The sequence below is a fragment of the Homalodisca vitripennis genome, chromosome 3 (assembly GCF_021130785.1).
Source record: "Homalodisca vitripennis isolate AUS2020 chromosome 3, UT_GWSS_2.1, whole genome shotgun sequence".
Classification (NCBI taxonomy): domain Eukaryota; kingdom Metazoa; phylum Arthropoda; class Insecta; order Hemiptera; family Cicadellidae; genus Homalodisca; species Homalodisca vitripennis.
Window position 1 is genome coordinate 107775335 of NC_060209.1, and position 144179 is coordinate 107919513.

Consider the following 144179-nt stretch of genomic DNA (forward strand, 5'->3'; position numbering starts at 1 on the left):
GATACCGATACTCATTCCTCATTAACTGAAAATTTACATAAATAAAAACATTTTTAGTTGTTTCTTTTGTCCAAGATAAATTTCTAGTTCAGATCGCTCTTCGAAGCACTATCACAGAAAATTTATATGTTTTACTCATATACGAAATATTAATAAACGATAAAAGATAGTTTTAATGAAAATCTTTATTACGCTTAGTGTGTTAACAAATCAAATGTATGACTAAAATTAAAAGTATACTACGTCTGACTTGAAAACTTTCTTTAGTGTCATAATAAATTATCACAATTTACAAAAGAAAATATAACACTTCTTAGAGTACAGCTGTAACTTAGTCTGAGCACCAAAACCCTGGTATGACCAAAACCATAAATAAGAAAATTTAAAGCTGACTATCACGTAGTCTTATCACTATACCGTATAAACAAGAGACACCAGGTAACGAAGGTAAATTGTCGACTGATAGTTTCTCTCTTGTACATGAAGTGACATAATTAGGGCTTTTGATAAATCATCTTTTAAATAAATTAAAATTATATTTTTCACGAATAGCAAAATTAAGATGTGTTGACTTCATGTATGATTTTCACTTAGAAACTGTATGAACGATATACATAAAACCAATTTCTGTTACTATTTGCAACTATTGTAATTGACGCTAAAAAAATAACGTATCATGTTGTAAGTGATATTTTGGTATAGCTCTAAAACTTCACTATTATGTATTACATTTTGAGTATTACCCTGATTTTAAGAATTTAATATAAACCTTACGTAGCATATGAAGCATGAATTTTGCTTTACGGTTAATTGCATATTGCATATGTACCATACGGTAGAGTATAAAAAATTTGACTTTACGACTTTACTAAAGATTTTAACTTTATAAAAGTTGTTTGCATTTTGTTTACTTAGCACAGGTAAGCTTAATCATAGTTAAAACATTCTGATAAGCGATGCATCATCAATTAAGACGTCTGACAATCTTAAATTGCAAATTTTTACCCATAGCTCTACTACAGTTAAGATTTTACACAGGAGCACTCCATAACAACAGTAATCGCTGCGTCGAAACCTGTGGAACAAAGAAACTTAGGAGTCACCATCTTCAAAAGAACTTTAGTACAACAACATGTCTACTAACACAAGTGGTCATCGAATAATTATTAAACCATTCAATATATAGTGACGAATGCGATCTACTTTCTTTGAACAAAGTATAAATGGAGGAGTTCACTATCGTGAAGTATGTGAAGGAAACAGGAATTTCCGGACATTTGCCATCGTTCAGTGAAACAAGAAATCAGTAACAGTTGTTTCACTGAAAGATGGCCAATGTCCGGAAAAATCCTGTTTCCTTCACAATCCTTCCATCGTCAAAAATAACCTTTAAACAAAGAACTGAAGTATGTATTAAAGAAACATTTATAGTGCAGGTTATTGACTTTAAAATACCAACAAAACCATATCGATTAGGAATTTAAATTTAACAAGTAATACTAACACTTAAAATGTACTACTAAAACACAAACAATGACTAACGGCATGAATAAGACACAATTTTACTTCATACTAAAACAAAAATGTTAAATATTACAAACTAAAAAAATATATTTAGAAATATTAGGAAGGATGCAATGATATAGAAAACACAGTCTTGCACATTGTTTTTTCATTGCGACGATACGATCACATTACTCCTGTATTGATGCTGTCAAAATTTTCCCAGTTGATACTATTTGCAGGGTTCAGACTAGTTGCATGATTTATAAATTACTGATTTACTGGGAACCTTAGTACACGTGAAAATCTGTAAAGGTTCGGGATGAGACTTAACAGTTAGCACCCGTAATAACCGTTATCTCCATTTTTCGCATGTAATATTTCTAGCTGGCTAGAATACGCTTCTCGTACTTTGAATGCCTGTAAATGTTCCAAGAATATGTGGATAAATGAGCTTGTTCTATGATCATAATTTTATACTTTTATACTAAGTAATGATACCATTTAAATAATAATGATACAATTGCACAACACCACAATTGCAAAAGCTACAACACCAGATGTAGCTGAAACAAGCTTAAAATATTTTATTTCCTTAATTTATAATAAGAATTTAATGTTAAATGTCTTGTAAGTTGTAATAGGTAGATAAAAGACAAAGTTGTTGAAGAAGGTTTGGACTTTATTAAACACGAAAGAAACAAACTTTGCAGCGTTCAGTAAAGTTTTTTTAATAGTTAGTGTGATGTTCTTTTACCAACAGATATTAGTTATTTCCTACAGCTTTTAACGCTGTTTACGTTTCTGCACTTACAGTCTTGTGTGACTCAGATTTTATCAATTTATTTCTAGAACAAGGTATAAAGAAAAGTATTTAACGTTCAAAAGAACGGGTTAAAGGTTATAAAGAACCGGATACATTGTTCAACACGTGTTATTACATTGTTTTTTTATACATTGTTATTGAGACGTTTTACGCTAAACGTTTTTATGACAGATATATATATATATACATATATATATATATATATATATACATACTTTTAAGAAATATTTCTAAAAAAAACGTATTCGCACTGCTGAGAATCAAAAGCCAATCTCATTTTAGATTTTTAAATTTTTTTATAAATTATGAAACATCTATAAAAACCCTGAATGTTTACATAGTAAACCCTAATACAAAACACTGAGAGTAAATATAATACGATAGTATGATTTCAATATTGATACTTGGATGTTAGATTTGCATTAACATTTTAAACTGAGTTTACCTATTTAAGTATTATAATACAGATGTCGGTTCGGGAGTAAATTGCCTTTCTACCTATGGAGACTAAGATCACGTTTATTTTTCAAGGACTAACATATAATTTTTAAAGCACTGCAACATAACTGATACATTTATTTTATTTTTATTTTATTTTATTTTATTTCCTTTCAATGGTCAAAGACCTTTATAACAATAAACATAGTGCAAGGTAGCTAATTACCATTACAGTGCCCAGACATGACAGGGACAAGCCAAACATGCGATTGGACTCTATACTCCTAGACATGATTGATAGTGTACATAATAAGTATAAATTATAATAAATAATAAATGATAATAAATGTTGAGCAGATAAGCAACCTAGAAATAAATAACAGTGCAAAAACAAACTATCCATAAATAAGTAACAATGCAGAAACTATAAATGGATAACAAGAACAAAAAAAGAAATATATAAATGAACAAAAATGTTAATAAAATATTTTTAAATAAGTGACAATGCAAAAAAAAACTAAGAATGAATAACAAGTGACAAAGATCTATAAACACCAACAAAGTAAAAAAAAAAAAAATAAATAAATAAAACATTTCACAATACAAACTACCATCCTCAACAATAACGAGTGAAAAACACACACACACATACAAAACAAATGCCAAATATAATAATAAATAAATAAAGAACAACTGCAAAAATCATATAAATAAAGAAATACGAAGAGCTACAATTATGGCAAAAGTGAAACTACATAGCGCTATGAATAAATTAATTTCTTCATACAAAGAAAGAAAAAACGTATTTATGCCATGCCCATATCACTCACTGTTCATAACTTAATGTGATGTAAATTGTTGGAGGATGTCTAAATCTATAGGGATAAAAATGGAGTGATAGGATAAATGAAGGGCTCAAAGGATAATATAAAACTTGATAATTTTAGTACTCTGACCACGGAGTAATGCTATCTGAACAAGTAGCAACACCTTTCTTGAACCGGTAAAATGAAGAGGATTAGATATTTTGAGAAAGTTCAGTGTAAAATGCTAATTTTTGGAAGGATGTACACAAGGTAGATTCTTATAATCAGATCAAAAGAAATAATAAGAAAACGATAAGTCCAAACCTTGATATCCAAAGTTTAAGGTAATAAGATGATAAAAGAGGGTAAAATAACTAGACATGGTTTTTACAATCCGTAATTGAAAATAGAGCATTTGTCACAGAGAAGTGGTACAAATTTAGCATTAATAAAAATAAGCGAGTATAGAAGGACGTTAAACAAGGAAGTGAGAAGCGTTTGGGGTAAAGAATTGGGAAACAAGGATATTTTCTTTTAAGAAAAAGTGGAATGTATACAGGACTTTTTGGACAGGATTGGGAATAAAACAGAATATCAATTTTATTAAATTTTAAGCTTAGTAAAATAACCATATGGAGTTTATTTTTATCGAGAACATTTAGGAAGTAGGAATTTTTATAAGATAGATAATCCAAATTCCTTATATTTCTATAAAAATACTTAACCTTATAAAACAAGGTATGAGTACGTCTCACTACGTATGGCTGAGGTTACAAGCACAATTTCAAGTCTAAAGCTAATTTATTCTTGAGATATCCTGCTGCTGAGACAGGCAGACATAGTTAATAAAAAAAATAAGAAACTTTTTCATCTTGTGAAACAAAATATAAATTTTTGAAGGCTACTAAGTGATCGAACGAGGCACATCCAAATCCTACACGTAGGCATGCATCATCATAGAACTCATTCTTGTCTATGTAGAAATTAATTATTAAGTTTTATACATACGTTCAGTCTATATATTATGTATTTCTCAAGATATATTAAGAATTATAATTAGCCTAAATTTGTTTTAGTGCTATATTATAGTACTCAGTTTGCTTAAATATATATTTCTTCAGAGATTTCCTCGTTGCTATCATGGCTAACCGTGAACTTTAAATATCCATTATTTGTTTAGGTAACGTCCAGGCTGGTAAATTAATACACATATAGTATAACATCCACTATTAGGTCGTGTCTTTTAGTCAGTTATAGTTTGTTTGCGTGAAAACATTCCTTTGTGTAGAAATTTCTGGAGACATTTTGTGAAAATTACTAAAAAAGTTTTAAATTGTGCATTAGGCTTCATTTATATATGAGATATACTGAGTTCGATTATGGTGCATGTCACAGTATGAGTGTTAATAAATATTTTTTATTTTTTTTCCTGTAATTAATCTTGTAGGCAACGAGAAAATAATAGGATTAATAAATTTATAAACAAACTATAAGTATACTCATAAGAGATATTAACACGTCAAATATTAACACATATAGCCTAATTATCCACATACATGAAACAAGTTTATTGTTTGTAGGTTATTTTTATTTTAACAATGGTATGAAATCCAATTTAATGGAAAAATAACGTATTATATCACAAGATATATCAAGAAGAATTTTATCTTTTGAATTAAAATGTTGCATTAATTTTCATTTGTAAGAGTACATAGACAAGATAGAGTTCTTTGTTGTTCTATATGGTACCATGACATTTGAAGCCTATTACTTGTTAGGCTGACACCATTTCTCTTTTGTTCGCTGTATGATGTAAACTTTTATTTGCTGTATGAGTGTTTATCTTTATATCTGTCAATAACGAAATGATATTTAGACTTGAAATGTTACATTAAACCTTACCGAAGCCTGTTACAAGGCATGTGGTGAAGCGTACTAACTTGTACTATGTAAAATTGTTTCTAAAGTTGTGCAGTTGGTTTGGTGGCAATTAGAGAGACACTAAATATGTAAGCCTATTTATTTGTATAATGTTATCGTGGTTTTCTAAACCATTTTATAAACGTATCTATACCTATCTTACAAACGTACAAGATATCATAAAACACGTTTGAACAAGATTACCATATATATCTGAAATAATTTTACTTTTCCTATATGATTCGTAATGAATGGGACCATACCATTTCATTTTACAAACTCTGGGCCACTCCTAGACTGAAACCATATGGAATATCGAGAAATGTATAAAAATAAAAGGTAATTGAAATATTTTCAGTTATCTAAAAGATTACACGATTACAGAGTACCAATAAAGACAAAGGCAACGGCCATTATATTAAAAACATTTATTACTTGTAACTGTTTAACGATCATCTTCTACCTGTGAGTAGATACAAGCTCTCTACAAAAGTTTATTTTTAATCAGTTAGGTAATATGGCAATCATCTTTATTTTGCCCTCTGCCCTAACGATAGTCTTCAGGACCACAGCTAATTTGAGTTCCTGTTAATTATTTATAATTTATGTTTCGGTAAATATGCATGTCAAGTTATGACGATTAAAAAAAAATATTCATGTGTGCTGCCATGTATGCACGTCCTTGACTAATTGCTATTTGCCGGACATCTTAGGTCGTGATTTACTGGAAAATTTAATTATTAATGAGTGTTTACTCAGTATCACTACCACACACAATGGAAATTACAGATAAGTATTCATATATGTCATTGGTAAAAATATTTCTACTTATATCAGCCCAGTGGATCTTCCATTACAAGGAAGGGGGAGGCTAGTTTTGCTTTCCCGGCACGTTTACCAAGGGTGTACTGCAGTGTATAAATTGTATCAAGATCTGCTCTGCTCTCTTTCTGCAACACTGATTGTATCAATGATTTTGTGAGTTAAGACGTTCAGTGTAATAGTTAACGTAGTATGGAAACGAACACTTCACCATTTTCTTAGATTTAAATCAACCTTTTGCGTATATGGAGATTATTTTCCTTTAGCGAATTGATTTAAATAATCAACGTAAAATAAAATATATGGAACCAATCAAGAAAACCAGCCTAGGTTTTAATTTCTGTGGTAGAGTTATTTCTTAACTTTGACTAATCTTTTTGTGTTCATTCTTGTCCAAAATTTAATTTAAATATAAAAAAATCTATTTTTCTCTATAAAAATAAACTTTGTACACTCATTAAATCATATACAAAAAATTCCATTTATTTAATTTTAATTTCTATATGTGGAAATCCTAGGTCTATTTGAAAATTGTATATAGTTAGATATGTAACATTATTTTTGCAATATTACGTGTTTATGTTATACCTCTGGATATAATTCCCCAAACCTCATTTTACAGCAACAGTGTCCTAATAATAATGTCACGCCATTCCTCCATAGAGCCTGGCTGACACGTGACCATTAATGTGAACTGCTGATTGCTGATCGCTGAGAATTATGGGTAATTTACTTATTTTAGGGTTATAACTATATAGGAGATTATATCTGACACGATTTGCTGTGCATTGAAGATACCTTCACTCCTCACACTTTCCTGGGACATGTTACACACACACACACACACACACACACACACACACACACACACACAGAGAGAGAGAGAGAGAGAGAGAGAGAGAGAGAGAGAGAGAGGAGAGAGAGAGAGAGAGAGAGAGAGAGAGTAATTTTAACACGTTAGTTGTACCATTTACAATAGATCAGGTAAATCCTTTCCAAACCATGTTTATCTATCAAAACACGTAAAGAAATAATATTGACAGCCTTGTAATATGAGTAAAGAGTGAGATTTGTTATGCTATTTTTATAACTCCTTAGTAGATCTCTACTAAACATAATAAACGATGTTTAAAAAAATCTGAAGAAATAGTGTTATCATAGGGTTTACCTTCTTTAACAGTTCTTATAAAGATAGAAATTCTCTAATTTTTACTTTTTATTAAAAAATATAATATATCCAAAACACTTTGGGAACAAATGTTTCATTCCTTTGTAACATATCGAAGTAATGTTAAGTTATAACTTTCAATGTATCATACATACGCTGTCTCATGACTAAGCAGGTTTTAAATGTGGCCCATCTCAAATGCCTAATACTGAAGGTCCCTCTTCAATCCTTTTAGTAATAATAACATACAATTTATTTTTAAATATGTATATTTTAATGGTAATTGGTTTTTTACTAAAGAATTAAATTAAACTTTTATAAAAATTTTTATAATACAACAAACTAAATCTACACAATTCTGAGAGTTGTGGAATATAATTTATGTACATAATGCCTGTTATACATTAATTGTATATTACTCAATATTTGTAGTAACACGCATATGTTGAGAAACAGCGCATTCTTAAGTGACCTACACTCATATAGCTCGATTCAGTTGTCGTGACAAGATAAAACTGTCTGTGGGAATGAATCTGCTATCAACTCAACTGCGTTTCTCTCCATTGTGACATACGGACACTGTTAGAATACCCAAACATATCTGAAAAAAGTAATATTACGCCACTTTAAATGTTGAAAAAAAAATTAGAAAAACCAACAGCAACTATATATTTCTATCTTATTTTTATTTGAATATAATTTGTACTTTCATTTTATTCAAAGATTGATAAAAAATTTCAATTTACAAAATAAAGTTTCAAATATTAGTCACAGATGATGAGGGGAAATTACCCTACATGTTTTAAAATGACACAAGTTAAAATTTAGTAGTAGTACACCGAGTTTTGTTTATACAATATATTAGTCTGCTGTTTTCTCGATTCCATCAAAGTTAGTTACCCAAATAAAAGTCCATTGAAATCATATGCGCTAATATTCAGCAAAAGTCACTCACACGGAGTGATATGCACAGTAATTGAACTTAGAGTTTATCATATATAAATTAAGCATTTTTATGAATAATTTCAATTATATATGTTAGTTCATTTTCGATACAACCTGTTACCAGAAGTACAGACAGGCGGAATAAAATTAAATTTTTCAAGCATTAGAAGTTATTCAATAAATTATGAATATATTAAAAGCAACTAGCAGAAATATACTACTACATTTTTACAAAGAGAATCTCCAGGAATAATATGTACATTACATCATTATTATGTATTTTTTTCTGTATATTGCTTTATACAAGAAAACTTAAAACATAACTCCTATGATTGATCGTCATCTTAGATCTCAACAATATTAGAGACCTAAATATTTACATGTCAAATCGGATGTCTTTATTTTAAAATATAGCTGATTACTTAAAACTAATATATGTCATTATTTAGTAAATTAAGATGTTTGAATAAAGATATCGCCTTACACACAGACTGTTAATAGTTATATAAATTTTATTGGGCACTAGTATAAAATATTTTGTTTAAAATTATAAAATAAGCAACCATATAAACAAGTATTTATACTATTATATACCCAATCAGATTTTTTGAGATAATTTTATATTTAATCTTAATGTGCAACTCCTTATACAACTTCGCTAGTTTTTAAATGAATCAGAGAACTAATAATATCTCTAACGTTTATTAGCTTTTATAGGCATTCAGATAGATAAAACAAATTAATACTGCTGTTGCTTCCATATAACCAAAATTTGAATCTTGCTCGTATGATTTATCTTTACCTAGGATAAGAAGCTAAGAAACCTTTCGTATCAATCAGTTCTAAGAGGACCTCTCTTTGCCCTTATTCAGAAGTGATAAAATAATCAATATTTCAGCATATTTATCGAAATCCCTCGACGAAAAACATTGGGCACTTAATCTCAGTTATATTACTTTAGAACGACAGGGCAGCTCTGTTCCAAGCTTTCTAATGAAAGCTGGCAGGGGGACAGCGCTCCCTCAATTGCAAGCAAGGAACAACCCTAAACCCTATAAGGGAGCTCACCCACTCCAACAATCACCCTCCGCAGTATATTAGACCTATCGAGCCACCCTTCATCATATTCATATCTCGAGATTTGTTGTTAGTGGTGTCGCGCCTGAATATCCATAGGATTTTTTCTGGATCACAGTACCGAATGATACCTAAACATTTATTTTATTGGTATCTAAAATATAATCGTTGTATTAAATTCAATATATCAATATTAATATCGATAAGTTTTTGGCAGTAAATGAACCATTCAAACCCCATCAAACAATGAAGAGAATCAATCACTGATACCGTATTTACAGTACGTTACTGATTGCCTGTTATGATTAATGACAGATTTGTCGGGATCAAACTGTTTATTTTAGGCATTTTTCATTGTGTGATCTTGCTTTTCCCGAGAACTTCAAATAACGATTAGTTTTTGAATCAGAAAAAAGTATTACTTTTTTATCCACTGATTTTAAAGCACAAAACATGGTGCGCATAGAAATATATTTCACTCTTCAGGATGATGCGCAGAGTCCAGTGATTAATACCATGAAATATATACAATAAAAAAGTTATTATAAACACTCCTAATATTCTTGTACTGGATTAAGTAAAGGTAATTATCAGGCAATAATTGCTAAACGTTTTAGTCATATCCTACACTCTATGAGCTTTGTTCCTAAGTATCAATTTACTTCTAATCGAATGCGCTGTTGCCTGTATTAAAATGAAGCTTCATGCAAACTTTAAAGTGTATATGTTAGTTCAATTTTTAGATATCGTGCGGACAGACAAGCAAAGAGAAATGAAATTTTCCAGCACCTCGAGTAATATGCTTTGTTATCACCAATAATCAAAAAGAGCTGCTCATTCTACAATTCCAACTTAGGTTTTGACTAGTAGTGGGAAGTAAAAGAAATAACAAATATTGTCTATGATCTTTTTAAACGAAATAAAAAAAAATATTTATTAGGCCCTTTTAGTTAAATAAACATATTTATGGATATACAGCATTTATGGATTTTATTGTTTGATGTAATACTGTTTTGGAAACAGTTTTACGAAGCTTAAAATGTGCCTCATAATTATGTGATAATATTAGTCAGATGATAGCTGGCGTGGTACAGGAAAGGCATAACTTGTTCCTTTATGATCGAGTGCATCCTTCCACAGACGTGGTCGACTCATGGCACTCCATCTTAGCCTTACGCTTAAAGCAAATTTAGGATTTATGTCAAAGGGTAATTCACTTGACATGATATTTCCTTGGTGGGTGTCACCAGAATAAAGTTTTCTGTGTTCTGACTGAACTCGGAGTGAAACTTTATGAACTTGCTCTTCTCGAAGTGTACTTTGAGCTAATATTTTCACTAAAGCAGTGACGTAAATCTTAAGTAACTGTTTATGTTTGGAACTAAATATAGTTCTGATTTGTCAGTAATGTGCTGTCTAATATTAACTGCTAAGCACCTAGTATATAGGAAACAGATATAAAATTATATGTAAATTAAGTCATAAAGTGAAATTCATTATATATTGTATTTTAACAATAGAGCATATTTCGTTAAGCACACATAAATAATATATCCCGCACAGCATTTGCTATATTATTTCAATTATTTATGATGATAACTTGTAAAAGTAATTTTACTATAGGGCTATTATAAGCTACGAAATTTAATCAGAATATTAGATTTTACAGATACATTTCTCAAGTTCACTTTACAAATACGTAATTCTGGATACGTATATAAAGGAATGAATGTAAGATATTTAACTAAACTATTCATAACCGTTTGTTAAAAAAACTTTGGAATTTTTTAGGTTTTAAGGCAAAATATGTGTTGTCAGTGAAATCAATTCCATAATATACTTTACACTATGGAACATACTAAAATATTCTATAGTGTAGTAGTGCTTTAACATAAGGAACGCATTAGTTTCGTTTGGTTTTTAGATGCAGGGAAAAAATGAAACTGAGGTTAGAGAACAGAGCAAATATTGTACTTGGGAAATGAGTTTCAAAAAGTGTTATCCCCTCAGGTTCTGCTTACTGTTGACTGTGCTTAACGGAGAGAGTTATGTTTCTGTGTTTTTCTTAACGGAAAATATATTCTAAATATTATATTGAGTTAATATAAATATTCCATCCAAATCACTGTTATTATTACAAACGGTCTAAGTTACCAATTGGTAATATTTTATCACAAAATTAATGTTTGATAAAATTTGTTGTTGTTTGGACGGAACTCAAACGCATATAGTTGAAATAATAAATAAAATCTTTTAACATACTATTAATATGAAGCTTTTAGTTATACATGGTTTAGTAAATATATGTGTGGCGTAACTTAAAGTTTTTCTAATACAGGGAAACTGGTAGTTGCTTCTCCATTGATTTACACTTTATTACCATCAAATTGTAATATTATAAAATGTAAGACGCAAATATTATATGTGTGGATCGGATTAGATTATGTATGTTGAGAACGACTCGATACATTTAAAGAACAGCCATAATTTAAAGATTGTTTGGCAATAATACTAACTAAAAGGAAATTCCAAACAATAAAAATATAAATTGCACATTACGAAATACAATATACACTATAAACACAATTTAATGCCACTGTAAACAATATTCTAATTGACACACCTGTAAAGTCGGCCGCAGAGCGCTTAGGCCTCAAAAAATGTAATAAAAATCGCATAGGCTTACTACTAATCATGACAAACCGTGATAGAAAGAAATCAGAAACGAAAATAAGGCCAGAATAAAAGTACTAACGGATTGTACTACAAACACATGCAGTTCAATAAGATGCTGGAGGGAAAAAAGTTCAAATTTGTTTCTGAAATCATATTCATAAAGTAGAGTTGAAATTCTTTTAAAGCACACCTTAAGCCTGCAAAGATTATCGTTAGTAACGGAAACAAAACACATAAACGAGGCTTGTATTTATTTTGCTAATGTTAAAGACATGATTCTAGAATGTAGAGTATTTTATTCCTTCCCTTAATGCTTAAATAATTAATGATCATACAAACAAGTGTAATATTTAACAATTTCACAATGTAAAATAATCTATTTTAGTTAAAAATTAAAAACTTAGCAACATACCTCAACTTACTAGATACTCATAATAAAAGATGACATAAAATACGTAATAAGCACTAAAACTATATGAATATAGAAATAAATATATGAGTTAAATAAAAATCGCTATTAAAACCTTTCCCACAAAACAAAAACTGCATACGATTTATTGACCAACTATTACAAATTTCACTTCTAAGTTTTGGTATTGTCGGGGTATAGTTCTCCTCATCCGAAGAAAATTTTATTTACTTCAATAGTGACAAACAGTATACAATTCTTAAACGTTACCACGTCCGTTTGCTAAATATACGGTGCCTGCACATACAATCATTGCTGTTTCCCAGAATTAGACTCTTCCTGTTTCAAAGAATATAAGAGTTGTTGAACTACTTTTATATTATAAGTGTATTATCAGTTATTTCTTTCAGTAAAACTTTCACACTCTAATAATTGTTTTCAGTAAGTACTTTCTTTAGGTTTTGTACGGCAATTCAGTACTCTCAATTCAATATGAAGAAATAAGGAAATTAATTTGTTCATTAATTTATGTTACAACCCTATTATTATGTTCAATGTTGTAAGTCGTTTGCGTAAGGTTTGGTTCCTGTTTATACTCCTTAAGGCACCTCAGTAGCGTTATGTTCTACAAATTAAGACAAATAATTTGGTATACAACTTGACTTATGCTGTTTTTAACGTTCCTTCTCGTAGACTTTTCTACTGATATCATACAGGACTCAAACTGTTTTTACTTACAATTAGGCTTGCATATATTAGGTATATGGAGGATTTCATCATAATCATTATTGGTTAAAACTGCATTAATCTGTTATATGTTACTCAACACTGTATCACTGCAGTTTATGTATTGAGATGGCAATAGGTTCTATATTGTTCCTCAGAATCAATTTTATTTGATATATTGGTTCAAATATATAATAAATATATCCTAATGTAATCAAACTGAAAATAAATACTGTTTGTAGGCGAAATTTTCCAACTTTAATGTGCATTATCAGGCAGAGAAACGACTATTTAATTTGTTTTTACATTTACTCTCCTTATATTGTATTGTTGGAGATAAAGTCATTTTCTCCTCATTAAGGTCGTGTCACCTCAAAAGGCAAAGTTTTAACCAAACCTAATTACACAAAGAGTCGTATAACTGTTTGAAGATACCTCCAGCTAAGTTTCACCGTATTAAACTTCAGAACTTAATTGCAAATCTTATAAATGGTTCCAAACTACTCATCATTAAACCATGTAGAATGTTGTTTTTTAAGTAAAATTTTGAACGCCTAACTATAGAAGAACTAAATTTAAAAAGTTATGGACTTTTTGCAGAATAATACTTGGCTTTGATTCTTCCCCTTTTAATACCATTAAAACGATAAGTTACACAGTGGTGCTTAAGATATAAACATTTTATATCTAGTTATGCCTAGATTGTAAGTAGTTAATTCTGATAAAAAACTTTCATATTGCTGCCATTTGTACTAGGTAAATATACAGCTATCTATTTTAAGTTTTTAGATTTATTTATTAGAACTTTTAAATTAACGTTAAGTTGAAGGGGTTTATTATTATAAACTTTTTAGCTGCCTCCAAAATTCCCATTTTGGGATTGTAAACGAAGTAGTAAATTTGGACAACAAGTACTACTTAATATGATATAACAGTGTACGTAGTTTATTATTTTGTAATATAAGCAATTAGAATATTCACATTCGGTCTCTATACTTTTTACTAATTCTGTACATACATACATACATCTATATGTATAAATATATAACATAAATACACATACACACACACACACACACACACACAAGGTAGGAGTATGCCACACCGTATGTTGTAACAGACTTCGCTGACCCTGAAAATGACATCATAAAACTTGTATAAATAAAGTTTTATAAAAATTTAAAATTATGTAGGAAATTTTGCCACATGATACGTTTATATTTGTGTTCATATTATTGGCATTTATGTTAGTATTTTAGTAATGAAATTTGTGTACAAATTAAATGGGTGTACAAAATATCATGTTCCATAATCCATGAGTAATACCAGCTCTCTACAAAGTTTTAAAATACGCCAATCATCGTGTTCTTCCATATTTTCATGTTGGTATTTTATAGTTCTGTAATTTGTATACATCCCCTATCTTAAATCCTAACAAGATCTTTAAAACCATTCAATAACACACACTGTTGTGTGTTCTAAAACATCATTCAGTTTCAAATACGGCTAATAAGTTATAAACAACCTATTTTTAAACTCGTACGACCAGCATATTAAAGTACAAAATATATAAACCACATAGAGAAACTAATATTATTTAAACGTGTTATTACTTATCAAATTTAAAAATTATTTAATTTTTTCAAAACTCATCTTTTTCTTTTAATGTGTATAGTTACAAACGTGGTAGAGTAGGTAAGACTTCGCAACTTGCTGTAGTCTTCCCTTATCTATAAAGGTCGATTATTCACCATACGATATTCCCATAAACTTTAGCATCAAGGCGAATTCCATTTATAAGGTATTTAATGCTTTTTTATTTCACTGAGATTATTGCATGATGGTTTGGGAATTAGTGCTAGACTGTAGGGGTAGTGAGCTACATTGGTAAGTCAGAAATATTTGTCAGGGCATACTGTCAGTACACACTGTGTAGTGCACTAAGAGATTGTTCCGAGCTCTGAAAAGGCTTATCTTGTAGCGGCTGTGTTATTTTTTATGTATTATGTAATGGCAAAGTCACGGTTTTTACTTATAAATTGTGGAAACAAACGGTTTAGTAGTTGTAAAAAAAATATTTCGAAGTAAATCTATTATCAGAGAATAAATAAATAAATATGATAAATCTGACAATGTAATAACAAAACAATTTGTTTAATATGGTCAATTATGTTGTCGAGCCAATTGGACATACTTGCAAATTTATGTTAATTAACATAAACTACATTTCTGGATATGAATAAACTTGTAGTTTTCGCACAAATATAACCAACGGATACCTTACATGTTACAAATATTATAACTTATCCTTGAGAGAGGGATGTAGAGATTAAAACGATTATGTAAGTACCAACATTATTCATACAAATTTAATAATTTTAGTAGCACATGATTGGCATACTTAGATACAGCAGAACCTCCCTGAAATTACTTATATTTCCAAAACTCATATTTCCCTTTTAAGTTATATAGTTAAAAATACGGTAGAGTAGGTTAGACTTTAAAACCCGCCATATTGTCTACTTATCAAATAAAGGCCATACATTCAACCTACGGAAGCGTTTGAATAATTAATTTAGGTTAAGGAAAGATGTTGCAAGTTTTCCTTAACAACTTTAAAAGCTAATTTCCAAAATAATTTGATTATTGATTATTATATCGGCTGATTTCCCCTTGGTCAGATTAATTTAAACTCAAGTTCCTTGAATTTACACTGGCGATTACATAATTTAACAAGGAAAACAAGCAAGTAGAAGCGTAATAAAAACATATATTTTGCATTCCAAACATACTCACCAATTTTATTTACTATTCCAAACGTGTTTTGTAACGTAAAAGTAAATCATACTCCCAGTTATGTTTTAAGAATGTTTTATGAATATTTGAAACACAGTACAAACGAAAAGTAATCAATCGGTTTCATTAATAAGACGGGAAAGTAATGCTTGTTATCTTTACAATGTTTTTCATTAGCTACAATATACATGTAGGCGGTAGGTCGGCGATTGCTGACCTATTGTGACCTACATTTTGTAGTTCAGTTTTAATAATTAGTGTTGGTCTTGTTTTGTTTTTGTTTTTTTTTAAGTGCGTGTTTTAGAATTAGTGAAGTTAAAACATTGTGGTTGTGATCCTGACTTACGCGTGTCACAACGCCCTGGCCTGGTTTGATTTGTTTATTTAAATTTATGTTATACTTAAGTGTTAGGTTAGTTATTTACCTGAAGAGGAGATGAGATTGTAGATTTCGAAACGTAGTGTTACTGAATTTTATAATACTTTATTTAAAGTTTAATTAGTAATAAAAGTTAAATAAAGAAAATCAAAAGTTTCTTTTGCAAATTTATTCAAAACAACTATTTAAAACATACTGCATTCCAGACAGATTTTATAGTTTATAACAGCTTTTACCCTCTTGAACTAATATAGCAGTACTAATGTTATTTGTATTTTTGAAGTGAAAACTTCTTTAGGCGCGTTGAGCGTTTTTGGTAGAGGGTAAAATCCTCGGTTCGCGTCACCGACATGCTAATGATACTAACCTGCATGAAAAAGTCAGTCTCGCTGTGTTAAAACTGTCCCGGCGGAGTATGAAAACAGACTGCGAAAATCAGTGACCTTTACGGCTTCCTCTCGCGATTTAAAAGTGAAGCCAATGTCGTACAATTCTGTAAGATGCGTCAAATTAAAGCTCTTAATATTGGAAATCTATTGGTTACATTTTTAAATATTAAAAAAATTTCGAAATAATTTTGATTATTGTTTACATTTTACATAGCGTTTACAATGACAAGAAAAAAGTAGTAAGCGAGGATTTTTTTTATTTTTTGGTCAGACAAAATTTGTCAGCGAGAAAGTTGTGTGAAAATAGATGAATATTTTTTTTGTAATTTATCATTTTTTTATTGGAAGTTTAGTTTAGCCTGTAGTAGCGTATGAAGTGATGAGTGAACGTTTCTGCCGGAACTGTAGTTGGCGCATTGGCTCACTGATACCGTATTAACTCAATAAATTAGTTTATTGTGCAATACAAATACCTTTACGAAAGAACCAAGTTAATTTAACTAATTTATTAGTTTTAAAAATATTGTGGGTTTAATTGTTATTGCAATTATATACTTTATCCGTAGCAATAACTGTATTATTTACAACGGTGTTCAACTCACTGTTGTTCACTCGGTGTTTACTCACTTGTATTCTATCTAACTATTAATATTGAGCAATTACAACATATTTTTATACAGATAAATGAATAATGAAAACAACGAATATATTTTTAAACATTTTTAATATTTGTACGAATATTTGTATTTAAAATTTAGCATTATTCGTTTTAATTATGTTTTTAATATTTAACCTCTTCATCATGAAATGAGTATTATTACGGTATAAGATTTATCTTACTAGCGTGGTAAAATAGATTTCTAGTTATTTAATAATATTTTTTCGTGGATTTTAAAATTGGAAAATTAAAAACGCGTCACATTTACAATTACAGATGTACTGCTACTATAACGTATTGTTAATTACTCTCAACTTAATAGTTCCGTTTTCACTTCTATCGGCAGTCCCACGACTGCTACTGTTTTTTTTTTATTAATTTGTTTAATTTACCTATGAACAAAATATCAAATTACAATAAATCTATGGCAATGTTACTTGATTTAGGGCAGATTTAATAACAGGGTAAACTACAAAATTTGAACTAATTAACATCAAATACTTGGGCATCGACAAATGTTGTAAAGTGAGGTGCTACATACAAATAAATACTGCACTTTATCCTGAAAATATAAATTTCTAGGTCAAAAACACACACACGCTCACACACAAACACGCGCACGCGCGTTCCTACATCTTACCAACCAAAAGTGTTTATCTTTTACTGTCGAAAGTTCATGAGGTCCTGGTACTGTGGTCCTTGGGTGCTGGTCCACGAAGTCCTGACGCCCTGAAAGTGCCTACAGCAATGTCACAGGATGAGGGCCGATGGATTGCTGGTTACTCGCTTGGATTCCCATTTTATTCAGCGGCCCCAGGCAAGGTCAGTTTATCGCCCGTCACAGTTGTCCTGTTTATAACTGTTGTTGATAAGCTGATATCCTAATATGACAGTAACTAAAAAAATCTGAAATGGTTGGGTAACTGTTACAAATCATCTGTAGTTTCTTTTCTACAAAAAAGACTATAAAAGGTCAAACTATGCATGTTCTACGTTTTTATTCAAATACAATTTTTATTCTTAATCAAAGATGTGTATTATAGCAAATAAATTATGCAGTGAATGATAATAGGATTACATGTAAAAATACTGTTTCTTGAAAATGTATAAGGCATTTAATAATATGAGTATAGTGAAATTACATTCAAATTTTTCTGTTAGGAACGGAAAACCATAACTAAAAAAATCTATTCAATGCTCGTGACGAGCACCATGACTAGTACAACGCTAACTCTTTTACTCAGATTTTTAAATAATTATGTAAATACTTCCTAATGGCTAAGGTAAATTACCCAATTAATGTTTAGTGTGTTTGTAGCACCAGGATAATTAACTAACAACCAATAATTAGCTGAAGGGTAAACTTGTTTTCCTTCATTAACACATGTTATATCGTGCTCATTTTGTCGAAGCTCCCTGACATTATAATGCGCTATACACTATTGTAATTCTCATAGTGATATTTTTAATAAATCTGTCATAAAACACAGTTTTATTTATAACTCTACTAGTAGTTTACATCCAGCTGTTTTCTTTATCGAATTTAGATATAAGCGTTTTGATGAACTAAGTCGCTGTTGGAGGCAATACAAAAGTAGATCTCAGACCTAGAGACAAGCTACAGTATGTAAATAAACTTTAACGTGAATATAATTAAATTCAATGTTTTTTTTTATAATATTAATAGATTTTTATTGATATATAAATTTTAAATAATGTTTTTCTTATTTACTCCTAAATCGCTTTAAGGTAGAATATTATATATGTAAAAACGGGCATAAATATAAAAACCACATATTTTATGCTATTTGATCAAAAATCCAAGACATATTTTGCACAAGAAGGTACACTTTTCTTACAATCAAAATTTGTCTATAGGTCTATTGGTCAATATATGCAATTAGCCTAATGCTAGCATTTCAGAAGAGACTGCTCAGAAACCCAAGCTCAACGATATTCTAAAATTTGGTTGCTGCTCTACCCAAAAGTATCGTATTATAATTACCAATATATTACCTTTAAAAAACAAATAATACTAACAGTATGCCTGTGCTGAGATACATGCGCCGTTCTAGAGTAATTCTTGGTACATTTCAAATCATACCGGGAATAACTTTTTTTGTTGAAAACAATAGAATCAAGACAGTATGGAAAGTACTTCAGTTTAAACTGCAACTGCAACTCCCCATCCTCATTACAAATGCTACCAACACCATGTTTGGACTGAGATGACTTCAGATTTCAGGAGTTAAGTATGCAACGGCATCAGATTTCAGGAATCAAATAAGCAACAGCATCAGATTTTAGCTGCTGCACGTAAGAGGAAGGTGAACTGGGTCTAAACTCAACATTCGCATCAAATTAACACCTCCCACAATAGCTGCGTTATGTGTAGAAGACTTGGTTCTCTACTGTGCATTGGGATCGTCAACGTACTGCACTCAAGCAAAATTAAAATTTACAGATTAAATTTTTCTACAAATATCCTGCTACAATAATACATTTACATATTTTGTTCATTATGTAGGGTTTCATGGCAGATAATAATAAAACCTCCATACAAAGTCACCAAAGGTTTATGTTGGGGCGGTTAAGCTGCAAATGCTAATTATCACGTGATAAAGTGGTATATGATTTTTAACAGTTTATTTACAAAATTATTTATTCTGATATTTTTCCGTTATTATCATCGTTACATACGAAAGACCAACGCAAAACCTAAGTATTAAATTGATTAATAATATGTATTACTCTATTTGCGTCGTGTGCTCGGTCATAAGGCCAATTTGTTATTGATTAGTTAATACTTTTTGAATAACACTTAACGGGATTTAATATCATACAATAAATCACAGTTCGATCAAGTAACAAGTGAAAAGTGATTTAAATTAATCAATGTATTTTTGAGTCGTGAACAGGTATACACGTAGAGAATTTTCAAACTAGTAGTATGAATTTATAAATACGTATATCAATGTAGCATGTAGAAAAATTACATTTTTGGAATTAAAATTTTGCAGGAAACTTTACATCTACATAGGCAATAATGAGTTATATGATGTTACATGTCCATCCATAGAATGTGACTGAGCGTTATTGAATACTCTGTGGGATTACACATATTCTATTTTTTTTTTTTACCGAGAATTTAAGAACTGTTATGTTGTATGACTTTTCGACGATCTATTTGTTAATTAAATAATGAGATTTGCAATGAAGATCAGTGAAGCCTGTTACACGACACGTGTTGTGACGTACTCTTACAGTGTATTACTTATGAATATCTGCATTTGGATTGTGTTTGTGATAGTTATAATTAAAAACGATATGCTTTAAATAGAATTAAAGTCAGGCGCCAGATTTTCCGAATTATGCGAGATAACTAAAATGCAGGGAATAAAGAATTAGTCTTTCTGGGTAGAACAGTTTCCACATTATAACTATTGCGGTTATCCATAATGACTACTTTATAGTTAAGTAGAAGCTGTAAAATTAGATAATACTGCTTCTCAGTCGCTGTGAGGAAATTATATTCAAGTAAAATAAATTAATATTTTCAACACGTATTATATTTATATATAAATTATTTTAGATAATTTACTTTGTGCATGAACTACTACGTACAAATTGGAAATAATAACTTTTAACAGCAACTATTGTAGAATATATTCATCACCAATATTGAAAAACCCAAACTATTTCATGAGGTTTAACTGGTGTTTCAGGAAAAATTGACCTTAACACTTTTATTTTTTTATTTCTAGTCAGACATTTTATTTGTTTGGATTAAGTGCTAAAAGGATTAAATATATTATAAACTTACGACTATCCACATAGACGCGCTACCTTTAAAGATTCGTCTCGCAGATAAGCAAGACAAAATACACGAACGTTGCGATTTTTGGAAAATTATAACACATACAACTAGTTATAGTCACTGGCTGAATATCTGAGCTAAGACCATATATCCTCTAATTATTCATATCCTTTCAGTAATCGTGAGTGATTCTACTGAACATCAACAAGCTACGTGCATTTTCGTTTATCCAATATAAATAGTGTGAAATTTATCAAAATAAAACCTAGTATACAAGTGCATTGTTCAATTATTTTCACACAAAATTATTATTTCATCGTTTTAATTCAGTGTAACTACTGAAACATGTTTACTACAGGTAATGAGGTGAAATGAAGCACAAGTATTTTATTCATGTGCTGCAGGAAATTTCTAAATTTATCTTATAAAGAACTTCCAAATCTGTTAATATGTAAATGTCTGCAATAAAATAAACATAACGCACCTATGGTGGGCAGGTTTGATTCAATTTAAATGATAAATTTAGCTCCAGTTCAACTTCCTCTTACGTGCAGCATCTGAAATATGAAGTCATATAATTCCAAATATGGTGTAGGTAGCATTTTTAAACCCTGTCATGAGAATGGGGAGTTGCAGCTGCAGTTTAACCTGATGTATTTTCCATACTGTCCTCATCATATTGTTTTCAACAATTAAATTTAATCCCAATATGTTTGAAAATGTAGTAAGAATTACTCTTAAACTACGCATATTGCTCAGCTCATGCACAGTGTTGGTTGTATGTGTGTTTAAACACATTAAATGTAATGTATTCGTAATTATTATATGACGCTTTTGGGTAGAGTAGTTACCAAAATTATTGATATCGTTGAGGTGGATATAGTGCATTCCCGGAAATTCAATGATTTTGGACTACGTCTTCTGAATTGTGTGGCCATGTTTTTATCAAATATATATTTATGGAAATGAAAAGAATTTAGTTGAGGTTATAAGTTTTTTGAATTTAAATTCTAGTGGAAGCATGCTAGAAAAGATACATTTTTGGATATACACATAAATGCCGTATGATATTTTTGATACTTCAAGTTGCTACTTAATATGCCAGTAGTATACTTATTATCCAACTTTAAAAACAATTAAAGTCATTCTATTACTCTACTTACCTCCCAGAAATGTATATTAGAGGTCTGGCTGCAAAAAAGCTAAAATTATCCCAACACACACCCCTCAATATTGCTGTAGGTGTCACCTGTTTATATTGTAAGTAATTGGTTCATTGGTAACTTCACATAAACCAGTGCTATGAACGTTTGTGGAAAACAAGCTTGGAACTTATTTTTATGTTATAAAAAAATATTATTCTTCTACCTAAATGGTAATATTTTAGTAAACTAATTAATTGGTAAGCAATATTAATTACAATCATTTCCATGTGAAAAATCGTCAATGGGAATGGATTGAAAACATTGTTGTCTATAAACGCAATGTTGAATACTATGTTTAAATACTATTACATTCTTTACAAAGACAAAACAGTTATTTTCTGTCTCTATCACCCAAAATATGAGCTCTCAACTCAGAGTGTGCCACAGCGTAGATATTTACTGATCAGCACGAGCTGTGTCTTTAATAATGCAATAAAGTGACACCACTCTGTGGTTTACCTTCGCACATCCGTTCAGTTTCGTTTCCGTCTCGTGGCTTATCCATGTGTGATGTAAAATTTGGTTTTATAATTTGTACAAGTTATCGTATTTTTAATTAAAGATGACCAATATAATTTATTTCTGTAACTTTTAAGTTGTAATTTTCATGCAATTTATGAATAATCGGAAAAGTCTGAGGTTTATTTTTCTTTGGGACCGTTGTAACAACAAACTTGTATTCAATAATTTACCCGATACAATTTTAGTTTTTATTCTATTGTGCGTTTTTACTCTATTTTTAAAACAAAAATTCTGTATCTTAACTTTGGATAGTATAAAAAATAAATAGCAAATGTGATAAATTTAAAGCGAATTAAATCTTATTACCATAAAATTATTAGTATTATAATGCATTATATGTTTATAACCAATACTTATGAAATGCACAAGTAAACAATGACAAATAGTAACAGCGTTGAAATGCAGACGGATTTAAAACGTCGTCTACTTGTAAAATATAAAGACGAGTTACAGTTATCGAAAGATTTTCAGTAACATAAATGACTGTAGTCGCATCAAAGTTGACTACAATACAGTTACAAAAAACAAAGACGGATTAGCTACATCAGTAAGAACTCATTCAACAGTTATTAAATTCGTTACTACCCCAAATAGGGGAATAATTATTAAAATCTTTTAAAGGTTCTAAAAAAATCTGGTAAATATAAATAAAGGTTTGAATATAATAGTATTGATTGAGAGAGCCTGTTAAATGCAATCAACTGTTTCGAATAATAATTATTTTTTTAAGCACAACCTAATTCTTAATTAATTTAACCACTATTTTCAACTGGTATGCATTTATAACCTTGAAAGCATAGAGTAAGTTTGTTAGTAAAACCACTTGTTATTTAAATATTTAATGCAAACTTTTTGAGTACACACAAAGAACAAAAATAATTTTAGTAAAGACAGTTTTTTAACTGTACGTTTTAAGAATACAGTGCTTTATGAGTACACTAATGCAGATGCAATAGGCAAATTTACCACCTAACATTGATAATAAATATCAATACTTTTGTAAAGCCTTGTTGTTGACAGAAATAGACTTTTTACACCTGCGTATGTACACAGATTTCCGCGATTGGTAAAACAAAGAAAAATTAACTATAGCCAAAAAAGCATATGTATTTTTATGGTTGTATTTATCACCACAAAACATTCTTCTAATATTTTTTGGTCATACGAGATGGGACAGTGTAATATCAGTGTATTATGTTATTAAAACCTAACACCAAACACAGCCTGTTCATTCAACACGAATACTGTCAACAAGCAGCAATATTTTTCACAAAAGGGCTATCAGTCAGATTCTATTGACAACCACGTCCCACTAGAGACGTCACAGATTGGCCCAACAACCTACCAAATGTCAGGCTGACATAAATTTGATGGATTGTAATTGCTGTTAGTATTGCACACGCTTTCTACTCCTCTGTGTATAACTCCAGTCGTTTTAATAAATGTATTATTCGGTACGCACCAAATAAATAAATAAAATACTCGTAGTGTAATATGTGGCATTATCCTGATATTTATGTTACTTTAAACATTTAACAAAATTACAGCATGTAAACGTCATGTAAAACAACATTATAAAATATAGCTGAAATTGTTTTTCACCCTTCGTAATTAATGTTAATTACAATATTATATATTGCCATATTTTGCGGTGTATGAGCGTACGAGTAGGTAGTGCAAAAATATTTATTGAAACACCTCTTAAATATATATAAATTGTATATTACTTATACTGCTATAGATATTAACAATCTGTACAAACCTGTATTACTCATATATAATAAATATAATAGTATCACGTATGTATAATAGCTGAACGGCTATTGTACAGTAGTATAAGACCCACATCATGGAACATGTAAGAAAATGATTGATTGTTTTAAACTTCTCTAAAAAAATAGGAGTAGTACACATTTTTCATTTTTTATCGTAACATGCAAACCTTCAAATTTCCGTAGTTACAACTTTTTGTGATAAAAGCTGAACGAAATTACAAAAGAATCAAAACAAATATCTCTAACTTATATACCATCAGAATTGTTTAACCGGACCCTGGATATTTTGTAGTAAGTAACGATTTATTACATATATATGTTGCATATTCCTAAATATGTTAAGATTTATACATAGTAGTATTTAGTATATATATATACTATATACTATATATATATATATATAGCATATTAATGTTATATGAAGTAATGGTAAATGTATAATATGTCCATTGTCTATTCAGAAAGCCTAACTACATAAGGGAGTTTCTGTCCCAGAGCTGCCAAATGTACAATTACTGCTGACCGCGTACACTGTTTGTCTGCTCCCATTATGACACAATGATGCTTGTAAAAAGGATTTGCAATCTTTAACATGTTATGACCAGTTTATCTACTAAACATAAGTTAGCAATCATGTTTGGATACTGACAAATTGTTTGCTTTGTGTTCATGCACTAATTCTGTAGTAAACATATGATAGGAGTACACGATAATTCTCGTTGCATGATAGGATTCCGTTTCGGTTGCTTGCAAAATTTCAAGCCAACAGCTAATTTTCTTCCTGAAATATCCTTCGGCAGACTGGCTAAAAAACCATCTTCTCCCGAAATTTTAAACCGACCATTGCCGACAAAATTGATAGGCTTCAAACAATGTTAGCCAAATTGCATGAATTGACGTGCAACACTATAGAACTTATTCTTGTATATGTAGAAATTATCTGGTATGTAGAAGTTTTCCCAGCCAAGATTTTTTAGTCGAATCTGCCATGAGACAGAGCTACCACATCCGCAAGCTAGCACCAGTCTTAAACACTAAGGGAGCCTCAACCATCTAAAAACCATCCTCCGGAGTGCCTATCGATCAACACTTCCATCACAGTATCTCGATATTCGTGTTCAGTGATGTTACGCTGCTGGACATGTATAGGGTTGACCAGGAGTGTCATATTGATACAATGACAACTGATAAGTGATATATCAGTTTTTTGTTTTCAGATTATGTTCAACTGGAATGTATAAACCAGCTAAAAGTGAACTTTTTGTCTGAGATTCATGTCATGACATAATCGTGTCATGATTAATAAACACCAAAATTTTTTTAAAGTTAAAAATTGAGGCAGATTAAATTATACGGTGTCCAAATAAATGAATATACGCCTAGATGTCTATATGACTGTTATACAATGTAAGATTTTCTCTTTTAAAAACAGTTGTATACATTCTCAATGTATGAAGCATCATATCTTAAAAATGAAGTAGTTTATTATAATCCTTATATGTCTTACATGATCTATTTTCTCTTGCATTTACATTTTTTTAATGTCTTCTATTACACTTGTAGTCTCCTGGGGACTGTAGGCGTGATATATAGTTATTATATTCGAATAAATACGTTGATAATACGTACCTATAACACTTTCAATTTTAGTAAAAAATCATTGTCGTTTTTAAGTGTATTTCATGTACAGTTTATGAAATAAACATTCATTCATTCATTGCTAGATAAATCATGTAAAGGTCACATGTTTTTCCAAGAAGACATACTAAAATATACAAGCCCTGAGTTGAGAGAACAGTAGAGTGACAGGGTTGACTGGAACGGAGGTTGGGCTGTTATGAATGTATGTGAAGAGGATAATCCACTCCGGCAGTGGTGTCACGTTATTACATTATTGAAATCGTTTTGCGCCTTTATGCTTTCCTTTTCAGCGTGTTTTAATAATTTAATAAATATTATGACAAGTAAGAGAATTATATTATCTTGTTAAGATAATTATATTCTTTCTGAAGCAGATAGAACTGAACTGTTTGTACTTATTGTAATGTCCAACTATTCATTTAACTATTAAGATGAAGAATTTTTTACTACTACGCTTTAGGAAAAACGTTTTGAAAAAAGATAAAACAATATGAAATCTAGTCAAAAATTAAACATTGAACAATGTTTTCCGACAAAAATAACACACATAACGCAATTCAAAGTACACTGAAATTAGATTATTGTTACATGAACAATTATAAACATAAACAGGATGCCCTTTTATAATATCAAATTTAATGAGTTAAGAGCAGATTTAATTTTGAATTGAATTCGTTTATGCTAATATCCTCCAAAACTTTCATCATACTATATTCGTTATTTTTATGCTAAAACTACATACACACCAAAAAGTATAAAAGTTGGGTTATATAATGTCCTAATATAACCTGTCTTAAATAAAATAGATTGCCCAGAAAGGTAAGAAATATGTGTCTCACTGGTGATTAGGTGTGTATTGAATTAAAACGTAATAATTTTGGTGGTAAAACAATGACTGTTTAAGTTTAGTGGGGTTTTTTTTTTACCGGAATAATAATGTTCAATGAATAAGAATACTCATCCAGTAATACACTGTAAAGGGTGGGTTTACCCAATGCGTAAAGAAGTATCTGGACGTCTGGTACAACACATATTTATTTTATTTTATTATTACAAAGTAATACATATTTTCAGTATATACATGTCTATTTATCCAAAAGTATTGTTTAAATTCTTCAGCCTGTAACTTTTACAATGACAATTAAATAATCCTTGTAATATTTACACGGTTGACTCTCAAGCTTAAGCTCACCTTGGTGTTATTTTTAGAATTCATACAACAGTTTTGAGAATAGCTTCAGGTTACGAGAAATGTTTTAACAATTAATTGTAAATAGGTCAGAAATCTAAATATTTATTTAATTTATATGTAATATTAAATCTTAATAATAATATCAATATCTCCATATTAATATTATTTGACTACATTTATAGTAAATAATACATTCAAACCCCATCAGACTATGAAGACAATCAATCACTGATACCGATATTTTTGGTACGTTACTGATTGACTTCAATGATTAATGACCGATATATCGTGATCAAACTGTTTCTCATCAGCCTTTATATTTATTGTCTAATGTTGATTTATCAAAAAATTTCAACTAACGATTAAAGTTTTTGAACCTGAAAAAGGTATTGAATTTTTTTCTACTGATTCGGACACGCAGAGTATTGTGTGTATAAAAGTATATTTTAATCGTAAGGATAATTCAACCAATTGAACTGAGTGTATTATTGTAAAATAATCTTTCCCCTAAATGAATGTGATAGGTAACACTCCAAATATTATTTAACCGGAGTAAGTAATTCATTAGACACTAACTCAAATCCTGGAGCTAAGCATTTAAGAATTAATTTACGTAAGAATAATAACTGCTAAGCTACAAGTATATAGTAAAAACAGTTTAGAATTTATATCCAAATTAAGTTATAAAGTCAATATAATTTATCTTTTATTTTTAAAATGAAGGTAATGTAGTTTAATGTAGTGTAGTGAATACTATTTCTGGCGAAACCGTTTTTCTATGGTTTCAATAATTTGTTATAATAAATAACTTGGCTAACTCATTGGATGTTAGTAAGCGATGTTGTAATTTCCTTTAATTATTAAAAAAAGAAGCTGATAAATTTGTAAATAGACCTAAAATAACCTTTGCGCTGCATTTTGAAGTGACAAACCATTCAGGAAGGGTATTGTTGGGGGTAGGAGTCACCTTTGGTCGAGATGCATGAGGAACAATGTTTTAGGCATTCACCTCATTCATGACTCTTTGGAAAAAGGGGAGGCCACCTCTGTATCAGCCCCTCCAACCAAAGTGGGCAATGGTAGCTAGTCCTTACATCTAGGCTATCAACTGCTTTTAACAATTAGAGAGCCCCATCAACTTCAACAGCCATCCCCCGCTGGACTAGACCTACAGATCGACACTTGCTCGCCAATATCTCAAAATTTACGGTTATTTATATGCCGCTCCTAATCATTTATAGGATTGTCTTGATTTAAGTGCCATATTACGGTTTATGCTGTATCCAGAGTAAATTCATGTGAGTGGTATAATCCAGCTAGATGTGGACTCTCTGCTATTGAGTTGGTACCTTAGTATGATTTCTTTTCTTATCCTTCTTATAGTTCAGAGGGCTGAAATATTTTGCTGTCGAAAAATGTTTTGTGTTCAACAGTTTTTTTATGAAAAACGAGTTTATAGTACAATCGCCATCAAGATAAGCCAGTACCTTTTCCATTAAGACTAATGTCAGTAATAACATAATAAATAAACTTTTTTATTCGATTATCAACATAGCAAGATGTTTGGAAAGTAGTCTTAGACTGTAGGAATAGTAAGTTAATAGGTATAAAAAAATATTTTTTCAGGGCATACTGTCAGTATGCAATGTGAGTGTGGTGCGCTAAATGATTGTTTCGAGCCCTGGAAAGGCTTAACGTGTAACGCCATCTCTACAGCTACTGGAACACATGTTAAGCTCAGTTAAGCGCATGTTCGAAGTGCGTGCAAAATACTCTAACAATCGGTTGAAGTTTATATCTTTTACACAATGGTAAACATTTATTAAACCTTTTACTTTAATTTATGTGAAGAAAATGGAGTATTAGTTATTTTATCAAAACGGCTTATTGTGTAAATTAAATTCAATTTAAAGGTAAACCTATATCGGATTATAATTTAAGTAAATGTTAAAACTACCTATTTAGCAACGTAACACATACTGTTAATAAATGGACCCTCAATTTTATTTTCAAACCAAATTAACAAACATGTATATTTTTTATATGATTAAAATAAATTAGATTCCAGTTCATTCACATAAGTAAAATTTTATTGAATACGAAAATGTTTTTATCATACCACTGTAACAACTTTTTCTTTAGAGAGGAATGTATACATTTGAATGAATATTAAGGTACGTTGACACGAATGGTGTAATTTTATGTACACCTGGTGACTATACTTAGATATAGTAGTTAATTGTATTATCCTATTGGCAATAAGTAATCCGTTTTGTACGTGTATTTTAATAAATGTATTTACATTTAAAAGAGGATAAAGCCCTGGTGGATTCAGCAAATGGTTTAAAAACTATGTGGACTTTATCCAGCATACACAACTTTAAATTTGTTACTTCTTCAAGATCACTTATAGAAAAAGCTTTCACACAAAGTATTTTAAAAATGCAGTTTTGTGGAAGTAAAGTTGACAAATTGAAAAATTAAATTTTTTAATGATTATAAAACAGCTAATAAAATACATGCATTATATAAATAAAAATACTGCTTGTAATTTTCTATTACTTTTTAAATTTCTATGTGCTAGTTTATCTTCTACAGTACTTTGATTAAACCGAATATGATATTTTATACGAGAATATTTCAAGATTGATTTACAAGTGTGCCTGTTGGATATTTACATAAAAGCATAACCAAGAGATATTTTATAAAAATTATTTACAGCCAACCGTTTAAATAAAATGACGGTTAGTTAGTTAGTTAGCCACATAGACAAAATTTAGAAAAACTACTAAAGGTTACAAATAATTCCTCAAAATCTTAGTATGGAATAATTGTTTTAAAAATGAATTTTGTATGTATTTACTCTATAATTTTTGGTAAATTAAGGGTTTTTTTTAACCTATATTGTAGGTGAAATAAAGGATGTATGTTTCACTGTACCTGTTACATTTTAGAATATTCAGTTTAGTATTACATGGAAGTCGAGTAGTTCTTAAATTAATTGTGTGTTTCCAAATAAAACCATTTCATATGGAACGCATTACTTTTGTATCCTTTTTATATGCCGAGAAAAATAAACTGGGGTTAGAGAACAGAACAAATATGGTGCTTGGGAAATGAGTTTCAAAAACTTTTATCCCCTCAGGTTCTGCTTACTGTTGACAGTGCTTAATTGAGAGAGTTCTGTTTCTATGTGTTTTACGCTTAATGGGAAAACGTTCTGAATATTGTATTCAGTCAGTATAAGTCTTCGTTAGAATAAAATATACGAATGATCTGTGTGATTATTCACTTAATGTCTTGATAACTGAGCTTAAAATTGTAAAAACCCTATAGTATACAAATATTATACAACATTTCTTTAGAATGATTATTTTAGTTAAAATAGATATCTTAATACAAAAATTGTCCATAAATTAATCAATAAGCTATTTTAACTGCTGTACAATGATAGCAAAATATATTTCCGTTAGAAATAGATGATTATCAAATTTTCTGCTGATATACATATTGATATTTTTTAATTATTTACATATTATATACAATCCATAAATATGTGCTTTTATGTCTTATATTCCACCTCCTACAAGCTATGAACACGATCATTACTACAAGGGATTTTGAGTTACCAATTGGTAGACACTTTATTAATTCATTAATTTGTCAAAAGAATTCTTGTGATATAGGTGGAAGCCAAATACACATAGTTGAGAGAAAACTAATAACTTTTAACTATACTATCCATATTATATTTTTTATATTATATTTATATTTATAAATTATTTTTATACAAGGATTAAAAATGATTTTGGAGTAAATTAGGATTTGATAGTACTAAAGAAAAAGGTCCTGTATCTCATAAACATATGCTCTAAAACAAACTTGATCCTCTACTCCGTGAGTTAAGTGGCCTCCAGTCCAAGCGCAAAGTGGTTTAGTGAGTGGAGAATTTGGACAAAGAAGTATAACATTGTCTCTTCCGAACTTTTTCTCTGTAAGAGAAAAAAAATAATCAACGTCCCAAAAATTAAATCTTTCTATGTTTTCTAGTTATTTTCAAATGAATAACTTTCCTTACTTGGAAAGTGTTAAAAATTTAGTTTCACTCGAAATAAGGTTTCCAGTTATTCCAAACAATAAATACTGAACTAAATAATATAACCAATTAGAAAAATATAAACAATATATTATTTAAGTATTAATTTTGCGTATATCGTTCTCCAACGAATTAACCTTTTACAATGTATAACTTTCTTCTAAATACAATAAAGATTTATATTTATGGTAATCAGGAACATAAGGTATCCTTGATAGAAATCTCTATAAAATATAAAACACATCTTACATTTAGCACTGCTATAATACTTATATGTGAATGAAATCTATAAATTACCAAAATAAAAACTTTTGTATTTTAGATAACAATTTTTATAATTAGAAACCTTAGGAACAAAAAATACCCAGAAAATTAAATTATTTAATTTATTCAAAGAGTTAAGAAGTCTATGGTAGTTGTATTTTGAACCCTAGAGACTAAAATGCTAAGAAATTTATAGTTCTATTTAAAAAACAAGTAAATACTCATCAGAAAGGCTATTGAACACTATTATTAATACTCACGTGAATAGTTAAACTGAAATTTCATCTTTTCATTATTTATCTTAACAATGAGACCAAACAATCTTATTCTGCCCATCAAATACATACTTAAATTTGTTGTTTTGCTTGAAATACCCTTTAAAATGGATATTGAAAATCTTATATGTATACTCATAAGTTCTTGAATTTATAGCGGATAACAATGACAAAAGGATTATTCGACTTTTACTATAATACAAAACATGAAGAATGTTAACTGTCTAAACATTTCCAAAACACAATGTAACGGTTCCTGTAAATGTTATTAGTATTGTCTCACCTGTTATTACATCACGACAAACCATTGCAGAATAAAAACAAAAAAAAGTTTGAGTCAGGTTCTATAAATAACAGATTGTACAAGTAAGAGCAGTTCAATAAGATGCCTTGGAATATTAAAGAGGGGAAATACTTTATTACTCCGATTTTACGTAAGGATCCCAGACTTTGGAGTATTTAATTCCCTCATTTTCTGAATAATTAATGGAAATAAAATCACGTGTATTATGTAACATTTGCATCATAAAAAGTACCTTCAGATGTCTAATATATTATTTGTTTGTTTAAACCTACTTCCCTATACATTCTTTATAAATACAAAGAGTTAATGTAATAGTTTTGTAAAGTTTAAATGGTATACCCATAATAAACGATTGTTATTATTTATTTAATAACATTTAATTAAGCAGGAAGTGCCATGCATCAGGAGACATTTAATGTTATCAAGAGTAAAGTTATTGATAATGAATAGGTTTTTACAATATGGAAGTCTCTCCAGTTGTCTCGTCTAATATAGAATATGAAATGTATCATGCAAACAATACAGGTTGACAAATGCAAAACGTTTCATTTTAATAATGGAAAAACCATTTGGATTATAACTGAATTCTTAGTACTTTTGATAAAAAGTACAGGTTTATACAGTTACCATAACCTACTTGTATTTATACTATACTTATAATTTCTATTACCTCCATCCAGTTATATCTAATGGTATTTAAAATTTTAAATCTTTTTTAGATATTTTAGAACTTAGTTTAAAGTAGATTACAAAATTTTTATTTGACATATAAATTGTTGCAAAGGACTAATATTAACATTTACTGAACATACAATTTTATCCTTCATACTAACAGTTGTGTGTTGTATTAGTAAGTCCAATATCGAAAGCCACATTTTTACTAAAGATGTGGGCTGAATAAGGTCTTGAAGATTTGCCAAGAATGTTCAGAAAGTAATAAACGTCACATACATTGCCGGGGTCCTGGCAAGAGGGAGTGACAATGTTAGTTGAGGGGTATATTGGAAGTGGGGGGGGTGTTGGGGATGACAATCTCCTCTGGTCGATTAGTTCAGTTAGTGTGTGGTAACATCAGTTCTGTTATGGGTTTATCTTTAATATAAAATCCAACTTCAATTACATTATATGAGACTAATAAATAACAGAACAAATCTTTGTAATGTATAAATATTCACAGGTTATTTTACCTATGTTATTACATAAGAAATATAGTAATTACATAAGTAAAATACTATTATCAAGATCTTATAAATTCCATGGTGTAATGTATGTAATATGTTAATATATTAAGATAATTATGAACTAAAGCGTGCTAAAGTTCTTTAGTAGTAATGCTAGTTATAAACCTGCATTATAAACTTGTACTTTTTAAGAATTGAGGTTAAAGTTTAAGTAAAAGTATGATAAATATCTATGTACTTGAAAAAAATAATAATTACTCTGTAAAAAACATATACGCTTTGCAAACTAATTGTATTATAATCAGATTTTCGTTACTACATTTGAAACAGTAGTTGCATTGTTCATCGTTTGCAAAGGTTACAATTTAACGGTTCACTCAATAACAGTGGTTTGTATATGTTTTGGCAAATAAACCATTTCTTTCATGTAAACCAATTTTACCTTTAAAGATAAGTCATTTGTTTTTAAGTACTTAGGTTGCAGTAAATAATTTTCAAATAACATTGGCAAGTATTTGAGTCAATTTTAAATTGTGACGAACTGTTTAGGAAACCATTACAGTCAATGCTACAGTGAAAAGCCTCTTTCAGTAGGTGCTCTTTTCAGATGTCAAAGGTCCAATTTAATCAACCGTATTGAGTAACTCCGGTTAGTGAAATACCGATGACTGGTAAGTACAATTGAATGCTTTCAATATTCTCTGCTTGATTACTCTGAAACAAAACCTTAAGTAAAAGGAAATCTATCCCATAGCAAATTTATGATAACACATTTGAAAAATATCATTGTTGGATAGTATTTGATGGCGTTAGTAAAATATTTTCATTTGAAGTTCCATATTGACAACAAATGATATACAACACTATGTGGTAGTTTAAGCTAATTTAAAGTAGTTTTAGAATAATATATTGACATTTCTGGTATCCATTATTCAGCTATATTATGCCTGGAATATAAAATACACTGACAACTCTATATTACCAGTCGGATTATATAGTTGCTGTATGAATACACGGATATATCTGTTAATACTAATTCACCAGCAATGCTTGTGTCAGGATTACAAACCTTTTCAATGAAAACCCTATGTTGTCAACCTAAATCTATAACTTTAAATGTATTAATAATATACCTCGCGAATACACCGATCTATTTGGTAACACTGATTCAGTGATAGTATGTGAGGAGTTCATATTATATTGGCTTCGATTACCCCTAACTCACCAGTCTCACCTGATCCTTAGTGACAGAGAAATATTTGGTATAAAATATACTTCCATCTACCACTTGGAGCCCTATATCGGGTTCCATATATAGGGCCACTTGGAAAATTAGCATTTAACTTACACAGCACTAACCGTTCCCACGATTTAGCATGCAAAGTCTAAAAATTAAACATTACTTTAAATATATTTTCGGACTGTAGTCTAGGAAGAATACCTTGTTGAGTCATGTTAGTGTTCATTCCACTGTTTTCATTTAAGTTTGGTTATTAAAGAGTTATTATAAATGTTTTAAATATTTTAAATATTTTTTCCAATAAAAATCTTTATATAACATGGGAATATAACAAATGCTTATAAAGCATTAGATGTTTTAAATTCGTCATTGTGCAATCAGGATAAAAGGTTATAAAATAACTTTAACTTTGCTATCTGCAGTATATTACTGATCAAGACCTTGTTAAGGCATGTTAGTGTTCATTCCACTGTTTTCCTTCAAGCCAATGTAAAGATTCTGTATTAAATTAACAAGAAATCCAACCAGTTTCAAGTACCTTATGTGACATAATTCACAAGTTTGGTTATTAAAGTGTTATTATAAATATTTTTCCAATAAAAATCTTTAAATATCGGGGGAATATAACAAATGCATTAGATGTTTTTAATTCGTCATTGTGCAATCAGGATAATAGGTTATAGAGTATCTTTGACTTTGTTATCTGCAGTATACTACTGATATCCTCAGGGGTAGTCGGCTTTCGACTACACGGGAGGCCTCCCCTTTCTTCTGGGAGGCTGGCAACCCCGGGGTTACCTGAGCCTAGCTGTGAGACTCTCCTCACAGTCCTTCTAGAGCTAAGGTCTTTATTCTCTCTTTCGGATCTTAGCTCGACATCTTTTATCTTTTCTGGGCAAATCTCACCCACCTCTTCTTTTCTTCGACCCCACGTGGGTGTCATTTCCTCCTTCTTTTCGACCGGCGCATACCGGAGAACCCGGGGAGTGTATCTGAATTGTCGCAGGGACTGATGTGTGCTTTGCACTGCCGATGGTGTTTTCTCTGGTATGACGCCAGGAGCCAGCCCCTTCGGGCCCTAGTCAGGAAGTGAGCCATGGATGCAGAGGTCGGACTCTGCATTGCTACGGTCGGCCCCCGGCACGTCTGGTTTCCGGTGCTGGGAGTACGGAGGTCGGGCCCCAGGGAACTGGGGTAGAGGCTCAGTCCTCGAGGGTACACCCGTTCCCGATTTTTCCGGGCCGCCCTTGTCACACGATGCGCTGGTAAACTTAAAGTATGGAATCGCAAAAACCCATCAACAACGATACAGAGAAGTTGAGGAAGGAATTCCCCCCTCTCCCTACTGCAGACCCGTTTGCTAAGAGTAGTCGTTTATTGAGGTCCCCTCCTTCGCGACCTCATAGCGAGACTCCGCCTTCGGCATCTCTGCAGGCCATGGCTTCCTGTGCCTCACAAGAGACGGGTACATCGGTTGTCTGTGATGAGTTTTAGTCTGAGGAGACACCAGTCAGAAGTCAGGAAATATCTTTTCCCCTGGTTTCCCCCGATGGGAAGAACATGTATGCGGCGGACACCATCTTCACAGAGGTAAAGAGGATGAAAGACGTTCTTCTCGACATGCGAGCAGCTACTTCAAGGCAGAAGAGCCTAAGCACGGCAGTCAGGAACGGCATGATCTCTCTGGAGTCGTCTCTAGATCTGATCGATACATTTTGGCAGGTCTGGAAGATATCGATGGAGAGACTGCAGAGAGAAAGCCGCGAAAAATAGACTCAGGCCCCATCACCATCTATGGTGGCAGCAGCCTCTACCACGGCTGGGAAACGAACGGCTGGAAGTCCTTCTGAACATCCAAGGGAGGAAAAGCGGCAGAGAGACGCCGGAGAGCCTGCTTCTGTCGACGCGACAGAAGAGAGCGAGTTTCGCCCGGTAGTCTCAAAAAAGAAAAAAAAAGAAAAGCGAAGGCCGTAGGTAAGAGCGGGAAGAGGCAAGACCTACCTCCACCTTCTCCCCCACAAGTAAAGAATCCGGAGAAACAGGCCTGGGAGGCAGGTGGTGATTGTCAAGCCTGAAGCTGGCAAGTCATATGCCGAGATTCTTGGTGCAATGAGGGCTGGAGTTACTCCCGAAGAGCCGGGCACTGTGGTACGACACATAAGGAAGACTGTCACTGGAAGAGTATTACTGGAAATCGCAAAATGCGACGACAGAAGGAAACTCCAGGAGGCGATACAGAAGGCGGTGGGCGACAGGGGCGATGTTCGCTCCATTGTTCCTAAGGCAAGGCTAGAGATCCTAGATCTGGACGCCTTGACCACCGAAACCGACATCTCGGACGCCCTAAGCAGGGAATTTCCTGTCCTTGGTGGCGAAATTAGGGTTACCCTCTTCAAGCCTAACCGGCAAGAACAGAGGAAGGCCGTGGTTGAGTTTCTCGAGAGTGACTCCTTGACAGTACTCCGAAAGGGGAAGATCAAGGTTAGGTGGGTTGTCTGCCAGATTCGGGGTCGTGTGGAGGTGGACAGATGCTTCCGCTGTCTCGGCTACGGTCACACCAAGAGGAACTGTTCCGGACCGGATAGGAGCAGTAACTGCTGGAAATGCGGCAGCGCCGAACACAAGGCGGCTGTTTGCATGCAGGCTCCTTCTTGCGTCTTATGTACCGGAAACCCTGGAGCAAAGACGGATCATGTTGCAGGATCAGGTACCTGCGGGGTTTTCAAGAAAGCCCTGGACGACAGGAAGGCCCGTGCTAGGCCACGAAAATGATCCGGTTTATCCAGGCCAATCTGCAGAGATGTCACGCTGCGGACGCAATCCTTGAACAGCTGGCCTGTGAGACCAAAGCCCAGATAGTGATCGTCAGTGAACCCGTCCGAACCAAACCCAGCTCATCTTGGTTTTACGATGGACTCGGCACTGCAGCTGTTTGGATCGCAGACAGTCGTGGGGTCCGTGTACTGAGTCATGGTTCCGATGACGGTTATGCCTGGGTTAAGTTGAACAGCGTCACCATTTACAGTGTGTACCTCTCCCCCAATTACTCCGCGCGAGAGTACCTGGAAATGTTGGAAGCGCTGGAAGACAGTCTCCGAAACGTCCCTGGGCGTGTTATAGTGGCGGGTGACTTCAACGCCCGTGCGGTCGAATGGGGTATGCCCGTTACTAACGTGAGGGGAAGACATATTTTGGAGATGGTCTCGAGACTCGATTTGGAAGTCGTGAATAGAGGGACAAGGCCGACCTTCCGAAGCACTCTCGGTGAGTCAATACCAGATATTACGATGGTATCGGCCGATTTGTTTCCTTTAGTAGCGGAATGGCGAGTGATGGACGTCTACACTGCTAGTGACCACGAGTTCATCGATTTCCATCTTATCGATAATCGGCTGCCGCGGCGAGCGAATACCCGAAACACTCTTGGCTGGAATCTGGCTAAGCTGGACAGGGGAAAACTCGTCGAGCAGCTAGATCGTAGTATCGAGGCTGGTGTTCCGGGGTTTCCCGAGTCCACTGAAACAGCTGAGGTTGAGGCTTATATCGACTCTTCCATGAAACTGATAGAACACGCTTGCAATTCGTCAATGCCTCGGAAACGACCTTACCGGGGCCGTCGCCAAGCCTTCTGGTGGACGGACGAAATCGGCGAGCTCAGAAGAACTGCACTAATGTGCAGACGTAGAGCGCAGCGAGCTCGAAACCGGCCTGAAGCTATAATTAGGTCGGCAGAGCACAAGGCTGCTAAGAAAGCTCTGAGTGCAGCAATTCGTTTGAGCAAGGCACGATGCTGGCGTGAGCTCTGCCAGGAGGTGGACTCGGACCCTTGGGGAAGAGGATACAAACTTGTAAGAAAAAAGCTCGGAGGAATAGGGAACAGCACGGAAATGCCTGCTGGAATGATTTCGGCGATCGTGGAAGCTCTCTTTCCAAGTCACCCTGTAAGGCGGGAGTAGCGAGACAAGTTCAAGACGTTCCCATTTTTACGGAGCAGGAGCTTGTAGCGGCGGTGTCTACCATGCGCAACAAGAAGGCTCCAGGACCTGATGGCATTCCAGCTGAGGTTTTAAAGATTGTGGCGGCGAGTTATCCACTCTTGTTGCTGAATATGTATAATGCATGTTTGGTAGCGGGTGTGTTCCCGTCGCGCTGGAAGGTTGCTAGGTTGGCGCTGATCAGCAAAAGGCAAAGGTGATCCGAACTCCCCGTCGGCATACAGGCCACTTTGTATGCTTGACACCGCGGGGAAGCTCTGTGAAAGGTTGCTGAAACCCAGGTTGCAGTCGTCTATCGAAGCCGCCGGAGATCTCTCTCCCCGGCAGCACGGCTTTCGAAAGCGACACTCAACTCTGAACGCCATTACAGAGGTGATCATTGCCGTCCAGCAAGCCGAAACAGCTTGTCAACAGGCTCGGCCGATTGTGCTGTTGGTTACCCTTGACGTAAAGAACGCGTTTAACTCTGCTCGGTGGGAGGACATGCTAGAGGCGTTGCAGCGGGACTTCAGCGTGCCCGACTATCTCCTGGTCATTGTGCAGGACTACCTAAAGAACCGTCGGCTGTTGTATGAAACCAAAGACGGAAGGAGAACAAAAGAGGTCACTGCCGGTGCGGCTCAAGGGTCTATTCTCGGCCCAGACGTATGGCCGGAATGTTTCATACGATGGTTTGCTTCGCCTTGAGATGCCCCACGACGTCTACCTCGTGGGTTATGCTGATGACGTGGCTGCAGTCATCACGGCGAGGACTCCGCACTTGGCACAGTTACGCCTTAATCAGGTAATGGTTCGGGTCAATGCCTGGATGACGAGCTATGGACTTGAGCTGGCGGTCGCCAAGACCGAAATCGTTATGCTCACTCGACGGAGAATCCCCACTCTGATCTCTATGAAAGTGGGGGGTGTCGAGGTTCGGACAAGGACTGCGGCGAAGTATCTGGGTGTGTTACTCGACTGCCGTCTTCGGTATTGGGAGCACATTCAGGCGGTATGTGATAAAGCCTCTAGGGTGGTATGTCTCTCGGCAGGCTGATGGCTAACGTAGGAAGCCCTAGGTCAAGTAAGAGACGCCTCCTCATGTCTACTGTAAACTCAACCCTTCTGTATGGCGCAGAGGTTTGGGCGGATGTCATGAGGATAAGGCGATACAGTCAAAAGCTGTTATCGGTACAGAGAAGAGCGGCACTTAGGGTCGCCTGCGCCTATCGCACCGTTTCCGGTTCGGCCGTGACGGTCGTGGCTGGGGTGATTCCTATTGACCTGCTGGCCATCGAGAGACAGACCGTCTTCCGGGAGGCTGCCGAGCGTGGTAGAGAGGATGCCTTGGCTGCTGCCAGGGTGGAGACTCTGCAGGTTTGGCAGCGGAGGTGGACGGAAGGATCGGACGGTCGCTGGACCTTCCGTCTCATTCGAGAGCTTCAATCCTGGATAGATCGTGGCCACGGGGAGATAGATTTCTACCTGTGTCAGTTCCTGACGGGGCACGGTTACTTTAGGAAGTACCTCTACAGGATGGGAAAAGTCAGGTCGCCTCGGTGTGCTTACTGCCCGGAGGAAGATGATGATGTTCATCACACCTTCTTCGCTTGCGGGCGCTTCAACGAGGCCAGGCGAACGCTCGCCACCAAAGTTGGCGATGTTACGGCAGAGACCATTGTGGAGATGATGCTGCAGAGTGTGGACGCCTGGAATGCAGTCACTACTCATGTACATGCGATCCTTCATCAGAAGTGTGAAGACGGATGCCTGGCTGACCCCTAGCTTCCGAAACAAGTAGTTTTGTCCTGGTTGGATCATAAGACACACGGACCAGGCAAGATGTCATCCGAAAGGGTTCCGGCCTGGGCCCTCCGTGGCCCGTAGGGGGTTTAGTGGGTAAGTCCCACACTCCGTGCGCAAATGCATTCCCCCTACGTAAAAAAAAGTATACTACTGATAAAAACCTGTGTACTCAATATTTAATGAAATAAAGTTTTAAAAATGATTCAGATTTAGCTGAGTCATAAAAGAAAACTTTTGACAGCAAAAAGTATCAATAGTTTTTTAGTACCAGTTAAATATGTATTAAGGTACTTAAATATTATAATTATTTTTCCAAATCATAACTTCTTCCGGTAAACTTTGCTATTCTTCCACATCATACACCCTATCGTCGGATCTCACTGAGTATTAAAACAAATAATAAGCCAAATCGGTCCAGCCGTTCTTGAAATTGACGTTTAGTGAGACTTATACTTATTTATTTATATTTTTAAGTTATGAAATAATTGTATTCGGTAAATGAAACATATCTTTTGAATATTTTCGTTGAAAATTTTGAGCTTTGTAGCCAAGGTAATTTAATTCAATTAAAGCCGCACAGTTGGAAAAAATTTGTTTGTATTTAGGCTTAGAAAAATTATTGTTATTTCGTCAAGGTAATCTCCATGATTTTTCATAGTTAATTTCCTGCTTTAAAATGCTGTTATTATTCATGTGCAAGTTTAGAATTAACAAAATAGTAGAAAGAACAATAATTCTGCTTACATTTCCCCTTAGTTATTATCGAAGTCAGCAATAAATTTAAATTATTAACTTGATTTTCCAACACAAATACATTTTTATTTTCACACCTAATTTAAAATTCCTAAATTCTGCTTAGGTCTTAGTTTAAAATGTAATAATGAAAATTATAGTCTATCAATTTGTGCAATGTTTAATAGTGTCATAGATCTGATTACAATCGTAATATCAGTCAGTAATACATGTCTTGGATTACTAAATATTTGATTCGTCAATGCCATCTTGTTTTGTTCATCAAGAAATGATTCATTGCTGTAAATGTTTTTTTTAATTGTTTATTTTTTTAAATGTTATTTATATTGACATTAAATGATTTAAGTCTCAACCTCATGTGGTGCCGTTAGTAAGGGCTTTACCTTCTTATAAATGTAGATTATATATTGCTATACGTTATGATGGATGTTGCATGTAATCAGTCTTAAAAATACACTGTTTGTAAAGAATATTTATATTTCAAATAAGCTAGAATAATTAATCGGATAATTTTGTTCCCATTTTCGAAATAAGAGACATACAATTTATTTTTAAAACGAAAATACGACACGTTTTTAAATAAAGCTTCGTATTTGTTCGACAAACAAAGCATTGCGATTGACACTGAACACATTTCAAAGCTGATCAAACAAAATCCCTTTCCTATTTGGTATTTGATTAGTGATCAGCTCTTTTGTTTCAATTTAAACTTCAGGCAACTCTTTTAAATGAGCAATGTTAATCATTATGCTTTATTTGTACTGTATCCATTTTTATTAGCTTACTAATAAGTACACTTTTGCAAGTTCTTACTTTTATATAAAAACATATTGCAGTATCTATCAATGTTTTGCCGTGTTATTGTAATATGTTCTTTTAATCATTACGTATAATTGAATAGTAGTATTGTTTGACATAAAAATACTAATGCGATTATCAGCCCTCTTCAATTACAAAATAATATACGTATTATATAAAAAATAATCTTGTTGTTCCCGAAATGTCTTACTAACGTTTAATGCGTGATTAGATTTAATTTCTGTTAATAACTTTTGTTCAAACATTAATACATTTTTTACTAAAAATCTTAAATTTTAGCATTTTAATACATTTACCTTATTTTCTGATTAGTTGTCTATGAAGTACTAATAAATTGTTTTATTTTTAAACCAATACAATAATATTAATAAAAAGTTTGCAAACTGAGAATCCCGTTGGATAATATTAAGTGATCAATGAAGGGGTAAGAAACTTGACAAAACTTGGGCCAGCTGATGAAGAGACGCGTCACTCAAGTGAACGGGGTGTGACGCTACAGGGTGGTGGTTGGGGGGCCGCAGGAGAGGGGCCCCTCTCCCCCTTTACAGATGTCAGCTGCACGCCCCTGCCCTTGCTCTGCTCTGCTGTGCTGTCATCAGTTCAGTTCGGTCTCTCGCCACAAGTGCATTGAGGCAGACCTTCCATGCCGGTGAAGAGAATTTTAGTTACCGGTAATGTAATCGATAAGTTACTATCACTGACTGTTACACGGTATTCTTCTGTGTCATTCATCTATCTGGAATAAATTCGGTATGTGGTATGTATTATAACATATTTTAAAACAAGTGTTAGTATAAGTGTGCTGCCACTTGATATAATTGCAAAGTTTAACAATATAACTATTTATATGTTTGTGAACTGTACTCTTCTTACTATAACTAGTCTTTATTAGGTGTCCATGTATACGGTTGAATGTTATCGATTATAATCATTGCCCATCTTACCAAATACCCCAAATATGTTAAAACAAATTCAATATGTAAAAAAATATGTTTTTCTGATTCTATTATTCTTTACGTATAAGTGTAGCTGTCACAAGCTGTCAAATTGATTTCTTGTGTATGATAAAGTCAACCTTAAATCGATAGTTTTCTAATAGCCATATAATAGTTTAAAGCAATTATATGGCTTTTTTTGTCACAGAGAAGGAACTGCAGGGTACAGCTAATGATGTAAATAGCGACTTATTCTTAAAAAACCTTCAGCTAGGATCCTCGTAAAAATTATTATATAAAACTAGTAAAAAGTTGTTTCAGGCTAAACAATTTTTAAATTCAGAGTACTTAAAATGTTATGGAACACAAAATAGCACTTTAACGCCTTATTATTACTTCATAATTCGTTGTAGCAACAATAATAAAAACCGTACATTTCACATATATTTTGAAAAAAGTATATTATACATATCTAAATTCACTTCAGTTCAGGGTTTAGTAATTAATTCTGTATATGAGTGATGGGAATTGGATATGAGAAAATGTAAGACAAAACATAGAGAAATAGAAACTTCACTGTAAAAGTGAACCATACACTCTTTAGATTCATTACTGCAAATGTGTAAATACTCAAATTATTAATGATACACATCTTTTGTATATTTTGTATTTTCACTTTTTTATAAACGGGAATATAGTTGCTTCTTAGCGATTTTACCACAAATCATAAATATTTATGTTCAAAGGTAATTCCAACTCCAAAAAATGATGAAGTTATGTGCTTGTTTTAAATCATAAAAAACAAGTATTAATTTACTAGTTGGACCAGCGACTTTAAAGGCTTAACGTTGGTTCAATATAACTGATATTGCACAAATAATTATCATTTAAATGCCTTATTAAACGAGCTTGAAATTACGTTATGTTTTGTAAAACACATCCTTATCACTAGAAATATTTGTGAGTTATTGTAATGTTGTGATTGAGCCTAAGTGAGTAAGAACACTGAATTTAAAGAGAAAAGTCGCTTTGTAATATAGCATAACGTGTGTTTTGACATTTGCCATATATAAATGTTACATAAATAGAGCTCTACGTTCCTAGGATAGGATTCTTTCCTCTTTCTTAATGTTAAAAATCTTAGGATATAAGGTTACGCAGAAATAAAACAAAACTATTCGTGTGAAATAAAGAACTGGCCTAAGTCAAAATATAATTTTTCAAATATTCAGATAGAAACGCACATTTTGTTGTAAATCACGTATAACCTTGAGGAAGCAATCAAACTATTGTCGTACTGTATACGTAGAAGCGTAAGTGTTGACCGGGCTTAAAGCTTACTAAATATTTCATGACTGCGATGCTGAGCGATGTTTAAGTGTTTTTTATGTAGTAGGAAGGAAAAATAACAGTAGACACGATTAGAAAAGGCGACTTTAGCGGAAAGGGAGAAAGAGGTAGAGACGACTTCACGTTTCCAATTTCCGGCTATATTATCCTTCAACCTCGTTATTTCCCATCTTTTCGTCATGAACCACTGTTAGAGAGTAAACTGTCAATGTTTTCGTATAGAATCTACGAAACGGATTATTTATAAGGATCTTCATATATGGGACCATTATTATCCCTCTCTCGCCCGTTCCAATACTTAAAGGCACATTGGGATTCTGGTTAGTGGATTACATTAGTGTCACTACCACTTTATTTCTTTTTAATTTGCATTCGTTGTATCACAACAAATAACGTTTGTCTCTTGGGATTTCCATGAATTGAAATACAACATACAATGAACTGAAATACAATGAATTGAAACATTGAAATATTGATGCACACATCTCTGTTTTTTCCGTATTTAACGCAGAGTTATCTAAACCTGCTACTGTCTGTAATAAAGTTTGTGTCTCGATATGCCCTTTTCTGCTAAACATTAGGAGGAGAATAAAAAGTGCTTTATTTCAACGATTACAATAAAGTAACATGCTATTCATCTGGTAATATTTGCACAACAAACGATGGTATTAAACCGTCTGTTTGGTGGTTTCTACATTTAAAGATATATATTTTCTATACTTATTGGGCTTATAGAACAAACATATCTAACACAAGCAAAATATAAAAAAACAGCTTTACACATATGTCTTATTTAACTTTAAAAAGAAATAAAAATAAGTGCAATAGAATAATGTAATACTATAATTTATTACATTGTTATCTTTGTAAATATTTGTATTTCGTGTTGCGTATAGAATTTATTAACTAAACATTCACACTAATAAAATCAGAATACATAAAAATAAAAGACATCGAATAAACTGTGTGTAAAACTAACATTCGATTCTGGATACTTACTTGCCTACATGGAAACTTATGTATATCAAATATGGTAATAAAAATATAGTAATTAACAAAAAATAATTGGAATATTTGAAAATTTAGAGACTTTATTTCTGTAGACACATATGTCTTACACGTAGTAATATAATGTTACATAAAAAATAGCTAAATAAAAATATATAAACAAAATAGAAATAAATTGTAAAGAAACTAAAAATTAAATTAAATAATGAGCCCCCGCCTATACTTTCAAGCAAATTCCATGTATTTCCCTAAACTTTTCCAATTCATTCCGTTTAAATAGCTTTTATACTAATTTTTTGATAAGGTTCATTTTCCGATACAATATTTAGTAATACTCGTATGCGATAAAATCGGGCAGACCACAACGTAGTGAAACACGTTCTCATTTCCGTGCAAGTTACACAATAAACAGGCTATATTTCCAGCCCGCAACCATGGTCCAGGATACATCCTGGAATGATGATGTCTGTGTTATCATATGAGGGTAAAAGATCTGTTGCCAAGGTTGTTGAGGGATCGCTTACAGATTGATACAGAGAGGTGTCATGCTAACATTATGCTAACAATTACCCGTACTGTACAAAACATCAGGTTTCCCTACAAGTGATAACGTTTTGTTTTATTCACGGTATTTTCTTGCCGTTTTATCCTTTATAATCTTCTTAAATGTTCTTTTTAGATTTCTATCCTATCTTGGTATGCTTACTGGATTGCGGAGAACACTTATTATTCTACATTCGATTTGGAATCCTCGTAATCTGCCACATGTTTATACTGTTTTGGAAAGATAAAAAATGATTATACACGGTACTATACCTTTGAAATATATATTAACTACTATATCTACAGACACTTACAACTGGTTTATTCGATTGCTTGTAAATGGTTTACAGTACAAAATCTTTCAGAGTGAGTTGAGATGCGACCCTTTTAGTCATACTATGCCCTTCCTTAAATACAACGAAATACAAAAAAATACGATGCATTAAACCATTATCAAGAATTTGTATTATAATTTTGCACAAGGAGTTACGTTCTAGAAGTTATGCTAAGTTGATCAACTATGAAAAGTCATAAAGATAATTGACCAATTCTTTCGCAGAAATGAGATCACGAAGTTATGAATGTAAACTAGTCGTACTAGTGGTTAAACTATTTATTCCGAAGCAGATGATTCCTATTTTAAAGTACATCATTAATCAGGAAAACTATATTTTTGCCTTACATTCTTAATACATACAATTTCTAAAGAAAAGTAAACTATTTATCAATGAATCGCAAAATTTTAATTACTTTTCTGTATGTAACAAAGTACTTTATTTTGTTATTGACCATTACCTTATTTAGATTAACTCCAGTGTTGGTTTTAAACTTATTTCTAATACAAATTAACTATTTACGTTTAAATATCTACCTACACATCGAAATGTCTTTAAACCGCTTATACGTCAAATTACTTGACAAACAGTTATGGCACCTGATCATTACGATAGGCTATGTTACTATCTTATATATAATACTTCACGCTTGGCCATAACAGGTATCTATATTTGAATTCTAAAGCTATCCCTAAATAAGTGTAAGATTTCTGTTTGGTTTATTTATGCCATTTAGAACCTATAAAATAAGTAATATACTACAACAAAAATTGTGTATGTTTCTAAATCTGTGCAAGCAAAGGAGTGGCCCATCTCTAACCACAAATGTCAAGATATGTAGATAGAACGAGTTGTTTGATATGATTAGTTACTTTGGAGGATGATTATTCGAGTGGGTCGGACTTCCTTATTGCTAAAGTCTTTTAAAGCAGAGTAGTACAATATGACTCCTTCTACCCCTACTAGAAGAAGGAACAGAGCTAAGCTAGCTAACAAAGCTACATTTTCCTTTTTCTAACATGCCTATAACTCTCATCATCATCTCATGGGATCTCGACCAGATATTATATCTACATAGGGTCCCCTTACCCATCCTGAATTTCCTGCTCCGCTGGAAGCAGTGCACATATTCTTTTAGCATTAATTTTATTGACGGGTTTCTTTATTTTCTTCTCTTAATTGAACATAACAACAAACCAAAGTGTAAGTGACAGAAGTTGTAGAAAATCTGCTTTTATTAACTTAAGTATGTAACAGTAATTATCCTGTTAAATGTGATTGGTGAACATAATAACCTCTAACTCTGATATTTCAGTGAAATTATTACAAGTATATTTCTACTAAGTGTTCTTTCTACTATTGTTATAATGTATAAAAACAGCATACTAATAAGCATAACCATTTATTTTATAACAATTGTTTTCATTAAAAACAATGTTCAATAAGATTTTCTAATTAAAAGAAAGTATTTCTACTTACAGTATATATAAAAGGAAGTAATACAGTTATCTATATTGTATTTCAAAGAAAAACAGAACGAAACTTTTATTTAATTTTAAAATAAAGTTTTTAGCTGGATTTGACAGTCTTTAGAAATAAACAAACACATGCCAAAAGTGGGCTTTTCCAGTAGAAACATGTCACAGGTTATTTGATGGACTTGTCAGTGATACAAGGATAACTGGGTTCTCTCTTATCAACAAGTAGAAGTGGCTCAGTTGATAAAGGCACCAACTGTCATCTAATGCAATTGATTGGTGGACCACTGTTGAATTTTCACCAAAAGTTTAAATCTTTTCGCTACACAAAAAATTATTTTTATTACGAATAACAACTGTAAAAAAGATAGTTTACTTAAAAATGAGTTTTTCTTACTTTTAAGGGAATGAAAATAATTATCTAATATTTTTTAAAGAAAGAGATAGTCCCTTTCATATCAAAAAATGAATTTGTTGTGTTTTTCACCCGTGAAAATTTTTAATTTATACAATTAATTACTGGACCCTATCTTTGACTAATAATTAATGTCACTATAAGAATAATTATAATAATTAAGTCACCAATAAGCACATTGCAATAACCATCGTCATGCAACATTGGCTGTCTGTCGTCTGTCACTAACATCGTTTACAGCCAGCTGCTGACCTTACTCAGTGACGCACAACAGAGTAGCAAACACTCCAAGCCAACTTTCCCTTTAACCACAGCTTTTTAGATTTTGACATCTCACTAACTTGACATACCGTATTTAATTCCTAACAATGGAGACTAGACTCAAAGCACACAAGCGGCTGTTAGCACAAACAGAGCAAGATATACCCCTATTAAAGCTGTACCAGCTGAGGTACTAAGTGGAATAGGTAAACTTCTGTTAAATCTGCCAAAACCTATGGCATAGCATGTGTATTTGAGTTGTACATTTTCCTCAATGTTTCAATACATTTCGGTGGATTTCCTGTTAATAGCTTTCTCGTACTTGATAAACAGTGTTCTTTTTTAATTTTTATAATTTTTAGTTATAAGTTCTTATAAAAATTAAAATCAATCTACCTAATACATTTTATTATTAAGAGCATGATTTTCCATCTATTGTTAACCTTACTGAGAATTCAGTAAAGAGTAGTTTTCTGTTTAAACGTGTGTGAAGATTTAAATTATGTTATCGAAAACATTAAAGAGTTGCAAAGTATAAAATTGTCTCCAAGGCTACTTGAGCCAACATATTCGTACGTGCATGAGTCAAGAGTGAGGTGTGATGCCAGGTGGTGTAAGGAAGTGGGTGGGTGGGGGCACCCCTCAAACCCTCCTGTCCGCTGCAGTTCGCAGTTCAGTTTGTGACTCAGTCCAGTGATGGTTCTCGGAGCGTGAGCACAGCGATCACTCTAGGTGGTGACTCCGGCGAACATATTGTACACTGCTATTGTTATCGGGCGTAAATGAAGGACAGTTCTCTATGCGAAGTTCATCACAACTCCTGACTGACTTGGAATACCCAATGAGTTTATGGTTAGTAAGTAATGTTTAAAAAGTTAAAGTATTTTTGATATGGCACGTTTATAGTATGTTCTTAAAAATTTCATAATAACAATATTTATCAGAGTAATATTATGGACGAATATTAACTAAACGTACGGATGTTATAATACTACTAAACATGCCGAAGTAAAAATGTCAAGTAAATAAGTCCTGAATTGGAAATAGTTCAGTCCGTACATTCAATTCTGTCCAGAATCTTTGCCATAAAAATAGTAAAATGTTATCTAAACTGTACAATATAAGTAATAAAGTTAAAGTGTATCTTATAGACACTACTTAACAACATATGACTTCATCCCGTTTGTCTAATCAATATATTAAATGACTGTAAGTATCTAAAAACATTCAAAGAGAATTAAGTTCTATAATGTATCTACTGTAGGTGGACCACCTCAGAGCTAAACTGCTTGGAAGATTAATCTTAATTCATCTTGAACTACTGGTTTATTTTTTATATGAAACTGTTTTTAGAATTCTTTACCTAACTCTAAAAAATGTCACTGTAAATTCTTCCTTCTTGGTTTGTATTTTTTATTATAACTATTTCTAAACAACGTATTAAAAACATAACGAAGATTCTCTGCGTTACTGTAAAAACATAGTTCAGTGTATGCTATGACCGTTACTTATGACCTAATAAATAATGTTCACAGGTTAATAATAAATATCATTGAGTATAAGTTTTAATACTATATGGATAGTACGTAAAGTGTATTGTATCTTTAAAAACGCTGTTTGCCATTTTAAACTTTATATGTTACATCAAATACTGTTGTAATAAGGCAGGTTATGTATTGGTACTATACAAAGGACAAAATGCGTGTATGTTATAAAATAAATACAATTCAACAGTATGAAGTAAACTTTGTAGTAGTCTACGAATTACATTGTGGTAGTAAATTCAGACCAAAATTATTATAATTAATTAATGACAAACAATTGATAATTCTTGAATTTGGCCATGAAAAACTCATTTATAAAAAGTTTGGAATAGAGATGTTGCCAAATAAATAAAAAAAACCTGTTAAAAAATACTTCTTGCAGGGTGAGCGCACGCCCTCACAAACATCCACAAACACATACACAAATGTTTGCTGATAGATAGTTACCTTCATAACTATAAGGGAAGATTTAATTGTAATTTTATTTTTATGTTAAGTAGTATTGTTACCAAAAACACCGAGAAGAGAACTTCACAAGCATAATGAATATATTTAAATCTGAAAAGAATAACTTAAAAAATTTTATAATCGTACAGTTAAAAGCATGGATGATAGCCCAATTCAGCGTATTCAATTATAATTGAATATGAAAAAGAACGCTACACACTCATAATACAGCTAAGAGTTTGTTTGAAACTCTCTATTTTTATTTTTCATGGAGTATTTCAAACAGTAAATTTTTTTATCACTTGATTAAATATTAAAATTCCACTGGATTCAAAGCACTTAACTACCCATACTTTGTTATTTTACACATTTTTCATTAACTTTCCACTTTAATTTATTTTCAATTAATTCTTTACGGCCCCAGTGGGACGAAGTTTTTATTGACAACTTATTGGATTTTCAGAAATACTTTAGGTACTAGAAAAGCCTGTTTCTAATTCTCCCAACATTTATAGAGTTAAATGTTTTATATTCTTACAAATAAAATTTAATATATTTTTATCAAATCTTTAAAATATATAGTATAAAGTTTTAGAAATGTGTAAGGAAACGTTCTCAGAAGTCTAAAATATTGCACAGTATTAAATAACTATTATTTGTTATACTTATAAAGTCTTAATTAATAAGTATGTAATTAGAGTCAGTATACGTGTTGTTTAATAGATCTTTTTTATGATGTGGATCTTACAATATAGGCTAGAACTACTCACCGAAGGAAATCCACTTGAAAATCTGCAAGTTCTGGTCTATGACTCGAAGAATGTTCGTTTAAAATTAAGAATTCAATTAAAAATAATACTAAAGTCTTGAATTTAACTTTTTATATATCATTTGTTTCCATTTATATTTTATTTCTCATTCTGAATTTTAACTGTTAGTTTTATTTAAAACTGATAACTGGTTAGAGCTTTGGAGTGCAATTAATTAAAACTTGTAAGTACCCTATAGAAAACATAATTTTATCACAATGATACACATGTAAAATATTATGCTTTTATTAAACCGTTTCCAACACAACACTTTTGTTTATATTAGGCTTTGTTTTCACGAAAATGTGAATGGGAGGCTTTAATAATAGCAATATTATTGAGCATTACAGCAATATCGCAATTATTCCACAACAGTGCATGCTTTCATAGCTTTAATGTGCAGTTGATATTATTACCGAATATAATATTGTAATTAACAAAAGGTTTTAATTGGAAAAAACTAATTTAATATGGCTTAATGACCTAATTTTGTGAAATGAAATTATGATTTATAATTACTCTTATTTTCGTAATGGACTCTCTACGTAAATAATTTGCAAGGTTCAGTTTTATATCTTAACTTTAAATTATTTTACATTTACATGGTTTGTCAATAAAAGTTTTTGTAAACAGATTTATGTCCTTTGGATGAAGCACACATATATTTCAACTGCCAAGTACTTCAACTGCCAGATGAAGAATTATTAAAATAAATAACAAAACCTGATTGTACATTAGGATGCACTGGTAGGATTAGGCCAAATACTTGTTACTGAAAGGTTTGAAAATGGTTGGTATGGCATGTTACCAACGAATTTATTGATCTGTTACTTTTTCTTTTTTTGTTACCGTAGTAAAGAGAGATCAAATCACTGTATATATTTTGACTCTCTAAATTTATGTCTAGCTTAGTTAATTACTAATTCCCTGTGCAGATAATTAAGTGTTTAAATTACTATATTGAAAATAAAAAGTAACTAATATATAAAGGGGCTGTACATGAACGGGTAGGGTCGTAAAACATTAGCTCTTTTTAATTTAGGTATATCCTATGTAATGAAAGCTGGATGAACTAGCATTCTAATAGAACTCTATAGCTCTTTTATGGAAATTTTTTACCTATTAATTCCGAGGGCTAGTTGTGGGGGTTAGAAGGACCTTAGAGAGCTTAGCTTAGTACAAAGAAAATTTCTTACGTAACAGCTTTTAACTCATAATTTATAAGTTGTTTTGTCATTATTTGGATTAATACACGTTATTCATAAGGTTAATCAAGAATACTTTGTGATCAGCTACAGACAGTCAAGAGAATGGAGCCCAAGACTAAACCATTAGCCTTTGCATCAATCATGGCCATTTCATTTATTCACCTGCAATTAGCTTAGTCTTTGTATGTAATATATTTTTATCTTATAGGCCGTCAAAGGGTCCCGCTAATATTCATCAAAATGTACCCTTTTATTTATGGTTTGAACCATATTAAAAATTAAAAGAGGCTCTCCACAGCAATTTGTAGTAAGTAATGGTCTCTTTAATACCGAGGTGTTAACTGCCAAAAACCATTGTTCATGGCATCAATAAATGTAAACCAAAAATTCTTTTTACAAAGATAATAACCCAGTTTAAGTACACAGTAGGATTTGAATCAAAAGGTGATATTCATTATTCACACAAAATCTTGCAAATTATATTTATGGATTGATTTGAATAAAATTTGGCTTATTGGTTGTATGAATTAGATTAAAAAAACCACAGTTTTAGAATGGGTATTCAAAGCAATGACGAAGCGTCAAAAGCTCTTCCAAGTTACTACCAAGTTACAGGGTGTGTCATTCAAAATACGTCTTTTTTATTAACTGGTATACACATTATATAGAAAACACTGCCAACACATCACCCTGCCTAGAATCCTTCACGACCCAGCAGATGCTAGAGATTACAATCTCCCAGACACCAAGGACCTCTTAAAGGACGAAAGTTATCAGGTACGTGAAGCATCGAGTGTTATCAAACTAGTAGAGACTGAGACCCTACCTCCCAAGGCCGAAAGCTTGCAAGGTAACTAATTTCTTGTTTGGTATTTTTAAGAGATAGTATCACTACAGGCAAGATCTTAAAGTATTACTTGGAAGGTCGAAAATCTTCAGAAGCCTACAGCTTCCTGAGGCTCTGACTCCAAGAGATAAGAATATTTCACAAAAATCACGATGTAGTCATCGAGATTTCTATAAATGACTTCGCTTTCAGATCGTTGACCATTTTATCGAATTTTGGCGTTACCATCTATATTAATGTGGGTAAATAATAAATTCAGATATATTAATACTATTATACCATGATATTCTAACATCAAAAGATAGGGATTCCAACAAGAATTGATACTATTACAAATTATTGTACTAGTGTTTGATTTGACACAAAATGCTGTTCTCTACTGTTTTCTAGTATTTCTGTGCAAAAAAGTAAATACTTGTTTTGAATGTGATCTTTATTGCCTAGAATATCACATTAATGTCAAAAAGGTTTACATGTTCTTGTGTTTTTATACATTTTTGATCTGGACGGCCTCCTATAAAAATGGATGAAACCATATTTGTAAGAAAAAAACATCATGTAAATTAAAGTAGTTGTTACATTCCAGTGTATATAAATTACACCTAAAAACTTAAGAATTGTCACACATACTTCTACGTAATCTTTTTTACTGTTATTGTTTCAAATGTTATAAATTTACGTCAAAGGTACAGCTTCACGTAGCAGGCTTTATACAATGACATAGTTATTAGACAAGGTATATAACTTGAACTATGCATTTACGGAGTAAGTTTTAACTTTGGAAAAGAACCAACCCTGTGTTACTAGATCGTTATAAGTTATGCAAGTCTCGTTACTTAGTTGGTTCACGAGTTGCCCACTGTCACTGACTCGCAAATACTGTCAATGAATTCTGCGAAGTGAAAACCTGTGTCATAACAGTATGTATTCTATAAAAATAGGAATAAATTTTTATTTTTCAGTAATACAGGATTTACTGTTTTCCTGGCTTTGAAATGTTATCACTTTAACAAACATGAAGACAGAGTGTTGAAACGCGAGTGAAGAAATAGACCTTACCAAGATAAATTATTAGTGACAGGAAAGTAATTTCTTACCTTACTTTTACTGGGTTAAATCGTTCATTCCAGTTTCCTTCGACCTCTACTTTATCGTGCTGTGCTGGTGGCATGCATAATGAGTTAGGTTGATTGCCGGACATCTAAACATTCGTGTAGTTAATCGAGAGGCCCATAAACAGTTAAACAGGCTAAGCCTCAGAACAGATGTTTCTAGCGGGGGGGAGGAGGGGACGGTTGTTTGTCACACAAAGGCCGCCTCTGTGATAGTCCGTCAGTTGTGGTCACCGCCTGTGACGTCATGAGTACAGTGCCCGGCATAATTCAACATGGACGGGAGAGTGTTTCCATATTTACATCGTTAACGAACTGCGGGTAGTGAAATTAGTGGCGTTTCATGTTATTTACATGTAATTTATCCAATGACCGAGTGTGTAACAAAAAATAACGGGTTTGAAGCAAAGTAATTTGTAAAAAGTCACAACCATCTGAATAATTCAAATGGTATTCAGTTAGGATACGGAGTGAATAATAATTTTCCATTAAGAAAAATATAAAATTATTATATATCATAATATTTTGTATAGGTTGAAAAGAAATATTTACTATGCACATTTCACATAACTATCATGAGAAAATTTTTTTTAATTAACATAAACTCTTTCTCGAGCTTTAATATAATATTCCTCCTTTGTGCTGTTAGTCATTAACTGAACAACGGATTTTCAAGATTTTTTCTGATATACCCGTATTTTATATCTTTTTGTACAGTAGCCTTCGTTCCTTCTTCCGTATATACGTTCCAATATATGGCTTTTAAGGGTACGTGTAGAGACAAACAGATAGCCAAATATGATTTTTTTTATTAGCTGAGATTTTAGTAATGTTAGTCATTGTAAATAATATGATTTACGTTTTATTTTAACACTGTTGTAAGATCGTTAAATTATATTTTGTAACAGGTTTTTATTGAAATACTACATTATATGTGCTTATAATAGTCGAGTACTCTTAAGAACATGATTTTAATGGGCTAAAATAATGGAAAATTAAAATTATCAACTAAAATACTTCTTTTACCAGTTAGTTTACATTTTGATTAAAATAAACTGTTTATCTCCCTCAAAAAGTGTATGCGACTGAGTTGAATTTCGTTTAAAAATGTAAAACGTTTATAAATCCAGGCACCTATTTCAAATAGTATTTAATTTTAAATCTGAGTAACTCACACGAGCATTAAATCTTTTTTGCAAGGATAATTTTTTAGTTTATTTTATTTGTTAGACCTATTTTCTTCTACTAGCCATTAACTATGTAAAAGGGCACGCGTAGGCCTACACATATTCATATAATAGTTGAATGCCATTTAGACTAATACGGCCTGCCACCCTCAGCAGCATATTCGTAAGTAACTGAAACTAAAATACATAAGATGTAAGAGTCATGCTATTTAAATTTATTATTTTACATGAATTATTATAAACATAAATTAACATATTATACCCTCTCAAATAATTGCTTCAACAAAAATGTCTCATTAGATCCGCCAAGCTTTCTTCGATTTACAGCTTTTAAATTTACTTTTGCATTAAAACTGAGTATGTATAAAAGATTAATATTTCTTTACTCGTACAACATGTTTAGTGACGACCATGAGCACCCATAACATAACATCCGTTAGGGGGGGGGGAATATTATTCCAAAAACTTACAGCTATTTTAAAGAACCATACAATTCCGTACCGTAGCAAAGACCATATGATCTCTATTCTGAATTTCACATGCGATCATTACAATAAAAACAAGGAGTTCCATTGAAAAGGGACGTTTTTAGCTATCCCATTACATTTGCATACTCACCATTAGCAAGTCAACCTTAAATAAATAATTTCGTCACAATAGTTAGAATTTATATGGTCTTCGCTTCTTGTATAATAGAATAATACGATAATAAATCATAGGTTTCTTTATTTAACGCACTGTCTCCATATATTAAAAACTGTTCGTTGTACCAAACATTACGTCACGTATGGACGAGTAACATTGCTATTTTTTTAGTTTGAAAAATTTAATCAAACTCGAAAAACTTCATTGTATTAATAAAACAAAATAACTGAAATATATAATTAATGAAACACTTACTGATTCCTTTTTGTTCTAAATACGAAAACGTTTAAATAGAGTATTTTCCTCTTACGAGTTCTAAATATGTATTCCGTAACTAAACGGTATCCTTTACTATCTATACACTTTTTACCAAGCATGTAAACATATATTCTATTTTTAGACAATATTTTATCCAAGATAATGTTTGTGATATGGAAAATACGTTACCATCACTTGAGCAAATAAAAATAAAATATACATTTCAACTATATTGAAAGGATATTCAAAGTAGCCACATTCGACATAGTCTATGATGATGCAGGGACAATGAAATTTGGAGATCTGTACTTTCCTACTCCGTATTCAAACCTGCTTTGAAAATACAAACCTTCAGCAAGTTGAGTTTAATTCGTAATTAGCCATCAGGTCGTCACATTTTTCCCATTGGTCAGAGTAAACACATTTAAACGGGTCCTTATTTCCGGAAAGCCTTACAAGCGTAATGGATTGTCAGCAAAATCAATGAAAAATGGTTGGTTTTTTGTATTGGTATTTACCTTGGGTGAATTTGAAGCCGATTGAGAAAAGTCTATACCGTAAATCGTTACTTAAGGTTTTTTTATCATTTTCGGACACTGAAATGTGAGGCTGAAGTGTAGGAATTAAAAGCTCAGTACCACTTTTTTTGTTCAACTCAAAGGCCTTTATGTTAAAGCATCACAAATAATTCTAGTTTAGGCGTACGTAGTCCAACATATTTTAAAACTCATTGTACTTGTCATGGCAATGACGATGATAACCGTTGATTACAAATGACAGGACAGAACGGGAAAATAAATGTAGAAGGGACTTTAACTAACTACTTACTTAATCATGCTGATGGAGAAGTCATTAATAAAAGGTTTATTTTGAATGATTATAATAAGTGATACAGTGCGTGTTTAGTTTTAGACATTTTCGTTTCTGTTACTGCTCACCTCTACGACCTATTCATTAATAACCAGTGAGCTGAGAACAGTTGGAACGCTGTTTGTTCCACTCCAAACTTCCATGTCAACAATTTGTGGACGTATTTCCCACACAAAAAATCGTCCTGCTATCGTATATTTGAATGTTTGAATTACAGGTCAATATTGTAAATCATTAAATATCATTCTTATAAGCTCACAGGCAAAATCTAATCCAATCGAGCTTTATGAAAACTCAATCTAGGTTGCAAAACTCTTCTAACTTAGTTATTCAAAGCAACACATATCCTGGTGCCTGAGTTTCTTTTCCATTAACTTATTTCAAAAATGTAATGAAATACTAGTTTTTCATATGGCAAGTCATAATATCATAAAGCACTTTATATGAATCCTCCCCAAAAACTATATTTTGTATTTATCTTATCAATGGGGATTATTTTTAAACTAGTGAAAGTTCAGGATATTCTGAAGTCTTGGTCATTAGTGTCCCCAACTCCTGAGAGTCAAGAGTGGACTCTCCAAGCAAACCCTTGTTTGTTCAACAAGCTCTTAACCTCTGGAGTTTACGATTTCACACGTCCCGTTGACCACATTTTTCCCATCGCTATAATTCTTATTTGCGAGTATCGTAAATATTGGTCTAAATAAACCCTGTTCTTCTAACACTTTTGAGCATTTAGCGGCGTTTAATGACCAGGTTTTGATAACTGAGCAAACAAAATAAGGCCATTGTAAATAAAAATTCGTGATAAACTTATGCAGAACAAGCATGAACGTTTTGGTTACAACGTTATGACGCTGTTCAAACTCAATTAAACTTTTAATGAGGAGTCTACAACCATGCACTAACCAGTAACACAATGTTGTTACCACTATGTGCACTCTTACTATTCATTTGTTACATTCTAATATTTAACCAATTAGAATGTTGGAGGTTCTTGAGTATTTCTTTTGTTAAGGTAGGTTGATTGTGTGTCTCCCTTTTAATATTATATTACAAATAAATATCATACACTAGTAGCTCGTGATTTTCAATGCTGTTTCTATTTCAAACTAAACATTTGTGTGAAATGATGTCAATTGCAGGTATATTAGTGTTATGTAACAAATGAACCAGTCGTTGGTGTTATGTAATCTACTCCAGTAAAATTCCATTTATTATTGCCATTATAATTTACAAAATTTACCGCTGTAGGATATCTCTAAAAGCTCATTAATTAAAAAAATAACCTCATTAATTAAGTACTGAATTTTAATTTGGATTTTTAAATATGGGTATTGCAAAACTTAGTATGTATTTTGTTAGGTATTACTTACAACGTACACATTTTTTTTATTTATATATACCTTCTTATATTTTTAAGGGAGATCTATTGCTAAGGAATTAAGCATTAGTATAACTTATTCTGTACCTAAGAGGGAAAGAAATCAGCCCGAACAATATACCATTTCCTTGGTTCAATGTAATGCTGAAGACAATTAGTTACGTATTATTGAGAAAACTCACCACCTTCGTCCAACCCACTAAAACGATCTCTAGGCAATACAGATCATTGAAGTCGCACTACTACTTTATTAGCTATTACGTTTTATTGAGGAGTTTCCTGGCGATTGCGTAACTTACGAAATGGATTGTATTCGGAAATACTCTTACTGCAAAGATATGATTTCTCACCCATTGGTTAGCCAAATCATCCGAGAAAATAAACATATAGCGGGGAGATCATATGACCTCCCCGAAGAGACTTCCACAACATGGTTAGTCTTGTCCTATTTTGATGCTGAGTACAATTATTTTAAAGCGTTTCTCATGATACCCATATTAGTTAGTATTTAGTCACAAAAATAACGCCATTGGTTCACTTTAGAGAGGAAACTACCTAGTAATATTTCCACATAAACTTATCCATCCAGGTAGCGTTCTCATTGTCTCATCAGATCCATAGTTGTAACTTTCCAGACACTGCGTTAAGATGAAGGTAAACTGGAGCTAAAATCAACATTAATATTATATCCGTGCTTATAGAACGTGTCAGTAACATTATAGTTCTCTTAATTGTGCACCTTATGAGACAATGATAATTCAAATGTACCTAGTTTATACTATATTTTTTAATTTTGTAGTCAGGATGTATATGATGTAGAAACAATGTAAACTGTTCATTGTAACGTCAACTTTTTTCGATCTCTTCAGACGAACAAGGCATCAGATTCCAGAAGCCTAATTTGTAACATCATTCGGTTCCAGATGCTGCATTAACGGGTAGGTGAACTGTAGCTAAACTCAAAATTCATATTAAATGAACTCTTCCCATCATAGCCATGATGTGTATTGAAACATCAAAGTACACTAGTTTTATACAGTACTAGCTGTTCCCCGCGGCTTCGCACGCTTTTTGTAAGCTTTGCTCGTATATGAGCACTTCTGGTTCAAGTGGATTATATTGTCAACGCCGATACAGAGTTTACCTTGTTGACACTATGAAGAAAATCTGCCAAAAGTGTATGTTTATAGCCATTGTACACGTACATGTACTTAATAATAAAGTGGTCTAACATTCAAGCTATAAGGCCAAACAGAAATTCATTTGGAAGACAAATATCCATAAAAACTTAGCGCCTTCACATAGTGTGTGGTTATTATACACAACTATCTCGTAATTGTAGTTTACAATGTGCAGGACCTTTGATAACTTATTTATATTTTGCACGCCTCCTGGTGGTGAGTTACATCAATGGGCATAACATATAAACCTTCTACGTGGAAAAATACATATACATACAAATTTTCATAATGATCGGTCAAATAGTTTCTGAGTCCATAAAGGACAAACACACAAACATTCATTTAAATATATATATATATATATATATATATATATATATATATATATATATAGATTATAATGTAGAGATTTTATCACGTTATTATTTCGTAAATCTATGAAAAATGTATAGATATAAAGGTAAAATACATTAGTAAGTTAAATAAATTGTTTTATGAATGAGATTTTAGTAAATGAACATGAAGAAAAAGGTATAAGTTAAAATCTTCTTTACGAAATAATTCCTTTCCGCTTAGTATGAACCCTTTCTCATTTACATTTTATTCATACAAGTGTTGTAATACCCATAAAAGCCACAGTATACATAGTTATGCACTACTACAATGCAGCACAGCTCTTTGTCTCTACCTAAACAAAACACTGAACCGAGTCCGTATCTGAGTTGCAAGTAAAGTACACACTTCCAAGTTCTCCAATAACAACCATCTCACGAAGTCAGTTTACTTCAAGATGGACTTTATTTATATACAATTCAAGTCCAGAATTGTTTTCCTCTCTTCACCTTGTCCTTTATTGCTTCAAAGATGTCAACCGTATTGCTTCGAGTTCGTTTCAGTTTAAATGTACATTTCTATTTTATGGTATAGAATAGTTTATAGAAAATGTGTATTATGTAGGTTTCTGACTACTTCATCAAATGGTTTAAATTGATGTTTAATTAAAGTTTAGCATACGTATATATTAAAATCATATTTGCCATTTAGCAGCAGGATAATCTATTTTTTTTGCTTTAGGTTTATATTTCACCATGAATGGCTGCCAAGTAAATAATTGATGAAATTTTCTATTTACTATTCACCCACATACAAGCATAGCAGTGGTTGATTTGTCTCTGGTTGACCTTAATGTATGCTGTAATAATAAGGGTTAAGTTTATATTCTCTCTGGGCTTATACGTAAAGTTGGAATTCATAAAATCTTCAAATTTATAATTTCATGGAACCTTGTGCTTTAATATTGAGTTGGAGGCATTGAAGGATTTTCTACTTTTCGTTCAAAACTTTCTATAAATTGTTTAATTTTAATCATAATAATAAGGGTAATAATCCATTTATTTCCTTCCAAATTCACTAATAAATGAAGATTTAGTAAACAGAAATTTATAGATTTAACACCAAGCTAACTGTGAAATGTCTAAACTTATTTCCTATATCACAGACCGAAATATAGGGCTTCTTAAGCTTAGCCAGATTTTGGGTTCCATAAGTATTATAAAACAATTTATATAATATCAATAGTGGTATAAATTAATTGATTGAAATTCAATCCGTATTAGAGATTTAACATTACACACAAATTTAAACAACGTTATTGCGTAGGCAATTATAAAAAAATACTTGATAGTTACAATCATTTAGGCTTTTCCAAAAACTGTACAAAAAGTAAAACACAAAACTGAATATAGGTATACAATATTTTCTTATCTGGCTATATTCATGATAATTTCTATAAACTTACAACAGAATACAACTATAAAAAAAGTAAAAATAAAATGTAATATAGGTATAAAATATTTTCCTTTCTTGCTATTTAATGAAACGATTTTTACTTAAACAATTTGTACAGAGCAAAATAATGTAAGTATTGCTCTTTCTGATACCAAATTAATGCTCTTTAAATATACTGTCGATCTAGGTTTTAAAATGAGCTGAATGATAATAGGAAAATATTGTTACATCAGATGCAGGCAACACAATACGAGCTGTACAACAATGTATTGTTTTTAAGTGCAGAATACTTGAATTAGTGTGAGAGCCTACAATTGAGTTTCAGTCCATGTGCGTATTGTTCTATTCGTGTGCTGCTTTGCATTGTTCACTTTTATAACGTGATATATATTTTTTTTTAATTCGTAATGGGTTGGTGTAGTTAAAAAATGCTTATTTTTTTAAATAATACACTGATATACTATTATTTACAATTCGTGTGAAGCCTGTTCTAAGGTTTGTTGATGAGAATATATTGTGTGCCTTATCCGTATTCCTGAGCAGTAAATTCAAGCATACTTATATATGTGATATTTCACGCGTGACATTTTTCTTTACTTAGAAAAGAAGGTGAGGAACCTCTCACTGCACTTTACCCTAGGTGGACCTTTGCGCTTGGCTCAGGAATGATATGATTTTAAATGATATGGTTATTGAGATTAGGAATACTCCCTGTTGAGATCCTATGATGAGAGATTTAGGATTCTATATCTTAGCCGTGTCACCTTTGAAGAAGGGAGAAGCTAGCTCTTTTCCACCGTTTTTTAGTCAACCGAAATAGGGAAAGGCATTCCCTTTCGTTTATGAGAGCAACATCCTTTAATATTAAGAGAGCTGCATCTACTCCAACAGTAATCCTCTGCAGTAAACTACACCAATAGACTAACCCATTCTATAAAAACGATATTTATGTATTTATAATTTGTTCTGATGGGTTTGTAGATAAATAATATAAAGTTGCACTACTTTCACCTCGAAGGTAAGGTTTAAAGTCATAACATATATCCTATATTTTTCAAGAATGGAATACCAATAGAAGTACTTATGATGCTCTTTTGTATTACAGTGATTGGCATACAACTGCGCGTTGGACTCGAGGATGCAAATTTGATATTGTTCTTAAAGTTTACTATCTTCCACTACTAAAATGTTTTGCTTAGTTTGTATGTGACAGGTGAACAACTTAAATATCAGCCCAAATTCCATAGAACAATTTTCAAGGGTTGAGAATAAAACTAAAATGATACGAACTGAAGTGTATATCAATGATTACAGTACAAACAATAAAAACGCGAAAAAAGGGCAAAAAAGTCTTTGACAGAAATTAATGAAACAGAGATTTCAAAGTGTGTTACAAAATATTTGAACAGTCTAACTGACCTCTAATACTCATAAACTTGTTAAAGAAAAATATTAAAAACCTTTAGGCTTTATATCAGAATGTGATGTACACAACATGCTTGTTAATATTTTCACTGCGTATGTTGGACCGGTGACATATTACGGTTTCATTCATGATGTGAGATCCCACCCATGTACTCGTAATATCCCTGTGTTTCGGAGTTCATCAGGTTTTGAGATCATGTAAGTTTCGATACCTAGCGCTGACGAGAATATCAATCAAATTGCGTTCTGAATAAGAGAGTCAATCGTATTGCAACACAAATAGTTTAATTGTTTAGCGCGTAACACTAAATTGATATATAAAGAAAGGTCATCATTCAGGACATTCGCTGTCCTCTACAGCTTTCGAGCCATAATATTTGCCTTTTTTCCAGGGTGACAAGAAGTACCCATGGTAGCAGTTAGACTAACAGTGATCAACGCAATCGGTCGAGAAAGTTATGTTAAAAACCCTATCGTGCAATTAAAACGCAGAACATGGACATTAATTTAGCCATGAAAACTATTATTAACAATAATCTGGAATAATCACAAATCTAAGAAAACTCTGCGTTGTTTATTTATATTAAAGGATTCACGCTCTTAAATAATTGAATGATCGTTGAATATTTGAACTTGAACTTTAGTAATGCTTTATAATATCTTGAGGAAAATGTAATTCCAGATGAAGCCATGATCACCAGTTATAGTAGTGATCTGTTTGTCGAAAGTACTAGCTTTCAGTATGTATAAATACCACTGAGTTTTAAATCATCCTGGTCATTACCGTTAGTAAGGAAGGTGCCGAAAGAGTTAAGCATATGATAAATAACCATATAGCAACAGTAGAATATTTGACATACAATGACCACTGTAGTATACAGGTAGATAATAATTGAAATAAGGAAGACGTGACCGTATAACTTACGCTTGGATGAGTCCCCTACAAGCCTGTGAACCTTGGTTGTATCTTGAAAGAGTAAGTCGTGTGTCACGTGTTCAACCAGCGAAAGAAACAACAAAGGTAGAATTAAGGGTACGAGTTGTAGAGGGTTGAATTCTCGAGGTATTGTATAATAATAATAACATAATAATCCCTATAATAATCCCCTCAGTTCCTGTATCAACTAGGGATGGTCCTACAACCTAAGTTGGTGATGTAAGCTTATTTAGTTATAGTAAGTTTTATTGAATATCTTTTTTTACGAAACAAACTTTTCAAAATTGATTAGTACAGTCATACCAGAACAATAACAGGTATTTATGACCTGTTAGATCGAAACAATTAAGCTCTCAGATAAGAAAATTCTGTGAAAACGAAAATCCCTACTTTGAAACTTCACTATAATATAACTTAATACTAAATGTATATTTCCACTATTCACTATTATTTCACAGCTACCACAAAACGTTAACGTTTGAATCTGCTCTTCATATGAGTAACTTAACAAACTTTAAGTAATAATGTACATAATTATACAGAGCAAGAGATAAATCAGAACTGAAAGAGTATTAGAATCACTTCCTGGTATGATGATGGTAAAGCAAGTAAGTGGTTAAGAGGGTGCCTACCGCAGACAACCGCCTACTATATTAAACTAGAGAGCTAGTTAAGCTACCTAAGTTACATGGGTATGTATCACAAAGACTATGCTGAGGTACCAACTTTGGCGCGGTTTAGTGTGTTAACAACAAAATGTCATAGAATAAAAAGTAATTTCTAATTTAATTATAACATATTACAGTCTGTTTAACGCTATTGGTCAATAAAATAATATAAATATGTATTTTATCCACCGGATTGTATGTCCAGTTTTAGATCCACAATAGATTTATTTAAAGTAGTCGTATGTAATATTAAACTACATACTACTTTCAACATTTTCCATAATAATTAATAAATTACTTTACTGAAATAAACAAGTGATGTTCGCGTCAACTGGTAAAGACGTAAAATTTCCCCATTATTTTCCAATGTATGCAACTGTGTGTAACAATCTATAGTATGAATCAAATAGGGGGATAGGGAGCCACGTATTCAAAGGAGCCTCTCGTCAGATACTTCACTCGACAGCACGCATTATATCGTGAGAAGCGTATCAAAACGTTTTTCTGAAGGAACAGTGGCCGCGTGTGCCTGTGCCAGAGTATCGTCTATATTTCACCGTCGGTACTCTTGCCTGTGTTGTGCCTGCAGTCTGGCAGCGGCCCAGGAACTCCGGGCCAGACGCCGCGCCGCGCCGCTCAGCACAGCACCGCGCTCACTTCCACTACATTCGTACATCACTACTCAGTGCGTTACCCCTGGCTCTCTCTATGTAGCAGTGCTCTCTGAGGAGGAGTTGTATCTTACTATTATCTTATCTCGTAGTCTGTTCAGTTTATCTTAATAAAGATTATGCATTCACTTCTTGGTATATAAGTCGGTTTTAGACTTACAATGGTTTGAAGTAAATTATTCAATGTTTGGTGTTAGTTAAGGGAGGTATAAGACTTTTGATTTGTAACGAGTTTTGTATCAACATTCTTGCGTAGTATTCGAACTTTATAACGTGTACATAAATTAAGCACACTGTTGATCTGTTGACAGAATCGTGAGGATGGCAACCACTCTGACAGGTGTGGGCTTCGTCTGGGCCTTCCTGTCTCTGGCAGCGGCCATCATGTGCTGCTCGGGGTTTTATCTTCCCTTCTGGATCCAGGTACAACAATCGAGTTTATTGAAAATAACTGCATAATATTTTATTCTAAGTGTAATATATCTGTTTTTAATAGTGAATCATTAAAAACAATACACATGTGGAAAAATTTTGTGGGTTTAATTAGTCACAATAAAAACTGTTTAGTTAATATTTGTATTAATCTAATTTTAAATGTTATTCTTTATCTTAATTTAAGTAAATGTATACTGGACCGCCTTTATTCAAACATTACAATGAAGTGCTTTATATTTTCTATCCGATTCAAATAAAGTACTAAAAATATAAACTTAAACTATTTATAATTGATTTTTATTGCGTTATTTTATTCAAAACCGACTTTTACCGTCAATGTTTGATGCTAATAAAGTTACACATTGCATACAAAACTAAAATCCTCCAGTTCATACTCGTTTCTTATAATGTACGTAAGTATTACATACCTACAGATCAACACAAACAAAGCATAGAACATATATGGTCATACAAGAATGTTGGTCATTAATTATCTACGATTATATCCTGAATCCTCGATACTGTATTGAAAATCACTTGATCATACATACGAGCATACATTACGTTTAGACAAAACTTTGCATTTCCTATTAGGTACCAATAATTTTATATTAATTGTAATTATAAACTAATAATCAAATTCGTCTGGTTAAGAATGTTCACAACCATGTGGATGTGTATCAAGTTTACGAATGTGCTGTTCCATAACTGTATGAGATGTCACTCTGTATATTACACCAAATGGACCGATGACGCCCTAGTGCTGCCTGATGGGGCTCTAGTGTCATGTGTGGTCTAGGCGGTTCACTCCATCACCGTACTTGTCCCATTATCTTTCCCTCCCCCTTCCGACCAATCAACTCCGATGAGGGAGCTTTCACGAGGAACAACAGGAAACCCATACTGACTTGTTGACGGGCAGCTTAAACCGAACGGTACTATTTTCAACCTAAATTATTGTTTAGAAAAATTCCTATAGTTAATTATACAGTTGCATTACAATAACCTTTTAACTTACCTCAAAGCGAAGATCTTTTATAGAGTTTTATAGAGTTTTTCACAAGAAATAAATATATTTTAGTTACAATTGTGGGGTATATCCTTACGTATTCTATTGTTTCAATAAAGTATACTTCATTATGAATTAAATTTATAATTATTTAGCCAAATATTGACCGGTCAAACTTAAATATTAAATAGTGTTACTCTTTACATGTAATGAATGTTGTACTACTGTTATTTTTAACATTTGAAATGTGTTTTATCTAATTATTCGTTAAAAAGTTACATAAATAGTTTATTTACTTTAACTTCAACGTCAGAGAAGTTTAAAATTTACTTAAATGAACGTTTAGCACAAAGTCTATAAGCAAAAAGAAACATGGTGTAATTGACGTTGTATCTATCTGCTGTCTACGAAAAATGGTAACTTTATATTATCTCATTATTAGTGTTGGATGATTACGCTTTAGCTTCTGTCAGGTTTTGTTGGGATCCTTCACTTAACACAATATTACACGTGAAGCGTATAATATCTTGAACCCTTCTACTACCCTCAAACTTCGACTCTTACCAAAAAACTAGTTTTTCTGAAGATTCATAGTTATTGTAGAGAAAATATACTGCATAACACAGAATTTTTTACTTGAGCAATATAAATTGGCTCAAACCCCTCTATACATAACGTTCAATGTGGGCTATTCAGAAAACTATGTTTGTCTAATACGTACTGTAAATAGTATTCCATTGTTGTAGAAGCGGTGGTCATTGATCTAGACTCAGTCCTTTGGTGTCAATGGGACATATAGTATTCAATAATATTATTATCTACAACTGTACAGACATGTCAAAGAAACGTGCTTGACCTTGTAATGGTTTCACAACTATAAACTGAAGAAATAAAAATTAAAGTTACTATATGAAAATACATGTATCATTCTCAGAACAAATCATCTGGTGAGAAGCTGATAAAAAAGAAGCCTGTCATAAACAAGGGACAGGAGAATAATGTACGGTCTCTTCACGCCCGAGCTGAGAGAGGTAGGGCTCACGGGTAGGAGCGGCCGCCCGCTGGAGAAATGCCAGATGTATGGGTAAGAGGAGGAGCGGGCGGAGATACGTTTTGGGTGATTTACAGACTGTATGCATCTCTTGCTCTGGCTCACCATCTCCTTGAGGTAGCATGCATTGAAACCGCGCAGCTTGTGTTTTGTGTGAGACGTATATTTTACGTGTATAAGTGTACTTATGTTACTCGACCAGCAAAACCTAACTATTTATATGCTGAAACATTATTTGAAACATTTCGTAAAGTTTTCAGATAATGCAGATTTCATTACAAGAAAAATATTATTTTGAATTTTGATTTATATAAAATCCTATACCAAAAATAGGGGTTAATAGACTCTCCGAAAGCCGACGTTATACGTTTTGTTAATTACGCCCTTTTATAAAAAACGGACAAGCACACTAAAAAAACAGTAGATTTCAATGTTAAGACCAACATAATCCTCATTGACTTTTAATCCAAACAAAGTTTTAATGGTTGCTCTTTTGAAGAGTGGGGAAGTCTTACAAACTACCTTAACAATTCAATAATTAAGTCCCGAGGTTTTAGCATTAGTTAAGTCATTAATTTAAACTCTTTACAAAATCATGTATTAAATATGTCATCCTGCCTGTGACTACTTTGAATCATGTGTCACCCACACTGTACTCAAATACTGCCTAGTAACGAGTGAAGCTGCACATAATATAGTTTTATTCGTATACTAGTAAGTATAACACCGTTAAGAGTTTTGTTTATGTATTTTCCACTTATCAACTCTTCATATAACAGTTTTTGTTTGGAGGTTATCGCAGAAAATGTTTATGATATTACTGATAGAAAAATGAGACTGATCATTTGTATCTATATTATATACAAAAAATATTATATTATATTAATATTGGCTGATTTTACTAGGCCAAGAAAAACGTATGCATTTTTTAATCCATTTAGTCTTTGTTGTTAGCGATCCACACTAAATTATGATAAAATTATACATCTAAGTTATCGAGTCTTCCTCTCTGGATACGTATTTATTTTGCGTAGAAAATAATAATTTGTTCTTATTTAGAGAAATAATTTTATAAAAAGATTGTGTCGGCCGACAGACATCTAAGACTGTAGATGTACCAGTATATCATGGTGTTCCCAGAGAGCACTGAACTATTTGATAGATGTATTGTAAGATTGGATGTTTTACTAATATTTGGTGTCTAACATTTTTATATGCTTTTTCATCGCTTGTGTTGGGAGTTAAGAGGGAAGAGGTATAAAAGGTAGATTCTATGAAGTAGATATACGAATAACGTGGTAAATATATACCTGAATTGAGACAGTTTAGATATTTCTCGGTTGAGTTACACAACGTTGAACAAAGTATATTGATGCTAGATTCTATTTTCTATAAGTTGTTTAATTTTATTTAGGTTACATTTTAAAATGATAACACACTCTAAATGGAATACTCAATACGCTTTTCTCAAATACTGTTATATTTTATAGAATACCAAATGGGAATAAGTCAGTTTAGCAAACGAGCAAAGCCCAAAGAAAGATATGTCGGTTGTCGTAACTCTGAAATATATGTTCTATTTATGCCACCGTTATAAAAACAGGCATCAGACACGTTTAACCAACTATTAACTTTAAATTTTTCACTAATGCTCAATCAAGTTGCGATTCTTAATGTCTAAATATGGTAGCACTTTATACAAAATTGGCCCTCTCCGTTAAATTTTTAGATTCCATTGTAGTTTTAAATTATAGCATATATTATACAACAGTATTTAAAACTCAATTAATAGTAATATTTTTAAACTGCATCGTCTTTCTTAAAGAAATATACTGAAATTCTGTTAGATTTTTATATGCATTGATTTGTTGAAAACCTCCACGCAATGCAGGCAAAGGTGTGTTTGTGTAAATGTTATACACGATAATTAAATTTTCCACTATCAATATTTCATTCAGGACTAATATTTGTATTTGAATAAACAATTATTAGACCTTCCACTGTCAATTCTGGACCATTTGTATACAGTTGTGTGTTTAACCCTGCTCTTTGTGTAAAATACGTGACATTACCGCCATTACTAACTACAAGCTCGTAGTAAGTTAAATATAGCAGTATCAGGAAGCCCTAACAGTCGGTCCGTCAGCTGTGCTCTGTTGAGTTTCACAGTGCGCTGGTTCCTCTCTCTGCTCTATAAATAATTTAAACTATCTCGGGACTTCCGTTTATATTTCACCTCCAATTATGTCCCTACTTCCACTAAAAACTTAACACCTGGCAATACAATTATTCAAAGTGAAACTCCACTGAATAATTTCATTAATATCAAACAGAGTTTGCATATTTTGGATTTTGTAAGACAGTTATTACACATACATATATATCACCTACCATTGTCATTTCGAATTACACAATTTTATAATTGTAGCAGAATCTCCATTTTAGTATTATTTATACATTAAGACAATTTAGATGTACTTAATTTTGTTGCAACTAAGAATTTGACAACTGTATCTGTTAAATTATCACACATTAGTAACAGTGGGAATTAAATATTCATTTTTGTTATTAAAATGTGTATTCTATGTGTATCTAAATCACATTTCCTATGAAAACTAATCTTAAGAAGTACATTGAAAGCAATTAAAAACTACTTTTCGGAATATTACTGCAAATAAATTGCACCATAAATGTCAAGATTAGCTCTATATGCTGTTATGGATGGGACATTAGCGCAATGTGACACAGTGATTTTATGGGTCCATCCTTTGATATAAGCTCATTACAATTAAATATGACCAGGCGAAGCAATGCCCTATGACAATGACTAGTTTAGACATATATTTATTGGCGAACTTATACAAAATTTGGTATGAATATTCTATGGATTTTTACAGCTCAATTAACATGCATTTGGATTCATATTGGAGTGTTAACGTATAAAACCTTTTTTTATATTTTGGTATAGACATGAGCTTATTTCAATCATACTTTTAAACACATCTGTCACGAATCTAGAATAACATAGGCCTACTGGTTCGTATACAAAACGTAGTAGTGAATGTATCTTAACCTGGTGCTCTATATTTCACCCCAACAACTTTGACCTTAGGTGGCGTGGCTTCAAAGAGCGTGTTACGTTTCACACAAAGAATAAGTTATTTTAAATTCTAGTTTTATCTTTATATAAGGTAGAGTTCAATATCCAATAAATCAATATATTCCTAATCATCTTATTACATTTTCTTGTTCGCGTAAAAGTATTATTTTTAAAATGATAAAAAGTCCCATTGCCTATAAAAACATTGTAAACTGGATGAAACTTTAAACAATAATTTAAAGTAGATTTGAATTAAACTTTAGTTGTTGTAGCTGCACATAAAAACTTATATTAAAGCTGATAAATATCTCAAAGAAGATGTGTTAGTCTTGGTGGCTGTGGACCAAGTTTGCTGGCATCTACACAAGGCTCTGAAGACATTGGAGAACTTCCAATACCAAGTACTGTACGTCTTCTTGATTGAAGCCATTCTATTACCATTATTATTTTGCAAGTTTCCTTAAGACTCTATTCTCGGTAAACATATTTTGAAATGGATGTTTAATGTATAAAGCCACATTATAAAGCTAAGTGTAAATTAACACGAATAACTAAACTAAACAAATTGTAAATACTCAATTTAGCATGATTGGGATTATTTTAATATTCCGAAAAGTAAAATTAATACTAAAAACTTAACGCCTGGCAATACAATTATTCAAAGTGAAAACTCCACTGAATAATTTCATTAATATCAAACAGAGTTTGCATATTTTGGATTTTGTAAGACAGTTATTACACATACATATATGTCACCTACCATTGTCATTTCGAATTACACAATTGTATAATTAAATTTAATTAGGGGAATTAAAATTACTTGAAACTGAAACAAGAAACTAGAACAAAATTTTTAATGAAATTATATATATATATATATATATATATATATATATATATATATAAATTGTAATTTTTGGGGTTTCTCAATAAAAAATAAATAAAATAAAAGAATGTTGCCACTGGTTAACAAATTAGTTTAATTTACATCAATACTTTAAACTTTTTGTTTATTTAAGTTTAAGATAATATTTATTTCAATTACATAAACATATCAGGTACTTACACGTTATACAGACTACTCATAAATGCACTAGTTTTTCTTACGTTTTTTGGAAGGAATATTGAAAAATGATTAATAATATTCTCTTTTGTAGTTGTATAGTTGTTATTACTATTGTCAGTTTCTACATCAAAGAGCAAAGGTCAAAAGGGCGTCCAGTCACATGTCGCGCGGCAATCGGTTTGATCTGGATAATTGATTGGTCCATGGGTAGGGTAGAACATAGACTACATATTAGTCTCATGTAGTCTTTGGGGTTGAGTATGTGCGCTACAGTCACCTATTTATGTTAGTTAAGTGTTACGTTTTTTCTCTCAATACATATTTGCCCTTGGATGTATTTGGGATACGAATATCACTATTAAAGGTGTGAAAATTTCCAGGTAGTTAAGCTTTTGTATTTTTAGCAGTTGGCTTACTTTGGAGTATAAATTATATTCAGGAACTGGGATTTTTCTTGCTTATATCGGTTGGTTCTTGGATAAGACACTTTGCTCTAGGATATGGTAATCATGTGCATGGTAGTCAGATGGGTTATTCTTTGTTTTCAATGCCGATATATTTGCCCTGGCTAGGATAGGTTTAAGATAAGTATATTTCAAGTTCATATATGGGGTGAATAGGTAAAAATGAAGATATAGTAGGATAATCTACAGGCTGTGCAATGGTTAGACAGCTTTTCGATAGTTTTTAACATAACTTACTCAGGTTGGTTTAATGTACGAATACCATTAAATTTGTAGTCAATATCAGGTACATATAATTAGGTAGTTAAGTATTTTTGTACATAATCTAAAAAAAGGTCCATAATTATTAGTTACAGTTTTCAAGTTTTCATCGGTTCTAACTTTAAGAAGTTCGAGTAAAAAGCTTTGATGTTTTATTACTCTCTTCGATTTCATACTAACGTGCGTTTTACATAGACACATTATTTTGAATACTCCGCAGTAGAGTAGGCTCATACTTATTTCAAATCAGGAAAAACTTAGAAGAGATAAACTGTGGAATAATACGCTTTAACACAATACATCCAAGTTGTCTCCACATGGAGAGAAATATTTCAACAAGCTCGTCACCACCAGATGACACAATTGCAAGGTTGTTATTTGCAGCAACCCAACCGCTAACGGCCCGTGGTTGTTTTGTCTCGCCTCTCTATAAATATTCCACACCCTCCCTTCGCCCGTTGTCGTTCTCGCATTCTGTCATGTATTTTTGGAGCCGTGGTGGATAGTATAATTTTAGCCGCTATTGTTTTACTCGTTTCGGTACACTCAAATCAGAATGGGTCATCGACCACAGAATATATCATAGCAAGCTTCAACTGCTTGTGTGCTACTTAAAAATATTGGTAGGGTGACAAAACTTTACATGCGTTAAGCCAAAATGGGTGTTTGGTATACAATATAGTGAGTACATGCCGCACCATATAATATTCATGTGGATGGATCACATTCCATTACAAACATTTAGTTTGTTTATAATTATTTAATTATTAATTTACGTGGAAAGTTCTAAAAATTGTGACGTAGAATATACACTGGGAATATTTCATTAGTCAGACAAAATGTGCAAAAAATTATACCCAATACTGTATTATATATCACTTTAAATCCCGTACGTTAGAAGAGAAGTACTTTTCATCTGGCTGTCATCTCGACACACATCAAACTGAAAATTATTATTACCTTTAACCCTAACGATACAACGCTGATAGGTTGAAGGACTTTTGGTTATGCCATAGTCAATAAAGTTAGTGGCCTGTGTAATATTGTATGCTGAAAAGATTAAATGAAAATAAAATATTTAAAAACTGGAAGTTTCAATATTAATATCAGGCGAGAGTGTAAGTACTTGAGATTAATCAAACTGATTATATAAACAAAACCACGATTACAAACTTGCATCTCCTGTTTTTTGGCTCTCTGATATATACATAACATACGTAAAGGATTAAATTTTCAAAGATTATTATATGTTGAAACAGATTATAGGCATCCCAGTATTTTTATAAATCATTTTTGCAACATAGTACCTCATACCCTAGATAATGTTGTTACGTAATTATGTACGATCGAATATATTATTATAGATTGGAGCTCACATAGAAAAAGACTTTTCTCAAATTAAAACAAAATTAAAATGATTGAAAGAATAGAAAGTGTGAAATAAAAATAAGTAAGTTATGTTATAAACTATGGTACGAGAAATTTGTGCCCACAAAAATGACCCGTTATAACTGAATTAACCCAACACATGAGACAAGTGAAGCAATTACAATAACCCACGCAGATCCTGCAGCATGTTGTTCATAGTCTAAAGTTAATCTAGCCACCTTTGAGACTGAATAGGCGTAATTTTCTAAGCAATCTTAACGAGAACTAACCAATAGACACTCTTCCTGCATCATATTACGCACGATAGCAAAACGATATTTTAATCTGAACTAGTTCTTTTCCGGTATATTTATCCTCAACTACATGTTAATTTTATGGACTGCTAACCATATTATTGTATTCAGTTTGTTAAAACAATTTTTTGTTAATTTTTTCTCTGCCATCGTTGTAGTTGTTAATAATAAGGCCAAAACGAACTCTAACACTCGGGAAAATCCCACATGACATACACCATTATAAACGCAGTGTTACTTACACAAAAACGAAGCTTAGTGTGAAATTTCCAGCCTTTTGGTGAGTTCGCTTTTATACTGACTGTCCAGTCGGCCAGAATTACATTTTCTAGCCCTTCGAGTAATATACTTCGCTAGCACTCAGCCAGTAAAGATGGTCACATTTGAAACATTGATGTAACATCAGCAGGTCTGGGTTTCTCTTCTCGAAGGTGGTTTATTTCGTAAATTTCCCAGCAATACTCAATTCTGCAACTGAAATTAATGTGGATATTGGAGTTACAATAACGGGCAAGTTTGTACTAACAGTATTGAGCTTGCTGTCTAACTCTAGTTGGCTTTGCCCACACCATTAGTCCAACATTGATTGATCGTTTTCGTTAAGGTGCGTTGATTCATATAACTAATTCCTTATAATGCCATGTATTCTGTTAACTTCAGCAAACAAATTCGACTTCATGTGTACAGTCATACTAAAATTATTATAGCATTGAATATATGTTAACAGATTAGAAACTTGGCTAATAAGCATCTTTATTAGATAGTTTTAATTTATTGATCTAGGGAGTTAGAGATCTTCAATTTTAAAATTGCATAATGTGTCCAAAATCACTAGGAACAAAAGTGGTTTAATAATGTAATTTTTGAAACGTAGTTTTTTATATGGAGCTATAAGTATATTAATAGTGTATTATAAACCACATATGCTAATTGTGTGGCTTACCACAACTTACAACTTCCTTTACAACATTTTTCATTGTTGTAAAGGCCACCATAATTTTGTAGAGTTATATATAGTTTGAAGGGACCGAGAAACAAATGGTATAAATGTACTTTACTAAATTTTACTTGGATAGATGTAGACTACGAATTTATTAACATGTCATTGTATACAATCCAGTATTTAGCTGCAATCGATACGAAAATGTGGAATCCAATCGTATAAATACTATATAAATGTATACAGCTCAATATTTGTACAAGTGAAAAATTTTAAACATTATGACGTGTTGAAATCCAATAAAACAATTTATAGTTTGAGGAAAGACGTAACGAAAATTCAAAGGAATGTCATTCTGAGGCTGTTTATTACCAACAAATGCCCGTAGTTTCGGACAATTCAATTTCAATGCAACATTCCCTGTAATTAGATTGATTAACACTTCCCACAATTTAAATATTTTAGACAAACGTGAAGGAACTCCAAAGTGAAATGTCATAGTTTTCCTACTGAAAGTATTTATGATGCAATTCTATAGGTTCCTATAATATTTTTGAAAAGAGATTAGTCATATATCACAAATCAGTTATAAAATTTTTAGCGTTAATGATTGAGGGAATTCTTCTTTTAGGTTTTACGCTTTTAAGAACATTTCTGATTAAAAGTAATTATATTTAAGACGGAAAATTGGAGTTCGCTACTTTCCCCCGATATTATTCTAAATGTTGTATAGATATAGATATAGTTATTTTAAATTAAATGGACATTAATATTACTAACATATTAAAATACTTCAATTATGCCAGTTATCTTCCATCACTACGATGGACTCCTTAGACCTATTAGAAATAAAATATTTCAGTGATCAATAAATACAGATTTATTTTCTATTTAAACCGTTTGGTTTTTTATACGATTATAACCGTTTGGTTTTTTTTAAACTATATTGTACGATTACAGCATTCTCTAAATGTATAAAATCTAAATTAAATCATAAATGAAAAGTTACTTTTAGGTTGAGGCAATATTTATTTATATATTATAAATATTACACGTAGCATATATCCTGCACTAAGAAGCCCTTTAGAGTTGAAATGTGTCTACTTCAGAGGGTGTATTCCATTTCGGATAAATGAATAGTATGGAGAGGGGTTATTGCTGAATCTTTTCACTGTCAAACGGCTTTTGAGATAATTTATGGACAAACCTACGTATACATTTAATCGCAGATGTGAACTTTACAAACTGGTCGGATTTACTTCAAATTTTAACAATTAGTATAATGTCGTGAAAGGAAATTTATATCTAATTTGAGGGCCACCCTGCTTGCTGCCTTTTTTGCATCAGCAGTATTCGTTTTTTGAAAGAATAAATATTTCTTAACCTTATAAAGTAAAGGAAATGTTTTTGCTTCCAAATACGTGTTCGCTATATCATACTATTTTCTTTATCCAGACTAGATATTAAATCAGTATCGTATACATCATAACTGAAAACTGATGCGATCTCCCATCGACGATTTTGTGTAATAAAAATTGCATAGTGCCTGTTGTATTGCTTTTTGGTTCCATTTGCTACAATCATTGACTCATGCCATTCGCTTGTTTCTTCAAATTGTAGTCTTGGAAAATAGTTTGTTGAATGTCTGTAACTCAACTAAACTAACGTGAACTATCAATTAACATCAATATTAATGAATTGTGTGATGGTACATGTTAGTGTGAAGTTTGTCTGGAAGAATTACATCATCATTATATCAATGCTAAAACTGAATGGAACGTCGATAATTTCTAAACTAACGAAAGTTATTGTCAAAATGTGCAGGCTAGTGTGAAGTTGGCCTGCAAGAGTTTCGTCATCAATATCTGTTACCTGAAATCCAAACAAACATTCTTACTGTGTAATATAATCTAAACTAAGAAATAATAGTATAATTAAAAGTGCAGATCAGTATGTTCAGGAAACTGTTTAAAATTTGAATAGAAAGATACAGCAAACCAATTTTATCCGTTATAATTTAATTTGTATTTTATTGTATTGTAACTAATTTGTTTTTTGGAAATATACATTTTTATTTTAATGTATATAACCATATTTTATTTAGGTCGTCTATCTCAAATTCATGTAATTCGTTCACACAAATACACAACTAAATTACAACAAAACTACGGCGACGTGTCATTTATTTCTTCAAAGTGAAAAAGTAACAATGAGGAGAGTTGAGCCAGTAAAGTTTTAAATTTAGACAAGTAATTCCACAGAGTACACTGTAAGAACCAAAGTTCAGTTAAGAGTTGTTATGGTCTGTAAATCAAGATCCGAGATTCGCAAAGATCATTACTGGGTCCAATGGTTCTTGGCCAGGTTCCAAAACCGTATTGTTTCTTGTACAACCATATTTATTTGGAGCCAGAAAGTCTGAGCGAGTTGTTTCTTCCATTCTGACTGGCATTCATAGAGAGTGCCCAACCATGTCTACATTAGTTTAATAATTTTAAATTTTTTTGCTTCATTTCAGATTCAAATTATACCGCCCCATAGCTGTTATTTCATCTCAAAAATAAATAAATAAACTAAATAACAATATATTGTCAAGGCCTTTTAAAAAAATCTGTCAAATACATTATTGATCTATTCTACTCAGAAAAAGTGAATAATCAATAAAACACAAATAGCTGATTTTAAGATTCTCATCCTTAAAGCCTACAACTACACCTTTCAAAGATTATTTGGGATAAATAACCTATTAACACGTTTCATGTCAATATATCACTTGAAATAAGCTATGAATTCTCTAAAAAACGTGTGAATAATCGACGTAGGACCCGTGAGATACAAAAATACCAATGATTAATAGGGTGGAAAATAAATTATAATGTGCATGTCTATATCAACTAATGCTTTACACGTATTTCGATAATTTTAATGCTAAATCGCACCTCCATAAATTTAGCACCACTAAGCTGAACTGGTTAAATACTATATTGTATTTATGAGAACCACTTATAGCTTCAACTGCTGTCACAAAGTAAATTAGGCTAAATCAGAGCGATGATCTCTGTATTTGAAATTCCCTTTTTGTGATATTGATGGAAATTAGGCACACTTAAGAAGTCTAAATTTAGTTACATCGCAGTGTTACGCTTTATCTCAGCCGAGAATTTTCAGAATAGCTGTAAGAATACATAGAAATATAGAAATAGACAGATAATCTCACATACATACTTGAAGAAATTTGTTTATTCGTTTTATATGTTTGGTTATGGGCTATGAAGTACTCGGTGCACATATTGAGCTTAAATAATGGCATTGAAAGTTGGAATAACATACTTGTGTGTGATAAATAAATGTCCTTTAACAATCCAACGTCGCGAGAAAATGTTGCTTTATTCTAATTCCTATTTCTGGTTACAAAAATGTGAGTTGCAAAGTGACGTTGAAAATGTTTACTTTGTACATGCCTCATGTATATGATAAATTGAGATCTCTTGTCGATATGTAGCTATTTTAAGTACACAATAAGCTAATATCTCTTACCTATCTACAGTTTTTTGTAATGCGATATATGAGATATCTTATGAATCTACACTTTCTTTGATTATGAAAGAAATTAAGATCTGTTATCGATCTGTATGTACTTCTGTTAGCTATGAGATCTTTTATCAATCTGCACATTTTTTTGTTAGGTGATAAGTAAAATATCAAGAAACTTTATTTGCTTTCTTTGGTAGATATATTGAGATATCGTATAAATCTGTACATGATTCGCTAACTCGATTTTATATATATATATATTTCTTATGGAACTGAATTGTGTTGGTTAGAAAATACATTGAGATAACTTACCAATCTGTATGTGCTTTGGTTAGGCAATTCTTTTAATAATATCTATAAACTTCGGTTAGGCATGTAATGTATGCATGAATACAAAGTTGGTGATCCATTAAATTGTGTAAGTCTGGGCAAGCTATAACTAATTGGTGGATTACAATATAGGTAAAATTGTGTGATACTCTTTCCGGTAAAATATTTTAATGTAAAATAACACCCAATATCAATTTATGGGTAGATATTTTGAAAGGCCTGGTTGCTCAACTTTCAGACGACCTATTGTAAAGTTCTGCTTTAAGTCCTTTATAACGAAGCAACACCAACCCACGATGCTGAAGCTGCAGTTGTTTAAATCATGTTTTCCTTACATAAAATACAATGGTGAGCTTTTTACAGTTTAATCTAAATACATTGCTAGAGGGATTAATTTAAATAATCTGTGAGGAAATGCGTTTACAATGAAATAAGCTTTCATAATATTATCACAAGTTTTATTCAAAGCTCCACACTTACTTGGCCAAGTTGTTTGAAATTTAGTTAAACCTTATATATTTTTGCATATTTAGAAATTCTTTGTCCTAAGACATTCGAATCTTTATGTGTACACATTTCTTAATAATATCGAAAACACATCTCAGGCCATAGTCACAACAAAGGGCCTAAGACATAAACGGGTTAGAAAAAAAAGTAAATTTTGAAAGTGGAAAAAAAACAAGCTGACTCAAGGTGAAGAAATGTGGGAATCGTTTTTGGCGGGTGAATTATGACTTCATACATCGATAACTAGGTCGGGAACAATATATGGTCGCTTTCATCCAATGATATGTGGCAATATTATCTCTCTTGCAGTTTGTGAAGGAAAGATATTGATGATAAATGATTTACTGGTTCACATTGTATAGTTGCAAATACGATTTATTTTAAGATTTTTATGTTTAATTCTGTATAAAATTTGATTTGTTCTATTTAAGTACATGGTTCATCATTGCTTAACAATTATGTATTTAATAAAGTCCACATAACCTTTAAGATTAAAACAATTTGAAACTCAATCATAACAATTGAATTACAGTGTATTGTTTTAGTTGGCAGACGTCTTGGTACACATATCAGAGCATCTGATCTTTCAGATGACTTTACTCGTATAAATAGCCAGTTTCCGGTCGGGCGATATTAATTATGGATCAAATGGTTCACGCAATGTTGACGATTTTTATACCATTAGTTTCTTTTCAAAGTATAGTTCAGAGAACATTTAATTTTCTTATTTGCACTATGTAGATAAGCAATTATATAATTTCATCTCGTTAAATTGAGGAATCTGATTGTTTTTTTGACATTAGCAATTGTATTTTAGAGCATATTAAGTATATAATTCAATGGCAATTAAAAATTTTCATAAGAAAAGAAATACAAAATATGGAAACATACATTTTGAATAGCAGGAACGTTTAAATATTTTAAACGTGAGATATGGAACAGAAACATACAGATCTATTATAATACTACATAAATGTGCCTGTACTCATCAGATACGAGTAAATTAGGGACCAGAAAGTATGATTTTATAATAGTATTATCTGCCCATCCCATTATTTATCTGTCGACGATATAAATCTTGATAGAAAGATCCTACAGATATAGTATTTTGAATATATCTTTTTCTTGGCTAGGAAGAATGTAGATTTTTGTTTCAAATGCTAAAGGGTACAACATAATTTATTTCGGAGTTGACAAGAGAACCCATACCCGTCAACTTGTGTTTCCCAATGGGGAACACTACATAGCTAGTGTGTTGTACGAAAATGTTTTACACCAAATTTCATTGATCTCTTCTCTTACAAAATTTAGAAACTTTTTCTGTAATGTCTCCTCGTATATCATAGGTTGCAAATAATGTTCATAGATTACCATTCGTGGGTTCAGCAATAGCTGTTCACATAAAGAAACCTCCACGCACTTTGGGAATTTGCCAACCACGCAAAGTAACATTTTATGAGACTCAAGCGCCTGCATGGTCCGTGAGAATCCTGTGCCAATATTTAAAAGTAAAAGTCTAAGTATGGTGGGTTTCTCACCGCATACTTCCTTCAACTTGACGTTTTTATAACAACATTTTCAAATCTATTGACCGTTTTGTATACTACTACTTAAAACTTATTCGTCTGCTCTCTTAAAATCTTGCCTGATATCAATAATCTCGGAAGGACATGCATTATTGTAAAATGACCTGGGAATTCTAATAAACTTTTTAGTTTTTTTTTTTAAATATACATCGTAGGTCTAACCATTACTTTTGTAAACTTTGTATGGCTGCCATCTTGAAATCCTAGGAGATTATGAAAGAATAAAAGTTTGCTTTGAGTTAATATTGTCACTGTACTAAGTTTAGTTAGGTTATATACAAAATTAACGGGCTATTATGTTCACAAACTTGCGTTATACTACATTTTACAACATTGTGGTTTTGGATTCTGGTGGATATGATCGCGGAAAATAAAAAACTCTAGACAGTTACGTAATTAGGGTTATTGTTTATAGATGTTTATAAAATTCACCTAGAAACAAAAACAGACTGCACCATATGTGGTCACGCCAGAAGCACCATTATACGACAACAAAGGAAAGCACATAATTCAAACAAAACAGTCAAAATTGTACCTCTAGCGAAGAAAACTATTAGTTTATAAATATATTTTAAAAATATTTTAGATTATTATTATTGTAGTTAAACAGCGTAATATACACATACTGAACAAATAAGTTCTTATAATAATATTAATTATTTTATTGGTAAGTAAAATAAGTAATATTTAATTGTAATGTCGCCTGAATATGAGAAACATCGAGATATTGTATCGAAAGCATTAGAATTACTACTTATTTGATTATGCATATGTTTTTCTAGGGTAAACTGATGGGAAAGGTGGACGCGTACTTCAGTTCCTTCAGGAGGTGTAACTACCCACGGGTGACGTCACAGGGTTCAGTAGAGATCGTCATGGAGTGCGGTCGCTATTCAAGGTAAAAATAGTTTTAAATAGCTAATAGAGTGGTAGTTTCTGAAAAAGAGGAGGTAAACTGTTTACCTAGTCAGGATATATCTGTTGGAGACGCTGAAGATAAAAGTGCTAGAGTATTTTTTTGTCTTTTACTTTTTACTGCAAATTTTATTTGACATACGGTGGTTATATGTCTGATTATGGTAATATATCTCTATAACTGAGGGTGCAATATTGGTTGCCTCTTTAAAAATATTACTAGTCAATAGAATGAAACCGATACTAAAGCAATAAAACGAAATAAAACAGCAATAATCATGGTGACTTATTAATATTATCAGTTAATTAAGCTTTATAAGGAACAGCATTCTTATACAGAGTGTTTCAGACTACCGGTATCAAATGTTTATTGCTGAAACGTTTAACTACACAAATTTAGTTTAAACGTATTCCCAAATAAATCAACACTAGAAAATGTATTTAAAATTATTTCTTTTAAATAATGATTTCATTTCATTAATGATTTCTTTAACAATTTAGGTTGTCCTAAAATCAAAGAGTGATATTCTAAAAATAATTTACATGCAAACACACGTAATTTATTACATTATTTTAAAGGTCTGTGTATCCTAAATATTTTGGCTAAGAAAATCTATAAACTATCGTTATTAGTTTCAAAATAAATGCTTAAACTGTGAAAAAATAGGAGTTGAATTTTTAAATTGCCCACTAACCCACTGCAAAACTAACCCACACAAAAATTACGTTTTCGATAATTCATGACACAAGCTTCAAAATATTAAAACGCATGTCCGCATTTTTCTCAAAATTGTCCTACCACTTTAGAGTTAGAATTTTTTCTCACATTAAACGCTAACACAAGATATTAATTAAATTTGTATGGAGTTTTTTGTACATCAAATTAAAGTCGGTAAAAACTAAACAACTTTCCCGTCATTTCTTTTCTATATATAAACATTATATAAATGTAACAAATAACCTGTATTTTTAGCATAGTAGTAACGTAAGAGTCAAGAATATTAACAACGTTGGAAAATTTATGAAAGCATTGATTTAAAGTAAACTCCATATGTACGCAATATGGAATACATTTTAATTAAAAATATTCCTTCAGCCATTTTGAGGCACCAAGCTGATAGTTTCAGATAAATTTCAGATGTTTGAAAGTAGACATATACCGGAAGTAAGGCAAATACCCTAAAGTGTCCAGGTAACCAGGTTCAGCGGTCCTTGTCTAATTTCTCAGGTATGCTGCATGAATATATTAATTAACTTAAATACGAGTAAAAGAGGAATATAGCGCCTAGGTGGAATAATAATTGCATGTTTTTAATAATCAGTATATATCATGAGAATCCAGTGTCAGGCTTTTAAATAGTAGGCCTTGTGTATGGCTTTAAGGAGTATATTGGTCTATTTTGTGGGAATTTAAAAACCAAGTTCATAATCTGCAACATAATTCTAAAAATCTAGTGAGTCAAAACATCTTGTTTAAAGAAATGAAGGTGGATATTTTTACACAGGTATTGTAAGTCTATTGTATCCTATAGTTACCACCTTGTATTCGGGACAGTCAACAACCTATAAGTTGATATTACCGGTAAAGCGCTTCTAAGAAACATAAGGTTTTAAATGCGCTACTAGATCCTAGATCCTAGTCGTACTTAACGCCTGGGACTGGGTTCTATATATGGTCATACACTCTCCAAATACTGTATTATATTAAAACACAATTTTAATCAAAACCAGTTGCTTTATTGATTATTCATTTCCTATCCGAATACTAATTACATAGACTCTGAGGGTGACAACAAATTATATTGTAATGAACTAAATTTTGTGAACTACAATTATATGCAAATACTTTCATTAGCATGACAAACATTTCAATTAACTTTCGAGTTTACGTTTTTATTACAGTTTTAAATTTTGTTTGCAAGAATGTATTAGTTTTAAAATTGCAGTGTAATGCACCACACATAATAAGCGCAATGCTGTGGTTTGAACTAGATAAGCGTAATATAAGCAATTTAGCCTCACAATACTCATATAATAGATTGAACATTTCAATAGGTGTTAGCAATTTGTCTGTGAATAGTTTTCCGCTAACTGAGCATGTTACTTACTCCTGATTGGTGAATTACAGATGCATAACTGAAAATAAAATCATGATAGAATACAAAACACGAGAAAACCAAGAGTTTTTTTCTCCTATTCACCAGTTTCACTGAAAAGATCATTCATGCGATCAGTGGAATATACGGTAAAAGCGAGCTCATGTTATACGTCCACAATGATTCCTGCAGCCGCCCGCATTTGTTGCGTAACACCTGGTGTTTGTGAGTTTCGGTCTTTAGCTATAAATAAACCTGTTATAGCTCTATTACATAGGATAAGAATGTTTACCAACAGTACTTTTGTTATTATACTGTATGATGAATATATCTTAATTTGTGTTCTAAATAAAATTTTATTTAAAATATAATAGATTCCGATATATCTGTTTTATTTCAAGACTAACAGCAACGATTGGCTTCGCACGTAATTTCGTATGTTTTGTCTCTGTATGAGCACTACTGCTTCCAGTGAATTACATTTCCGACCCCAATGTAGAGTTTGCCTCATTGCCAAGATGGAGTAAATATGTTAAAACTGAATATTTATGGCCATTAAAGTTTATTTTGGTCTTAATATTTTTTGTTCTATAGTTGATTTTACTTTTTTCCCGAACAATAAAATATTTGTATCCGTAGTACACTGCTCTGAGAAGTCACGTTCTGTCCAAAGTCAACTAAGATGGGTTTCATAACAGTTTTTAAATGTGTAATAAAACTAATTTGTTTTTATATATGCACTGCTATCAGTTACCGGCTGATTTACAGTTAATTTAGTAGGCATTGCAATTGAATGACCATATTCAAGGTGACAAGCAGGTTTGAGTGAATTATATTTCGGACACCAATGTTCTGTTTGCCTAGTTGCCACGATAAAAACATTTGTCAAAAAGTGTACATTTAAACCATTGTTAATTCGTCCTTAGTATTTTTGTTGTCCAGTTGTTTTAGCCTTGTTTCCCAATCAATAAAACATATATCACAGAACAGGGTGACTACTTATATCTAAAGACAACTAGGATGGGTTTTCTAACAGTCTAAATTTATAGTAACACTTAGACAATAACTATGTCTTTTATATCTGATTTTTAATATTAGCTAACAGTGTACAGTTTAAAGTCCATTAACAATGACACTATTTTCGTGTTAGTACATACATTTTAGTGTTATACATTTGTTCTAAGGGAGATGAATACTTACGTAATCACTGAAATCTAAACACGGCGTAATAACTTATGGTTAGTCCTTACTTTACACATTATAAATTTTAAACAAATTGAAAACAGAGTTCAAAACACATGGTTAAGCTGTCATAAAAATTAAATAGAACAGTTGATTGTACGTAACAGACTCTTTCCATTAATATTTCTCAACTTTAGAAACGAAAATGGGATTTTTCACTGCTTTAGACACCAGTGGGGGGTAGCCCAGAGGAGGTTTTTTATATAAGAGTTGGTCTATATTGATCCCAGGGACTCTAAGAATATCCAATTACAATTTCAGTACAATCGGTTGAATAGTTTAGGAGTGAAAGCAAAACAAATATACTGATCCATATAGACCAACTCTTATATAAAAAACTCCTCTGGGCTACCCTCCACTGGTCTCTAAAGCAGTGAAAAATCCCAGGGACAGTAAGAATATCCAATAAAAATTTCAGTACAATCGGTTGAATAGTTTAGGAGTGAAAGCAAAACAAACATACTATCACATTACATTATTAAGGTTAAGATGTACATATGCAGTTTTCAAGTAATATGAGATGTCTGTTGAAAACATAAGGTATATAACGGTGTATGTAACCGTTTGTATTTTTAGGGAATCATATTAAATATTTCATGAACTGTTGAGTTTTGAAATTATTTTATTTTATGCTTTACTATTTTATTTTCCTTATACAGTATCGGTTAAAAAGGTCAATTTTGGTGTGTTTTGGTGAATGGTGTTCATAAATTAAAGAAAATATTGCGGAGATGAACATGGATTAATTTCAGTAAAATGAAATTCTGACACAATTGTTCTTGTAAAAGCCTTTATACTAGTCTTTGTACGAAGAAAACTGATCCTGCATCTTTCCCGAATTGTTTGGGAAAAACAATTGTCCCCATAGAATTTGTATTTCTAGAAATACAATTTAGAAATACAAGATACTAAAAAAAGCTTTGTTTTAAGAACTTATCTCGTATTTTTACATTTATTAGTTGGAAGCATTAAGCAGTAATATTCTATTCTCTTATTAAATATAATTGGAATTATGTGCTAAATAGGTACCATTTATCTACTGAATATTATAAACATCGAAAGAATTAAATTTAAGATGATAGATATGGACCACATTTCTTAATTTCAGGCTTTCTGCGTAATGTTTCCTGAAAGAATATTTGCCACGTTGGGAGTTCAACAGTAGAGTTCAGATAACAGTAATAATATTGTTATTATTATTCGTAATAAAGTGAGTAATCAAAAGTTAACATAAGTTAAATTATATTATTCAAGTACTAAAAACAGTGAGCAAATGCCTTGTAAATGATATTCTAAACACTCCTGAGTTAAATCATAAATAATGAAAAATATTTCTATATTTTGATCCATTGTAGATTTAACTCTCAATCAGTGTTTTCATCCTCAAACTGGAGAGTGAAACAGGTTTTATAAGTACTGTGATATAATTTGAATTTCACCGTACCTAATATATGTCACGATAAATAGTCTCAGTTTCGTTTATAACAATTAAACTATTTTAGGGCAACGTAGAGGAATAATGAAGATAAAATTTTTAGCCTTTAAGTTAAAACAGTCATGACGGAAAGATTAATTGGGTTTTATCTTATTTTGAAACGGAAGTTGATTTTGCATTGGCACCCCGCTCAAGAATACAGGAATACTTACGCAGGTCTGAGAAGCCTATTTCAATCAATTAATAAGAGTATACCTATGGCCATTGTAATTTATTCAAATGTATTTTTAGTGCCATAGTTGGGCTTTGTATAAGGCCAGTTTTCACTAAATAATATAACTAGCATCTGTTTTCAAATCTGTTGCAAATGTTATGTAATAAAGTTTTTTTTTCATATTTTCATTACACTAATGATCAAGCACTAGTACTTAATATTTGCTAAAATTTACAGTAAAAAGTATTTTTTCTTACAATTTATAATTTATATAGAAAAAAGTGGACTTGTTCAGAAGTGTTATTATTTAAAAGCTTTCTCTGATGTTTGAAGATTATACATTTAAAAATACAAATTTCAAATTTTGCAAAGAGCACTTGATTACAAGGTCACATTTACTCTTTGCTGATTAAGTAAAAAAGGGAGTGTTTAAACTTACTGGGGCATAGACGGAGGTATTTACATAATAGGAATATGCCTGTACCGTATGACGATAACACATGGGGGTGGTGACTTCTGAAGTCGTAGTAATAAATACTAGAAATACAAAGTTTACTTATAAGTTCAGTTTAATTACGAAAAACTAAAAGCACCACTTTTAGATGGTAAAGGAAAAGTTATGTATTGAATTATGCGTACGACGTTTTACTTTACAAAACAATAATATTTCACTTCCCTTCGCAATAGGTAGACTCACAACCCGGGTGTCGGCGTCTTGGCACGAGACATTGAAGATGTAGTCTAAGAACGGTTATTTGTAGAAGAGGAGTAGAAGTTGGGAAGTGGTAGCCATGGACAAAGCGCGCGAGGTCTGATCGGTTACGTAGTTGGGCTGCTACAAAGGGTTAGAAGAAAAAATTCATACGCGTGCCAATTAGGTAGTTACTCCGCCCAATAAATTTAGTTCCGGAACATTGGATGTAAAATAATATTATATTATACTGGCTGATTAGGTTGCGAAAATTTACATTGTATGAAATTTTAATTAACTAATTTACGGTACAGAATATCCCCCCTGTTTTGATTTCGCAACCTAGTTAGTCGCTTTACTTTAGACATATTCTAAATAACAAACTTAATTCAAACCTTTTATTCATTACATAAATTCAAATTCAACCATAACAATACGATAGCGTGGGGTTTCAAAAGTTTTCCTATGAAATCCGCTAGATCGCATGCCAATGCAGTTCTATGACTGCTCGCTTAGGGACCAAAAATAGAAAATCAATTTAGGCAAACTATTTTCATGCAGTGCACGTTGCAGCGTTCTAGAATTTGCGGGGTCGTTGCAAGAATAAGGGCATTTAAGGCGATTAAATCGTAAACAAGTGTAGTGTAGTGTTTTGTTATATAGGCGCCACATTCATACTTCTTTTTGCATTCATACCAGTGTTTTGTGTATAGTGTCTTGCCATTAAATACCCTGAGATTTGCGGACAAGTTACCAATATGGATCGAATACTTTGGAATGAAACGTCCCCCTCACGAGAAGCTAAGTCTCACAATTCGTATTAATACTGCATCACTCTTAATATATATATTTTACATACAACATCCTATACATCTTACATCTTACATGAATTTTAACACTTTAAATATATCTACAAAATTCAAAATTCAACATTTCGGCATACCTACAAAACACAGACAATTTTTCATATTTGGTTCCCTCATTACAAACAGTCAGGATAAACTTTGTCTCATTTCTTTACACTAAGTCTATTTACAAATTTCTTTTTCTATATTTTATTTCCAATTGACACATTCGTTAAGAATTCACCAAACAGTTAACTTCCTGGATTTTATCTTATCTTTTAAATTTGGCAGCAAGTGGTGCCTTAAGCTAGGGATGCTACAAAATGTTTTTTTTTATTTTATACAGAACAGGTCCTAATTTAATTTTAAATCTACAATATGAACCTTTTTTACATTCAAAAACATTTTCAGTGTGTGGTACAATACAAGTTACAGGGCTTAAAAAATATAAAATTCTATAAATTTCCTACATATTTTGGTGCTAATTTTGCACAAAACTTTTCTACCTTATTGCTTAAATAGTGGGTTCTAATCCATACTAAGGAATGCAACTTAAAGGGATGTTTTACATTTTGCTCTGAGTACTTTTGTCTATTACTGTTATGTGCTATTCACCACAGCTCTCTTTAAATTGTTTACAACAGTTTCCTTGGACAAATTCTCACCAATTAGATCATTTAGCTTCCATAAATTTAGATAAAGCATTATTTACAGGAATGATTAAACATTAAATCAAAGGCAGCAAAACCTGTGCTTTCATTTATGGGCGGTGTTTAAACTTAATTGTATATAGCCTAGGTCATTATCCCAATTACTATGACAGTTGTGATAGAAACTACGTAATAATGTAGATATGTTTCTAATATGCCTTTCTGATTGATTTCCATTAGCCCTGTAAGGCGCTAGTCTACGGTGTTCAATAAAAATTCTTAAATAAGAACTTCTTAAAATATAGTGATGTAAAATATGCGGCATTGTCTGACACTATTATTCTAGGTACAGAAAAAGTTGTTAAAAATTATGCGGTCTTAATTTATTACATATTTCAGCACTCTTACATTCCCTCAAAGGGATTAGCCATAGAAATTTACTGCGGCATCTACAACTACAAGTAAATATACATTGCTGTTTCTAGTTTCCACTAAGGGACCTAAAAGATCTATGAATAAACAATCCATATTGTTCTTAAATGGCACAGATACTAATTCGCCTTCATATTTTCTTTGGCACACTTTACTCATTTTACAAACATTACATGCTTTCACTTTTGCCTTTATAATTTCGTCTAAATCAGGTCTATAAAAATACTGATTAATTTTTTCTTTGCGTTCTAGCAATGCCTAAATGACCTCCTATTAAAGAACTGTGGAAGAATTCATATACTAAATCAATTAACTGTACAGGCAAAAATATCTTACTCTTACTTTTTACATTCCTTTTGTACATCAGTAAATTGTTTTTTATAAAATAACATAAATTGTTATTATTGCTTTTTACAGATTGAATGATTTTTCTGAGTTTCTTTATCTTGAAGTTGATATTTTTCTAAATCTTTAAAACGCTAATGGCAAATCATTAATTAACAACCACAAATTATCCTTGTTATTGCACTTATTATTTATCTGCATTTTAGGCTTTACATTAGATGTTCGTTTACATGTTTGCCTTCAAGAGGAGTTTGAATGGCAGAAGGAAATCGATAATCTATTTTCATCCTGGTCTGGAACGTTCCGGCAGTCACTGGGGCTCGGATCAGCTGTTCCCCGTCGACTCGCCCTCAAACATACGTGAAAAGGGTGTCTGCCAGCGCATTATCGGTGGAACTTTTAAATTCCACCTCAAATGGCAAATTCATAATCCTCTCGATCCACCGGGCAGTCTTCCTACCTTCCTTTTGTGATTGAGGACATAGGATAAAGCTTGGTTATCAGTTATTAATTTAAAGGTTCTTACTTCTAAAAATTTCGTGCCATTTTTCTATGCAAATTAGTGCACTCAAACCTTCTTTTTCATAAACAGTATATTTTAATTCGGCATCAGTAAATTTCCTAGAGTAATAGGCTATTTGGCATTAATTCATTTTGGTCGTTTTCCTGTAACAAACAACCACCTGCGGCTATTCCACTAGTATCTGTCATTACTATAAATTGCTTTGAAAAAATCGGCTAACTGGAGTACAGGAGGATTCGTTATAGCTTCTTTTAACTTTACAAACGAATCTTTACATTCACTTGTCCAAACAAATTTAGTGTTTTTCCTTCTTAAAACGATTTAAAGGATTACATAATTCGGCATAATTATTTATAAAATTTTGAAAAGGAATTGGTCATACCTAAAAACTGTGAAATTTGTTTGGGCGTTCTTAGGCGGCATATATTCTCTTATACTCCTTGTTCGCTCGGGATCTATAGTTACTGTATTATTTTTTATTAAGTTCCCCAAAAAGGAGATTTCCTCAAAACAAAACTTTGCTTTTCTCTAGGTTTGCCGTTAAGCCATGTTTTGCTTAGTCTATTTACAATCTCTCTGACATGTACTAAATGCGAATCAAAGGTCTTTACTGTACACTAAGATATCATCACAAAAATTATCACATATTTAAATTTTATATTGTCTAGGACTTTGTCCAGATAGGCGGACAATACAGCACTACCAACATGTAAACCAAAGGGTACTTGTTTAAATTTATATTTACCAAATATAGTGCTAAATGAGGTAAGATCTTGACTATCAGGTGATAATGGACATTGCAAAAAACTTTTTCTTAAATCTATTATTGAAAAATATTTGGCTCCACTAAGATGTTGATAATAATTATTTAAATCACCAATGGGGAAATCAATTTTCTGTAACTTTTTATTTAATTCGGTATAATTGACTACAAGTCTGTCCTTTTTGGTTAAAAAGGCTGGACTGGAGTAGGCTGAAGTACTGGGTTCAATTATTCCTTGGGTCCAACCAATCCTGTATTATTGCTTTCATCTTATTTACAGTAGGAGGGCTCATAAAATAAGGCCTAATATTTACAGGTGTGGGGTCATTTAGAACTAATCTCACTTCCAAATCTAGAGCCTCTCCTAATTTTGATTAAAAACATTTGGAAAATCCCCTATAAGGTTTTGTATCTCAGCCTCAGCTCTAGTGCACCCTATTTTTACATCAATGCTGTTTACTTCATGTTCAAAAGGCTGTTGTCTCGACAATAGTTATTTTCTCATTACAATTGAATTTAAAATAACATGAATCTCCATCAAGATCTAAAAATTAATTTGCTATTAGATATAAATGGGTTTCCAATACAATGTCCCAGTTTAAATTATCCAATACAATAAACTTTACTTTCCAACAAAATTTAGAAATTTTTATCTTAGCATAACAGTAACCAAAACATTTTATTTCAGTGTTATTTGCAGCAAACATTTTATCATCTGACTTCATTAATTTAGAAACATTTTTATTCAACAATAGGCTATCATAAAATTCTTTACTAATTATATCCCTTGTAGCACCAGTATCTAATAAGCAGTTTGTTTTTACATTTTTTACCACTATAGCTTCAATTAAAGGCATATTGTTTACACTGTCTAACATTTACTCTTAAATTAGGTTTTCTATAGTTTAAATTTACTCCAATTTTTAATTACCTTACCATAGACTCTCATAAAATAGTGTTTTTCTTTTCTTACAGTATTACTATTTATAAAATTTATTATTCTTAAACTTATGAAACCGGGGAGGGATATTTTTAGGTGTTGTGTGTAATACCACTCCCCTGTCAACTAGTTTTTTGGATTCCTAAAAACAATTTTTTGCTAAGTGAACCAGGCCTATTACAATTGAAACATAACTTTGGGTTTTTGACAGTAGGCCTACTTTTTTCTAAGTTCAACATGTGGTGGATACATGTTGTTAACATATGTCTTACTTAAATTGTCCCTTTAGTTATCATTAAAGGTTATATTGTTACTAGCTATACACACATTTTCCAAATCTGTAAAACAAATGGGATTGTTTTCAAAAATTAACTTATTTCTATCTGTAAGCTTAATACCTCTTTTTATACAAGTCACCAAGTCCTGTTCACTTATGTTACACAATAAAACTTGACTGAGCTCTTTGATGTCATAGATGTATTCATACAGTGGCTCATCAATCCTTTGTGGCCTATAAACTAAATCTAGTCTCAGTCTTTCAATTAGGCCTACAGGGATAAAAGCACTAATTAATTCCCTGTGTAGATAGTTGACATTTGGCATGACAGACTTACACTGTATTATTTTGGCTAAAAGTGGACCTTTTGCATAACATGGTAACAATGCTAAAATTTCATTTTTCTGATAGGCTAGTTTCACATTTTAGTTTTAACAAAGTTTTCAAAAAGTTTATTAGCTCAGGTTACTACTAAGCCATTTGTTACTGTAAGATTTTGTAAAATAACATTCTACAGGGTTGTTTAACTTATTAAACATATTTAAACCAGACATAGGTTGACTAATACAATCATTGTTTGCATTATAAAATAGGCATTATAGGCCAAAGTGGGGGTACTGGCAGTAGGCTGTGATATTGTTGGTGGTTGTACAGAAATAGGGCCTATTTGTTCTTTCACTGCCTGTTCCATAGCCTCATCTTGTTCTAATGATTCATTTAAATTGGCTTCTAGCACTTTAAGCTGTTCTAGGTTCACTGTAGGTAGCAAGTGTTTAGCTAACTGTTGTTCAACATTTACTAGCCTACACTTTAAAGCTGATAAAGTTTCACTATGTACACAACTTAGTTCTAGCTGGTTGTCTAAAAATAAAACGGTTTATTAAAATGTTTACACTTTTTCTTGGAATTTGGTGATTTCTAAGGGTGAACTAGCACTGTTCAATTCACTGCACCCATGTTCTAATAATATCACTTTTTCACTGAGAAGTTTTACTTCCTGATTGTGGTCTATTTTTAATAGGCTACTAGGAGTAGGTAAAATATTGTTTCTCAAACACTGTCTTAAGGACTTTCTGAGTTCATTTACTGTAATGTCACTATTTAATTTAATACCTCTAGATATCAGTTCAAATACCAACTCATCTTTAGACAAATATTCTATTTTAATGGCAGGCATTGCGGCGTTTTCACTCAGTTTCACCCAGTTGATGGCAGAGTAGGCACATCAATAGCAGAGTTGCGCAATATTATTATGTGTACCGTATGACGATAACACATGGGGGTGGTGACTTCTGAGGTCGTAGTAATAAATACTAGAAATACAAAGTTTACTTAAAAGTTCAGTTTAATTACGAAAACTTAAAAGCACCACTTTTAGATGGTAAAGGAAAAGTTATGTAATGCCACATTGCTGCCAATTAGAATATAATAACTAAAAAGTATATCTTCTAGATGGGCCTAAAATATCCAATGTTCTATTGAATTATGCGTACGACGTTTTACTTTACAAAAACAATAATATTTCACTTCCCTTCGCAATAGGTAGACTCACAACCCGGGTGTCGGCGTCTTGGCACGAGACATTGAAGCTGTAGTCTAAGAACGGTTTATTTCTAGAAGAGGAGTAGAAGTTGGGGAAGTGGTAGCCATGGACAAAGCGCGCGAGGTCTGATCGGTTACGTAGTTGGGCTGCTACAAAGGGTTAGAAGAAAAAATTCATACGCCGTGCCAATTAGGTAGTTACTCCGCCCAATAATTTACTTCCGGAACATTGGATGTAAAATAATATTATATTATACTGGCTGATTAGGTTGCGAAATTTACATTGTATGAAATTTAATTAACTAATTTACGGTACATGCCTAATATGTTAAGACCCTTCGAATGTATGTGTAAAATGTCAATATAATCAGTCCAATAGTATCATGTGATTGAGTCACACTACCACACAGACAGAAACATTTTATATAACTATATAGCTAGAAATTAATTGACCTTTATTTTTGGACTTTTAAAATTCTTAAGTTTAATATTTGAAATATATAACTCTGTGTTGGAGTGAATTCTGTGATATTAATAACTATTTAAAATTTATTTTATTATTTAGCGGCTCAGCGATCTCTTTTATTTATTGTAAAAATAACACTTAATGAACATTATATTTTTCGAAATAATTACTTTTACAAAACAATTGTACAAAATTAAACTGGAAACATCTAGGATATCACAATGTAAAATACTAATTTACCGTGTTTTAGTTCTGGTATAAGTTCATCGGTTCATATTTAATTGAATAAAGATGGCTTGAATAAAGCATGAATCCGGAGAACCAATAAATGTCGTGGCGCCAGAGGGGTGTAATATTGTGGGAGGGAGGGTTGGTTCATAACTCTCGAGGCCAGTTGGCACAACTTCAATAAATACCAGAGGACGCGGGTTTGCATGAAATCAATATTTACTACACCCACTGGTCCAGCGAATATTTACTGCGTCTTATTTGGCACATCAAATGTAGGGGACGGCAATCGTTGCTTTTATTATATGCAGGTTTTATATGACCCATAAATTGTAGACATATTGTTATTAAATAATACTTTCTGACCTTACGAATAATTTCTTTAAGTATATATGTGGTAAGAATACCAAAGAAACTCACACCCCTATTGCCGTAATATTAAGTAAAATCACACCTGTTTGCTTTGTAGGTCAACTCCAGATTGATACTTCGTCAAGTCATTTTACGCCCCAGAAAGACAATACCAATTTACCAATTTATAACAAAAATAACAGGTTCCCATTGCCTGCTCCTTCTGTAAAGCTCTGTGATGTTCTGTATTGAAGACTATTTCTCACAAGCAATTCCATACAGTTACTGTGTTATTATAACACATAATTTCGATTATGAAATATCAAATATCGGATTTAGATTCCGAGGTGAGATTGTTAATGTGTCAGGCTGTAACTACCTATAAATGTATTGAAAATTAACTTTTTGTGTTTATTTATTACAAATAAGACAAATATTCACACGTTGTTTACATGGAAGTTCTTTATAAAAATATTAATACGGTATAGATATATTTACAAGTCAACTTTATAGATAAGTTCTTTTTTACTTATCAATAAAGCTAATATGATAACACTGAATGCTTTATATACCAACATGAGGTTACAACAAAGGCAATGATACGCCAATATCACACTTTTAATAGATTGATACAATTAAAATTAATCATTGGACAAGTAAAATAAAATCAATTTAGGCAGACATGGACTTTGACAAAAATCAGTGAATGTAGATTCCGTCTTGTAATCCCACATCGATATCATTTATATGTCAGGCGGTTAGTATTAAGTTTATCAAACTAAGAAAAATAAACAATCATAAAAATTGTTGTTTTGTATTTTTGCCCTTTTCGAAAATTTCTCATCTAGACTCATACGAAACAAACATAGCTGGCACTCGATTTCCTACCATTAAATTCTTTAAGGGGAGCACTTCGCCCTATCTTCGTAATGTTAACATAGGTACACTTATCTCAAGAACTACTTGAGGTATCTTCATAATTCTTTTTTTCATTTAAAGAGGGCTTCTAGGGGAACACGTGGAACCAAAAAAAAATTTTTTTTTGGCATATACCCTAAAAGTTATATATTTTTGTTTTAACGCTTGTCAAAAAACCTATATAAATATGTGTATATGTATGTATATAAATATTGAACTCAGTGAAAATGTGATGTTTTTTAGTGGGTTCCACATATGTAAAACAGTGACTTACAAAACATACAAAAAAAATTTTCATATTCCTACCATTTGTAGTTTTTGAGAAAAAATGTACTTTTGTATTGAAAACCGCAACTTTCGGAAAAACACAAAAAAAACGGAAAAAATACTGCTTTATTACCTTTTTCAGTACATTCCAGGTGCATAGGCTGGCTGATCTCCTTCCTGCTCCTCATATTCATCCTCCAGACTTCTTTTTAGTAAGTTTTTCTTCTGTCTAATTTTTTTCTCTATATCTTCTTGAGCTTTCTCTGCCTTCCAAATTCGCCCGCCGGTCAAGCTTTTTCATTGCTGTAATAAAATGCTGCCCTGGTGACACTCCTATTTCTTGAAATACTTTGCATTTGCCAATGTAGCCATCATTAAAAGCTGTAACAGCTTCATATATGCCAAAATTTCAAAGTTTTAATCTCCACAAATGTTCTTTTAGGTATGTAGGTCCAAATGACATTGTTGAGGGGACTCATTGGGATTTTGAGTTTTTCCCTTAGTACATTTGCCCAGTAGAGTTGGATTGGCTAGATCTTGAAAAAATAGGTTTAATAAATGTCATTAGGTTTTCAGGCAAGTGAAAATGGCTGCCATGATCATAGTTTTCATTGGATTTTACGGCTTTGGCGGTACTTACACCAGGTTTCTTCATCATCTGGACATAGTCCATGTTGAGGCCTTTCATTAGAAGACATCACATGGAAAACTCTGCCCAAATGGCTTTTTTCATGTCTTCAACAGAGTTTGTGTTGCGTCTAATTGCCAATCCGTAGTATTTTTGGAGCTGAATAATGGCAGAATCTGTTAGCTTGTTCTTGCCGCCAAGTCGTGAGCCGTCAGGGAGTGTTTTAGTCTTAGCTTTTAGATTTTTTAATCTCGATTCCCATCCGTTTCTGGACATGGCCTATGCATTCTATCTTTGTTATGGCAGTATCACCATAGGGCTTGGCTTCGCATACACTGGAGTATGCCTTGCTGTCTCCATCACCAAGGTATTCAAGGTAACGAGCCTCATACAATGCCTGCGAGCGCTGAAAAATTGCGACTGCTCCAGCAACTTCCATGGCTCCACTAGAACCTTCAAAGTTTGCGATACAGCCATCACCATGCGTGTTGTTTAGTCTATTAGTGCATCTGCAATATTTAGATAAAATCTCGATGTCTAGGACCTTACCGGTTGATAAAGATGTCACTGATACCACTCCATTTAGTGAAAGGTGACCCCGCTTCTGCCGTGAGCCATCAGCAGCTATAGCGAGGTCTCTGCAACCATCATTATCCGATACAGCTTCTTGCACAGCACTTTGCATTGACTTCTTACACACTAAATCAGCAATTGAACCCAAGTAATGATCATGTTCATGATATCTCAAAGGCGGAGGTGTAAGATTCATAAAAGCGCAAATTTTCTCCGCAGCCACTCTACCTTTGCCTATGTTACGCATAGCATAAACCAAACGAAGATTTAGGTCATAAAATGTGTTAGGCCTATCAGACTTTGCTTCATTCTGATTAGTGTTAGGCCTGACTAATTCAGAGTTTGTCACAGTAATAGTGTTTTCACAATCAGAACAGCTGACTATAATTTTTGATGCTAGGCCTACAATGTGTTTTACTTTGTAAACAAGTTGGCCATGGCAATTTTTACACACTGAAACGTTACTAAGAGCCTCATTCAACAATCCTATAATTAACTATACAGTTTTCAGACTCATCATTTTCATTCAATTGGTACTGTTTCAAAAAAGGACTGACCTTTCTTAGAAGATGCACTTTGAGGTCTTGGCCTATCCACATTTGGAGTATTGGGTACCTCGATTGTTACTTGATCCTGAGAAACTAGGCCTAGGACTAGTTGGAGGGTTATGTTGATTTCCTTTGAAAACGCGTTTCTTGAAAAGCAGGCTTTGAAACGTGGCATTATAAAATTCACTACACTTTATAACAAAAAAATACTCAGGAACTCTCCACTAAACTCACAAAAAAACCATAATCATTTACGTAATTTTCACTCTCTAAAACAGAAATGTCAGTAACCAAAACATGTATGCTACCTAGGTTATAAGCAATGGTTATAAAACAGATGTTTTGTTGGTTAGTGTAAGTTGTTGACATAACAAACTGTCACTGCCAACCAAATCATGAAACATGACTGCAACGAAGTAGTACTATAACAGCACCATTCAAAGTGTGACTGCTACAGGCCCGAAACTGCCTGCAGGCCTATTTAAAAAAAAATATTTCGGACACTTCTAGTCATCATAAAAAAATTTAATACCACCATTGTTATCGGGAAAATCCAAACTTTAATAAAAAAAAAAAAAAAAAAAATTTGTAATTTTTGAGATTTTTTTACGAAGTGCTCCCCTTAAACAGGCCAAATTTATACTTCAAATATTCGTAAATATTTCAGTTAACTTTTAAACTACTCAAATGCGTCTTGTCAAGCTCTAAACGTTATCAACAGAAATACAATGGCTCGGCCATATTATAAAAAATAGTTACAACAAAATCAATTTGATAATGGTTTTGAACATAAAATACTTCAACCCAAATTGAAGGAGCGAAATTCACAACTTTACCATTTGATATAGGCTATAAAAGAGTTGCTGCAGAATATTATACTCATTGTAACGTTGACACTGGTGGCAATGCCTCCGATAGCAACCAATATCCCTGTACTGCCTACTATTGGGCTGTTGAAACAAACATTTAATGGCAAGGGTGGTGTTTGCCGAGTAATTTGTTTAGATAGATAGTCAAAATTCTGAAAAAATATATTGATTGAATTTTTTAAATCAAAATATCGGGTATTAAAAAAGCCAGGTGGAAATTAATGTATTGTGGCAAACTCATTCTCATACACTAAGTAAAGCGAAATAAAGAATATGATTTGTATACAGTGTGAAAATCGATATTTATCTAGGACCCACACACCACCTCTTCACAAAATTTACATTGTTTGTTAAAATATTGATTTTACTTGGTTCTAAACAAGATATATAATATCAGGTATAAATGACCAAATATTTTAAGATATGTAATTAAATTATCATCTTGAACACTGTCTGCTATTATTACAATTAATAATTTACTTGTGTGTGTCTGAAAAAAACACATAAATATATTACCTTACGTTAGTACCTTTGTTATAATATCGGATGCTTCCATATATACGGAGTTACCAACACATGGAAGTTTTAAGGGATAAGAAGTTTCTTTCGAAACTAGGAACACCTCTATTTCTTTGAAACCAGCCAAGAGCTAACTATAGAGTGTAGTTCCCGTGTTGAATTATTTCATATGCTCCTAAACAATATGAGCTAACAATACTGTGGAGTTCTGAAATTCTTGATGAAGTATGTGATCAGAACTTTTCATTGTTTTACTTCATAAATATCATTTTTGTACTTATAGTAAGATTTACTGAGAAACTATATTAGAGTCATAATGTCATCACAGACAAACTTGAGCTTTAAATTACTACAAATCTGAGCCAAAGAGATAAAGGCGCGTTTTATATAAAACTGCTTTAGAGATCAAAACCATTATGTTTTTCACTAGATAGGAGTGTGGTCTCAAAGACCAGGTACATACATAGGAGGAAGTTTGCAGTAAAGGAATGTTAAAAAATTATGGACTAATCTGTAGTCAAAAGGGTACAGACATTTGCAAAAGGCAAGGAAGATCCGTAAGGTCAAATAATCCTAGAGACTATAATCTATTATTAAAGAGATGAGTCCAGGGAATTGTTGCTAGTAGGCAGCCGCTTTGGTTGGAAGGAGATACAGATAGTCCAAACTGGAATACGTATTTCAGATGTATAGAATTAAAAAGGTTCAGTAGCTCCATGAAGCCATAAGAAACCAGATACGAGTGATCCTAGAGAAACTTTATACTAATTATGTATTACTGTGTTGAGAGTCTTCATAAGGGTGTGTAGGACGTAGTTTGGAAGCAGCTATTATTTATTTCCCCTAAGATGTGGGGTATAGAGGTAATTTGCGTTAATCTTGTAGTATATTAGCTAGATGGTTTGTATCGTGGTACCATTTTCTTTAGTATTTAAGTAATTAACAATCGTCGATTATCTTAGCAGTATAGGTTACTCCATTAAATGAAAAAAGTACTTAATTTCCATATTAGTATTATTAAAAGGTACTCTATTTAAATATAACCTGATACGAATTCTGTTAACGCTCCTGCGGTTTTGTACTGAATGAGACTGACTAGAAAAAATTTAATATTGTGCAACGTAAGGTGTCTTTGGTTCTTAAAATGGTAATGAAACAATTTAAAACAGTTAGTTATGAAATAAGTTCTTTGATATTTTAGTAAACATCCTCCAGTAATACGCCTGAAGTTATACAACTAGACTCTAATTGGATGAATCACGTTCTAACGACTCTCTTTAGCATTATTTACCTTTGAAATTCGCTCTTTACTAATTTTTTTTATTTATTTGTGAATCGTTACACCCATTAATTTGTCCTTATACCTTTAAGTATAATGCATTGAAAGGTTTCTGATATCTTTCATAATTGTTGATGCAAAAAATAGAAAAAAGACAAATCCAAATATTTTTTGTTTCCAAACATGAATTTGGAAATTTATTATAAAGAAGATAAGTCTAAAGATTGGCATGAAGCGTCTGCTACTAGTGTAGAGTTGTATGTTGTGTCAACCAACATTGGTATATGTGCTATGAGTAATTATAGCTAGGAGCCGAGAACCAATGTGAATTTATCAGCACACAGCCTGGTTTTATTGAAATTTATAGACACATTTTACCTTAGAAGGAATAGATAGACAGCTACACTTGTTTTGGTGGAGGTCGAAATGGGAGGTTGCCAAAAGGTAAAAATTTTAACAGTAATGTCTTTTTATTTAGTACTTGCCTTAGCTGTACAAAGCTACAAATACCGTAATACACGTAAATAATCCTTAAACCAACGTTATATACCATTTATTTATAAATTTGAGCCCTTTTATTTAGTTTCCCGACTGTTAGGTGGTATAACTATTATTTATACGTCTAACGTTCTGTTTTAAGTGTTCAAGGTAATAAATATACTAAAAATATTATAGTTTCATATTTTAACCCCTACTACCCACCTCCAAACTATGACTCCACCAATCTTCTACCACTATCGATTTAACAATAAAATGTAGGTTGCGTGATTATACTTTGTAAACTGGCTCTTGGCTTCTAGACTATTACAATATAATCGTACTCAACAAACATAGTATACGACACGTTCACTTTGGAGTGATCATGTTGACATATAACACATTCACTCTAAAGGTTACAGTACCGTAGCAGTGTGTGTTGTGTCAGCCAACATTAGACGCTGTGACGCGATATGGCGCGGCGCTCAGTAGTCAAAGTGCTAATTTAACTGCCAGTGTACTTAATCAACATGACATCCCATTTCTTTACCTTAAGATACACTAGCGTTTTATAGTAAACTCGTCACAGAACTTTCAAATCTCAATGGATAGCTATAACTTACTAAAATGCATATCATTTTTATCGTAATAATTAAACAAACACTAAAATATATGGTTTGTCCATATACTTTTAAATAAATAATTAAAGTAAATTTATTTAAAAAACTATATACCGGACAAGACTGAGATTAAAATAGGACTAAAACATTCTTATTTATGACAATATACCTAATCTCATCATCAAAATCACGAATCGCCTTACAAGTGTTTAAGTGTAATTGTTTTGCTTCCATTCTTTGATTAGGATTATCTTGGGTAACTGACTCAATCACAGCTCCGATTTATTGCTTAAGTATTCCATATTTCAAAAGCTTTTATTATCAACTTGAGCTTTGACACAGAACTTTGAATAAAAATCAAAAGTTGTAAGTTGGGTGAGCGTGGTGCACTCCACTTACCTCGACCTATATAATAGCTGAGGCAACTTTTCGGTGAGAAAGTCACGAACAGTTATGCCATAGTATGGAGGTTATCCATCATGTTGGAACATTACATCATCATTTTCAGTTTTTAACAAAGGATAGCGATCTAGTATACCAATATAAATAAATCTGTTAATAGTATTTTCAGCAAGGAAATATGGACCAATAACACAATTATGGAAGAATTGTACTGATGTTCTATGAATGTACTACGGATTTTCTTAAATTCTTGTCTCATTAATAATTAATACTACGTCTGTCAGTAGTATTTAATTAAACACTCGACGATAAATACTTTGAAATTAGTTAATAGAGTTTGGTAGCCATAACACGCACTTATCTTTACTTTGCCAACTTGCCTTGATGACGTAAAAATATGATAGCCTCATATTATTAGATAAATCTAATGGGCAAATCAATTCATGAAATTAAACTTTTACTACAAATCCTTTTGATTGGGACATGTTTCATCTGCGATGAATAATAGGATTAAGCAATTGAATGTGTAATATAACTTCGTGGACCTAAAATAGCATATGTTAAATATATAGCGTTTCGTATATTTATTTGGACCACAAGATTATATATAAATGCCGAATATTAAAACTGGTTGTTTAAGTAACTTTTTCTTTTTTTATGCAATAGCGATATTGCTGTGGACGATATTGGTATTTCGTTTTAGCAGAAACATTATATGATTAATTCTACGAATTTTTGCTTTGAACTGTTTGTCGGGTGGAAATATTTTGATCAGGCCAACGTGTAAAAATGACAAAGGTCAATAGTATTTTGGTATGTGCAAGCACTGCAAAAAAAGTCTCATATTTACGACAAGTTCAAGTTTTTAGTTTGATGTAAGATAAATTATTAACGTTACTGTGTTGAAATAAATTATGTAAGTTCAAAAGAGAGCAATTACAGCAATACACGTTTTGGCCACTATTTTTTTACCTTACATTGCACGTCTTGTATCTCTTTCAACATTAATTTCAATACATATTTTCTACTCTAAATGACAGCTATAGTAAGATATTACAGCTTTACATTGCTGAAAAAATGTGCATACAGGTTTTGGGACATCCCGAGCCCATGGTGGCAGGCCAGCACAGTGATGGTGGGGACAGGGAGCGCTCTCAGTCTGCTTGTAGCCGTCACTGCAGTGTCAGCATGCTGCATCACGTACGTCGTACACACTGCGTCAGCCAGGGTGGCGGGGGCTCTGCAACTGCTGGCAGGTCAGTTATAGTAGTCATTGAAAAAAAATTTGGTTGGAATAAGAAACGATGTCTCAAAATAGAACCGCTGAAATAGCCGGCGTGCTGGAGTACATAAGGAAGAGGTTTTATTTTATGATCGCTCTGTCACTGTGGCAATCTCAAGTTGGCCAAGGGCCTTTATTATATATCTATCAATATATGTGGTGCAAAAGTAGGATAATTCTAAAGTACTTAGCTGGTACCTTTATTGCACTGATTTATTCCGTAAATATCCTAAAGAATTCTGGATGTGTTATTTTTAGTAGACCACAAATGAAGCTCTGAAAATTAAAAATGTAGCAGCAAGATTTACATAGGGAACGTTTTCTTATTTTATTTAAAACTGATATAAACTTCCCTCATTTTCAAATATGGCAGTCAAATTTGGGTTCTGATGTGCAGCTTTATGTATTTTATTAAAATAACTGTAAGACTTTTTTAATCATGGAACACTATTGATATTTTTATTATTAACTCAGATATTACAGCTCGCAGTGGTGTGGTTCCATATGGAGTTTAACATTGAGAAAACACCTTTTTGAATAAGTACCAATATGAATGTTTTAAACTGTAAAATAATAATAAAATGCAGGGTATTCCACAATTTAAACCAAATGTGACCCTCATATTTAAATAGCGGTTCTTTTTAAAAGTTTAAAGGACATATTTATAAGTGTTACTAAAAATGAAAAGGTTATCCCTTTAACGATTTCTGTCAAATTCTGTCAGATAATTTTTATATTGCAATGATAGCTCCTTTAAAAAGACACCTTGTACATTGGACTTTTTACCATGTTTTATGACATGGATAGACAGATGAGGGTAAAGCTGAATAGTATAAGAAGTTATTAGGTCATTGTGTATAACAGACAAATAGTGGGTGGCTTAGAGAGGTACTCTTCATATTTACTCTCACCCATCGGCAAACAAGTCGACTCTCTGTAGTAAGTCGTTCATAAGACAGCACTCTGGCCACCGAGGCTAATGTTCCCCATTTAAATCGACCCATGCCAGAATAGGTCAAAGTTCGAACTAAACTTTAACGTCAATTTCCACTTATTTCGATTTTATCTCCAATGTAATACTAGTACGTTTCCAACGCTACAAGTGACTGACATCTTTGAAAAAAAAAAACATTAGGAGGACCTAATTCTTGAGATTTGATTAATTTGTTTACAACGTATATTTTTATTTATTGCGATGTTATATGCAAAATATTATTTCTAAATCTAATTTATTATGACTAAGTTTAAGTAGGGTATGAGGCTTCGTAACAAGATTTCGGGAACGAGGCAATGTACTTAAGTATTATTTCTTCATAATAATACTTTTATTCGGATTCGTAGAAACAATGAGTGCCGCTAGGCTGTATTCTGCATTCGTGTTAAGCTTCGTCGTTAGCAGGAATTGGAAAATCTGACTGTTTTTTGTTGAGAATAGTTTGTAAAAATATACTTATTGACAAATTATTTGAAGTAATTGCTGCAGAGTTATTATATAACTACAAGGTCCACACTGAGAAAACCCTTTACAGTAAGTTTTCAGAAATAATTCACACGCTGGATTTTGAGTAATAGTAATAGTAATAGTAATAGGATTTTGAGTAACAACACCCCTTTGGCATCCCAAAACACCGTTGCCATCAGTTTTCTGGCAGAAAAATCTTGCCGGGCTTTTTTTGGTTTGGTAGGCGAATCTGAATGTGCCCACATCTTTGATTGTTCTTTTGTCTCAGGGTTTACGTACTTAATCCAGGTTTCGTCACCGGTCACGATTCTGTTTAACAATGGTTCTCCTTCGTCCGCATAACGTGACAGAAAGTCTAATGCAGAGGCCATTCTTTGAGTTTTGTGGTGGTCGGTAAGAATTTTGGGCACCCATCGTGCACATAACTTACGGTAACCCAATCTTGCTGTCACTATCTCGTACAAAAGAGTCTTAGAAATCTGTGGAAAATCAGTAGACAACTCCGCCATTGTGAAACGTCGATTTTCACGAACTTTTGCATCAACTGTCTGAACGAGTTCGTCAGTCACCAAGGATGGTCTACCACTCCTCTCTTCATCATGAACGTTTTCTCGTCCACTTTTAAATAAACGTACCCATTCACGGACAACTCCTTCACTCATAACTTGTGGTCCGTACACGGCACAAAGCTCACGATGAATAGCTGCTGCAGAGTATCCTTTGGCTGTAAAAAACCGTATAACAGCACGCACTTCACATTTGGCGGTATTTTCTATTGCAGCACACATTTCAAACTGCCACAAAAACTAAACTAGCGCAGGTACGATGTTCACTCGACTACAGCTTGATGCCGACTGACCTGCTTAGTGCGTGAATGCACAGATGGCGCGCTACTCCCCTCCACTACCCGCACTGTGACCAACCGGAGGTTACTTTCTGAACAGCCCTCGTACTTTGCATAATTATCTTGTATTACTATACGTATATACGATTAACAATATACCAGCTTTATAATATATTCCTGAGGCGAAAATATTCTCATTTACAAAGAAGGTGGAACTAAATATTTCCTTCTACCTATTAAACTATTATAGTTATTTGTTTTTAAATGCTATATAGTAAATACACTGATCCATTTTAACACTAAAAATACGTACTAAAACCACGTGACTATAATACTCTTTATGTAAAATGAGATATTATTGTATGATTGTGGCACTAATAGAATTGTTGATTAAATGTTTTTAATTCACAAAGAAGAACATGTTTGATATCAAGTTTAGCAATGTCTTAGCGTAGTAATAAGTTTTGTATCTATGGTATTAGTCACTAATTACAAATAATAGTATAGAATTAGGTAATGAAGTTACCGATATATGTTGTAAACTATAGTTCATAAAATTTTCTTAATAATTACTGTACGTATCTATGATAATACAACAGTTACACAGTTCCCAAATTCAAATAAATTATAGCTATTTGATGTTGTATTATCAATTAATGAATTAAACGAAGCGGACAAATGCATTGTTTAAAATAAAACTGCACAGCTAAAATAAATATAGTTGCTATTTCAGTAACTTAATAACTGCATATTTGAATATTTGTCAACATTTGCATAAAACTCAATATTACTCTGTCGAAAGTACTTTAATCCAGTGAAAGCCCCATTCATGTAACTGTTGGGAATTCTATTTACCGTTGAAACACAATAGGTAATCTCAAAATTTAACAATGTTAAGCTGCCATACGAAGTTTGTTACTTATCACGGATGTAAAAATTATTAAACATCACTTAATAAATAAACTATACTTCGAGTATTATCAATATGGCTGTGGTTTGTAAGAACTGTACTTATTACTTATACATGCTTACAATATTAGACCTGCAAATAAAATATGGAGATGAATTTGGCAAAATAGTGTGTTATATAATTTTGTTTTCTTTTTAAATTACTATTTTTTCTGTGTATAAAAATCTTACTTGATTCGTGAAATATCAAGCGTTCAATAATTTAGGTGATCTTTTCGTATCTTGGTATCCAGGCTTCTGATACCTACAATATTTATTTTTATACTATTACTATTATTTATTATTCCTAGCGTATGTATTGGTAAGGAATGATATTTAAATGCTAGGATATCCAACCAGTGTATATTGATGGACAACGTTTCTAAAGAAAAAATAGTCCAAACTATAACCACCTCAATATCTTCGATTGAATCTACAGCATTGGAATGTTGTAAAATTATATTAATCCACGTTGAAAGAACTTCCCGAAAATAATATCTCAGAGAAGAAGAATATCAACCTTTACCAAACATCGATAAACCATGTAAAGAACACCGCGATAGAATTTTTATAAAAAACAGAGTTTGTCTTGAAATTAATTTGCCCTTATAATTCGATAATAACTCGATTTAAAAATTTTAACACTCTATCCATTACGGGTTCATGATCCTTATGATTTCTGGAAGCACTAGTCCATTGCAAGTGTGAGGCCTATGAGAATTTTAGCTTATGGAACGTACTGGAAATTACAGTCTCCTATCTACTCTCCTGACTTAAAAAGGTTACCGCCCCGAGGGAACTTTCGAGCTTGAAATTCAAAGTACAAATATTGAATTTGAAATAATTTGTTTAACATTTGCTGACCTAAAGTTTACCTTATATTTTGATTAATATTAATATTTAAGACGGTAAATTACACATATGAAATCAGAAAAACGTTTCTGGCTTTAAAGTTCATTAGCAGTAGCTGCTAGGCTTATTTCCTCAAACGTTAGATTTCAAAAAAAGGGTATGTGGTCAATAAATTGCTTTTGTAGTAACACACGACTGTGCAAGTTGGCATACAGTCGTCTCGGATAACGCAGTTTCTAATTCATGATTTGATTGTAACACACCTTGAATACTTACATACATCATGGCTAGGAGTTATGCTATGGTAAATGGTGTATTTTCCATAATATTTTTGAAAATATTTTCAAAAATGTCTTAAAATGCTTTCTTTAATGTGCTTTCTGCTTAATGTCTTAAAGCTAGGTCTATGAACACCAACAATGTGGATGTAATACCAATTAAGAACCATTGCAAATGATTTCTTAACCTAAATCCACAGCAGATATTTTACTGAAGCAGATAGTAGACGATACCAGAATGAATTAACGTCAGTTTTAGCTATGAAAATAGCTCACTGGTATGATTAAATCAGATGTTTTTGAAAATTTAATGAATAAGAAGTTTTTGTATTTTATTTATTATAATGCTCTCATGGGATTATTACATCTTCTGGCAGGATCGTATTACACAGACAAAGGTATAGAGTCATTACGGTGTGAGGCGAGTGAGTAATAAAACAATTCCCAATAGGCATTACGTTACGCTGGTTGACGGGCGTACTTTTAAAATAAGGGTGATATAACCTTTATAACAAAGTATCTGTAGTATTACATAAAAAATGTTCATTGGTTGAAAAAAATATTGAAGCTTTTACAGATTTGTTTCTCTTTGAATAGTATCACCAATGCAGAAAAGTTCATAACTTTTCTTAAACACAACTTCATCTAATACGAATAGTGTTTAGAGCAAATTAAACTTTGTTCAACTCCTACTACACAATAGTTGCAATAGAGTATGTTTTGTGTGTTTCGGATAATTTAAGTTATTGATAGATTAATTATTTTGGCTACAGTTCGTTAAATATTATTACGTCAGTATATTGATTGTACTTTGTATTGTGCACACCACTATGTGTATACTAATGCCAATATTGTACATTATATTTCCAATATAATGTACTAAATATACTGGGATTGATGCATAATCAAATGCAATCTGATAATAACCTACAGGCGTAGGCACATAACAATTTCATTCATAAAAACTTTTGACTTATATTTTAGTAGTAGATTTCTTCAAAGTTACAAAATAAAAACGATATGATAAGATATGATCATATTTTGTTCCTTAAAGTATTTCATGTTTTTCAGCAATTTTGGTGAGTGGTGGTGTAGCTCTGTACCCAATAGGCTGGGACAATCGGGAGGTGAGAGACTGTTGCGGCAACACATCACACGTCTATAGGCTAGGTGAGTAGTAGTGTAGTTCTGTACCCAATATAGGCTGAGACAATCGGGAAGTCAGACTATTACGGCAACACATCACATGTCTATAGGCTAAATTGAGTGGTAGAGTAGCTCTGTGCCCCAGAGTCTGGGACAATCGGGAGGTCAGACTATTACGGTAACACATCACATGTCTATAGGCTAAATTGAGTGGTAGAGTAGTTCTGCACCCAATATAGGCTGGGACAATCGGGAAGTCAGACTATTACGGCAACACATCACATGTCTATAGGCTAAATTGAGTGGTAGAGTAGCTCTGTGCCCCAGAGTCTGGTACAATCGGAAGGTGAGACTATTACGGCAACACATCACATGTCTAAAGGCTAGGTAAATAATGGTCAAGATGTTTACCCTATAGTCTGGTACAATTCTGATTTTGAAAGATCGCTGCAGCAACACATTACACGTCTACAGGGTAATCGGAGCTAGTTCTTTTACATATAAATATATAATTCCGTTTACATTATTAAAATTAATAGGCATGTTTAACTGAGTAGGTACAAATATTTTCAATGGTGTTTTAGCAAACGGTATTTTTTTGACGGTAGCTGTTTCACCAATTAAATATATATATATATATATATATATATATATATATATATATATATATATATATATATATATATATATTCTGTTTTGTATGTTTATGCTGAAAGTATGAAACGTTTCCTAGGTATTTTATAAGATTGAATAACAATTCCTTTCGGCTTAAATAGAAGGATAGGAAGTAATGCTAATGTTACTATTATTTTTAATAGTAGTTTGGAGGTTTTAACCGTTTCTAAAATTGCAATCACTAAATATCAGCTATCTAATAAGTGATCCATGTGTCAATAATATATTTATACAAAGCAGCTTATCACAAAACTTTCTCTCAAACAATAATGTAGGAACAAGATTCGTTCTGTATATTGGTAATATTACCGTAGATTTGTTTTTATTGTTCATCAGAACGATAAGGGTTGCACCTCATTTCAGAAAGAATCACCTCTAAACTACTATGAATTGAACGGTTACTGTTCAGATATGACCAACATTGAAGATAGAGAAGAGGAGGAACGTTCTATTGTTAGTTATCTATTTAATTTTGTGTACTTATAATTATATAAGTGCTGTGTAAATATGTTTTACAATGTCAGAAAAAAACAAAAACCTTCATTAGGCAGCGAAATATATTTTGTTTGTATATTAATATTTAGTTACCACTAATATCTATCGTTAATCGTTAATTTATTTTAATTTTTGCCTTATTGATATTCTAACCTATTCCTAACTTGTTTAGTAACTAATTACTTTTTTATTTTAAAATTTGTTCTTTTTACTGGCATGTATTGTAACTTATAAGTATGATAATGTTTACTTACAGCCTACTAGCAGTACGTTCCTTTAGCTAAAATTCAATTGTTTTAGTTTTTCATTGTTCGCATAAGAAATTTGTATGTATAATTTTTCTGAACTAACTATAAGCTTAAATTGTGATGAAATATGAATATTCATTTTCAACCATTGCCCTTACTGTGATCTAAATGCTATACACTTTAAAATACTCAGCTTTGTAAGATATCAACGTTGTGTGAACGTGGTGTATGTTTTCAGGTACTTGCCAGATCTCGTGGTCAGTGTACCTGCTCAGTGTGGCAGTGGCAACTCTATTCTTGTGCTTCTGCCTAAGCTTTTGCGCCTCGCAGGTCAAGCCGGGCTGTTACCGTATCTGAGAATACCGACCGGGGTGACATCCGGCCCCCTCGTCACCTCGGTCCAAGTTCTAAGGATTGCTGTCACCGACACTGTAGAAGGACTCTCATTTCATCCAACTTATGTTCTGTTGTAAACATATTCCACGAGTGGGGTTTTATTCCGGATTATTTGCCTTACCCTGAAGAACTGGTGCAATACTTATATGCCATATTTTGTTATATCCGTCCGAACATTTTCCTACTCTGAATTGTTTTCTGCATATATTAATTAACGTACCATGTCATATTTCTATGGTTTGTAAATTTTAAATTTGAATTCTCTTCTTTGCCACCAGATACAAAATTGTTCTGTAGAAATTACAGGACGGTGCTACGCATTTCACTTAAAAGACAACACTCAAATATTTTAAAAATAGATTAGGGCCAATTAAATATGTCTTCGACCATCTTTATATTTTTAACATATATCATACTCATGTAACAATTATTGTATTTAGTTCATGGAAAAAGTTTCAACGAAATGTACATGGTTTTAGAGTCACCATGTTACGGATAATAATATTGACAATTAATCACTTTACACAAGTAACCAGGACTGAGATAGATTGTATGTTGCTCAAGGCAGGTCGCAATTTGGCTTTACTACACTGCTCAAGTATCATATTGTATAGAGATTGTCGCACGACTGATTACTGGAAGTAGTGGCAAAATGTAGGTTACTTAACCTGTACGTTAATTTGTTAAAAGCTGCATGATGTTTTTTTTTAATTACCTATGATTTTAACTTTATTGTGTTTACCTATAACCTATATTGTAAATACATATTATTAGATCACGTTAATCCTATTCAAATCTGAGTTTTTATGGAATCTAAAAACTGTTATTGATATTTTGAAACCAATCAAAATGAGATACTTAATTTTGACTGCAGCAAACGTACCTTTTGTCACTATAATTAGAATGTACAGTGTAAATAGGATTCCTCCATTCTGTCCATGTACATAGTGAGTAGATTATAAGACATCAAACTTACTGTTAGGATACAACTATAAACTATTTATATCAGTGTATATAGTTTACCTGAAATTAACTTGTCATAACGAAGACAATTATATGCAAATACATTAAAAATATTGTGTTGATTGTTTGTATAATGAAATGTTTAATTGTTTAAGATGCAGGAGTAAGATATTTTTGTCAAAGGATTGCCAAGGAAATATATTTATCTGTTTTTTAAAATGTGTTATGTTTTTATTCACTCGTTTAATTTTGTCATAACCCGTTTGTATATAAATTTAATTCCGTTATAAGTTCTACCTTTTCCCATTGAAAGTCGGGACAAAGTAAGCAAAGTTAAAAAGATTTGTTGGAAAAATATAACTAACTCTATAACATGTCAATCTCTGTAAAAATGTTAATTCAGTATCCTATTAAGCTACCGTTCGTCTTAAATAAAATGTGTAAACACCTGTTGAAGTTGTAATAGAACACACAAAATTTAAAAAGTTTAGGATTGTTGTTCGTTTTCAGAAAATGGCTATTCAGAATCTTAATTAAAACTGGAAGCTATAATAGTTGAATGCTGTGATAGATATAAACTATATATATATATATATATATATATATATATATATATATATATATATATATATATATATATATATATATTTGAATATTTAAGTGATGGCCCTATGTGAACATGTCGGTTAATACATTATTTGGTATAAAGCTCTCCACTACATCATATAAAACTATATAGTCCATTGTATTATCATAGAGTGTTTTATACGGCTTTTGTCCGATAGAGAAGTTATTCAAGCGGTCACCTTAACAGCTGAAGGTGTTCCCAACGGGATGTGTGTAAACGCTTAGGTGTGAGTCATTCAGTGGTTTCAAGATTGTAGAATCGGTACCAGGAGAGTGTAATCTTCGCAGAAGACTGGAAAAAGGCCTACATTTTGTCACGATTAAATGCACTTCGAAATCAGTCTAAGCTGCAAGAGAACTTAAACATTACCTTATTCAAGTAACTAGAAATCGTATATGAAGCAAACCTATCACAAATCGAGACTCCGGGAAACTGACTTGCAGACTAGGAGATATGTCTAGGTGCTGCAATTGACCGCACGTCATAAGAGAGCAAGATTACAGGTCGGAAGAAACCACATAATACTAATACTATACTTTATATATTTCTTAAACAGGATATACAAAATATTCATATGATAAAGATAGTTTACAACTAAAATATTTTACAATTTTTGTGTAATAAGTGTTTTCAGGTTTCGGAACAAAAAATCTATTGGTAGTTTTGGCATTAAAGTAAAGTAATGTTCACATACGAATAAACATTTTCGGTGTAGGGAAATTACGACCGTGTTAGAGTAGGGAGAAAAAGGAATGATATGTTTGTTAACTGTTACCTAACTCTTAGGATACTGTTTAGTGGCGGCTTAATATTAGTGTGCACCAGAATAACAATAGATGACTTTAATGAAACAGACATTTTAGTGTTTCTAAACGTTAATTTAACACTCCAAAGCTGTGAGGATGTGTTGGGCGTCCATATTCATCAGAGAGCAGAACGATCAGGTCAAGATTGTGTAGCCTATACATGCAAGACGGAACCTCATCACATGCAGCGAGAGAAGTTCGACAGTACTTGGAAGTACATAACATACCAGTATTACTGGCGAGATCTGCTTATAATACAGACCTAAATATAATTGCATACGTCTGGGATCAACTAGGGAAAAATATCTGGGACCCGCCCAGCAGCTTGGATGAACTGGAAATAGCGTTACCTAAAAAATGGGCGCGGTTGCCTCAGACGACTCAATCGAACCATGCCACAGCGTAATCCCAGCCATAAGAGGTGACATGAGTTATAAAAAGAGAAATTTACCAAAGAATAGATTATCGTTTGTCACGTTTGAAATTTATTAAAAGAGTTATTTTTACTAAGGTTTTTTGATTTTGATGTTTATTAATTGCACTAACCTATATTAGAATTTTAAAATTAAAAAAGTTATATTGTGCTTTACTAATGATATAAGGCTTTAAATGCATAAAATAAATGTTAAATATTAAACAATAAATTAGTAACAAACTATTCATAAATTATCCCTTAACTTCTTGAAGCGTTTACTAATTAGAATATATACGTGTCACTAAATTAATAGATAAGTAAACAATGGAAACTAAGCTAGACATTTTTGGATTGCATAAATAAATAAATTCTTTATGAAAGTCATAACATAATCTAATAGCAAATACTATTAAAGTAGTTGTTTAAGGTGAAGTAATGTAGTACATATACCAATTCATTCACTATTTTAAACTGTTATTCAAAATGCAGGAATGTTATATATTGACGTTTGAAGCTATACATGAACGTATTATTTGTCCTAAAGTACTATTATCTTTATTTTTATTTATCGTATTGTACTTTATCTTTGGTTATTTTTATAAATGAATTTACTTGCATGCTCAATCTGATGTCAATGCCACAAGGAAGCAATAATCGCTAGATTACAATATAAAATTATTTTATTTGAAACCTTTGGTAACGTAATTTGTGACGTACAAACGTAATTTTTAATACCAGTATACTTATAATTTCCTAGGTACAATGATTACCATATGATTGCTCATAGTTTACCCCTGATGACAGTGTTTATATCTGAGTACAGTCGTAATGGCTTATTAAACATTCGATTTACTTATCCTACAAGCCAGATCAGGTCCAAGATAGTGCTTCCTTTAATAATACCTCGTCAGTTCATTACTTTAAAACCGATTTTCCAGAAATTTTGAAAATATACCCAATCACGGACTAGCTAAAACACATTAGGTCAAAAGCGTTTGTATGGCTTGTGCCTTGAAGTAATTCTGTCAATCCGCAACACCGACCGAACTATCAGATAGTATTAATATGTTCATCGACACAGTTCCTAATTAATCCTGTATTGATGCAAGATAAACTAGCGTAGATTTTAGCCTATGCAATATCCCTCTAGTTTGTTACGAGCTGCCCTCTGAGATAAACTGTACATCTCCAGATATTAAGAAATTATGGGCCAGTCAACTATTTTTTGAGTTGTTCATATCAGAGAGTGATAAAGATTTAAAATTATAAATGTTAATTTCTCCCAGTTCATACTTCTTACTACTCCTTTCTCATAATCAACCATCAGACACAAAATCGTAGCTATATTAGCATCTGAAAACATGGTAAGTACTCTATAGTGATAATGCAGACTAGGAGGTAATTCCTGTCCAAAAGAGTCCATACTTGCTCTTTAATAAGCTAGTTGACATTCTTGCTAATAGTTGTGACAAAAATAAATAAATATTTAGACGTCCATAAAGTGTTACATGACTATAAATGTTAAATTAGAGTCGCATGTTGAAAACTTGTTCACAAGATGAATAAGTATTTTTTAAATACGATAATTATTACATGTAGATATTTTTGTTTGCTTAATTTACTCTAAATTCGTACTTTAAAAAAGTATAATTAATTTACATAGAAACATAGAAAATTATATGTAATGTCATTTCTTTTTAATGACTATATTGGTTATGAAAAGTTACCACCTGACATTCTCAATGAAATACGAATTATCAAATATTAAGTTAAGATATTTTTGACTAAATATAGTGAATTTTAATTAAACATATCAACTCTGTTTGTTTTCTATGTTTGTCAACACGATAGCTTGAGATTTGTTTAACTACACATTTGGAATTTTACTTAATGAATGCCCACCTTGACAGTCAAATAAATGGAAAAGGAAAGAATGGAGATAATGTTAGACAAGGTTATGGTAGATGGCACTGTAGTATCTTAAATAAGAACAACTTGAATTCACCAAGATCCCTCATGGACCGTGAGACTCCTTAGAGTATCTTGTAAGTAATTCCCTTAAGCTAACAAAATGTAAAGCTCTTAAAAATATAAATGTTAAGTGACGATAACAGGAGCGTTTTTTGATCTGTTGAAGGAGATTATACAACACATGGAAAGGGATTATAAAAAAATCTAATGTAGCTCAGCATTGTTGATCTGAGCATCATCTAGTGCAGTAGGATGAAACCAACATGACATAACATGAACAGAATATTTACATGTAAGCCAATTGAGGCTTAATAGACTTAAGTACTAAGTGTGAACTAGCATATCAAATGCTAAATCTCTATCAAAGTTTGCTAAATATATTAATAAGAAAAAAAAAACTAGAAACCTTAAACAAATTCAAAAATTTAATGAAACCTTAGCCAACAACATATGATTATTACATAGTGGTAAATATTATTACTATAATTATTTTTGCCTTTAACGACAATATTAACTGTTTACACATGCTATGTATATACCTAACGTTTTTTAAGTGTAACAGAGGAAGGGCCGTTATAAATATAGGGTATTTTAATTTTATTTACGGTAGTTAGTAGCAATCATTTAACCTGTTTTTCTATGCTAATTTAACTATGTTATTTTTTATAAGCCACTGTAACTTATATAATATTTAATGAATTCATGCAACACAATTTAAATCCAAAATCCAGGTTAATCAACTATAGTGAATTTCAGAATATTTTAGTTATTAAGGCAGCGATATATATATATATATATATATATATATATATATATATATATATAATTTTAATAAACATTGAATCGCAAAAAGTACTTGCTCCGCCGGGAGTCGAACCCGGATCTCTCACTTGCCGGGTGAATGTGCTGCACATTCACCCGGCAAGTGAGAGATCCGGGTTCGACTCCCGGCGGAGCAAGTACTTTTTGCGATTCAATGTTTATTGAAATTAAAATAAGGCTATTGCCATTTATACAATTTAACGTATATATATATATATATATATATATATATGTATATCACTGCTTTGCATTGTGTCTAGTATAGTTTACCCATGTGGTATTCAATACACATAGGAAAAGTTCATAATGTAAATTTCTTATTCTATTAAAGTTTATATTTTTATTACCAAAAAGAACATCATAAAATAAGATATTCAATAGGATCCACACACTTAAAGTTAACTTACATACAGTTTTATTTTAGTGTAGCAAAGACTTCGCAGTTAATATATATTTGATATATCTACCACTTAAGCGCTTGCTCCTACTTAAAAATCATAAATATATAACATTACAATAAAAGGCAAACTCCTTATCGTGAATAAAAAATCCTCTTATTATTAGATCATTGGCATTGGCTCCACAGAAACAGTTTATTTCAGGTAACTGTATTTTTACTTGTAATTAATGTGTCTCTGCTGAATATTATTCGTATATCAAAGACAATAAATATAGAGGATAAAAGTTTAAATTATATTAAATCCTGTAATACTTAGCGAATTTATATAATTAGAGAGTGCTTCATTAAAATGAAGCTTTATTCAAAAGAAGCTATAACCTAAAAAGGTCAATAGATCTGTTAATTTCCGAGATATCGCGTGAACAGGCAGATAAAAAGACGGACAGGAACAATATTTTTTAAGCCGATTTAGTAATAGACTTCGCTAACGCTCGATTAATATAAATAAAATAGTTTATTAAACAGAAGAATTATATACGTGCACTGCACATTTAACTACTGACAAAAACTAATTATGATCAGAGATTAATACCAACTTGTTTTATTTTATTTTTATTAAGATATAATTTCTGAACGTATAGTAAAAACTAATAAATAACTGACGTAGGCATTATAACTAAAACCTAAATCTTGGATAGGGTTTAATTTATTAAAATGTATGAAACAGTGTTGTATAAATAGCAATTTTCGTGGTAACGAAGTAAGAAAGGGGGATAAGCTTGGCTGAGTGATTATATCCTGGAGAACAGACGGGGTTTAACGGGTCATTAAACACTTCTCCGTTTTACCAAATTAAGATTACAATTAAGGATAAAGTTTCTTTAATTGTATTTATAAAAGATTTATATTTTGTAAATGAAAATATAGGAGACTGCAGTACGAGCTGATGTTACAATATACTCGTTGTATTCCCAGGCACAATTTTAATTTCAACTGATTGGTTATAACATCTACTAACCAAGGTATCGCCTACGAGCATGAAAGCTATTTACTTTTATTAGCACTAATTTTCACTCAACCTGGTATTTCATTCTTTTTAAATCTATAGAGGTACGTCTCCTGAGAAAGACATTTATCGTTAGCATGAAAATAAAAAAAAAAATCATATTGCTACAATCATTGCATAAACAAATATAAAACTTGGGTTATTACTTGCCAGTTATTAATTTTTATCTAAGTCATTTTTATCTTATAAAATATCAAGATCGATTATTTAAAATGTTTGAATAGTTTGATATTTGATTCACTTGCAAAACATTGATGTTTTCCATGGCACATATTCATTGATTTTATACCTTTAATGGACATCATATGTAAGTTATTTTCTTCTGTTGTCGAACTTGGATAATAAAGATGCGATTTAAGTATTTTGTATATTATATTTCTTGGGTTAAAATGTTCATTAAAAGATATGGGACAATTTGAATGAACTTATATTTTACGCAATATAGTTTATATATGAATCGGATAAAAACAGAAAGAAAAAGGAAGTTCAATAGATTGGGTAGTCATCACACCAGTGGTAATAATTGCATAACAGTGCCCAAATACCGTCAGTTTTCGCCTGGGAAATCAAGAATTGCATCCTCTAATCTCATGTTAAAAGTATATTTTAAGGCACTATTTAGCGAGAATAATTACGTCCCATCAAACGAGCAACTCTAGGTGATTTGCGGAACAGAGACCATGTTGCAGTGCACTTACTAATACCAGACAACCCCTTGCTTGCGGGATGAGTTTTGTCTTACATATGTATGACTTAAAGCAAATTGATCTATGTGAACCTGACGAAATCGCACTAAGGGAATATATATATATATATATATATATATATATATATATATATATAAAGTATTTTCATGAAATTTAAGAACAATTGTTTACATTGTTTTAAATAATACGTTTCTGTTTATAAATGGTGAATTAAACATAACAAAGTTTCGGGCTTTAAAAAATGTAACGTTTTTTAAAACGTTCAAAGTAACGACCTTAACTTAGTATACATAATTTCTTTTGAGAAACATTCACCTCTACAGTTTGGCTTACTAGATTATATTCAAACTGCTTTTAACCATGTTGACGGCAAAAATAGCAGTTTATTGAAATGAACATTTTTTATATTGACGTAAAAATTTTCATTTAGTGTAACCTAGCATCAGTAATTCTTATTTAAGTAAAAAAGATCCTGTTCAATTCAAATGTGACAGTAAAATAATTGAAAATTTTACTCCTAATACTGCCATTAGTGGTAGGTGCCAAGCTTAATAGAACTTGCTCTATAATTTAGGTCAGGGGAAATCTTAGAAACTTAAAAAAGTAAGACTAACAGTCTAAATGTTTCATTACGGCTAGTATTATTAAATATACTTTGGGTGGTCTAGTTTGATAAATTTGTTTTCAAATGTTTAATAAAATAAGGTATAATTGCATTTAAAGTCATTATATTTTTGAATACGCTGATATTTTTAACAACCATACTTTAACATGTAACTTCATGTAAAATAAAAAAAAAATTTATAAATTCGTTGAGAAAACTCAAGTGATGCTACTAAGCCTTAATGGAATGGGAGCTTTGATTACTCCCTTGAGACGGAAGGTCCAGCTCTACCTTTGTAATTGTTTGGTGGTACAAACGTAAACCAAACTGAGTCCCTAGTCCCTTGTTATACTGTTGCGCTCTTTTGTGTGCACCAACTGTTTTATTTGTGTCTAGGATTTGTATAATTATTAGCTCAGCGGTGCATGGGTGACGTTTAAGTCCAGGTACTAACATAAAACAAGTCGTCAATCAATATGTATATTGGTAGAGTGTGCGAATTTACCAAGACTTTTTTTGTTATTTATATGTACTACGAAAGTTTTCCCTAGACGTTTCATTTGTGGTTAACTTATACATATTATGAGAATCTGGCCAAATAAAAAACCAGTGTGTTAAATCTAGGCAACCAAAAATTCCTGGATGGGAACATCATTAGCGATAACCTTCGATATATTGTGGTAAAAGTGCTAGTCGATAAGTCTATTTTCTGCGGAGAATGACTATTGGATTGGGTAGGACACATCCATTTATGTTAACGGATGTTTAACCCTAAACATGAGGGAATATTTTCATCCCTGCCTCGTTTGACTGGTTCAGGGATAGACTCCCCTTCTTTCAAGGAGGCTTGAACGAGATTATTCCCGTTCTTGTTTTGACAGGATACGGTCCCTACCCCCAGACTTAACAAATCTGAATACCCTGTCATTATAAAAGCAGTTAATTGGTCCCTTTTACGATTACTTTCAATATGTTTCCTCATCTTTGAGAACTTCAAGACTTTTGGGCTAAAAATAGACTCTTGAGTCAGTGAAAACTTAATGTAGGCATATATGAAATTGTATCGTCAATGGCCTTTACAAAAAAGGGCTGAGAGTGTTTAAGTTTTTTTAATACGATGATTCTATGAAACGTTTAAAAAGTTGTGATAGGTTATCAGTATATCTGGTAAACATAAGGCCAACAAATATGGTACAAAGAATATAGGGTGGTGAGGTTTGAAAAAGTGACTAGCGAATGGTCTTGTTCTGTTATCATTACATGGTTTTTATAAAAGTTTCATATAAGTAATTTATAGTTTCCTTATAGACCTTAAACATCAGTTTTATGACAGCTTTATTGTCGACATATTATTACCAAATATGACATACTTATATAATTGATAAAAGGGACAGAAAAGACTGAACTAATTTGACAATTGAAGACGTTGAACGCTGGTGAAAAATTTCATGGAAAACGTTTATAAAATGTAATATATTAAAAATATTTGATTTCATATTTTCCTGAATATTACTTTGTTAAGTTATTCAATTGCTTTTTCGACAGTGTACGATATATACGTTCAAATTATATCAATGTACACAACAAAACGCAAATGAATAATTATGATAAACTCAGTCATGATTATGATACTGCAGAGTTTTTATGCATGCATTATAGTTGTTAATCGTAACATTAAAGGACACATGTCGGGCTTGCTTGGATCACTACAATATTTGTCACCGTTTGTACTAATTGCCAGTAACGTTTTAAACGCCACGTTTTGCGCGATTAAAGTCATACCAAACAATAAACATACAGCCTGTAGTAGACACAAGGGCTGTTTGATCCCTGACACATCAGTCATTAATCCAGACAGGCAATCCCATTCCTATAGCAAACATCGATGTCAATGATCAATATGATTTGTTGTGTCATGAAGCACAATCCCATTCCTATAGCAAACATCGATGTCAATGATCAATATGATTTGTTGTGTCATGAAGCACAATCCCATTCCTATAGCAAACATCGATGTCAATGATCAATATGATTTGTTGTGTCATGAAGCACAATCCCATTCCTATAGCAAACATCGATGTCAATGATCAATATGATTTGTTGTGTCATGAAGCACAATCCCATTCCTATAGCAAACATCGATGTCAATGATCAATATGATTTGTTGTGTCATGAAGCACAATCCCATTCCTATAGCAAACATCGATGTCAATGATCAATATGATTTGTTGTGTCATGAAGCACAATCGCTTTGTGTACTGCTACAAAACAACAAATAGTGATACAATAGTTTCAAAATCTCTTTCATGTTAATGTAGTTTGTGATGAATTTCTACGGACAAAATGCTAATGCTACTGTAAATAGCAGATATATTTAATAACGTATATGCAAAGATGTCTCATTGACTAAAAGGGCAAGACGTAAAATTAAATACAAAAAGTGATAACAGTCTTTTCTAACCTCTTTCATTATAGGCTGGAAATAGATGATAAAAGCGCTATATAACTCCCCTTTCCCATATTTCCCTACACAAATATTAAAACTCTTTATGCCAATTACATATGTTATAAAGATTTGTCCATTACATGGGAATTTGAGCATGTGCTGTATCTATTTGTAACTTCTCCTCTTTCAACTACATCAAGCATCAAATAAGTGTTGTGATGGCTATTTAATATCTGGTACTTGTTCTGTGTAGTAAAATACTTACGATTACTAGTTTTAATTGCATTTTATAAACCCTTTCTTATACCTCTAGGTATATTAACTATCCACCAATAAGTGCCCTCTAAAAGTTTAGTTTGAACATTGAACTCCTATTTACATGGTTGGCTAAAAAATAACCAAATTGAGGGTTTACATAAACCCTAGTGTTTGACATAAATCTTGAAATAAAAAAACCTAAGGTTCTAATGGCAAAAATGTAGCTTTAAAAATGATCTTTATTATCATACAGAATTTATTGAACCCTGTTATTCAAGAATGCTTTAGCTTTATGTTATAGATAACGCAATGAAAATGGTTCCTATATGATTTTCGCAGTATTGGTCAATAACAAGCTTATAAGAAATTGGTGTTGTTCCATGTATGGTTAAGTTCTTATAGTGCTTAATTTGGAATGTTTATTTAAAAGACCTTTCTGTCACCTGACATACAGTGAAATATAAATTGGTTTTGGTTGGGATAAAATGCTTAGAGTGAATATATATTTTAATTCATGCATTGCAGAATTCACATTTAAATTAGAAAATTCTAAGAAAAAAAATTCTTTTAAAAGTTATGAATAATTTCATTGGTTTCATCCTGTGAAATTTAATTAGCCTCACCCTGCATTTGTAAGCATCTGGTCTATATGAGATCTCCTAGCCAACGTAACGTTAAGGAAAATTTCTGTTTTATGAACCACTGATTTCTGACCAGTTCTAATAATATAATATATTAATCTTAAAGTAAGTAAAGAAGAATATACTACTTTTGGATATTTGTATATTTAGGTGTACGGATATGTATCACAAAATCACAAAAAGTATGCTAGTGAGATTTTAAACTAAATTTTGTATGGATATTGAATATATATATATATATATATATATATATATATATATATATATATATATATATATATAAATTCAATAAACATTGAATCGCAAAAAGTACTTGCTCCGCCGGGAGTCGAACCCGGATCTCTCACTTGCCGGGTGAATGTGCTACCATTACACCACAGAGCGCTTACTTTTTCCGATTCAATTATTTTGTATTTGGCCGTATCTGTCACATATGTGTTGAAATAAGCAAACTAACATATGATCGGAAGACCATTTATAAAATTTAATTTATATATATATATATATATATATATATATATATATATATATATATATATATATATATATATAAGAATAATACTTAACTTTCGTACAAATTCCGAAACTTTGTATTTGCATGACCAAAGTACCTTTTTGTCGAAGTGTGCTACGAACAGTTGTTACAACAGTATTCTTTGACTTTGACTTTAGTTGGTAGCAGTATCGAATATATTCATCTTGTTTGCTGAGAATGTTTGCTTCTAAACTGCTTGCTGTCATTCTTAAGGAAACTTTTATAGTATAACAAAATTATTAAGAAAAGAAGACATCCTTAGATAAAAAAAAAAGAAATTCTGTGGTGAGGGAAGCAGGTGTAGGTTTGTTTACCATTTCCTCATGATGGTAAGAAATGAAAAGAGATAAAAATTCAATCATTAATAAATCATTCTGCAATAATTTTACAGTTTCCAGAAATTTTAGAATGTCTTTCAGACCAATAGTTAAAGAACGAAGTGGGTTTTTACAAAGAAACCCAACAAAAGGGCTGTGACGTAGCCATTTAAAAGAATAAATAATTTATTGAAAACCATAGAAAACAATTGCTATATTTCAAACAAATATTACATCACATTTTTCAGTTTTTACTTATTCCATTTAAAAGTTAGCTGAGATACGTAAATGATCAAAAATGTTGAAACATGATTGTAACATTTAGCAAAGAATATTTATGATTTATATTCATTTTTATTACCATTATTAACATTTCCAATCAATAATTTAACCTGTTGTTAAAATGTCACTATGCAATGTCAATACTGTGATACTGGTGTTTTAACAAACGCGTGGTATTCTAAAATGTTAGTTATTATATACGTTTCAATCATTCTTTATTGTATTACAAGTATTTCAGATTTAGTATTTAATGATGTAACTCACAAGTAATATACAACACATAAGACTGAGCGCTAGTTTATTTGTCCATCATATTACAGTGTCTATGCAGCAACCTGACAGAGTTGTACTCGATTGGTGTGGGGTTCAGTGCCAGGACAATCAAGACAATTGGTAGTTAATTAAATCATCATTACAGTTGGTGTTCAGCGCTCCAACACAACATGGCGCCATACTCATTGTGGTTTGTCTCTCTGTCATACCACACTCAATATATACTGTATCTGTACTGTATTGTATCTGTAGCAATTTTACGGCAAATTACTAGACTATTTTCGTGTTAAATACAAAGATTCTTTATCATCATATTTTTAGGTTAGATGCAAAGCACACATTTAAATGTTTTCTATTCTACTTCCTATAAAATGCGATTTAATATGAGAAAGAGTATATAAGGAAAATATACAAGAAACTGCACATAAGGCTAGACCCACTCTCAAAATGTGGTATTAGGTGATGAAACAATTTGTAAAATCTTTTTAAGATCATTTCGGCAGAAAATACTGTCTGACATATAAAATATCCCTTTAAAAGTGTTTAAGTAAAAATAATATGTGTATTGCATGCATTTCTGTTATTGAGGACTTTTTAATCTTTGCAGTGGTACAATAAATATTTGAAGATCTTTGTCTTCAATTATTGCAATTTTCGACGTGAGCTACCCGGAAAACTCTGGATTTATCTCATATTTTAATTTTAACCACAGAATTTAGTTCTAGGAATAATTAATTACTAATGAAGAAATTGAATAATTCCCCTAAGATTACGTCAGCAGATGAATGTAAAATGGATCAATCACTATGTCTTCTTAATGATTAAACTTTATCATGATTAATTTTTAATTTGTATCGGTATAGATTACAGATTTCGACACTAAATGTCTAAGTTTACTGCTACTAAGTAATTAATTTACTGACTAATACCGCTTTGAACAAGAACAAGAATACTAACTGTACCATTCTACATTTACATGAACGGCTTGAGTCACAGAATCACAAAGCTGATGTCGTTAGAGCATTAAAGTGAAGGAAATTAAGGAATAAATTAGCTGTCAGGTGCAACCGTTGGCTTTTTGTACAGTCGGATTCACTCCATCCTCATAAGGTGCCATAAGGTTTCTAAGTGCAGCTAAACAGTTATTACTTAGTTACAGGAACCCGTATCCTTGACAAACTGACGCATCGTATGATTTAAGTAAATTACGAGTACGAATATCATAGTTTGAATATTTGTCATTTATGTAGGTACTTTGGGATTATACCGACCACACCAGTATGAAGAACACAAAAATATAAATTTATAGAAAGAAACATGATAGAACGAAAAAACAACTCTTTAATTACAAAATTACAAACTTACAACGATTATCAATTGTGAATGGGGTCAGATTCCGTTATATGCCCCCAACGCTTAAACTTTTTTCAATGAACTTAGAACGTTATAAAACGATGTAGTTGAGTAACAGAACTAACATTCCATCAATCAACAAGCATTTCCAGGTATTGTGATCGGTATTGTTGTCGCTGTTATCTTATCTTTCTCGAGAACCCCGATTACGGCAGGCCGCGTGGCATCAAATCATTATTTAAGTTTTTTGCACGGTACATAATTAATTGCCTTTCCATTACAATTTAATTTATATTTCTGGTCAGCCCCTCTAGAATTTGATATTTTACTGATAGGTACTATGTCGAGGGATGTTTTTCTTTCGTTAACATCAGCGCGGGCGTCGGCAGCACCTTTGGAGGCCGGAGGCACTCGCATTTTGGGTGGCGGAGTGTGATCAAGAACAAAAACAAGTTTTGTGTGTTTTTTTTTCAATAAAGAGTTTAGTTTTTGTTTGGTAATGTTTGTTTTTGATGAATTTTTGTGTTTGGAGAAATGTAGGGGTATAACACGGAAGTACAACAAAGCGACGCACCAGCTGAACGGGCGGCGAGACTCTGAAATCACGTTATCTACTAGACCGCTCGACTTTGACCTCTGTCTGAGGATGGGGAGGGGTTTGCGATAAGACAATTCCTGTTTTATATTAGCGAAATATTGTTCTACGCTAATCTAGTAATCAGTAGAAGCAAAATGTCTAATAACGATTCATGTCTGGGCGTGGTCGCTATAAGCCCAAAGTACCGTTCATTTATACCAACAAAATAACACATAAGATTACGGTTAAATACATGATCTTATTATTGGAGTAATTTAATCTAACTTTTTCAAAACATTTCATAGTATTTTCTTGCATTCCCTCGTAAATTACAAGTATAGAACAGATAACAGCCGGAGTTTCAAATCGTTTTACGAAACTTATAATATAGTATAAGAATAGTAATTAATATTAGCCTCAGATTTGTTCGATAGCCTGCAAAACATCAAAGATATTCAAACTATAGGAGCTCCTGGACTGCTGCAGGATCCGGCCTCTGGTAACACTGGGTATTTTTAGGCATGCGACTGGGCTCCGCTGGTTTCCATCCTGTGGGAGCTTCCGAACCTGGAAAGCTCTCTGCAATCCCTGTCAGAACGTGACTTGTAGCAGTTAATAGCTTCTCGTGTTCTTACACAGTATTAATCTGCAATAATACGTTATTTAGACAAAACATAATATGCGTTTTATAAGTTAGGCATTATTAACACTATTTTTATGTACATAGATATCACTTGGCTTAAAGTTTAAAATACGTGCATACAAGAACAGGTCGTATGGTTTTGATTGAACCAAACTCGATTATATACTTGTACAAGTAATTGCAATCAAACTTGACAACTGTTTTTTTAAATTCCTTTATGGAGTAGTTGAGGTTTTCCCATTTAATAAATTCAGTATGGTGGCTACTTATATTAATTTGTATCATATGTTTCTTGTACATTTCAAAATATGAATTATTCTATTTAAAACTTTTAATGACACCTATATGACAGCATATGAACCAAAATAAATTGTTTTTATTAATCTATATTCTTATAAAAGGTTTCTTTGATCCTGTCTGTATGATATAATATTAAATGATAGTGTGTCTTCAAACATTAGATACAGTTCATATTAGTGTATATAACACATAATTGAATTATGAAATTATATGGTAACAAGATAAAATTACTCTTAGTAACTACGAATGCTTCCATATTATATTTTAGGATGACAGCTAAACGTACAATCTTCCGTGTGCCATGACATTTACTGACTAAGGCGGAAGCAATAGTTTCGATTATACAATTTCGGCAAAGAATATTTTTTAATAGCAGAGAGAGGGGAGTTAAAACACAATAATTTTTATGAAACTAAATATACTTAGAGGTAAAAAGTGCGAACTATAGAACATGTTTCATAAAACAAAAATTTTAAACTGAAAGTATAACAAAACTACACATTTATCAATGTTGTAGTTGCCACTGCCCCTCTTTCGTTTTCAAACATACTGGTGTTATGAAAAACGCTGTTTATCAATATTATTACCATATGTTACCAAATGAATTTTGTTAAATTAATTTTACTATAAACCATTTTCTCTTTTGTGTGTAATAAAATAGTCAAAATGTTCTATTTTACGTTAATACACATTTATATAAAATTAATGGCATCATGGAAAAGGAAAATAACTTTCTCTTCTCTGTTAGTTCCAGTTTTAACCACATCTCCACTACTGTGAGTGTCATTTAAGTAGGTAAAGTGAAGTAAAGAAGGTAGTGGAGTGAGACAAGTAGTCTAGTATTCACGTTACAATCTCTTGAGTTAAACTCATTAGCCATTTTGCTATGGAGAGTTGTGGTTCTTATAAACTTCATGGATCTTATTTCTATTTTAATAATTTGTTTTCTTTTAGCTTCTTATTGTGATAAATACTCGTATAATTGTATTAGAACTATATTTTAATCGGAACTGATTACACATATAAATTGGCTAAATTACAGCTCAACAAAATACCATAAATATGTTTTTATAAAACAGTAAATATAATAATAAAATTATTTGTTTTATAACCATAGAACTGCTTGTAAAGTTAAAATATCAGGACTAAGCTATTGAGTTATATTATTAATCGTCAATTCTTTATTTATTATAACATTTTAAGAGAAGGAAACATTAAATTCACTAATATATTGTAGAACACATTTATGTTAACAGTTAGATTTCATCCTGTGTACTAACTCGATGGGAGCAAGACAAACTATTTTAGTGACTTAACTGAGGTTTTATGAACAATTTCAAGTCAAATGCTCTTATTCCAATATGCTACATGTATTACTACGATACATGTTAAAATATATGTAAAATAGTTTTAATCGGTTTTGCTTACGACTTTTAATTTATGTATTTATCTTTTTTACCATCATTGTTAACCATAAGATCAATGGAACAATTTAAAAAGTCTCACCCCAAACCCATGAAGTGATATCCATCGTCATCTAACTAGATGGTGCCCAAATAGAAGTGAAGCTTAATGCATAATTCCAATTCTGTAGGTGAGATTTTTCGCAAGATATCATTCAGACAGACAGACAGTAACATCTTTAGGTAATGTATAACAGCTTAAACCCTTACATATCACTTCTGAAGGATGATGAACGTTCAAATCCATGAGGATAGAAACTGTAACCAGTGCTCATCATCGCTAACTAAATAAACTTAATTGTTAATATAATCTTTGTTAATATAGACTCGTTGTTTATGAAAAAGCAAAAACCAATTCCTGAATTCCAAATGTATTATATTAAAAAATATATAACTGTAAATCTGAAGATAATTTGTACACTGTTGTGAAACTGTACAAAGCAAAGATAGATGAACTCAGTTTACGACCTCAGTCACTACAAACAATAAGAAATCTGTGGCAGTAAATAAGTCCGACTGAATGTTGGCTCTCGTACCTGGCGAGTAGCCATTGACCTTATCCGTCTTACTTGTTTCTTCGAATGCCAATAAATGTCCTTTTATCATTTTGTTTTAGCTATTATTACATTGAACCAAGCACATTTTTGACGTGACAACGTCTTAAATTAGGTTGCGGCTCGGAGTCACTCATGAAAAAGTGTAACGCCCGGTAACGTTACGATGCCCGTCCAGTGGGTCCGCCGCACGGGATCCGCACGGGATAAAGCAGATAGCTGTGGGTCCGCCGCACGGGATAAAGCAGATAACTATGTTTATTCGTGAAAATGTGGAGTGCTTAGATTCGTCATTTACAACAACTACAACAATAAAGGTAAATAATTGTACACTGATATTTCATTATCGTAAACTATGACTGATTGATTAATTGTTAGATTGACACAAAAGTTGAGAAACTGAGTTTATAGGTTATGTCATACTATTGACAAATGTTGATAGTGTTAAGTAAATTATTAGTTTAAATCACTCTGCAATCAATCGTAATTCAGTCGATTGAGAAGAAACAGCGCGTATTGCTAGTCAAACATTTAAAATAACAAATTATAACCTCTAACCTGTCATAACAGTGCGACCAAACAAACGAACTAAACCGACCAATCACCACGCGCGGAGTTAGAATTTAACTGTGTTTAGGAAGAATTTCAAATTCCAATTTTAGTAAATGTTTTATTCAACTTTACCATTTACAATAACAAATTTTAATTAATTTCAAATTATGTACAATGTTTTAGTAAACAAAATATATTTCTATAGTTAAAATTTGTGCAATTCTTATTTTCATTCAATTCCTTGTTCCTATTGTGCAATTTAATAATATTCATATCAATAAATATTCTACCGAGAAAAAGACGTTGTCACGTAAAATCTTCGCCCGTAAAACCGACTTTACAGGCAACCATATTTTAGGTCTACTGATTAAACAATTCAATAAGCCTACCGCTAACGTGAGATATGTTACGTTGTATATTATTTTAACCGTTTGATAAAAATAGCAGGACTAGTACACCTCATACAGTATGTGAAATAAATATCCAAACTAAAGAAATATATTCCTTAAAACATATAACAAGTAGCACAAGCTACTAATGTCTTAAAATGTCTTTTGGAATAATTGTTGTTTTTGTTGGAATACATTGTTGGGACAAGATTAGTCAAAATTAATACTTACATAATAGTTCTTAACTTAAATAAATAATTACACTTTGACATGCACAATTTTATCGCATGAGACTTAACGTTATCAAATTAAAAATAACAAAATTTATATATTTATCGTTTTATATTTAAATACCAAACTGGTATACAATGAATCATATAAATAACAAATCACTTTATTAAAAAAAAAATAGTTCAAATTTGCAGATTGATTACGTTATTGGACTAATTCCTTTAATGATTATTCACTTGAGAATTGTGTGTTTTTTATTTCTTATACAAAAAAATTTAATAGTAAGCATTTTATCGTTCATTGTGATACAGTTTTATAGTGCTCGACATACTTGAGTGTAGAAAAAAGAAAAAATATATATTTATTGGAATATATATATATATATATATATATATATATATATATATGTTACCAATGTAAATTTGAATAATACGTTACTTTTCTATAAAAACATTATCAATCGTAGATAGAACAAGGATTGTAATTGGTAAATAATATTCGCAGATAGTTCTTGGCATTTTCAGACTATATTTTAATAGCAGTTTCAATTAAAATTCGTACAAAATTTCAAGTAAATATAAATTCTCTTCAATTATCATAGTTTTGTAAAATAAAGCGATTTGAGTCCATATTACGTTTTTTATTTTTGATATAAATAACAAGGTACGCGTTTGCTACACTACGTGTCGTGTAACAGGTTTGACTGGTGTTGCATGAACATTTTTAAAACTACGTACGTATATCATTCATTCAGAAAAAAAATCTTTCATTCCTCAGACATTTAAACTTGTATGAGCTTACTGTGTGACACGTTGGCTTCAATACCTCTCAGCAAAGTTCCATATAGTACTCATTCTTGCCTTTCTGTAAAAAGAGTTCATGCAATATGTGTAGACTAAAGCTTAAATCTAGCTTGAGATGGCATACAGATTGATAGAATTATATGTTTAATCCTTAATCCTTAACATATTCCATAAGCTAGGAACTATAATGAATTTGTACGCTGAAATCGTTGTCACTGACATTTTATTATTGACCTTCCACTCTATTACTTCTTACTGAATGAATAAGTGTGTTAATGACACATTGTATAAACCTATATGCCTTATTAATCTTGTTTACAAATGTATTCTATTGACATGCACCACATCGGTGTTTCCTATACAGAAATGAAGCTTCATGCTAAACTACTATAGCTTATTTCGTTTACAAAATATCGTGCGGACAGACATAAATATACAAATACAGATACAGAGGCAGAAATTTAATTTTTACATCGCCTCAAGAGATAGCCTTCGCTGAATTTCAGAAGATTTGAAAATAAACATACTTGATAATTATACAATTTGTCTCTATGAAGTTATAAACTGCAATGGTAGCTGCAAATCATATTAAACAATATATGTTACAGTATTAGAAGGATGATTTATATTCTTACAGAAACAACAGGAAGAACATTAAGGAAATAGACTAGAGACTGGGGCAGTTTAAAGTGCAGTAAGAGAGAATGCTCCAAGCCAAACTGCTTTCGATCTCGTCAGTGACATCTGACCCGGGCTTCCTTCAACCCTATCCTTCTTCTGGTTTATTTATAGCGGTCCTAATTTCACGGTCGGTTAAATTTGATAAACGATTCTTGTAAAAAAAGACTGGAGACGAATTCGTCAATTTAATCAACAAGAGTTATCATCCATGTTATACGTATTAAGATTTAAACAAATATTTGTACTCAATATTTTGCACAAAATATAGCCAATCTACCAGGAAGTAATCTACAATTCAACAAATAGCAAAACCAGTTTGTCTTCACTGGCTATTTCTGTACTGATATTTCTAAATAAAATGGAAATTATTATCATTTACTTAGTGTACTAAATTATATTAGAACTTTATGAATCATATTAATGTAATATATTTGTAAAACACTACATATTATTATTATTGTTATTACTAAGCACATCAGTAGTATAAGCAGCTTAAACATTGTAAATTCGAATATTTTTTGAAAGATTTTGATTTGAAGCTAAAATAACTATTTTATAATAAAAGTAGGTGTCTTGAAACCTACCTTGGTACAGTATATCTATAAAAAGATATATCCACTTAGATATTTTCTACATTGTGCTATTATTAACACGACTGGTACATTCCACATACTCCTACTTGTCTGTCTGTTTTTTTTTTCGTTTTCTAGAGAATACCTGAGAGCCCAATTGACATGTAAACTCCACATTTTGAATAAACAAGATTGGCAAACAATCCTGTTCGTATAGCCGCATGTCTCTCTAAGGCACTTAAGTGAGTGTTTGAGTACCCATACGGTCAGCAGTATGGGTACTCAAACACTCACTTAAGTCCCAAGGGCTAACAACTATTTGGCCTAAAAAAATTTGCAATGAACTATTTATACAAAAAGGTAATAAATTTGAATTTAGTACGTACTGCCAAAAGCAACTCTATAAATCACTGGAACATCCCGAGAACAATTGATTTATTGTTTTTATTTTTTATTTATGTTTATCAGTACATAGTCAAAACGAAGAGTATTTTGTACATATGTATAATTTGGTGGAGCGTTAGGGTGGCCTAATTTCCCGCTGAATATCCTAAGAAATATTTATTCTATGCACTTAAATGTTGGTAGGAAACTTAATTTCTACATACGCAAGATCTAGTTTGATGATAAGTGCTTCCACGGGGCATTTCCGGAGCGTTAGAAAACTTATTTCAGGGGAATATCTAGAGAATTATTTAAACTATGTACTTGTTATTGATATAGTAATACTAAGTACACATGCATTACATCGTTTTGTTTGTCATGCTCAATATAAAAGAGTTTCAAGACAACCATCATTCGGATTTACCATTTACTTTTAGCTTTTCTACTTTACAATAAAATATGTGTAATACACGTGAACGCTAAATACTCAAAGTGATTAGAAACAAAAGTTCCATCACGAAACTTTATATCTACTCTACTACGAACAAGATTGTTAGCAACTTTAATTCTGTATGTCAAACCTAAGGCTACCTTCACAGGGCTCCGTGGATATTACGTATATATTGTGCATTTATCTAGTATGTCTGTTACGCTTACCACTTTCACCTGAGATATTGCTACCAGTGGATATAAAGCTTGAAAAGCCAATGTTTTGAGGAACTACCTATGTGCTTACAAATATTGCATCATAGTTGGGTAAATAACGCGAGAGTTCGGAATTCTATTCTTACTGTAAGGTCATCAGCTTGAGAAGCTAAAACATTTGTTTGGATTATATTTTAGAACAAGGCTTGATTAGTAGGAGACAACCAACTTAGTAAATAAAGTTTATTCCAGATTATACCAATGACTAATTTAAAACAGCTAAGCATTGGAAATAGTATTAAAAACACTGTCGTAAAACCCACCTTATTAACATAGGTGTGAAATCTTTTACATAATGTACAGAAACTGGTTGGCGACCATGCCGTTGTTTTGCATAAATTTTACTGTCGTTTAAGGAAAAACAAAAGAATGAATTCTAAGATGTCTCGAAAAGAGATTCTTTCCCCTACTGCAATCCGAAGAAGGACAGTACTTCCATAACGTAAAACATAATAAACGATTATTCTGAAATGTTCTATGAATTTAGTAAGGAGTTCCTCCTTAAAATGGATGTATGTGATTTATGACAGCAATAGAATTCTCAGTCCCACTTATGCAATATATATTGTCTTCATCATGAGAAGGAAAGCACAATTGTAGAACTGGAAAATATATTAAACCGGAAGTTCATGCTTACTAATTGGAATAGAATTTCGAACCTTAAAAATGTGTATTTTCCGAGTCATAAAAAAACTCAACTGTGCAAATTTTATGGAATAAACGGGAAAAATTAGACACATTTTGGCAAAGTAAGCTTCTCCCGCATATTTACATCTTATCATTATGTATTATCCCTATCATTGTATATTATCTTGATACTGACTAAAATACAAACTCAGATTTGATCATTCATTCGAACAAACAATGCTCATACACGCACCAAATCTGACATAAGAGTTAATCGCTTAACCTCTAATACTCTCAAATTTATATTTAATAATATATACCTCATGTATGTCTATTTACGTTTAAAACATTCAAGAGGGCTTCATCATATTACAACTTAAACCGTTTTAATAAGTAGGGTGGGTACTTTGCTATGGATAACAGCTTTAATTATAAAAAGGATGTTGGATATGATGTTGTGTAAAGGATAAATGATATAGAGTCAAGGTCAGGACACAAGCTTTAGAGGAGGGAAAATTTAATATGGCACGAAGTGAAGCAGCCAATACGCTTTATTGAAATTCAAATCATCGTATATGAAATTATAGAATCTCTAGTTTTTACATAGAGGTACTGTGTGGCCTTGGATGGATGTAACATTATTGAGCCAGAAAACAGATGTTACCATATTGAATTGTTTATTCTATCATTTATATAAATCTTCTCAAGACAGTTTTATATTTCCCAATATCTGATATTAATTAAATTTTCCTTACTTAAAACTGTAATGGAAAAGATACTCGAATCGGCTAAAAAAGTCATTAAACACAAGAATACCAAATGATTGATTTTGAAATATACTAAATAATTTAACCCCTTTTAAGTAAATGTATTTACAATTGATTTTAGTGTAATTTAGTTCTAAGCTATGATGTTAGGAAGTGGTCTTTAATGAGTAATTATACACTGTATTAACGTGAATATGGCCAAATGGACGTATTAAGTTTTGTTCTCATAATATATATAGTATTGACAAGCTATGAATTTCTTGTCATTTAATTCTAAGCTATGATGTTGTGGATGGAGCTTATATTGGTTACTGTTAACTTAATTACATTAAAACATAAAACCAATATTTAACACTTATTTTTTGTGAGGCATTTCGATAGCCTTGCTATATCTTCGTCAGACACATCACAAAAGTTCAGACTTTAATAAAAGTGTTAAATATTGGTTTTATGTTTTAATGTAATTAATCTAAGCTATGATGTTAAGAAGTGGTCTTTAATGAGTAATTCTACACTGCATTAACGTGAATATGGCCAAATTGACGTATTGATTTTTATTATATAGTAACCTTAATACAAGCTATTAAAACAGTGGTTCTAAATATTTCGATCATTAATTACTTCATATAAAATGTAGAAAATATATTAAGACTTGCTCTTTTAAATTACATTCTTCACTTTTTTTAAGATAAATAAATGTGTTTTTTTAATACCTTACATCGTATTATATTGAACAATCTGCAAACAATTGAAGCTGTACCATTGATTTTTTTTTTTTTGCTAACCAGACACTAAAAGTTAAAAAATTAAATCTTGTCATAATTAAGGAGAATTTATCCGTACAAAACCAAATTATTTTAAAATTTGCCGTTTAATACGTTGTAATCCTATATATGTATCAAAATAGGTTTTATATTCCTTTGAGAAAGAATTATAATATTCTTTTAGTTTTTTTTTATTAAAGTATCTTACAAGGGCAGAGCAAACAAGAGCCACTGTCGTTTAATTGCTTCTCCCCAGCGCCCGTAATTGTGCACTGCCATTAGTTAATGCGAAACTGTAATGCTGATGCGGCGTAGAGTGTGAAGGCAACTACATTTCTGTATTTGTATTTTCATCTGAAATTTAATTTATAAATTTGGTTTAGTGGTACAAATTTACTTATGAGTGGCACTTTTACGTCACAAAGATAGTTTATCGTTTATATGAACTAATAACATTAGTTCAGAGTTACACTCCATATTATAAACTTATTAATTATTTATAATTAACCATTTGATCATATTTAATATATGATAGAGTCCCAATGAAATGTAAACACTAGAGTTTCCTTTGAATTGTATCTGTTAGTATAAAGTACTTGTGATTAGCCTCTTAATCTCACAGTTTTTTTGTTACGGAAGACATATATATAATTCAAAAACAATACAATAAAGATATGGGATAGAGATATGGAAAGCACAAAAAATTGGACCAAACATTGAAACAGACAGCTTTTTCATTCCTCATAACTTTTATATGATTAAGTTAACTCTTAAACGTACACGTTATGTACGTTAAATAGCCTAACAAAATAAAAATATGAAAACCAATAATCACTTCTCGAAAAAGGTATTTTAATCTAAAATGAATCTATAAAATCAGCGTTACTACTTTTAATTTTGTATAAAATAGATATAAGAATTAAAAAAAATGTCATACATTTTTTTGAAATTTAGATATTTTAAATTCTAAGATAATAAATGTTTAAAAATGTAGGTACGAACGATATTTACTTTAAATATATACTGCAAATGATTTGGCATAATGCTGATAAGTTTAAGGAATATATTGTGATATATAGTATAATGAATTAATTACCTGGGGTAATTTAATAATATTTAGTAAATATTCTTAACAATATGTGAAAAATTGCAGTTAGCATTAATGTTTAAAGGAAGCATTAGTAAATAAAAATCTATTTTATTTCATACAAAAGTATAATAGCTCAAGTGTGATTATTTTAAGAACATTTAAATAAATGGGGACATTTACAACATTCAAACGTCTAGCAGTAAAATATATTGTGTTACAAATTCGCTTTCATTGAACTATTTGTGGTCCAGTTACTAAGTTTTTTGAGGGTGTCATAAATAAATAATTTCAGGAGGTTTGAGGATATTGCCAATCCAGTTGATGTTAAGTTTGCACCCAACCGACGACCTTTCGTCGAGATTGTTCTTGTTTAACTTTTTCCTCAATCGCAGAACCATAATAGAGATATATGGTTAACAAGTTTGTGAAAAACGTATTACTAAATGAAAGTACAACTGGTTTGTTTGGGGCAGCTTAATATGACTAATAAGATAAATATGACATATTGCATAACTGGAACCAAGACTGGCTCTATTGTTTGATTATTCACTACCATTTACTTTAAATTCTGGAAAATAATGACGGTTATAACACAATATGACATGCTAAATTACATCATTTCACTTTTAGATCGACTCACATAACGCTTAATTATTTTCTTATCTGTAACAAATTTGTATCAAACATTATAAAAATAAGAATCAAAATTTTTTAAACATATTTTTGTACATTGAGATGATTAAAGCTGTATTTATTTGTTAGAACATTATTGTTTGCGTACTTTATTGCAATGGTAAAGTAGAATTTATATTTGAGTTTCAATTGTTATGATATATTACTTTAATATTTAAAAGTTTTAGCTTAAATTTATATGGATTAACAAAGAGGGTTAGAAATAAACGTTTGAATCAACTACTGGCAGTTTTTAGCTTCTGGTGACTATGGGTTTCCAGCAGCTCCCAGGTTCACTAGGCTGTAAGTGTCAAGGCAAACGGTCTTTGGCAGGTTACGCCTTTTTAGCAACCCTTGCTTCTACCAGTTCCATGTATACGGTAGCTCTTAAGCAACTCCCAGCATCTGGCAGTTGCTGGCCTTTTGGAACTTTCAGCCTCTATGACACCCGACCTCTGCATAGTCCCGGCTGCTCCAGGCCTCTGATTAGCGCCAGCCTCTGCAAGTCCTCATCTTCGTTATTCCCTGGCCTTTAGCATACCCAGGTGTGTAGAAGTTACTGTTTTTTGGAGTTCTAGGTCTCAAAGAGATCTCCTGGCTTGATCTTCTTGTGTTTGGTAGTTCCTGGTCGTAAGAGCGTTGTCAGTCTCTAGTAGGTTCCAACATCTATTAGCTCCACACTTCTGACTACCTTTGAGCTAGTCTTTATAACTCTTGGCTTCTTGAAATGTACGCCTTTGAGGAGGTACTGTTCTATGGCATTTTCAGCGCTCTTGCAACACTTCAGCCTCAACAGATATTGGCCATTAACATCTATAGAAAATTCCATAGGGTATCCGCAAGTCTCGGTCACTGACTGGTTTACATTTGAGCCCTACCGGTCACGAGCAAGCCTGAGCCCCACTTTCAGGCGCCTTTTTGACCTTTGTTTTTATCTTTCTAAACAGGTTAGGATATATCTGGTCACGGAAAGTTTGCATTAAAATTGAATACGTTACGCTTTGGATTCTACATATCGTTACTCTTGATTCAAAGGGTGCTGAAACCCGTGCTTAACATTACTCTACTCTAGAACATTGGTCCCACGTTTCTTTAAATGCATCCATCCGCAAAGCGTCTGTTGTAGCTATGTAAAAAATGGTCTTGGGCCTTTAATTTATACCTCTTCATAGTCGTGACTGAACAATCCTTAGCTCAAATTTGTTCTAAACAAAAAGCATTCTAGGTTTTTACCAAGGTTCATAAGAATATGCAGTAATAAATATGCTCCATTAAGTACAATAGAATTTCATGTTGTCCTTTTACAAAGAAAAACAACATGACTAAATTATCTTGGTTTAAAACGCAGTGGATATGTTTAGTGATATAAAACAAGCTAAAATCCAATCAACCTGAAGAGGTATCTCTTGGCTAAACTGAGCATTCTATTAGGTACCCATTAGTAGTTAAAATTTCCAAAATGTCTAAGAGTCTCAGCTCCAATTCCTTGAATGATTGCCTACAAGACTCTTTGAATTTTATTTTTGCAACTATTCTAATCGCTTTTTTTGGGTATGAATGATCTTTGAAACAGAGTTTGCATACACTCCCCACAGAACCACTCCATAGGACAAATCCCCATATTACTGATTAAGCCATAATACTCCGTAATTACGAGTAATTTTTAATTACGAGCTGACTCAGGTAGTAATTTGCTAAGGACTTAAAAATATAAATCCATGAGGACATTTTGGCACGAATATTATTGGTGTGCTCCTTTCAATTCAACCTAGGTATATTACTGAGAATTTTGAAGAGAGCATTTCTTTCAGTGTGGATTCAGACAATATAACGGCAGGTCCACACTGGTTGTCCACATCACATAAAGCAACATTTAAAAAGTAGGATTTTGAGGTATTTTTTATGAGATTGAGGTTATAGAAGTATTGGTCATAGTTTTTTATGTCAACATACGCCTGTTATTCCTACACTTCACTTGATATTGCACTGACAGAGAGAGTCGTATCATCAGCACACAGCAGTCTTCCATACAGAAGATAGGGTCATCACCCTATGTAGTTTGCATTAAACAGGAAAAGCACAGGACTAAGAGTAGATCCTTGGAGAGCACCGTAAATCAGTTCTCATGTCTTTGAAGATTTATTTTATATTTGGACAACTAGGAGTCTATGACTTCTAAAAACAGTAAGCAATTTCAGGGTCACGACTCTGATGCCATGGGACTTAAATTCGTCGAATAGTGTGTTTTGGACAACGCAGTCGAATGCTTTGGATAGGACTAAGAACACAATCTTTGTGTGATTCGGATAATTCTATCCCCTCTAAAATCATATCTAAAAAACTGTCGTTGATTTACCCTTTTCTGAACTCAAAGTGTTCATTTAAGATCTGACTGTATTTTACAAAAAAGTTAAGTACGGTACTCTTATAAGAAAAAACTTTTTTCATATCTGAAAAAATATGATCCGACCGATAGTTACAGATTAAAAAGCGGTAGTATTTGAGAAAATTTTAACACATTCTAAAATTTTCCGTAATGTGGAGAAATCTCCTGTTTGAAATAAAGAATCAGTTAAGGGTCTCACAAAATGCTTGCAGCATGTTTGAAGAGCCTTGTAAACATTATATTAAGGTAATTTGACTTTTTGACTGGGAGCTGCTGAATAATACGGTGAAGCCCTTCATATTCAACGACAGACAGCAACAACAGGCTGCTTGACTCATGATACTAATTAGTAACCAATTTTATTCTCCACAATTTTATTCCCATTTTTAATTTAGATTTATTATGTTTGTTTGTTAGTTTTGTGTCAAGCAGTTATTAAATATTTTTAAAGAGAGAATAGGTTGAGACACATCATATGTTTTCACTTGCTTTCAGCTGGGATGACTTTCCCGCAAATTTTTTTTATTTTTTAAATCTTTTTTAAAATTTCATTGGAAGTACTTTTGTTCGGAGAAACATTTTAGTTTTTATCTTAAAACCAAAATACCTTTTGTGAGCTATTTGTTTTTATGCAAATATTGATAGATTTTGTAGAGCAGCATGTGTTAATGTGCAAATTCAAGACATCGTTAAACGTTTTGAACTTCTTTCTGCTCAACAGGTTGAGAAGAGTAAAAAAAACTACACATTTCTTTTGAAGTGGAAATGTTCAGATAACGATATTTTCTGGCCTTATGTCTCTTACTGTATATTGGGCCCACTTTTAAGTTTCATATCTGTGTTTACCACAGACACTGCAACATTTGGATGGTTAGTGATGATGTTTTAGAGAGCTGATTGAGTTCTAACCGTAAATTTCATTGGAGTTTTGTCTAGCAACTCCAGGTCGAATGTCCTAAGTAAATTGAATAATTGATCTGTGGAATGGTGTGTCTTGTCCCACGCGTCTCGACATATGTCTGACGTTGGTCAGTTAGTTCTGTAAGTAATTGTTCGTATTCTGAAATGAAAATGCCTTAATTTCCACTGGGAGACCTATATGTTCCGATCACTACTAATCTTGATTTTTATTTTTAAATTTTCATCCCTACTGCTTTTTGTGTAGATTCTTGGATCAGAATGGAGGTAAAGTTGAAATTTTGTTTCAGATAGCAACTTATCCTACTTTGAAGAATCTACAGTACGCGCAAGCCAATTTGTAATCTAGGAATTTACACAGTTTGATATTTTTAATGTTGAGCATGTTCTTTTAGTAACAACAAGAAGGTTTATTTTGAGATCCTCATACATGTGTTGAATTTATTCCATTTTGTAAGTTAGCAAATTAAGCAAAGTTAGTGGTCCAAGAGTTTCAATTAATTTTATGAATTTGTGCGTTTGTTCTCTTTTGATGGTGTTATTCTGCCAATTTATTCCACTGATATAATGTGGTGTCCCTAAAAAAACAGTCTTAACTCTTTGAACTTCTAATTTAGGAGGTGCATAATGGTCAACAGATACATTCCTGTGAATTTTCTTTACGGCGTCGGCATAGGGACGGTCTGCAAGAAAGAAGCCACAGGCATTGGCGGATGATAGATGTCACTGTCGACAGGCGGTGAGGGTTAAGGGCGACTAAAGGTGGCCTTTCCATCACCATCCCGACCAACACTCGCTTGCCTTGCGGCCCCTAGTACACTCCGTGACCTGTAAGTACCGTCGGTAAACATTACTAGTGTGAAACTTTAACAGCGGGTAGCCTTACACAGATCTCTTAAAATTAGAAGTTCATGCGTAAAATCTTCTGATTGCTGTGATGGGGGATAGGCAGGTCATGCCGGATTGGGGGAGTAACCACAATCAAATTGGACGTAGAAAGCCGGGCAGTTACGAGTCCTTCAAGATGTCCAAAAATCGTTTGTTCCTCTCTAGTCGCCACGTCAATTGTCTAGGCAATAATGATGATACAGCCGCTTGGAGTTAGAGGTTTTGCTGTAACAGCCAGCAGCCCAGCTCCAGATCTGCAGACTCCGCCCACCTTTGTCCTAGAACCCACCAGCCGCCGGGCTTAGTCGTCACTTTCGCTATCAATGGTGATCGACTGTAAGCTGACTTATGTCCTTTGTCTGGTTGTGATGGAACTCTGTTGCAGTTTTTTGGGTCGATGGGTTTCTGAGACTTTCTTATGCCTCCTCTATGCAGCTGGAAGAAGAGTGGTTTTACCGCATCATCTTCAGCTTTTTCCCCAACTGTACAGAGGCCTGTATATCTGTTGTGGACAGATACCGGATTTCTTCTTACTCTATTGGTCACGTAAGACAATCCTGTAAAGTCTTTGCTTTACCCGCAGTACCAGTTTACTCTTTCATTTTTAGATATTTAACTTCCCCTTGAAGAACCTCCACCATAGTATTAAAGTTTTCAATCAGTTGGCAAGCAGCAATACATCTCTCGTCCACACAGTCGAATTGCAAGTTGCTCTGTGCTTTGCAGTCAATTGAAGGAGGGTGTTTCTTTGGATTCATTCGAGTTGTACTTGCCACACATATCTCGCTGGTAAACTCTAGCAGGCGAGTATCTAATTCGATCGAATGATCCATTCATTAAATACACACTTATGCGTTTCCTTTCGATGCTTGAGTTCATCCTTGATGTGTTTTGTACGGCTGTAAGAGTGGGGGTTGTAGACCGAAAACATATGAGAGCCAAAGCGGTTGACATGTTAGTGTTGTTCTGGCAGGAAGAAGAGGCAAGAGACGGTTCGTGTGGTATGCCAACAAGAGAGGACCGGTGTACAGCGGTGTCAGTAGCGGATGGTGAGGCTCGTGGTTGGGGATATGATGACAAGAACCTCATAATAAAAGGGTGAGGGCCCGTTTTTCGCTATTAATACGGTGGCAACAGTATTTTCAGAATTTGTTTTTATTGTAGCGGCATAGATTCTACCCAGACAGCGCCAAACAACCTCGCCAGTTAAAGAGTAATAATTAGTTATTAGTAGATTTAAATAGATAAAAGGGTAGTTAGTCAAAAATACCGGAGGCAATAAATAAATAAAGGGTATAAAGCCTGGAAGCTACACTTGACTAACTAAGGCATCCTAAGGAGCAGAGATGATGTCTAACCGCACACTTTGATGAACCCTGGAGGGTATTGCTACTAATCGAAATATGTTGGACGTATTGCCAATTATGTGTAAGGTGTTTTTATCTGTAATTGATTATTACTCAAACTATGTGTTGAGGATATTAGAGGGAAGGAAAGAGTGTTTTGATAACCAAGGACAATAAAGATTAAATTTTATATTTTCGAAAATACGTATCATACAATGGACACAATTTTATTTTTATTTTACTTTCTTAGGAGACAAGTCATTTTACATTGTTATGATCAATACCTATTCTTAATGCATTTGTTTAATTTATTGCAATTCATAAAAAAATTTAATGGTATGGAAACTATCAAAATAGTATGCCATATTCTTTGATTCTTTATTTAGTTCAAACTAAACTGTACAAACAACCATAAGTGTAAACGGTGTATGTTATATTTTCATTAACACTATGTTTGCTAGATCTACACCATTGTTCTAAAAAATATTGTAATAGAATTGACTATTAATATCAGAAATATAGCTAGAGTGATGGGATATCTTTACAACTTAAACATGTCTTAATTGAAAGATTGTTTTAGTGTACTGCTTGTGCAGGAAGTTCTACATAACACACACACACACACACACACACACACACACACACACACACATACTATCTTAAATCAATAACTTATAAATCTAAAAAAAACGTGTTATGTGATTCAAGGTTAATCAAATACATGCTTTTTCCAAAACTATGATTTTTACTTACGTTGTGAATATATACGGACTGGCCATATTTTACTCATTACTAATCTGTAATTATCTCAGACGTTAGGAGTCAGCTGTATCACATAATAGAGTTTTCTATTACTCACTATAAAAATTGCATTTGTACATCTCCTTTCAAGTTCTTGGATTAAATTAATGAATTATTCTACGGTTCATTTACTATGAGATATTCCATCATTTATATTGGTATTGATCAATGCATTCCAAAGAAATATATTTACCATTTTCCTATCTTTAGTTTTGTAATTTACCC

The 144179-nt window shown here is 32.2% G+C and overlaps 1 protein-coding gene across 3 annotated transcripts; it reads left to right on the forward strand.

The window, feature by feature from the left end:
* The first annotated feature begins 43015 nt into the window (after window positions 1-43015).
* LOC124357283 (LHFPL tetraspan subfamily member 6 protein-like) lies at window positions 43016-112536 on the forward strand. 3 transcript variants are annotated; one of them, XM_046808929.1, is made up of 6 exons: window positions 43016-43152; window positions 66020-66131; window positions 82456-82571; window positions 103818-103984; window positions 109466-109564; window positions 111197-112536. In XM_046808929.1, the coding sequence occupies exons 2-6, from the start codon at window positions 66030-66032 to the stop codon at window positions 111313-111315; spliced, it is 603 nt and encodes a 200-aa protein (XP_046664885.1). In that variant the 5' UTR covers window positions 43016-43152; window positions 66020-66029; the 3' UTR covers window positions 111316-112536. The 3 variants fall into 3 exon arrangements, with proteins under 3 accessions (XP_046664885.1, XP_046664886.1, XP_046664884.1); XM_046808930.1 differs by having other exon boundaries at window positions 43033-43159; XM_046808928.1 differs by lacking the exon at window positions 43016-43152 and adding an exon at window positions 49405-49579.
* Window positions 112537-144179: the final 31643 nt, after the last annotated feature.

Coding starts and splice junctions, on each gene's coding strand:
- LOC124357283 (XM_046808929.1), top strand. CDS start 66,030: ATGGCAACCACTCTGACAGGTGTGGGCTTCGTCTGGGCCTTCCTGTCT. Junction 66,132..82,455: donor ATCTTCCCTTCTGGATCCAG/GTACAACAATCG, acceptor ATGTTTTTCTAG/GGTAAACTGATGGGAAAGGT. Junction 103,985..109,465: donor GGCTCTGCAACTGCTGGCAG/GTCAGTTATAGT, acceptor CATGTTTTTCAG/CAATTTTGGTGAGTGGTGGT.